The sequence below is a fragment of the Hemiscyllium ocellatum genome, chromosome 43, assembly GCF_020745735.1.
Source record: "Hemiscyllium ocellatum isolate sHemOce1 chromosome 43, sHemOce1.pat.X.cur, whole genome shotgun sequence".
Lineage (NCBI taxonomy): Eukaryota > Metazoa > Chordata > Chondrichthyes > Orectolobiformes > Hemiscylliidae > Hemiscyllium > Hemiscyllium ocellatum.
This window is the reverse complement of record NC_083443.1, coordinates 18,704,322-18,848,500: the sequence shown is the minus strand read 5'-3', so window position 1 is coordinate 18,848,500 and position 144,179 is coordinate 18,704,322. Positions and strand designations below refer to the sequence as shown.

General features: G+C 42.4%; 2 protein-coding genes across 3 annotated transcripts; one reads left to right on the top strand and one right to left on the bottom strand.

Annotated features, from left to right (window-relative positions):
* Positions 1–24,613: 24,613 nt before the first annotated feature.
* caly (calcyon neuron-specific vesicular protein) lies at positions 24,614–99,896 on the bottom strand. 2 transcript variants are annotated; one of them, XM_060854087.1, is made up of 5 exons: positions 99,858–99,896; positions 48,774–48,927; positions 35,655–35,774; positions 35,391–35,504; positions 24,614–26,104 (listed from the first exon to the last, which is right to left on the bottom strand). In XM_060854087.1, exons 2-5 carry the CDS (start codon positions 48,900–48,902, stop codon positions 25,901–25,903), a joined length of 567 nt encoding a protein of 188 aa, XP_060710070.1. In that variant the 5' UTR covers positions 48,903–48,927; positions 99,858–99,896; the 3' UTR covers positions 24,614–25,900. The 2 variants fall into 2 exon arrangements, with proteins under 2 accessions (XP_060710070.1, XP_060710069.1); XM_060854086.1 differs by lacking the exon at positions 99,858–99,896 and adding an exon at positions 72,957–73,037.
* On the top strand, positions 70,192–128,742 carry LOC132834953 (uncharacterized). Its single transcript, XM_060854123.1, has 4 exons — positions 70,192–70,306; positions 93,775–93,796; positions 122,770–122,830; positions 128,154–128,742. The coding sequence occupies exons 1-4, from the start codon at positions 70,192–70,194 to the stop codon at positions 128,598–128,600; spliced, it is 645 nt and encodes a 214-aa protein (XP_060710106.1). The 3' UTR covers positions 128,601–128,742.
* Positions 128,743–144,179: the final 15,437 nt, after the last annotated feature.

The following is a 144,179-nucleotide window of genomic DNA, read 5'->3' as shown; positions in this document are numbered from 1 at the left end:
TCTGACCAGCCAAATCAAACCTGTCCCTCGACTGAGGAGATGTTCTGAATCTCCTGTTTTTCTCTGTCAGCCAGGGCTCCCTGATTAGCCCAGCTTAACAACTCCCATCAAGGATCACACAGTCAATGAGATTTACCTGGCCTGTTTCCAATCGCTACACTCTCCCAATCTCCTGAAATTTGGTGGTGTCTGAATTTGAAACTTTGCGTCTTGAAGGTTTCGCCAGCTGTTTTCAAAAAAACACATTGGTGAAGGAATTGCCAATGGAGTAGGATTTGGAATGGAAAGTCAATGTGATATGGACAGTGAGAACTTACATAGCAATGGTGAAATGGGAAGGTATGCAAAGGCTGTGGAGAAAGTGAGCACTGCAGATGCTGGAGATCAGAGTCGAGAATATGATGCTGGAAAAGCACAACTGGTCAGGCAGCATCCGAGGAACAGGAGGAGTCAACTTTTCGAGCGTGATGAAGGGTTTATCCTCGAAACGTCGATTCTCCTGCTCCTCAGATGATGTAAAGCCCGCGGGAAAGCTGCAGTCTTTTCGCTTGTATGTTTGTTTGTACTCACTTGCTCATACTGCTGATAACCACTGCATCGCACCCTGATGTACAACATCGTCCTTTCGCTATCAAGATAGGATCCGATTCTCAGGACGTTATCGTGAAGTTTCCCCTTAAAGTGCTTTGCACAAACCATGATACAGAAGAGAATTTCACACAGCCATTTCACATCCACCCATCCTGGCAAAGGTTTTGCAAGGATCCTATGCTAACTTTGCAAATAAGAGGGAGCAACCTCTGCTGATGACATCTGCTAATTGCAAGTAGAGCAGATTGGTTGAACGTGTTGGTTAAAACTAGATTGTGTTGGTTAAAAGTAGATTGAACATTTTTAGAATAAACCTGCATTGGCATTAAGGGGGGATGACTTGCAGAAAGAAATACTTGTAATTTTGATTTGTGATTCGTCTTCTAAGGTTTGTTCATTGTAAAAATAAAATTAAAAGCAGCTCTCATGTCACGTTCTTTTTGACTGTAAATTCAGTGTAGCTTTTCCTTCTTGAAATAATATCAAAACATTTTGTGTGTCTGGTGCATTTGTATCTGTGGATTTATAAAGAAAATAAATTGAGGATTGGTAAGAGCTTCAAGACTTAAAAGGTGAATGATAAATCAGATATAACACCTTGATCTTTTTTGAGGGAAAGTAGGTTCATGTTCCACTCTGCTGCTTATTAGTCTGGGAGCACAGTGCCATGTCTAGCTCAGGCAGGTCTCAGATTCAGTGTATTCCAATGCTGGGTTCACTGTATCTGGCAGGGGCCTGAGCTTGTTGGACCTTGTCTAGAGAGATAGAGCACAAAATCTAAATCATCCACCCTTGATAGGGATCTACCGAGCTTAACATGGGTGTCACTGAGGCTACAGTGTGATAAAATTACCACTTGTGGATCACTGAACATTCCAGCCTTGAAAAGGGAAGAGGAAGAAATGCAAATATGTTGCTGGAAAAGCGCAGCAGATCAGGCAGCATCCAAGGAACAGGAGATTCGACGTTTCGGGCATAAGCCCTTCTTCAGGTCCTGAAACGTCGAATCTCCTGTTCCTTGGATGCTGCCTGACCTGCTGCACTTTTCCAGCAACACATTTTCAGCTCTGATCTCCAGCATCTGCAGACCTCACTGTCTCCAAGAGGAAGAAATGGTCAAACAACTGCATGACAACAACTAGTGATCCAAAAGAGGAATCACTTTTGAAAAAAAAATGTTTCTGCAACATAGACAGGAATTTTAGATCCTGACACAAATTGTGTTATAATCATAATCCTTTTTAAAAAGAAAAACAGAGGGGCTCATGTGACACTATTCCCTGGTTCAAGTGCCATCTGCTCCATAGAATCATACAGCATGGAAACAGACCCTTCAGTACAGCCAGCCCATGCCGAACATAATCCCAAATTAAACTAGTCCCACTTGCGTGCTCCTGGTCCATATCCCTCCAAACCTTTCCTATTCATGTACTTATCCAAATGTTTTTTAATCATTGTAACTGTACTTCATCTACCACTTCCTCAGGAAGTTCATTCCACATGTGAACCATTCTCTGTGTGAAAAAATTGTCTTATGCCTTTTTTAAATCTCTCTCCTTTCACCTTAAAAACAAGCCCCTCATCTTGAAATCCCCATCCTAGAGAAAAGGCAACTGCCGTTACCTCTAACTATATCCCTCGTCATGTTATAAACCTCTCTAAGGTTGGTGCATCTTCAAATGTCTGAGCAGGTTGATTAACAATATCAACTTATACAAAGGTTTCACATGGATTCTATGAAGAAGAAAAGATTTATATAACACAAATAATATATAAGCTGTTTCCTGGAGTGTTACAAAGGAATTTGACACTGAACCATTTCAAACTGTAATAGCACAGATGCTGAAAAACATGGTCAAAGAGGAAGGTTTTGAGGAAGGCCACAATGGGAGGAAGACAGTGAAAGGTTTGGGAAGTGAATTCCAGAGCATAAGGGCTCAGAAAGCACTGCCAGCAATAGTGGAGCAATTAAAATGAGGAATCCTCAAGTGGGCAAAATTAGACAAACACCGATATCTTTGAGATTTGTGGGGTTGGAAGGATGGGAATCTCAATGTTGAGACATTATTTAACTGGCAGTTATCATAAGACAGTGAATGTAACCTTGTTTAGGCCAAACTGCAATGAAATGACAGTGAAACATAGAAACCAGGAGCAGGAGTAGGCCATTCGACCCTTCAAACCTGCCTCACCATTCACTATGATCATGGCTGATCATGCAATCTGAGTATCCCACTCCTGCTTTTTCTCCATACCCTTGATATCTTCAGCTGCAATGGCCACATCCAGCTCCCTCTTGAATATATCTAATGAACTGGCCCTAACGGTTTCCTGTGGGAAAGAATTCCACAGGCTCACAATTCCCTAAGGGAAGGAATTCTTACTTGCCTCAGTCCTGAATGACTCACCCTTTATTCTTAGACTGTGATCCCTAGTTCTTCCCCGACATTAGAAGCGTTCTACTTTCACCTAGCTTGTCCAGTCCCATCAGGATTTTATATTTTTCTATGAGATTCCCCCCCCCCCCACCCCAATTCTTCTAAATTCCAACGAGTACAAGCCCACTCAATCCTTGTACTTTCTTTATATGTCAGTCGTGCCATCCCAGGACTCTGGTGACATCTATGTTAAAGTAATAGGAAAGCAATCATATCAAGTTAAAAGGGACCAGGTTTCAGCCAGATGTCCCACACAAACAGGGGATATCAGGGCTGGACAGTAAATGTTCACCTTGCCGGGAATGCTGACACTGCATGAACGGGTATTAAAAAGTTTGGCAAATTCCTGAGATAAAATTACCAATTGGGTACCATCTCCACCTCCCCCCCAGTATATTTCAGAGCAGTACAGAGCCCAGGTGGTGCCTCTGATAAATGATGGATTGCTTTGAAGGGCACATTTGAAAGCAAGATAACTTACCTCAATGACACACAGTCAAACATCTCACTAACATCTGTGCTGTGCTTCAAATGATTCGATCTTTTCAAACATATCTTTAATGGCATTTGAAATCCATGTTCTTGTGAGAGGCATTAAATGACTGAAGAAATGCCAAAAAAAACATCAAAATGTATAAACAAACAACATGCAGTCATACAGTTGTTGCTAGGGGCAACCCTCACTGATGAAGAAATCAGAATGCGCTAAATTTTCGGCATTTTTTGGTCTGCTGCAAGATTGTGCAGTCAGATTTCAATTTCCTGTTCCATTAGTTGTTATTTCTGACAGGCGTGGTGATTACATCCATTTAGAGGTGAATTACTCATTAAGATTTGTGATGAAATGACAAAACAGCTATTTGGTCCATTTCACAGACCAGCTACAACACAGCCTACAGCAGTCTCCACCCCATAGCATTTAATTGCCTGAGAGAAATCATCATTGAATCCAGGAAGGTGGTACAATGAAGCTGCTGCTTCATTTTCTTTACTCTGTTCATGGGTTTCTGAAGAGGGCAGTTTTGCTTCCTACCTCCAATTCTTTTGAACCCAGTGGCTTGCTGAATCAGGTCAGAAGGAAGTTAAGATTCAATTGGATTATTGTCTGGATAATAGGCTAGGCAGAGATCTGTTTTATTCATTCTTGGGATGAGGACATCTCTGGGTAGGTCAGCATTTATTGCCCATCCCAGAGGATACTTTAAGAGCCAAGTCAAGATTAGAGTGGTGCTGGAAAAGCACAGCACGTCAGGCAGCATCCGAGGAGCAGGAAAATCGACGTTTCGGGTAAAAGCCCTTCACTAGGAATCGGGCAGAGGAGATGACTTGGGGGTTGCAGTGTGAGAGAGAGAGAGAGAGAGAGCGAGAGAGAGAGAGAGAGAGACTCACTGAAATCCTTGTAGAGAGAGGAGAACTTCTTCAAGGTAGGCATCCTTGCAAGTTTAAGAGCCAACCACATTGCTGTGGGTCTGGAGTCACATCTAGGCCAGAGCAGGTAAAAATGGCAGTTTCCTTCCCTAAAGAACATTAGTGACCCATAATGTCTTCTTTTCCCCAAGCAATGGTTTCATGGTCATCATTAGGCCCTTAATTCCAGATTTGATATTGAATTTAAATCCCTCCACCAGCCATGGCAGGATTTGAACCCGGGTTCCCAGGACATTACCTACTTCGTGGGCGGCATGGTGGCACAGTGGTTAGCACTGCTGCCTCACAGCACCAGAGACCCGGGTTCAATTCCCGCCTCAGGCGACTCTCTGTGTGGAGTTTGCACATTCTCCCCGTGTCTGCGTGGGTTTCCTCCGCGTGCTCCGGTTTCCTCCCACAGTCCAAAGATGTGCAGGTTAGGTGAATTGGCCATGCTAAATTGCCCATAGTGTTAGGTAAGGGGTAAATGTAGGAGTATGGGTCTGGGTGTATACGCTTCGGCGGGTCGGTGAGGACTTGTTGGGCCGAAGGGCCTGTTTCCACACTGTAAGTAATCTAATCTAATCTAGTCTCTGGATTAATAGCCTAATGATAAAGCCACTAGGCTATCACATGACAGATTTCCTTTCCTAAAGGACGAAAAATAGGCAGGATTTCATGAAAATCCTGGTCGCTATTACTGAGGCTACCTTTACATTTCAGATTCATTAGTTGAATTTAAATTCTGTCAGGCTAAGGCAGGAACTGATGATCCCTGAGCACTGCAGGATTACCAGCCCAGATCAATGCTACACCAGCAGTTTCCCTGGCTCACATGCAACTATGTCTTACTAGCTGTAGCAACAGGTTTCTCCCCATTGTTGCCGTGGAAGAATATACCTTTCTCCTATTCCTGTCTGATCCCAGCAGTCTATTGAATAATGCATTATTTCTTCAGCCCTTTACTGTCTAGAGATTTGGGTAAATCTCCTAGCTCCTCCAAATCTGACCTTGAGGTTGGCACTACAAATGCACCAACTAAAATCCAGGTTACACACCCGAAACAGCAAATCCAATGCCAGCAGGAGGATACGTTTATAATTAAGTGGCTTTGTCAAACAGGGAAGCTGATGTAAGCTGATTTAACATTGTTTTGTTCAGCTTCACAAATACTGTCACTTAGTGACATTCATGCCCCGAATACAATCTCTGTATATTTACAGTACAGGACAACAGGCAGGACACCAGGTAGCTCAGATGAACAGAGGGATCTTGGGATGCCTACACACAGAATCATGGTAGGGCAGGTTAATAGAGTGGTTAAGAAAGCATATGGGACACTTGCCTTTAACAGTCAAGAATCGAGAGTGTGGTGCTGGAAAAGCACAGCATGTCAGGAAGCACTCCAGGAGCAGGAGAATCGATGTTTCAGCCATAAGCCCTTCATCAGAGAGCCAAGGCATAGCTTATAAGTGTAGGGAGGTGATGTTGGAACTTTGGTTAGGCCACAGCTGGAGTACTGTGCGTTGTTCTGGTCACGACGTTACAGGAAGGATGTGATTGCACTGGTGGAGATTCACCAGGATCATGCCTGGGATTGAGCAGTTCAGGAATGACTACAGGCTGGATAAGCTCAGGTTGTTATCATTAGAGCACAGAGGTTGACAGAGGAACCTGGATGAGTTGTTGAAGATTACAAGGGATGTGGATAGAAAGCAGCTGTGCACTATAGTTGAAGGGTTAAGATCAAGGGGACACATTTCTAAAGTGAAAAGTGGGAGGTTTAGAGAAGATTTGCTGAAAAATATTTTCACCCAGAGGGTGATGGGTGACTGGAATATACCACCTGGTCAGCTGGATGAGGTGGGTAATTCCACAACCCCCTTGAAGCACTAGAAATGGAATAACATTGAAGATTATGGGCCTACTGGTGCAGGAAAGTGGAACTAGTGGAGGTAGTAGGTTTTTTAAAATGCCATAGACTCAATGGGCTGAAGGGCCTCTCTTGTATGATTCTCTACTTTGTTCATTTCAAAATGATGGTGCAGGTGAGTAAGGGCTAAGTGATCTCTCCATAACTGAGTAACCCCGTCAGTCCTATTTGTTCCAATTGTTGTCAGAGAGCAACAGCTATGAGAAGAATTTGCACTTCCTCAATATCTCTGGATAGCTCTGAAGATTAACTGGACAGTCAGAACAGTGCAGGCATTGGGACATTGAGTCAGAAATACATTGCCCTGTCAGTATAAATGCCATGACTGCAGTCATGTAGTAGGGAAAGGGTAAGTTTGATCAGAGGTCTCCCTGTTGTCTCTTCCCTGCCGACTGCTTTTCTCACTCTGGTCATTTTATTGACTAAAAGTCATGTAACTCACAGCCTCTGGCTCCTTTCTGATTGATGGCACCAGAGCGCACATTCTGCAGCATTGCAGCCACTCGGATCAATACAGTTACAGCAGACGTGAAAGGCTACAGGTCAAGAAAGGGGTCTGCATTCCGATTAAGTATTCCTGAGCCCAGGGAGCAGCGAATGGAGAGGAGAGATCAGTAATAATTTAATAACAGAACATAAAGTGATAGCTATATGCACTGTGAAAGAGTTTAATAGATTGGCTCACGAGATTGGAGATGAGTGGATTGTAAATGAAAACACTTCAGTACTTTTCCTGAGAGACTTTGCCAAGTGAATCCCCACACAGTGGGGGAGCTTTTGAAAGCAAGTATTCTATTAAACAGAGACAGCAAGGGAGATACAATCAAACTTCAATGCTTTGTAGCCTATCCACGTAGCGACCTCTGCTTCCTGACTGGCTAATCGTTAATCTCACCAGCCAGGGAAAATGCTACAAATCTTCACTTTGGCCTCACTGAACCATTATTGCAAGAATCGCTTTATCACTCTTCTTTATATTGTTTAATTTAATCTCATTTATTGCCTATCTCTGGTTCCCCTGAGAAGGTTAGGGGGGGCTTTCTGTAGCAGTTGTTTTTCAAACCCCTGTTGAATGAACAGAGAGTCAGCCATGTTGTGGCTGATGAACAGGAGGCCATGTTGAGGAGCGATGACAGATTGTCTTTCCTGAAGCATGTGAGTTTTGATCTGAATTGAGCTTTTCTGATAATCTGGCAGTTTTCATGGTTTGTACTTTTATAACATCAATCCACAGTGAAAGAGTGATGTGATTTATTCTCAACATTCCCTTGCCCTGGGGGTTTTCCACACAAACTGCACGTCTGTCAACAGAACATTGCTGTGATCTGTTGAACCATTTCTCTTCGTATCATTAGCTATAGAACTCATTCAAGTGGTCCCCTTTGGGCATCAGCAGTTGCAATAGACCCAAGCCGTGGTTAGACCAATGCTGGCCTATTTTCTTTGATGTGGCTTTTCAATAATAAAATAGAGCTTGGGTTCTCCCCAGAACTCAATCATCATTAGATATACACGTGTTGCTGCCTGTGAGATATTATCATTTCCCCTCCCCTCACCTCGTCTCAGTCGATTCCCTTGAACTCAGTACCGCCCTCCTAACCTGCAATTTTCTTCCTGACCTCTCCGCCCCAACCCACTCCGGCCTATCACCCTCACCTTGACCTCCTTCCACCTATCACATCTCCATCGCCCCTCCCCCAAGTCCCTCCTCCCTACCTTTTATCTTAGCCTGCTGGACACACTTTCCTCATTCCTGATGAAGGGCTTGTGCCCGAAATGTCGAATTTCCTGTTCCTTGGATGCTGGCTGACCTGCTGCGCTTTAACCAGCAACACCTTTTCAGATATTATCATGTGCCAACTGCCTGCCACATTTCCCACATGGCAACAATGAAGACAATTCCAATTTTCTTAGTTAAAACAACAAACAAAAGAGAAGTATAGTGCAGGAAGAAACCCCTTCGGCCTGCTAAGCCTGTGCTGACCATCATGCCCAACTAAAGTAATAAACAAACCTTCTGCCCTTATTTGGTCCACATCCCTCGATTCCCTCCCTGTTCATGTCACCATCCAGATGCCTCTTAAATGTCACCCATGTGCCTGCTTCCACTACTTCTTTTGACAGCGTGTTCCAGGCTCCTACCACTCTCGGCCTGATAAACATCCCTCGCACATCTCCCTTAGGCTTTCCCACCTCATCTTGAACCTGTGCCACCTTGTAATTGAAACTTCAATCCTGGGAAAACGTGTCTGTCCATCCACCCTATCGATGCCTTTCATAATTTTATGGACCTTGAACATGTCTCCTCTCAGCCTTGGTCTTTCCAGTGAAAACACTCCAAGTGTGTTTAACCTTTCCTCATAACCAATGCCCTCGGGTCCAGACAACATCTCGGTAAACCTTTTCTGCACTCTCTCTGTGCTTCCACATCCTTCTGATAGTGTGGCGACCAAATCTGCACCCAACACTCCAAATGGCACCGAACAAGGCTTTTTATTATAACTGCAACAGTTGGCTGTAAAATATCTTTTGAACTTATGAAAATGTACTATAGAAATAAAAATCGCTCTTTTCCATGCTTTAGCGTAGACATCCAATTCCCTTTACTCAATTTTATGCCAGTTCTTCAACTGAGACTAGATTGTGTTTGCCTTAATCTGTGTGGTAAATCTACATTTAAATAAAACATCCTTAATTGTACCTTTTTTCACTGATGAAAGGAATGTGCAGTCAGCTAATCCCAGTGGAATCCCATTGCAATACCTTCACCAGAGTCTATTTGCCTGCTTTAAATTTGAAATTGATTAATCAAGACAGGTAACAGTTCAATAAAGAATGCAGGAAGTCATACCATGAAAAATATCAGGCATATCTAAATGTGAAGCTCTAACTTGTAAGACGAGCAATGTAAGGCCTAGACAGGGCTTAGCAATTCCACAACCAGACCTGCAGCTCTGCCACATCCAGTTGTAAATGATGGTAGACAATTAAAAACTCACTAGAAAAGGAGGCTCCACGGATATCTTCACTCTCAATGGTGGGGGACCACCAGCACATCAGTGCAAAAGGTAACGCTGAGGCATTCAGCCAAAAGTGCCAAGTGGATCATCTACCTCAGCTTCCCCAGCAACACAGGTATCACTCTTTAGCCAATTTAATTGACTCCATGTGATAAGGAAATGGCTGAAGGCATTGGATATTGCAAAGACTTTTGAGTCCTGACAACATTCCTGAAGACATACTCCAGAACCTGCTGTGCTCATGGCCAAGCTGTTCCAGGAAATCTATAACACTGGCATTTATCCAATGGCATGGAATACTGCCCAGGGTATCCTGTGCACAGGAAGTAGGTCAAATCCAACCTGATCAATTAACACACCATCAGTCTGTTCAATTCCAATTTCACCATCTATGTGTGGGATTTGAACCCATGACCTCAGAACAGTAACCTGGGGTTATTGGTTTGCTATGGCATTGTCACTAGGCCATGGCCTCTCCCTCACACCATCCATTTACTCTCAATCAGTAATGTGATGGAATATGTCATTAACAGTCCCATCAAACAGCACTTGCTTAGTAATAACCTGCTCACAAATGATTATATTGTGTTCCGTCAGTGCCACCCAGCACCTGATGTCATCAGTTCAAACATGGACTAAAGTGCTTAATTCCAGTGGTGAGGTGAGAGTGACCACCCTTGCCATCAAGGCTGCATTCGACTGAGTGTGGCATTAAAGAGCCCAAGCAAAACTGGAATCAGGGAAAATCTCTCCCCTGGCTTGAGTCCCACCTAACACAAAGAAAGATGGTGGCGCTTGTTGGAGGTCAGTCATCTCAGCTCCAGGACATCTCTGTAGGAGTTCTTCAGGGCAGTTTCCTAGACTCAACCACCTTCAGCTTCTTCACCAACGACCTGCTCTCCATCACAAGGTCAGAAGTGGGGACGTTCGCCAATGATTGTACAATGTTTAAAACTGTTCACAATTCCTCAGATACTGCAGCAGTCCACGTTCAAATGCAACAATATCCAAGGCTTGGGCTGATAAGTGGCAAGTAACATCTACACCAGGCAGATGCCATTTTCAGGAAGAGAGGATCTAACCATCATCTCTTGACATTGAATAGCATTACAATTGCTGAATGCCCGACTATTGACTATTGACTATTACCATTGTCCAGAAACTAAACTGGACCAGCCATATATATGTGTACTGTGGCTAAAGAGCAGGTCAGAGATTTGGAATCTTGCAACGAGAATCTCATCTCCTGCCTCTCCAAAGCCTGTCGACCATCTACAAGTGAGGAGGATAATGGGATACTGCCCACTTTACTGAATGGGTGCAGCTCCAACTAAACTCAAGAAACTTGACACTATCCAGAACAAAGCAGGCTGCTTGATTGGCATCACATTCACAAGGATTTACTCCCCTCATCACCAAAGCACAGAGTAGCAGCAGGGCATTCCATCTACAAGATGCACTGCAGAAATTCACCATGACCCCCTTACAGTACCTTCCAAACCCATGACCCACATGATCTCTAACACCTAAAAGATTATGCAAGTGGAATTGCTCCCCATGTATGTTTCCCTTTAAATCACTCACCATTCTGACTTGGAAATACATCACTCTTCCAGTAGTATGATTGGATGAAAATCCTGGAATTCCTTCTTTTCCAGCATTGTGCATCAACCTGCAACACATGGACTGCTGTGGCTGAAAACCACAGCTCATCACCATCTTCTCAAAGGCAACTAAGAAAGTACAGTAAACGCTGGCCCTTCGAGCAACGCTCACACATATTGAATGAATAAAAAATATCCATGTCAACCATTGTCCAAAACATTAGCACCCTCTTTTTCTGACGTATGATTTTCTCTATCCTTTGAAAAATGTGTCTTCTTGCGTTTTAATCCTGATGAGTTCAAGACAAAAGACTTCCACTTAGAACGCCTACAGTGTGGAAGCAGGCCATTCAGCCCATACCAACCCTCCAAAGAGCATTTCACCCAGTCCTGTAACCTCATTTCCCATGGCTAACCCACCTAGCCTGCACACTATGGATAATTTAGCAGAGCCAGTCCACCTAACCTGCACATGTTTGGACTGTGGGAGGAAACTGGAGCACCTAGACACAGGGAGAATGTGCAAACTCCACACAGTCATCTGAGTGTGGAATCAAACCCAGGTCCCTGGAGTGGTGAAGCAGCAGTGCTAACCACTGAGTCGCCATGAACTTCAGGCCTTTCCTTGAAAAATTGCAGTTCTAATATTTATAAAGCTGTCAGCATTGTGTTGGTCATTTTGCATTCATGACATGAGAAGTTTTAATGGTTAGCAAGGTGCTAGAGTATCGTGAATACTTATTCCATCATGAATTCTTCTTTAAATTTAAAAAAAGAACACATTTCTTTGGAAGTGCTGCTTTTGGTAGACTAACAAAGAATCCAGTGAGAACAGTGCGGTTTCTCACTGCCTTTTTATCATCCAAAAAAGCCTATCGCATTTTTCAAGCAGCTCGGTCGGTGGAGAAGAATGTGGCACGCCTGAAACTGGTCTCAAAATAAAAAGATCCAATAGGGGAATTCAGGAGAAAAACTATCACCCAGGCAACTTGTAAAAATGCAAAACTAGCACGTGGAGCAGTTGAGGCAAATGGCACAGGAGCATTTAATTGGCAGATTATAATTATTTCAATCAAAACTATTCAGATATGTTACAACACACCTTTGGGAAAGGATGGGATTTGAGACTGAATTCTCTGATTCACAGGTAGGGACATTACCACTGTGATGCAGACAGCTTTATAGACAGCTCATAGTGTGCAGAGGAAAGGAGTGACTGGATATGATGATAACATAGCTCAGGACAGAATGGTAGGAACATCAACAATCAGCCTGATTCTGCCTGCTATCCCCTGTCCCAACGGACCACCGCAAAATCACTGAAAACGCAACTGGGAGATGCAATCAGTACAAGATGTAAAGTCCCTTGCTGAAAACATGGTAGAAGCAGAATGCATAGTTATATCATTTAAAAAAAAGACCTGGATAAATATTTTAAAAACAATAAAATGTAAAATAAAGGCAAATGGTTTTAATTGGAAAGATCTTTTGGAAATCTAATGAACTGATCTGAATAGCCTCAATTCTGCTCCTATGTCTCTTGGTCTTATGGATCTTGTTGCACAGAAGGAAGCCTTTCAGCCCATCGAGTCTGACCCAGCATTCAGTGAGATCATGGCTCACCGAATAATCCTCACATCCACTGTCCTGCCTTATTCCCAAGAAACAACCGCACAGAGGCTGTTATCCTGTCCCAAGTCACCCTTTATTTACATGTGCACTGCATACTGGCTCTGACCAGCCAGCTCAACGCCAGTCTCTAGATTGAGGAGATATTCTGAATCTCCTGTTTATGTCTGTCAGTCAGGGCTGCCTGATTGACACAGGTTAACAGCCCCAATCAAGGATCTCACAGTCAATGAGGTCTCCGGCCTCTACAGCTCTTTGCAGTAAAGAATTCCATAAGTTCACTATCATCTGAGAGACAAGATTCCTCCTAATCTCAGTCTTAAATATTCTAGGATTATGCCCACTGGTCTTAGACTCTGTCACAAGGGGAACTGATGTCTCTGCACTAACCCTGCCAAGCCCTCTAAGAAACAGACATGACTGTAAATGTTTAAAAACTATTTATATTTCAAAATACGTATGTTACATATTTTTTAAGTAATTAAAACTTTTGAAGTAGTTTCCAATCAGACTGCAGCATAAATGTTTCATTTAGGAAGTTAGTTTCTCATATCTGTGACAGTTTCAAGGAGATTAATTACTTTCCTAATATTATATTAAACATTCACTTAATCAGAAGTAACAGATGGTCATGGAAAATATTCTTCAGAATATTAAACTGCTCGGCATTAACGATGCCAAATTAATTTTAGAAAATTAGCATATTCCTAGCAAATTAAAACTTGTCTTGTTCAGAATGCTAAATGAAACGACAAATCTTGATAGATTGAATTATGTGAACCATTTTAAAGTAGTGTTACATCATCTGTCAAAAGAGAAATATTCTCTCACTGGAATTAGTCCTAGAGTCCATGACTATGAAGTGCAGCAGTTCAGATAGATTGAGATTGGTGCTCTACTTGAAATGATCTTACTGCCCTGTATTGCACACCCACACAGATAATCCACTGAGGATGCAACAGCAGTTTGCAGAATTTGAACTGCTTGTTGAACGTTGGTGGTTCCCCTTGGGGATTATTGTTGTCTCAGTAACTATTGGAGAACTTAAGCAAAACTCAGCTGCCTGGAATTTATAAATAGTTGGAATGCTCAGGGCTAGAAATTCCACTGGTTTTTGGATTCAACCCAACCCTCTGAAACACAATATTATAAGAGTCTGAGGGATGTGGGCTATGGCAAGACAGGTGGTCGAATAGGACACAAAGTCCACAAGGCCAGTCCGAGATCATTCTCACTCCATCTTTTATGCTTTTCACAAGCGGCATGCATGGCACTCGGCAGTGGCGAGATGCCAACTGAAGGGGATTACCACTTGTTTATGCCACTCAACTCCTTAGCATTCAGCATCCCATCTTACTAAACCTACCTATCATCTGTTCAATCAATGTGAAGTTATGTGCTCTGCTTCTATCTGTGCCCAACGATCTTCCAGTTAAATCCAGAAAGACTCTGCCACCAGAGAGAGGGTATAAAGGTAGTAGCAGTTGGTACTCTGAGGAGTGGGCACAGATGGGCCAGGTGACTGTATTTAGCTCCTTTCTTTGCCCTTTCCACCTCAGACTAAAGAGCATAAATCCTACTGCCCGTGCCAAAGTAATATCCACAAGACCAGGTCTCCTACTTGAAGAGGGAACCAGATAGAGTTAAACAGTTTTGGAAGCAAAGGATGAAGTTGTAGTGCTGAGACTGGTACAACATAAACTACTGTCTGAGTTGACGGGCATGAGTGGGCATCCTGAGAAACAGCCAAACCATGTAAGATGTGCCAATTGTTTTCTATTAGCACTTTGGTGAAATTATAAACAGCTTCTCAGTGGATTTTAGTGACAGGCCAAATGTACAAGAAACCAGAAGTGTAAGTGGAGTTCAATATTAGAATTTGGAATTTATTCAGTATGTGGATGAACTTAAACTGTAAGACATAGGAGTGGAAGTAAAGCCATTCGGCCCTAGAGAAACGTACTAGAGATGGAGCAAAACTTGATCTATTCTTGGGAAATAAGGCAAAGCTAGTGATTGCAGTGTCAGTGAGGGAGAACTTTGGGGCCAATGATCATAAATCTATTAGTTTTTAAAAAGCAAAGGGAAAAGATAGACCCGATCCATAGAGTTCTAAATTGGAGGAACGCCAATTTTGACAGTATTTGGCAAGAACTTTCAAAAGTCTATTGGGCAGATATTTACAGATAAAGGGAAAGCTGGAAAGTGGGAGCCTTCAAAAATCAGGTAACAAGAGTCCAGGGACCGTATACTTCTGTTAGGTGGATGTAGGCAATGCTGAATTATTAAAGAAATTGAGGCTCTGGTCAAGAAAAGTAATGAATGTTACAGAGGAGGAACTGCCAGATGTCTTAAAATGCATCAAGCTGGATAAATCCCCAGGTCTGTATCAGGTATACCATAGAACTCTATGAGAAGCTAGGGAAGTGATTGCTGGGCCCCTTGCTGAGATATTGAATCATCGACAGCCACAGGTGAGGTGTCTGAAGGTTATTTAAGAAAGGTGGTAAGGAAAAGCCAGCGAACTATAGACCAGTGAGTTTGACATCAGTAGTGGGCAATTGTTCGAGGGGATCCTGAGGGACAGGATGTACATGTATTTGGAAAGGCAAGGACTGATTGGGGATAGTCAACATGGCATTGTGCGTGGGAAATCATGTCTCACAAACTTAATTGAGCTTTTTGAAGAAATGACAAAGAGGATTGATGAGGGCAGAGCATTGAACATTGTCTACATGGACTTCAGTAAGGTGTTTGACAAGATTCCATGTGGTAGACTGGTTAACAAGGTTAGATTACATGGAATACAGGAATAACTATTTGGAGCAAAATTGGCTAATAGGTAAGAGACAGAGGTTGGTGGTGTAGGGTTCATTTTCAGACCGGAGGCCTGTGACCGGCGCTATGACACATAGATCAGTGGTGGATCCACTGCTTTTTGTCATTTATATAAATGATTTGGATGTGAACATAGAAGGTATGGTTAGTAAGTTTGCAGGTGTTAAGAAGGTTACCTCAGAGTACAACAGATCGGCCAGTGGGCAGAGGAGTGGCAGTTGGAGTTTAATCTAGATAAACGTGAGGTGCTACATTTCATTGGAGCAAATCAGGGCAGGAGTTATACATTTAATGGTAAGATCCTGGGGAGTGTGGCTGAATAAAGAAACCTTGGAGTGCAGGTTCATAGTTCCTTGAAAGTGGAGTCACAGGTAGACTGGTACAATTTCAACTTTTAAAAGGCACCTGGATGGATACATGAATAGGAAGGGTTTTAAAGGGAAATGGGCCAAGTCCGGGCAAAAGGGACCAGATCAGTTTAGGATATCAAGTCGTATGGACAAGTTGGACCACAGCTCTGTGTCTCTATGTGTTGCAGTTACATAAGTGCCAGCAACCTAACCCCAACAATCACTTAGTCACTCCTCAAACACACTCTCAGCAAGCTCGGTTAATGAGCAGTTCCTGTTTGATGTTACTGAATTCCACTGACATCAGAAATATTGTATATTGTATACACATACAAAAGCAAAAGCACAATTAAATAAATTTTGTGTTTTCCAGTGAGTCTGCAATGCAGGAAGTCTTTTAAAGTTTGAGTTGCAGGTTTCAGCTACTGAGTACAAAAAGAAGTTTCCTCTGTGTTAATAATGGGAAGAAAATTCAATAAAACACTGAAAGTATCTCATTTCCAATGCAAGACGGAGCTGTATATGACTCCGTGACATCACTGGCATCAAAAACTCAGTGATTCTCAAGAGTGGGCAGCAATTACTATGAAGGCAGTCTTTGAACTTTGACGAGTTAAATTGAATTACTGGGTTTAGCTGCCAAACAAGACATGGACTGACACTGGTCTTTATAACAAGCACAAATAGACTCACAGTGAATCAGCAAGCATTGTGGGTGGGAAGTGAAAGAATTAACCAGCAATTCATTCAGAACGAAAAGCCTTTACACCGAGCCTCTCATGATACCAGTAGCCTGAAAGGCATTAGAACCGATTAGACAATTTTCGAATTGTAGTTTCTGTTTTAACGCAGGGAAAGCAGCAGCCAGCTTGTGCACAACAAGCTCCCACAACCAGCTTTGGGATACGAGGCGTGAGTGCCTTTTGTGTCCAGACTAATTCCTCCCACCAGTTTGCAGATTCTTTAACAGCTTCTGAAATACAGCATGTCATCAGTTTGACTGGGCCTCAGATCAGCCTGAAAGATCCCTCAGATTTTCAAGTGATATCCGTCCAGAGTTCCCAGAAATCGGATTGGCTGTTCTCCCTCTTCAGCAAAAAATCTACAAGGCAACTTTATCCCGTGAAGATCTGATTTATTGGAACATCTTATGCGAATTTGTTATGTATTGTGTTAACATTGTTATATCTAGTTTAATGCGATACTGGTTGGTCAGTTAGTTCAGATGATTAGAGCGTGGTGCTAATAATGCCAAGGTCGGCAGCTCAATCCTCACATGTGTAGCATTGGGTTCGCAAGTGGCAGGGTTGCACTTGCAGGGTCTGTATTTTTTGCATTGCTTTGGGGTAGCTCAGTGGTTAGCACTGCTGCCTCACAGTGCTAGGGACCAGATTCAATTCCAGCCTCAAGTGACTGTCTGTATGGAGTTTGTACATTCTCCCGTGTCTGTGTTGGTCTCCTCTGGGTATTCCGGTTTCCTTCCATAATCCAAAGATGTGTAGGTAGGTGAATTGGCCACACTAAATTGCCTATAGTGTCCAGGGATGTGTAGGTTCGGTGCATTAGTCGGGGTAAATATAGGATAGGGGAATAGGTTTGGGTGGGATACTCTTCAGAGGGTTGGTATGGATGTGCTGGGCAGAAGGGCCTGTTTCCACACTGCAGGGATTCTATGGGGGATGTGGCGACCGATCATCTCTCTTAATTGATGGAAGCACATTCAGTCCTTTAATAAAAGAGCTACAGGTGCTGGAGGTCTGCAACAAAACCAGAAATGCAGCAGGTCTGGCAGCATCTGTGGAGAGAAAGCAGAGTTAATGTTTCAGGTCCAGTCACCTTTCATCAGAAGATTTTGTTTTTGTCTTTTTAATGGTAGCTGCTGTGTTCCCCTTTTTTTTTGGAAAAGAGTCTTTCTGCTTTTGGTATAGATTGCAAGAAAGGCAATCAGAAAGCAACACAGCACTGCCTCACTGCTCTCTGTTGAATTGTTTAATGAAGTCCTATTGAGCTGACAAAGTTCTGATTCAGAGACAATCATCCTATCAAATGAACAAAACATGACAATTGTCCTAAGAATAACAGCCAAGGGATGTTGGCATAAAATCACTTAAAGCCGTTCTCTGAAATTTCACCCGCACTTATTTCTTTTTGTTTGTACAATTATTTCCGAACCAATTGAAATAATTAAAGACAGGACTGCTCCTGAGAGAGTTACCAGCTCTCATATATCTGGACATGCCACAACATAAACTCCCACCTCCAAATACCCACCCCCGCCCCCAGTAGACAAACCTTTTCGTCCTTCTCCAATACAATTAGAAGTAATAATTCAAAAATTGGTCATGAAAATTTGAAGGGCTGAATCTAACCAGAAATGGGTTAAGTGCCAATATTGCATGAAGGGTCTCTCGATGTTAGGCCGAGTGAGCTTTCTTACAAAATTGTCCTGAATTTACCTATCTCCGATGCCTCTATGCTTCCCCTCTCATCCAATGCTAACCTGATTCTCCCACTCACCATAATGGAAGTACTCCCCTTTGCTGGGATATCGTGGGAAATCCTGGGATCTCTGTGGCAACAGCATTGTCTTGGACTGCCAGACATGTACCCGATGATGGAGCTGCCCTACATCATCAGCATAATGATGCAGCAGCACAGAACAACTTCTCAGGGCATGTAAGTGGCAAAGCTGACACTTCCTTGCACATGCAACTGCACATCCTACACCTTTTGCTGTTTAAACAGCAGGCCAGACCTGTTCTTAGCCACATGTCATCTTACAGCCCTAGCTACGTCACTGCCACTCTTTCTCCAATGCCCAATGTAGCCCAACATCTTCTCATTGTTCAAGGTGGGGGCCATCACTTACAGGAAAACCTTCTGTCATCTCATAACAGTTCACTAAAAAGTGAGCAGATTTATCAAACAAACAGAAGCTGCATTTGCCTCGTGGGAACAGAAACAAACCAATTGCATGCTGAGCACCAAAATCATTCCAGCCAATTATAGTTCACAGCAGCCAGCTCATGTTGGAGTTCATTAAGACCTGTCTGGCTGGAAGCTGCTGTATCCTATTGTCAGAAAGTGGTGTTCCTCCTGCTCAATGCCATCATCCTCAGAAGATGAACCTCACTCTCCCAGTGCATCAGCTTCCATCACATCCCCTTTGCAGCCTGTTCCAGCCTGCTGGGGTTGTACAGCACACTGTGTCAAGTCCCTACCTGATCCAAAAAGCATAATGTCATTTTAAAGTTGTGCATCATCTGCTTTACTATGGCCTGGCTGAAGAATGGGCTGTTCGCTGCCTCAGGAGGTTGTGTAAAAGAGGGAAAAGACAGAGTTACAGTGGGAAGCTCTTGTCTCCCAGTAATCAACCTTGGAAGATATCTGCCTCCTCAAACACAGCAGAAACATGAGACATCTCAAGAATATAGGCATGAAACTGATTTCTGGGCTGCAGATTTCAAAGAGGTGGTCCCAATGATTACAAAGCGCTTGTACGTTGATGGACTGGAATACTCTTCCAATGATGATAATGATACTGCCCTTTCAGCACAAGCTGCATATACAGTCTATAGCACCCTGCACTTGGGCGAAGCCAGCTAAGGTATCAAGTAACTACTGCCTGGATGCAGCATGGGGAAACCAGATGAAGTGGTGTGATCTGACACAAATGACATTGGAAACAACCCCAATATGTTTATGAGTGGACAATTGAGAGCTCCCACACAGTGGCTCCTGAAAAGGAGCCAGTCACAAAGGAATGCAATGCTGAGATAGTCATAAGGCTAGGATGGACGTCCATTCCTTCAGGTCACATCAGTCAGCATAGTTCGGTGACAGAGTCGCGGGGCATGTTCAGTCTGTGGCAGGACTGTGCATCACTCATACATGGGAAACAGCACGGAGGACCTCAGACTCTGGCCCTCCTGCTCATCCTGATGGGTCCTGCAGCTGCAATCTCTTCACCGTGGTGGTTTTGCAGACACTGGAGGCTGCTGCTGGTTCCTGGATGTTACTGACATATCTGTTCCTCTTCCATTTCCCTTCACTGCATCGCAGCAACTGACATTAACCCCGTGTGTGGCTGGATCCATTCAGCACACTTACAGCAAACCTGCTGTAGGGGAAGGAAGAAACAGAACAAGTTCTCTGTAATGTGAGCAGTCAGCATTCGCATCCCAATGCACATGATAGCTCAACACACTCCTTTATACAGTGGGAGGACTCGACTTGGACCTTATTCTGATGAATGCAACACCAGACACTTCACAACGAGCAGCAGAGTGTGAAAGCCACATGAACCCTTCTCCTGCAGTCACACATGACCACAAAAGGCATCATTGCATAAGACTGTGTTGTGTCCTCCTTACAGTTCAGGTGCTGAGGGAATCAGTCTTGCCCACCCAAGTGGTCTTGCATTAACTGCATGTTGTAGCAGACCTGCGGTACTTATTTGACATATCACCTGGGGAATTATTCCTCTTCAGAGAGATGGCTACCTTCAGTCTGGAAGGAGCAGTGACATGGTCGGCATTGCCAGTGACCAGCACTCGCATCCCACACACTTGTTCTTTGCGTGCATTTCACGCACACAGTGACAAGACTGGAAATGACCTCAAGCTGCCCTCTATCAAACGTAAGATCTTGGTGCGTTAAGTGCACCTTAAAGCCCATCACATCATACAAAGGTGAAGCCTGTGCTTTTGGACAGCAAACAGGCACTGACTCCATGCAATCTCAGCGTGGTCCCAGCCACTTTCCATTCGTAAGTCGCATTTGGAAATAGGCAGATCGTGGAAAAGCAGCACAGGGGAGGAAATGGCCTATTAGTGCCAGACTGTTAATCCAGGGAACCAGGTACTGTTCTGGCAACCTGGGCTCGGGTGGAACTTGAATTCAATAAATATCTGGCATTAGGTCTCTAATGATGACCACAAAGCCATTGTCTACTGTTGGAAAAAACCATCTGGTTCACTAATGCCCTTTAGGGAAGGAAACTATTGTTCTTACCTGAGCTGGTCTGTATGTGACTCCAGACCCACGGTAATGTGGTTAACTCTTAACTACCCTCCAGGCCATTAGAAATAGGCAATAAACGCTGGCCTTGCCAGTGACGCACAAATCCTGTGGATGTATATAAAAACCAGGTCTTGCTGGACACTGTGAATACAAGGTTCTGCCTGGTTATAAAATTCGTCCCACTTTCACTCTTAACCTCCATGATTCTTTTTACTTCACACTCCCGGGAGAATCAATCTCTACTGAACATCCATAAGTCGTACCCCCACCATCACCTTGAACAAATGTTTCCAACTCTCACTCTTAACTGCAAACGCCGCACCAATACAGGTTATCTGTAACCATCACATTGCACAGTCTCCCCCATACTGAGGCTATGGGTCAGTGACAGCCTATAACCCCACCTCCCACAGCGTCCCATGTCCTCCCCAAGCACTGCTGGCTCCCCCCTCTTCACCATCCTTGTCCCTTTGCATCTTGGTTTGCTACCTCCAAACCACAAATATTAAAGTACCCCCCCCCCCCAACAACTTCATTTCCAAAATAGTGTCCCCTTGAAAGCACTGCCCCCACCCCCCTCACCATGATAACCTTCCACGGAACCCTAGGACTGACCATGCCTGATTGTCTAGACTAGATTGGACAGTCAGCCCTGAACTAGAGCTCCCCAGATCCCTGACTACTCTCTGTGCAGCTCCCCAACAGAAAGCCTATAAAGCCCCTAACTGTGTGCACCACAGCTCCAGGACTGAGCACAGCCCACTTCCCCAGGCTGGTGTGCGATGGACCCCTAACCCTAACCATCATGAGCACATGTCTGACCATACCCAAACCACCAATTTGATTACAAACTCTGCCTTTTGACCCCTTTGTTAAACTCATTCATGAGGTGTGGGCATCACTGGCTAGGCCAGCATTTATTGCCCATCCCTACTTGCCCAGAGGGCAGTTATGAATCAACCACATTGCTGTGAGTCATGTAAAGGCTAGACAATGTAAGGACAGCAGTTTGTTTCCCTAAAGGATATTCTTGAACCAGATGGGCTTTTCCTGATACTCACCAGTGGCCATCATTATTGCCAGACTATTACCGAATTCAGATTCTACCTTGTGCCATGCAGGGTTCAAAACTCTGGTCCCCAGAACAAAACCCGGTTCTCTGGATTAATAGACAAGCGATATTACCACTAGGGCCATCACCTACCCTTGGCTGATAGCAGCCCCCTGCCTTGATATGACTGAGGGTTAAACCCCCTCAACCTTGAGACATAACCATTTGGTTGATGGACACACAGTGGCTTGCTGCATAGACTGCTGGCACATGCAGTAGGTATGAGATTGCCATCCACCCCATCAATATGTCCACTCCCTGGACAGATAACTGCCCGCAACCAGGACCAAACTGCCTGGCTTTGTGTCTGCACTAAACAGCAAAGCGAGGCAGAAATACTGTGAGTGTTTAAAATATTTAAACTATATTTAGAGAATCGCACTTGATGATTTTACGATTGAAGCTATCAAATTTATTAAAGTTGAGAGAACAGTTCTGAAGATGGGTCACTGGACTCAAAATGTTAACTCTGCTTTCTGTCTCCACAGATGCTGCCGGACCTGCTGAGTTTCTCAAGCGATTTCTGTTTTTGTTTGCTTTAGATCTTCCGCATCCACATTCTTTTTGTTTTAGCCTATTGAAGTCGATGCTTTACATGGGACAGTGTCTGGCCATTTGGCCCAACCTGTCTTTATCAGTAACAAAAACGGAAATTTCTGGAAAAACTCAGCAGGTCTGGCAGCATTCGTGGAGAGAAATCAGAGCTAATGTTCTGGGTCGAGTGACCCTCCCTGAGAACTGTCTTTACCAGTGTTTCTGCTCCACTTCTGAACACTTGCTGCCCTTCAGCCAATCAGCACAACCTTCCATTGCTTTCATCCTCATTTACTTGTGTGGCTTCCTCTTCAGTTGTAGCTATATAGGTTACAGGCGAAAATCTGCTCTTGTCTATCTTAATGGTTTTAAGTTGGCGCTAAGGGTCAAATATTGAACGTACCCTGGATGAGCTACTAACGCAAACTGAAGAAACTGAGAGGCCCACTTCGGAAGAGAAAACTGTCCATTTATTTTTATCAGTTTGAAAGCAAGTAATCACTATCTCCATTTTGGCACTTAAAACACCTCAAAGTGCTGGCAGCGATGTGAAACTCACAAGATCTATAAATACATACAAAGTGTCGCTAAATTAACAGTGTCATACAGTGAACAGTAGCCGTACTAAGACGAATGCTGACAGAAGTGTCACAACAGTATTACGACATTTATTATATTTATTAAAAGCAGCGTCTCATTAGATTTTTAGACAAACAAAGGCGACCTGCAGAAACTTAATTAAAAATCTGTCAGCTCCAGTACTCCCACTTGCAATTGAATGCCATGTACATAAATGAATGGATTAGCTCCACAGCAGGATAAGTTGACATTTATACCAGGGCGTTGAAGCAATGAAGATTTCTTCTGATGCAAGTTCCCCTTTGCAAGTTTGTACAGCATTTTGTGTCAGAACTGGCCTGATGAAAATCATTCTTTTAACGTACCCAACAGAGCTGAGGGAGTGAAGCAGATTGAATTTAAACACACACTATTTTGTTGGTACAATGTTCACAAGTGGACGGTCAAGTGGAGCGCCATTTTTGATTGCCTTCCTGGGTCACAAAGCCCGCTTGCTAACCGGAAAGCAGCCCCCGGTGTGTGCAATCCAAGTTGCCTGTGGGCTTGGAGAGCCTGTACGTCACAATGCTGTGCACTCCAGTGAGATCTCGAGCTGAATTTAAAGTATGGATGCTTGGAGCTGCTCCAAATGAGATGGTAACTTTCACCCAAACTTTCTAAGAACCCGATTATTGGGAAATCTGGGAACAGTGGCACGGATGAAGTGACTGTCTGCCCAAAGGTCATTCAGCCCGCTCCGAATATTTGCACATTTTGACAAAGGACAGACCATTCCTTCGTGTCCTCATTATCCTTAACCCCTGGAGGGCACAGCCATTTCCTTAATCCTTGTCATTTATCTTCAGCTCTCCACCATAACATGTAAAAATATAATTACACTGAAAAAAAACTCTTGCATTTAGACTTTAGGAATCTAATATGACTGCAGTTATTCAGTCTTCTGACTTATTCAACTTTATACTTTGCCCTACCTGTTTATCTGCCTTCCAGCCACTCATTGTTGAAAGGGAGTGTCACCTGGCACACTATATCGTGAAGCACAGCTATAACAGGCTGCTTTGTGTCATCACTAAAGCATAAAGGTTATAACTTGCTCTGGAAGCAGAAATCTGCACTCATTCACATGAAGTGTCTGCCAATGCACAAACTCTAAAGCAGCCAATGCCGTGATATTTGACTTGCCATTTCCAGGACATTGGTTAGGAATTTCAGAAACACCCCTTCAGTGACGAGGGCTTTCGGGAGAGGATGGAGTGAGGTGAGACTGTGTAACTTCTCTCGGGAAATGCTCCCTCAGGAAAGCAGAGTGATTCAGGATTCCAGCTTAGAGGAACGAATGATATATCCCTTCAGATTATGAGGCTGGAAAGCTTTTATCCTTCCATCCTGACAAGGTAACATCAAGTAACTTGGTGCAACAAAAGGAAAATGATGTAAAAAGATGCATCTGGCCATACTGAGGAAATGCTGCCAAATCCCATATTCAGATGAGAACTAATGAAACACCATTTAAAACTAATTAAAATCAAAAGAGCTAAACTGGTAGCAGGTAGCTTCTATTCATAGCAGACATTAACAAAGTTACATTTCATTATTACTGTGCAGCTGTACAATCATTAGAAAGAAATTGTTGCTTAGATGTGCTCATCAGGGTGTTTAACATAGTGACGCCACAACTGGTAACTCTCTGAGACTGTGTCTTAGGACTGTAATAATAGTCAAAAATATATCATCAATGCTATTAATGTGGTGGCACTGTCACAAAACCAGATACCCACTGCTGCGCACACACTAGCTTATTTGATGGGAAACTAGAATTAAAAAGCAAATAACATTAATCATCTCAATAAAGGAGAGGAGAAAGGCATTGTTATCAGCAGCAGTAATCTTGGGTTCAATCCATTTGCTATTCAGACAAGTTATTTTAACCATCCCATAGTTTGACAGCTTTAAAGGAAGCTCCCAAATTGGACCATTTGTACTTGAAAGAGCAGGAACGGGAAGAAGGGTATGGATTCTGTAAAACCAAATTCAATAATTATTACAAATCTGGGGCTCCAATTTGGAGTCAAAAAGTGTGGACTCTGATCTCCAGCATCTGCAATCCTCACTCTCTCCAAGTCCGATTTGGAGATCACCTTTTTTCCCCAGTTATAAAACCTGGGTTTATCACCAAGGGTATTCATTTTGGGTGCTTTTTAGTATTGTTAACAGCCTTTTGCTATTGAATTTTGATGCTAATAATGAATAACAAAATTTGGGGTCATGGGAAGATCAAGATGATAATATTTGTAAATTTGAATTGGGTGGAATGAAATTATTACAACACAGCTCAGAAATATCTGTGCACATTTCAAAGACACGAGGCCGAAACGTCCATCTTACGTTTATATGATTCCATGATTCATATCTGGGAGGCCTTGTCTTAAAACTGGTGCCTCAAGCCTAAACTCCATGAAAATACTTTTCTTTTCTGCTTCCGTTATCTTACCTTTTGGAGCCACATTGGAATTTTTTTTGGGGGGCAGACTCAATTAGCCTCCATTTTCACCCCAACATTAGCTCAACCCAACCAATCAAACTTAAATATGTCAAACAAAGGGATTGTGGTTCACACACACATTCACAGATACACACACACATGGAAGTAGACTCGCACACATACATACATATATGCACACACACAAGCACACACACACACACACACTCTCACACAGATATCCCGCACACACATACACATCCTTAAAAGTAAGAACTTTTCTTTGTAAAGAGGATCATGTAATGCTTGAGTACTTCAGAACTTCAATGAACAATGAGATGAATTTGTCTTCCTTCTTTAATCTTCTATTGATGGGAGCTGTTAGGTTCCTCTTTTGATTTTGCTGGTCCTTTCAAGGCAGGAAGCACTGGTAGCCATGGCGATGACAGATCGGGAATGGTTCTCTTAGCCTGGCTTAAGTGGCTAATAACCGTGTAGAGGCTTCCACGGGAACCAGCTTCCTGCTCTGAGTAATACATCTCCAGAGCTGCAGGAGTACAGTGCTTATGCTGCAACAAGAACAAAACGGAGTGTGACAGTTGCACAGTTCGCCAGATGGATCCCCACCACCACACCTCCCCCACCCCCGACAACCGTACCTCGACCCCATTAAAAATTGCTTCACAATTACATTTACATATCATGCGCTGGAAAGGTGCTGGATTATTCTTTAAGTGGGGATTTTTTTTGGCTGAAGCCATGCAATTGCCCCCACTTTTCTTTGTCTGTTCAGGAAAAGTGTTGTCCAATTATTGGCAAGAACGTAACCCATCCAAGCAAGGCTTTAACAATGAACCCAATGTTGCAGCTGTCAATGGTGGGACGTTTTGATGTAAAAATACTTCAGGGACTTTAGCTCTCATTGGCTACGCTCTCGACAGGACAACAAAGTGAGAAAGTCACTGTGTCCAACTGGTACCCATTAACATATAAGTAGCACCTCAATTGTGCAAGAAATCCCAGTTCTTCCATTCAGTCCAACAACTTTATCTTGTCTTCCCTGAGTAGTGGGTGGCACGGTGGCATAGTGGTTAGTACTGCTGCCTCACAGCGCCAGAGACCCGGGTTCAATTCCTGCCTCAGGCGACTGACTGTGTGGAGTTTGCATGTTCTCCCTGTGTCTGTGTGGGTTTCCTCCAGGTGCTGCGGTTTCCTCCCACAGTCCAAGATGTGCGGGTCAGGTGAATTGGCCATGCTAAATTGCCCGTAGTGTTAGGTAAGGGATAAATGCATGGGTGGGTTGCGGGTCGATGTGGACTTGTTGGGCCGAAGGGCCTGTTTCCACACTGTAAGTAATCTAATCTAATGCATTAAATTTACATTCCGGAGGGAGCAAATCCATACAGGAATGGTTGGGAGCCTTTGGCGTAGCCTGATAATACATCCTGTTGCACCGTTGTTGCTATGGTGAATCATGAATTTTCAAATGGCCTTACAACGTGACATATCACATTGGTGAAATCACTGCAGTCAGGAACTCTCACATTCGTACAATAACGGTTTAAGTGTGACTGTTTTTCTAGGCACAGGAACACAATTACTATTTTTACTCCTTAATAATTTGTCCTTCTAGTTTTAACCGGTTGTGCAGCCAAACTGTGCATTTGAAACAAAATAGAACTTGCATTACAATTGTTTTATTTAACTATCTTCATTCTCTTGAGGATACTGCCAAGCTTGCATGAATGAAATTTGATGCACATTTCTGAAATACTGTGGGACTGCTTCACAAAATCCTCAATAGGAAAAAAGGGGTTGGCAACTTCCAATTTGACTCCTGACAAACCTAAACCTTTGTCTTTAAAACAAAATTAAAATCCTCAACAGAAACATCAAAGCTTTAAGTGAACAAGAGCTCAGTTTTTGGCTCAGCTCTGTCCAGATTTGTGAAATAAATTTCAACTTAGACAGACAACGACTCATTCGAGCCCTGAGCAAGGTGGCAGTTTTAAATCAGAGCATTTTATCAGATTGTACGGACATTAACTCACCAAGGAAATCCATGTACAGAGGAGCCTGGATTATCCGAAGGACATGTGTAGGGAGTATTTCATTCGGTTACTCGAATGCTGGATAATTGAGTGCTAGATAACATAGTTTAGCCAAGCACCGGGACCTTGCAAACTTGCCGGATAATCCGAAACTCAGATAATCGAGGCTCCTCTGTATTTCAAAATGGGGCAACTGTCCAGCACAGCCAGTAAGGAGACAGGATGGGATAAATAAGCAATTGGAGAAAAATAAGCTAATACTACAGTCAACATTGTAACAATGCTGCTTCTTTAACAAGGTTATGTTGTCCTTCACTTTTTTATATTTCAGAGAGGTCCTAAAAGATACAGACTCCGAAAAGTCTGGGGTTGAAGGCTTTTAGGGCCAGTTTAATAATAATTAACAGATACTGCCTCAGGCAAAAGGCTTTCAAGTTTATAAAAAGGAACACTTGTGCAATGAAAGGGGAGTAGCCAGTTCTCTCAGCTCAGCTTTTCTCTGGTCTGGTTTGGCTTTTGGCAGTAGTGTGAAAAAAGAACCAGACCCACGCTGGTACTCTTTCTCTCTGACCTCTCTCCTGTCAGACCCTTTGTTTGATTTTACCTCTGTGCCAAAGGGTGTTGAGGGATTGTTGCAAGTATTAGGAACAGCGTCATTAGGTTAGCATAATTTGTTGGGTTTTCGGGGAGATTTTTATTCAATATTCTGTTCTCTTATGTTTGTGTTTCATTCAGTAATCTTGCAAATAAAGTTTGTTCTGTTTAAAACTAAGTGGTTTGAGCAACTGCATCTCTCCTGGAATATCCACTGTGCATCTGTTTAAAAGAACCAGCAAAGGTAAGCTCTGGGCTATTTTCCTGAAATGTTTTGAGGGGGTCTGGCCTGGTCCATAACAGCATGGCTTTGTCAAGGTTGGGTCTGACAAATTTAGTTGAGTTATTTGACAAGGTGACACAGGCAGTGGATGAGGCTAGTGCCGTGGATGTTGTATATTTTGAAAGCACTTGATACAGTGCCACACAGAATCCTGACAGTGCAGAAAGAGGCCATTCGACCATCGAGTCTCTACCAACCCTACAAAGAGCATCCCAACCAGATCCAGTCCGAACCCTATCCTCGTAATCTACTACCTTGCGCACTACCAATAATTTAGCATGGCCAATCCACCCAACCTGCATATCTTTAGACCGTGGAATGAAACCAGAGCTTCTGACAGGAACTCTCGCAGACACAGAGCAAACATGCAAACTCCACCCAAAAAAGCCAAGGCGAGAACCAAACCCAGGACCCTTGCACTCTGAGGCAGCAGTGCTAACCACTGAGCCACCGTGCAAATTGGTTAGCAAACTAGAATTGCTTGGGATTAATGGATCCTTGGCAGAATGGATTCAAAGTTGTCTGAAAGGAATAGTTGGGCATTTCTCAGACTGGAGACAAGTTGAAAGTCCCCTAGGAACCCTCGCTTTTCTGATTTTTGTGAACAATTTGAAATGGGTGTTGAGGGCAAACCTCTAAACTTACAGATGATGCTGAGGTAGGGAGAATAGTGATTTGTGAGGATGACGATGAGTGACTTAAGAGAGACATTGACAAGTTGGCCAAATGGGCAGTCGCCTGGCAAATCAATTTCAATGCACAGAAATGTGAGGTAATATGTTTCAGTAGAAGAAACATGCAGAGACAACACAGGCACATCGAGGTTGGTGTGCATGATTCTGAAAGTGGCCAGGCAAGCTCAAACAATTGTTATGAAGGCTTTAGAGAATCCTTGGGTTTATAAATCATAGGATTCCTACAGGATAGAAACAGGCCATTCCGCCCATCAAGTCCACATAGACCCTCTGAACAGCATCCCACCTAGACCCACCTTATCCTGTAATCCTGCATTTCCCATGGCTAGCCCACTTATCCTGCACATTATGGGCAATTTAGCATGACCAATCCACTTAACCTGCATACCTTTGGACTATAAGAGGGAACTGGAGTACATCCATGCAGACACGGGGAGAATGTTCAAACTCCACACAGACAGTCGCCCAAGGGTGGAATCGAACCCGGGTCCCTGGTCCTGTGACGCCGCAGTGCTAACCACTGAGCCACCATATTGCCCAAGAGGCTAGAGACAAAGAGCATAAAAGCAACAAAGTGATGCTATACCTCTACAGACCATTGGACAGACTATGTTTGGAGTACTGCTTTCTGTTTTGGACACCCTACTTAAGGATGGCTGTCAGAGCCCTGGTGAGAGTTCAAAGGAGGTTTAGGAGAATGAATATCAGGAATGAGAGATTTTAGATGTGAGGAAATGTTAGAGAAATTAGGTGTATTCTTCTAGGAGCAGAGAAGATTGAAATGTGACTTTACTGAGGTGCTCAAAATGATGAACAATTTTGATAGGGTAAAGAAGGATCTTCTGTTTTCATGAGTTGGTATAATTTCAAGGTTGTCACCTGAATAATGACGATTGAGATGAGCAGAAACCTCTACTCAGAGTGTTTAGGATTTGGAATGCACTACCTGAGAGAGAGTGATGAAAGTGGATTACAAAGGAGATTTGAAAGTGATGTATTTCAGGAGCTATTGCGATAGGGCTGGAGAATGGGACAAGTTGGTTGAATCTTTCAGGAGTCAGTACAGACTCCCGAATGGCTGAATGGTCTCCATCTGGACTGAGAAAGTTCTATGATCCTGTGCTTCTAACCACAGTGCAATGTACATTGATGAAATTCACAATAAATTACCGAGTAAAGCTAACAATATTAAATGCAGCCCAATCTTTGATGAAGAGCTGAGACTTGCTGTTATATATTCATGCATTATGAATGATCATTGTATTGCTTCTGTGTGATACGATGCACCTTTATTCTCTGTCCCCAGGCAGAAAGAGAGCAAATGATGAAATCACAAGTTGGCTTTATGAAAATATGCATTGGGATTTGCTAACGTGCTGTCAAATCAATGCTCTCTGAAATCAAAGGCACATTTACACTGTCTGGTTAGCAACAGCTAAACTGAACCTAGCCTTGCAGCAAGGCCAATTTGTCAGCTTGATTTGGCTTTAATTAGTGGAATTAATGACCTGCTTTTCAGTCAAGTGACTCGAGATTTTTCTGGGTGGCTTGTCTCAGCATCACCTAGATTTGATACATAAACTAAGAGAGGCAACCCACTCACCAACATGCTTGCGATGAGGCTGGGTGCTTTGTGAAACCACCTCACCTTAACTTCAATAGAGTTCTCCCATCATCAAGCTCTTAAGAATTCAAGCCTCTACCTGTCAAGTACCTGGTCACATGCCCTGCTCCCTCCTAGACCAGCTGTACAATTCCAGAAAGCCAACAGCAGGTATCCATGCAGGTCTTCAATCAGTGGCAGCCGTGGCAAATTATAGAATCTCAAGTAGCTATTGTCTGAATGAATCAACTATCCAATTGGTCCCACAATTCTTTCCTCTTTTGAAGTGCATTTCCCAATTTTCTTTCGAATGTTATTGTTGATTCCAGTCCCTCCAGCTTTCGGACAGTGCAGTTCACATCATAACTTCCCATCTGGAAGAAAAAAAACCTCATACCCCTCTGAAACTTCTACCAATCATTTTTAGCCTTCCTTCGTTATTTATCTTGCCAGACTTCTTCCTACTCTCACTCCATGTTCACAATCAACCTGCTTAGAAATGTTCTGATACATGTCCAGAGGAGATAGGACTTGAACCCAGACTTCCTAGCTTATAGGTAGGGACACTACCACCGTACCACAACAGACCAAGCTGCCTTGCCTTTTTTTTAATATCCAGATATATTTTTAAGCACCATTGGATGGTTTTCCCACCACCATCTCACTTGTGTTACTTCTGACCTTTATCATAGAATCCCTACAGTGTGGAACACGCCATTTGGGCCAAGTTCACACCAACCCTCTGAAGAGTATCCCATCCAGACACATTCTCCTACTCCTATTATTCTACATTTCCCCTGACTAATGCATCTAAGCTGCACATCCCAGAACAATAGGGGCAATTTAGCATGTCCAATTCACCTAACCTGTACATCTTTGGACTGTGGGAGGAAACCGGAGCACCCGGAGGAAATGCATGCAGACACGGGGAGAATGTGCAGACCACACAGTCAGTCGCCCGAGGCAGGAATCGAACCTGGGTCCCTGGCACTGTGAGGCAGCACTGAGCCACTTTGCCGCCCTATCCTCCACCACTTAATCATCCAACCTTCTGATCCAACTACCAATGCAAGCCCTCTTGTTCTATCAACAGATCTGATCATTTCGAACACCCATGTTAAATCCCTCCCTAACTTGCTGCACTCTGGAGGGCGTTTGCGATGTAATGGTAGTACTCTATCTCTGTGCGAGAAGGTCCACATTTGAATCTCACCTGCTACAGAGGTTTGTTGTAACATCCCTGGAAAGTAACTCTGTGGTCTGAGCTGGACAAGTTCCCCACCATCTCTATTGAGCCAAAGCCATTCATTCCTGAGGAGCATTCTGATAAATTGACACTGCACCCACTCCAAGTCTCCTTCCTGAAATAGGCTGCTCAGAATTAGATGCAGGATCACTAAGGTCTACCCAAGGGGCACATTTTTAGCGTGAGATGTAAGAGATTTAAGACAGACATGAGGGGCACATTTTTTTTTACACAGAGTGTGACTAAAGCATGTGGAATGAGCTTCCTGAAGAAGTGATGGATGTGGGCACAATTACAATGTTTACAAGACATTTGGATAAATAGATGAAGAGGAAAGGTTTGGATGGGGTATGGGCTGGTAGCTCAATCATTTCTTTTGCAACTTCTTGAATGCTTTCACAGCTTTTCAAAAAGTGTTCAGGTTCATTAACTAGAATCATCCAGCATGGAAACAGACCCTTCATCCAAACAGCCCATACCTGAACACAATCCCAAACTAAACTAGTCCCACCTGCCTTGCTACTACTGGGAAACCAGGAGCACCGTGAATTGAATGAGCTAATCTCTGCAGCCTGAGCTGTGCTTCCATGATCTATGATTTACCACTGGCAACAGAGAATTGCTAAGAACATCAGAAACCAGGGGGTGGGCAGGGGATTTGCCATTAGGCCTCTTCAGCCTCCTCCACCATTCAACAAAATCTTTACCCACATCTTCACATTTCCACCTTCCCTCCATATACCCAATTGACTGTGTGCCTCATTCCCAGAAAAATAACATAAATCATGCTAGTATTCCTTTCGGCCTGACACACACATATGCTCATATGAGCTTTCTTTTTTATATTCAGACTGTGATATCGGCCCAGTCAAAGTTCAAACAGAGCTGCGCATAACGTCACCCATTCCATTCTCCACAAAACATGAGCTGACCACAACGCAAAAACCAAAATTAACTGAGTGTAATGATAAACTATCTTGTTGCACACTGCAGCTACTTCAGAAAGAGTATCAATTATTTCTGGCCCTGCTCTATCCTGAAATGAATCTGAACGCCTTTTTGTAAAGCTGTGAAAGCATTGAAAAAGTTGGAAGAGAAATGACTGGAAAACAGGAGCACTGTAAATCAAATGAGCCGCTTTGGAAAGGGGCAGGAATTATTTCTGGTTCTGCTGTATCCAAATATACAGCAAATTAAGCTCCAAAAGGCCAGTTTTACAAAAAGCATTTTTGGCTCTCAGTAGCTTTTTTGCTGTATCTTTTATTCTCATTGTCTATTCTCGATGTAACCTTTATGTGGGAGATAACCAGTTTAAATTCACAAGGTGAAGAAAGCTCAGCATGACAAACGATCGACGTTATGATCAGAATGACTATTCTTTCCTTGAGAAAAGCCTGTGTCATCTCAGCCAAATCAGCTGTAATGTATGTGTTAGAAACAAAACTGCAGATGCTGGAATCCAAAGTAGATAGGCAGGAGGCTGGAAGAACACAGCAAGCCAGGCAGCATCAGGAGGTGGAGAAGTCGACGTTTCGGGTGTAACCCTTTTTCAGGACCTGAGTGGTCCTAAGTGGGAGATATCAGTTGTGCAGCTTGTTCTGTGCAAGCTTTTCCCTAACTCTGCTTTTCTCCAGCAGACTTTTCTCCAACTCAACGGGTTCCTCACAGGCTTCTCTCAACTATACAGCATAAAACAAGGGCTTCTGCAAGTCAATCACTGGTCAAAAACAGCTCAAGTGGAGTCTACCAGATAAAAAGCAGTTATAATTTCTATGCAAGTTAGTTTAAAAAAATCTCCAATGCCCACGTTGAACTTTCAATGGCCCCTTTTAAAGGAACAACACATTCCCACTAAATGCGAAATAAATCAATTTTCTATCAACCTTACAAAACACAAGAGACCAGGCTTCCCATAACAGTTCTAGGAAGCACTGTTTCAGCTTGCCACCGGTTTGTTCTTTGAGAGTTTGATGGCAAGGTCTCCATTGTGCACATGTTTACATCATGTATGGGTTCTACGCAGAGTCATTAGCCGTGTGGGCCACAGCTAGATGGTTTTTAATCATCCAGTTGGTCTGCTGACTCAAACATTATAGGCACAGTAGACTGCCAGGATATTGAGGTCTGACCCGCATGATGTATTGTTCAAATGCACAAACTAGCTGGAAAATGAAGGAGATACTGACTAATAGTGAAAAGAACTGAATTGAGATAATCACTCAGAACCTAAGGCAGTTCAGTAAGAGCATGGTCAGATTCATGGAATCGGTATAATACTGAATGCAGTAAAGGATTACCAGAGTTCAGGAAAACCAAGGGCATTGTGAACAATTCACTCTTACTCATTTAAAATTCGAGTTGGGCTCCTCATGCATAAACAACTGAAATAACCTCAAGCAAGCGGAGTAGTTATTCAAAGAGAGGAGGTTAATCTCAGAGCATGCAAGTTATCAGGCTAACTCCTAAAGAAATCCTAAGTACAAATATATGCCAGTGTAAATGAAATCCAGATGTGGTTTAGGCTAATCACAGTTGGAAAGAATCAGAGCATCATGTAGTCTTTTCGGACACTGTACAATATGCAATCTATTGAAGAGTTTGTTAGTTTTTCAGAATGTCAGTAATGGCACAATGTGTTTCAGTATACTACAGCAACACACAGTGCAGTGTTCATTGTGCAATGTGTTGAATAATGTGTTTGTACATAGTATCTAAGTGCATCTTTGTACTGTGCTGTGTATACAATGTGAAGCATGGTGTGTAACTGGGTTGAAGAATGTCAAGCATGTTGGGTCTGTGTTCTCTATAGTGTTGCACTCTACACTGAAATGTTGCAGTATTTCTCAGTACAGAGTGGTAGCGTAAAGTATGCTGTTCAGAGCATCAATACATTGTGGCATCAGATAGCCTAGTGTACAGTGAGCTGGTATACTTTATAATACCAAAATGGCATCAATAGATATTGCACATTTGGTTGGTTATTACTGAACATACACAGATCAAAGAAATTTACTTCTTTATAAGTTCCTGAGCTCTCTTTATCCCCAAAATATATTAATGTTGCTAAATGGGTCAACAAGCATTAGGCGAATTATCTCCACTCAGGATGAACAGGATACCTCCTACTTCCCATTCGGGTTAAATATATCCACACTGCAACAAGCAGAATTCAGTCCACATGAAGCAACTGAATTTTAATACCCATCACACATAGTTTAGAGAGAGTGCCTGTGAGGTATTGAGAGTTAGGAATCTGAAGCTCTTTATTGCAACAACAAATAAGAAAATCTCCCCCATTCAGCATTTGCAAAGGGCTTTTTTCATTACCTAGTCTGCTGTGTAAAATCTGGAAGTAATAAGAGGAACACTGACTGTCATCTTACCTTAAATACAAAACCCTCTGGGCAGCTTAGCTGATCATACCAGAATGCCTTGTACATGACCAGCATTAACAGACAAGCCAGGAACGCCATGGTAATGAGGATCAATCCAGTGAGCTAAAGGAATCAAATCACATTGAGAGTGAGAAACTGGCAACATATATTCAATATGAAGTGGCTGCTATTCCACTTTGATGTTTGATGATGACAAATAAACTTTACTGAAGGTGTATGTAAGCTCTCTATGCAATGATTTAACTGGGTCACCTTGACTTTTTCCGAGACTTCATCGTAAAGGTTAATGTTGAGCTTCTTAATTCCAGGGATGTGTAGCTTTTTCTTCTTCTTCTGTTGCAGCTGATATTCTGTCCTAGTCTTCACCACGACCTGCAGGGAGTTGGATGGAATTTAAGAACACAGCTCCTGAGAGCGTTCGGAAATGTTGCTGGCAACAAATCAAAGCGAAACAACCAAATTTATTTTTGGTTTTGCATTTTGCTTCCTCTCAGTAATTCTCGCTTGATTTTCCTGTCCCAATTTTAAAGAAAGCGCCCCTCCTCAACTCAATTCCAGCTATTCCAACTGACTGAGTTGCTCTTTGAAAAGTCACCAACTTCTGCACTGCACTGTTCTATGATTGAGCCACACAGCAGACCTTCAAACTCTGGTGTGTCCCAGCTTTGTTGGATATTGATCCCACCTGCATGAGGTTTCACTATCACACAGGGAAGGGGGCCACCAGCTAATATTGGAAACTGTCAACTCCAAAGCAAAATAAATCTTTAGCAGTAACAGTTGAAACCTGCAACTAGATTATTTGTTGATGTTGAGTAGCAATTACCACTTATGGTGATAATGCTTGAGATGAGATGTCAGGTCAGGCTGCACTTTGAACACCCTCAAGGCTTGTCTACCCCTTTCCTCATCTAGAGGTTATCCCATTATCCTCACCTCAGTAGTGCACGGACCCGAGCTGCTGCTTACAGTTGTAAGCCCTGTCGGACTTGTGTGTTTTAAAGGCTTCATTCATCAGATTCTTGTAATAGCCACATGTTCATCTACTTGTACCCAGAACGAGCTTCAGGTGAGCACGTAGAAAAGTCAGGGTGCCCACGTGCTCTGGTTTTCCCAGGAAAGCCGTAACATTCAGTGCACATCTTGAGCTATTGGGTGGGAAAGTGCTAATCATTACACTCGTCACTCGCTTGACATAGAGGATTACAGAGGAGACACAGCACCGAAGCAGTTCGACCAGTTTATACTGGGCTACCCATCCTCCCTCCCACTAACCACGGCAAGAGAACTCTTGATTCTTGTCAGCCTCTGCTTAAATAAGACGTATGCCCGTTACGCTGGTCGAGGGTCCACATTTCTGTCCACCCTCACCAGGCACCATCCCCTTACTTCCAATGCCCTTCAGATTAAACTCTTAAGCGCTCCTCTGTGAGGCTGAGGGGCTGTGCAGATTCTACTCTTACCCACAGCAGCTCTTTAAACGTCCTGACCGAATTGACTTTCTGCTTGCTCATGGCAACACAATTGCACACTTCCCAGCGATGAGCTGAGCTCAGAGGAAGTGTGTGTTGTGGAGGTAACTACTGAAGCATTGAGTTGCCAACCTCAGTCTCCCTCTAGACCCTGCTGTCACTGGGAGCCGAATATCAGTCACATTGGCAGCATATCTCGACAGTGCTGTCAACTTGCTCCCTCGCACTGGTCTAAAGACACAGTCACAGGGTACAGCAACAGGATCTAGCAGATCCAGCACATGGTGAAAGACTTCCATTTAGCATTAAACTTGAAAAGTTAAAGAGTGGCCTCATTGTGAAATTAATTATCCATAAGTGGAGCAGAAATTCTTTCCTAATGATAAAGGTATGACAATGGTCCCTGTCTCACACCAGCAGCCTATTCAGCATAGACCCTGTGTACAGTAAATAGGTTATCATTATTTTTAGGAGGAAGTGAGGACTGCAGATGTTGAGATCAGAGTCGAAAGTGTGGTGCTGGAAAAGCACAGCCGGTCAGGCAGCCCTTCAACCTCCTTAAACATGATGACACACCTACCTCCGGGCAGGTGGGAACTTGAACACAGACCTCCTGGATCAGAGGTAGGGACACTATCAAGGTTTAATTGGCCTGAGGGCCAAATGTCTATATTGAGTTCAAGGTGTCACTAATGCGTTAAACTGAATTATTGTTTGTGCAATGGAGATTGCGCCACTAAGGCTACGAATTAAAAATTCACTCCAACTCAGTAGATGGATTTCCCACTTGCACTACCAAACACTCTGGCTCTGGTATGTCTCTAGCTTAACCTATGTTTGACAATAGGATCACTGGTATTTGGGCTATTTGCAGAAGGGTCATTTGCAATAGGACCATTGTTAATAGGATAACTGGAAAAGGATCATTGGCTAAATGATCATCAGTGATGGGATCCCTGGTCACTTTTGACAACACCTGAACAGTTCAGCATGTCCCAAGGTCACCTTTGGTGAAAGTGAATACTGCAGATGCTGGAGATCAGAGTCTAGACTGGAGTGGTGCTGGAAAAGCACGGCTGGTCAGGCAGCATCCGAGGAGCAGGAAAGTCGACGTTTTGGGCAAGAGCCCTGTTTCCTGCTGCTCGGATGCTGCCTGACCTGCTGTGTTTCCCCAGCACCACTTTAATCTTGACAAGTTCATCCGTGATGACACTCAAAGGAATTGGAATTTCGAAACCAACTGAGATTGCAGTAATCAACACTGTTCACTTGGCAGCCAGCAAATAGAAATCTGTCTGGCCAATGCCCACAACGAGAGGCCTCAGCAGCTATAAATATTGACCCTCTAGTTTTATCTGTATCTTCCTAGCATTAGTTGTACCTCCACAGGCAGCTCTCCACATGAGAGACAACATCTCAGGCTTGTCCATGCCACTGGCAACAACCATCCCTCCCGCCCTGTCTGTGGGGGAAAGGAGTGTGAATAGGCTACTGCTGGAGGACGGAGATGAAGGTAATGCCTTTAGATATTTTCTAATCGACATGTTCAGAGATATTATTCCACGGAGATGTTTGAATTCAGCCTTTACTTTAAGAAAAACATTCTGCTCCACTTCTGCATAATTAATTTCACAATGAGGTCCCTGAATGGGCTCCGCATTAACATTGTTAAGTTTAACACCATGTGGAGGCCCCCTTATGGCACCGTGGTAGTGTCCGTACCCCTGAGCCGAGAGATCCGAGTACAAGTCTCACCCACTCCAGAGGTGTCTGATAACATCTCTGAACAGGTTGATGAGAAAAATAGGTTAAATAAAAAAGTTAATATCATGTGGATGTCTTAAAAAGGGTGTCTAAGCTCTTTTGATGCACTGATAGTGCCCCTAGCTCTGAGCTAAGAAGCTTGGGTTCAAAGTCCGTCTGCAATTGAGGTGTGTGACAAAGTTTCTGAACAGGATAATTGTAAATTTTTTTTAAAAGACCTCCCTGAATAAAGAATACCTGTGGCACAGTGTTATTGTTATTCTCCCTACCTCTTGACCAGGAGCCCCATGTTCAAGTCCCAACTGCTACTGCAATGTGTAACAACATCTCTGAACAGGTTGATTAGAAAATATCTGCAATTATCTTAACTGGGGAGTTTGTTTAACCAGGATGGTTAGATTTGTCAAGCCCTGGACCCTGGAGGGTGTCTCCCAGGTTAATACCGGTATGTATACAATACTCCCGTTCCTTTCTTTGGGAGCTTTGCGCCGAGCATAGCTGTTCTGTATTTTTTTGATTTTTGTTTGTGCTTTTCTTTTTTTTGGTGTTGCTTTGTGCAATGTTAGGATTCAGCTTTGTATTATAGGGTAGGTTAGTAGTTAGTAGGTAGTAGTTGTATTGTAATTTATGTTTTTTTTCTTTTTATTATACTGATATTTGTTATTGACTGTTTTTTTCAATAATTTTATATGTTTGTAAAGTTAAAAAAATTTGCTAAGAAATATATTTCCAAAAAATAAAGAAAATATCTACGAAAGGCCCTCAAGACACAAGAAATTTATTGGTGGGTTGTTAGATGAAAAAACTACCATGGGTGATGGGGAAAAAATATAGTTGTGTTTAAGAGCACTTCTGGATTAAAAAAAAACAAAAAGCAAATCCCTGCCAATTAAACAATGCCATTACCATGCAGATTGGTCACAGGGTCTCCCAATACTATGTTGATTTATCTTACCTTTAGCTTATGCTAAATAAAACCAGAATCCAGACTAATTTTCACCCATTAGCAGCCGGAGCCATTTAAAATTTAAATATTTACAAAGAATTACATTTTGCTTTTCGCCTGGGTCAATTGCCTGGTGTTTGGTTCAGTTGATTGCTTGCTGTCAGAATTGCAACTGTTGATGATGTCACCAGGAAGCTGGTTAGGAGAAATTTAAACTGAATTATACGTGAGAGACAGGTTGTAAATTGAACGGTTGACTGTATCAAAGTGATTCTAAGCAGCATCTGCAACTGTCCTTTTGTTTTACAGGTCTTGTAAAACTGATTTGACTTTATTAATGTGTTTAATAGTACAACAAGGCACAGGGAGATCTTATGAAGCAATGATAGTGTGTCATTTCTTCCAGAGACATGTCATAACATCTCAGAACAGATTGATTAAAAATATCTGCAAGAGAGCTCGGTTTCTATCTGCACAGAGATAGTGCAGGTCCTTCAACACAGTGGATTCACCTTCAGCTGTACAAATTTTATCCAACTCCCTCCCACCACTGGGCTCAGTATCTGCTGAAGATATCGTCTTTGACACCATGTGACTGGAACTGCAGCATCGAAAATCCTATTTTAAGCTGTGAATTCTTCAGATACAAATGTTGCCACGATACATAATTTATTTTTCAGTTTCTGAGACTCACATTGAAGAATTTTCACAGCTCCCTGGCAGTTTAATGCTGAACAGCATTCAGTGACAAATTTCTGAACCAGAGGACAAGTTTTAGTCTTTCGTGTGCAATTTTATCTTAGTCCAGATGACAACAGGGTCTTTGAAATTGAGCTCAGTATCCCCGACCTGAATGGGAGCATTGAGCATGCTTTCCACTCTTTATTTTAAAATTTGTGCAGATGCTTTGTCATTTACATTTTGTTAACCATTTACTTCTTCATGAAGCCTGCCTAATTGTCAATATTTTTCAATCAACCTGTTCAGATATATATGAGATGCCTTTGGAGCAGGTGGGACTTGAACCTGGGTCTCCTGGCCAGAGACACTGCGCTATGCAAGTGGTAGGCCATAGTTTCTGCTCTTCATTGCCATTATCTTTGGATAGAAGACCCAGTTGAGATCAGGTTTGGTTTTGATGATGCTGCCCTAATGCTACATAGCCTGTAAAGCAGATTACACATGAGGAAGGCTCATTACAGGAAAGTGCCAAAGTCATTTGGAAGTTTAGAATTTGAGCCTTGGTGAAAGAAAGATATTTTTTGTCAAAAAACTTTTCATTTTGTTCTCATCAGGACAATTCGCAAGAATACCAACTTAATATCTTATACAAAATGTAAGTGGCGATTGGTTGGCAAGTGGTCTCTGATTGGTACAGGCATTGCCATGGAGATGCCAAGCACTAATAATAATTGACAGTTAACTGACAATATGCGAACACCACTCATGTTGCCATTGGAAGTAGCAGGTAAAACAGCCAATCACACAAATGAGAAATGTGGTAGATCAATTTCAGTGCCAGTGTGATGCCAGGTATATAGGCCATACATCTCCAAGACTGACAGATCATATCAAACAGATAGCCCTTTGTTGTTTCCAACTAGCAAGGGGCTAACTGCCCCTGACCAGCTTCCACTTGTAAAACTCACAACACATTATCCAACATTACATGAAATGCTATATTCTTTTATTCTTATGTGGGATCTGGGTGTGATTGGTATTGCTGGTGTTAGTTGCCCATCCTTTAATGCCCTTGAACTGAACAGTTCTCTGGGTCATTTGAGGGAACTGTTTGGAATTGCTGCGAGTTCAGAGTCATATGTACATCAGACTGGGTAAGAATGGAGGATTTCCTTCCCTAAAGGGCATTAGTGAACCAAATGGGTTTTTATGACAACAATGGTCACCTTTAAACTAAGTATTTGATTCCAAATGTTATTGAATTCAAATTTCACCACCTGCCCTAGTGGAGTTCAAACCAATGACTCCTGAACATTAGGCTGAGGCTCATGGATTGCTAGTCCACTTATATTACCAATATTCCAAACCTTCCCACCCATCGGATAGCACTTGCTGAATAATCCTAAGTGTGCAAATAATTCAACTGATAAAAATTTATGATTGTCACTTGGGCTAACAGTATGGTGTTTGTCTGTACTGGAAGCTCCATATAATAATGCATAGGGTTCAGTTCTTTGTAGGCAGAAAGGACATGTACACAAATGGTGCTTGTTTTATCTCAGCAAAATAGATGACAACTATTCACTGGTCCATTTCTGAAGGCTCTGACCAAATATTAATGTTGATCTCTTTGCACTTTCTCTGCTGTGCCCCACTATATTCCACACACTATTCTGCCATCTGATGCACTTTGTATGGTACAAACTGCTTGTAGAGCATGCAAAACAATACTGTTCACTGTATCTCGGTACATGTGACAATAATAAATCAAATCAACTCAATAATCCAATCAGACCAATCAGAGTCAATCTGCCTGGTCTAAAATTTGAATAAAGTCTAGCAGCATGAATTGCTGTATTTTCCATGCCAACACCTGCTCCAATCAAAGCCCACTTGCCAAACAATCGGCACTCTGCTCTCATGTTGGTTTTCCCTTTGAATTGTTAGTCTTGCAAATTGTCCTGATGTGTGCAAGGTGGAAGTGCTTCACCAAAATGGGCCATGGTCTAACAGTCATAGTGAAATACCAAGGGTCATTTAGACCCATTGTATTGTCTTGTGGAATCAGTTGGTACCTTCAGGAGATGAAAGAGGCAACTTCAAGAATAGCATATTTTTGCAGGATATACACAGCAGATTCATTGCTTCTGACAGTTCTACACAACAACCACTGAATTTGCTTCTTAGTGTTCAAAAATAGAGAATGTAAAGACCGAGACCTCTCAGAGTTGCTGATGTTCTCCTTGCCATGCTAAAAGATAAGGATTTAAACTCCCCTTTGAACAAAATAAAACCTCAACATTAATAATGTGACTGGAATGTAAATTTTGCAGTTTAGACAACAGCTATATTTGTGTTATACAGAACATAGGGTCAATTGATAATCTGAAATGACATATGTTTGTTGATGAGCATTGTCCATTGAGAGGCATATATTTGACTAACATTATTATGATGTCTATAATTAAGATATTTTTATGTACTTACTTTTATGAACAACTTGTGTTCCACAATTAACATACATCATCATGAACACATAATGAATCACTATAGCAAAATTGCGTGTGTTATTTGATATAAATTCCTAATTTCATTGTGGATTAACTCACACTGTTCAATTCTGATGTACGATCTGGATATCACTACCTTTAGGTTTAATGCATTCGCCCAATAATATTACATTCATGATTTTTCAAAGTGATTATCTTGTTTGTCTCTCTATTGAAATAGTTGAGGCATTCATTTTGTTACAGTTTTTGATGCTTTCCATTTAACAGAGGGAGCTTAAATTGGTGTTTAAAAGAATAGAGTAATTTTTACTTTCCATTTAATAGAGACCTCTACACTGCATCTAACCCTGTGCTATCTCTCATGCAGGGGTTTTTGATAGGAATAGTGTAGAAGAAGCATTAGTTTCAGATAGTTCTTCCTTTTCTTTATTCACCTGTGGGATGTAGGTATCGCCGGCTGGGCCAGCATTTACTGCCCATCCCTAGTTGCCCTTGAGAAGGTGGTGGTGAGCTGCCTTCTTGAACTGCTACAGTCCACCTGCTGTGGGTTGATCCACAATGCCATTCGGGAGAGGATTTCAGAATTTTGACCCACCAACAGTGACGGAAAGGTGATACATTTTCAAATCAGGATGGCGAATGGCTCTGAGGGGAACTTGCAGGTGGTGGTGTTCCCAGGCAGCTGCTGTCTTTGTCCTGCTAGTTAGAAGTGGTCATGCGTTTGGAAGGTGCTTTCTAAGGATCTTTGGTGAATTTCTGCAGTGCATCTTGTCGATAATACACACTGCTGATACTCAGCTTCAGTGGTGGAGAGAGTGGTTGCTTGTGGTCGAAGTGCCAATCAAATGGGCTGCTTTTTTCCTGGATGATTGTCCAGCTTCTTGAGTGTTGTTGGAGCTGCAGCCATCCAGGCGAATTGGGGGCATTTCATCACACTCCTGACTAATGCCGTGTAGATGATGAAAAGGCTTTTGGGGAATGAGGAAGTATTTGCCATAGTGCCCCTAGTTTCTATCCTGCATTTGTAGCCATTATATTTATATGGTGAGTCTAGTTGAGTTTCAGGTCAATGGTACCCCTTGGTATGGTGATAATGGGCAGTAATGGTAACACCATTGAATGTCACAGGATGGTGGCTGGATTGTCTCTGATTCATATCTTCAGAGATGGTTATTGCCTGGTATTTGTGTGGCGTGAATGTTACTTGCCACTTGTCAGCCGAAGTCTGGATATTGTCCAGATCTTGTTGCATTTGAACATGGACTGCTTCAGTATCTATGGAGTCGCAAATGGTGCTGAATATTGTGCAGTCATTGGTAAACATCCCCACTGCTGACCTTATGATGGAGGGAAAGTCATTGATGAAGCAGTTGAAGATAGTTGGGCTTAGGACATTACCCTGAGGAACTCCTGCAGAGATGTCCTGGAGCTGAGATGACTGGCCTCCAACAGCCATCACCATCTTCTTATGTGTCAACAAGTTTACCCCCAATACCTATTGATTCCAGTTTTGCTCAGCTCCTTCATACCAACTCGGTTAAATGCAGTTTTGATGTCAAAGGCTGTCACTTTCACCTTCCCCTCTGGAATTCAGCTCTTTGTCCATGTTTGAACCATGTTTGAGGTCAGGAGCTGAGTGGCCCTGACGAAACCCAAACTGGGCATCACTGTACAAGTTATTGCTGAGCAGGTACTGATTGATAGCATTGACAATGACATTTTCCATCACTTCACTGATGATTGAGAGTAGAATGATGGGGCAGTAAGCGGCTGGGTTGGAGTTGTCCTGCTTTTTATGTAGAGGACATACCTGGCCAACTTTCCACAATGTCGGGGAGATGCCAGTGTTGTAACTGTACTGGAACGGCTTGGCTTAATTTCAGGAGCGCAAATCTTCAGTACTATTGACGGAATGCTGTCGGGGCCCATAGCATTTGCAGTATCCAGTGCTTCCAACTGGATATCGAACTGGCTAAAGACTAGTATCTGTAAGACTGGGGACCACTGGATCATCTACTTTGCATTTCTGGCTAAAAATTGCTGCATTGTGCTGGGTTCTTCCATTATTGAGGATGGACATATTTGTGGAGCCCCTCTCTTCCACTGAGTTGTTCAATTTTCCACCACCATTCATGACTGGATGTGGCAGAATTGCAGAACTTAGATCTTACCCGTTGGTTGCAAAATCACTTAGTTCTGCCTATCATTTGCCGTTTGGCATGTGAGTAGTCCTCTTGCTCGCTTCACCAGGTAAGCCTGGTGCTGCTCCTGGCACGTCCTCCCCTCTCCATTGAACCAGATTGATCCCCTGGCTTGATGGTAATGGTTGAGTGGGGGATATGCCAGGCCATGAGGTTACAGATTGTGCTGGAGCACAGTTCTGCTGCTGTTGATGGCCCACAGTGCCTCATGGATGCCCAGTCTGAGTTGCTAGATCTGTTCGAAGTCTGTCCCATTTAGCACGGTGATACTGCCACACAACATGATGGAGGGTATTCTCAATGTGAAGGTGGGACTTCTGACTCCACAAGAACTATGCGGTAGTTACTCTTACCGATACTGTCATGAACAAGATGCATTTGCAGCCAGCAACTGGTAAGGATGAGGACAAGCATGTTTTTCCCTCACCACCAGTTTAGCAGCTATGTCCTTTCGGACCTCACCAGCTTGATCAGGAGTGCTGCTGCTGAGCTACTCTTGGTGAGGGACATTGAAATCTCCCACCCAGAATATGTTTTGCACCTTTACCATCCTCAGTGCTTCCTCCAAGTGTTGTTCAATGTGGAGGAATATCAACTCATCAGCTGAGGGAGACAGTACATAGTAATCAGCAGGAGATTTCCTTGCCCAAGTTTAACTTAAAGCCTTGAAGCTTCATGCAGTTCTGTTGTGGTGAGATTTGAACCAGGTCCCCAGAACATTAGCTGTGCTTCTGGGTTAATAGTCAATGTTGAAAACTCCTAAAGCAACTCCCTCCTGACTGTGTACCATAATGCCACCTCCTCTGCTGGGTCTGTCCTGCCAGTGGGACTGGACATATCCATGGTTTGTAATAGTTTTGTCTGGGATATTGCCTGTAGGTTATGGTTCAATGAGTTTGCCTCATCAGGCTATTGCTTGACTAGTCTGTGAGACAGCTCTCCCATTTTTGGCACTAGGTCCCAGGTGTTCATAGGGAGGACTGTGCAGAGTCAACAGAGCTGTTTCTGTCATGATCTTTTCTGGTGCCCAGGTTGCTGATAGGTGGTCTATCCATTTTCACTTCTTTGTTGAGACGTTTTAGCAACTGATACAACTGAATGGCTTGCTAGGAAGGAAGCTGAGAGTCATACGACATTATTGTGACTCTGGAGTTACATGTAGGCCAGACCAAGTGAGGATGGCAGATTTCTTTCTCTGAAGAATATTAGTGAACCAGATAGGTTTCTCTCACAGTCTACAGTGGTAGATTCAGTAAATTCTTAATTCCAGACTTTTAAAATCAAATTTAAATTTCATCATCTGTTATGAGATTTGATCTCAACTGTATTTCTGGGTTCATTGTCTAGCAATAATACCACTAGGCCATGGCCTTCGTGAAAGGAGTAGAGAAAGCTTGACCCTATATCTAATCTTGTGCTGTGCCTGTCATGAGATTGTTTGAGGGGGACAGTGTAGGGGAAGCTTTAGTTTCAGTTTTTAAATGAATGGAGGCAGCCACATCAACGTGTCATGTATTTGTAAGTTGCATTGATTTCTCAATTAATGGTCATTATTGAGTTTCAATATTATCTTTATATTCATGCTGGTTGCTGCCATTGTCATTCGAAATGTTCTTTCTCCTCCCCTCCTGTTTTGGTTAAGAACAGGACAAACAACTTATTCTGAGAGTCCTGCTTCTGAGAAGCTACCTGAAAATGGACAGGAATGTCTGAGGAAAACTTTATCTTCCAACTTCCATGTGGTTCCCAGTGAGAAAAATTCCTTTTCTAGATAGCAAGATAGGGAGCTCACTGTGTGATGTATCACATCCTAAATTATAGGTTACAGAAACCAACTCCTAATTCGTTCCTTTTGATTTTTAACCTCATAAAGATCAACTTGCTGTGACAACCAAATGAGTTGATATAATCAACTGTCTTGTTTTAAGTCTGAATTTCATTGTTTTTTAACTCATAACATTACGTTCATGACATTTTCTACGAGTTATCATAGAGTCATACAGCACTGAAACAGACCCTTTGGTCCAACCAGTCCATGCCAACCATAATCACAAACTAAACTAATCTCACCTGCCTGTGCTTGACCCATATCCTTCCAAATATTTCTTATTTGCGTACTTATCAAAATGCCTTTTAAATGTTCTAACTGTGGCCCCATCCATCCATCACTTCCTCTGGATGTTCATTCCAAACACAAACAAAGTTGACCCTCATATCCTCTTTAAATCTTTCTCCTCTCACCTTAAAAATATGCCCCTAATCTTGAAATCCTCTACCCTAGGGAAAGGACACTTACCATTCACCTTATCCGTATCCCTCATGGTTCTCTCAACCTTTAGAACGCCACTCCTCAACCTCCTACACTCCAATGAGAAAAGTCCCAGAATATCTAGCTTCTCCCCATAACTCAAACTCTGCATTCCCGCAACATCCTGGTAAATCTCTTCTGAACTCTCTCCAGCTTAATGATATCCTTCCTATAACAGGGTGACCAGAACTGGACACAGTATTTCAGAAGAGGTCTCACCACTGTCTTCTACAACCTCAACATAACATTCTAACTCCAATACTCAAAGGTCTGATCAATGTAAGCAAGCATTCTAAACACCTTCTTAACCACTCGATCCATATATGATGCAATCTTTAAAGAATTATGTACCTAAACTCCAAGGTCTCTCTGTTGCACAACACTACCCAATTAATGCAGGTCTTGTTCATTTTACCAAAATGCATTTAGCCAAATTAAACTCCACCTATCATTCCCGAGCCCATTGACCCTACCGACCAAGATCTGGATGCAGGTTTGCTCGCTGAGCTGGAAGGTTCATTTCCAGCTACCCCACCCCCACCTTGGCATCATGGTAGCCTACCAACCCACCAACACACTAAAACAGCAGGTAATGAACTTGGAAGACCTTATACAGACAACAAGCAAAACTAATGTAATTTACAAAATGCTGTGCAAGAACTGCAACAAACACTACATTGGACAAACAGGCAGAAAACTAGCCACCAGGACACATGAACATCAACTAGCCACAAAATGACATCACCCTCTCTCACTACAGATAAGGAAGGACACCACTTCGACTGGGACAACACACCCATCTTAGGACAAGCCAAACACAGGCATGCATGACAATTCCTAAAAGCATGACATTCCAACCGGAACTCTATCCACAAAGATATCGAGTTAGACCCCATCTAACACCCCCTGAGAAAAAGGAACAGGAAATGACATCACAGGAAATGACATCACCAACCCAAAGAAACCCAAACACATAAATAGAAATCAGGAATTATCAGCAGTGCTTTGCCTGGAGGCCCACTGAAGATGTTACCTAGTAGGGTGACGAAACATCTGGAAATAAACCTTACAGCTCAGTGAGCAAACCTACATCCAGAACCTCAACCTGAGCTACAAATCTTCTCAAACCTTGCTGATCAAGATCTCTTTGTAATCTTAGTTAACTTTCTTCACTTTCTTAACTTTACTACCAATTCTGGTGTCATCCACAAATTTACTGACCATGCCTTCTATATTCTCATCCAAGCCATTTAGATAAATGACAAACAAAAGTGGACCCACCATCACTCTCTGTCTCCTGCCGTTAAGCCAATTTTGTATCCAAAAGGCAAACTTCCTCTGAACCCTATGATATCTAACTTTACCAATTAGTCAACCATGCAGAACCTTGTCAAAGACCAATCCATTTCAATGTTACTGAAAAGCCACAGGGATTATTTCAGGGTGAGTTAAAGCACATTTGTCATGGTTGCTGTCCATTTCTCTGTACCTTTTCAGGGACAGGCTGCTGAAGCTGATTAACATCCAGAGGGGTTATCAGAGGGATGTTATCAAACCCATCATCTACACCGTGCTCTTTCTCTGCCTTCTCAGAGAGATTACATCCAGGCTTCACCATGTCTGGCTGGGATGGCTAAATCAGCCTGAAAAAAACAAGAAAAGATAATGAGGAACTTCTGATAAAGACACTCGTGTTTTAGCAATTATTAAAGAGCCCTTTTTGTAGTCATATAATACAAGGGGGATATTTTTAATTCAGTAAAGAGCTTTCAGGTGGGCATCAGTACAGGAGACTGATGCTGGAGGTGTTGGGAATCTGAAAGGTTCATTCTGTTTCTTTGTCCACAGAGGCTGCCTTGACCCTCTTAGTTATTAGCAGCATTTTCTCTTTTCATTTCGGGGCCAGTCAATTCTCTTCGGAATCCTTTTTGAAAATCCTATCCTATAAAGTTAGACTTCTGGAGGCAGAATTCAATACCTCCTCCAACATCATGTTTGGAGGCAATGAGAGCATTTAATCGAGTATCTATTAAGAAGATTGCTTTGTCCCGGATGGTGTTGAACTTCTTGAGTGTTTTTTGGAGCTGCACTCATTCAGGCAAGTGCAAACTATCCCATTATACTCCTGACTTGTGCCTTCTGGATGGTGGAAGGGCTTTTCAAAGAAGGAGGAGAGTTACTTGCTGAAAGCTTCCTAGCCATGGGACTGCTGTTGCAGACACAGTATTTATGTTACCAGTCCGTTCCAGTTTCTGATCAATGGTAAGCCACAGTATTTTGATAGTGTTGACCAGATATTCTAAATTAATCTGGTCCCACTAGCCAGCACTTGGCCCTTATCCCTCTAAACCCTTCCTCTTCATATACCCATCCAGATGCCTTCTAAATGTTGTAATTGTACCAGCCTCCAACACTTCCTCTGGCACCTCATTCTATACACGCACCACCCTCTGCGTGAAAGAGTTGCCCCTTAGGTCTCTTTTATATCTTTCCCTTCTCACCCTAAACCTATTCCCTCTAGTTTTAGACTCCCCTACCCTCAGCTATTCACCCTTTCCATGCCCCTCATGATTGTATAAACCTCAATAAGGTCACCCCTCAGCCTTAAATGTGGTGGACCTTTGTGATTCTCCAATTGGGAGGCAAGGCCTACATTAAAAATCACTGCTCATCACCTTTGCCCCCTTCTCTTAATGATTTATGGTTTTTCTTCTTACAAGTTAGTATCTGCAGTTATAAAGCAATGTCACCACAACAACATATCAACATGGCTACTTTCACAGAGCTATCCAAGTTAATTTATTAACAGTCAGTTTCATTTGACAGTAAACAGTCAGACTTTTCTCAGGATGCTGTAATTGTATTTCTCAAGTTCTGTCAATTATTACAAAGTGATGAGTCATGCTGTACTGATCAAACCTAGCAGAATTAATGGAATTGATATCTTGTTACAGTACCAACAGCAAGCTCAGAAACTGTGGGTTAGACGTGAGTTATTAGATGTTGTTCAGTGGGTAGCAGTCTTACCTCCAAGTCAGAAAGGCCAAAGATTCATGTCTCAAAAGAAAAGCCTTGCATCTAGTGCAGTACTGAAGGGTTGCCACACTGTTGGAGATGCTATCGTTCAGATGAGATAATAAACCGAAGCCTTGCCTGTGCTCAAGCAGCTAGTGATATAGTAATTGAGTATTTAATTGCATTATGGGCCTTAATTGGGCATCCTTGCGCTGCAATATTTCGCAGCAGACTCACACTGGGATGGTTGGGTTTGAAGGTGCATGTTTGTTACAAGCCTCTCTGTATTTATAAGTTTATAAAATAGATAAAGATTGTTCTATTCTGGCTTTCTGGGTGGAACAACGAGGAAAGGAGTTCTCCTGCGAGTGCTCGCCAATGGTTGCCTCTCAATTAATTTAGCAAAAACAGATGATCTGGTCATTGTTACTAGTCCCATTTGCCAGCATTTGGCCCATAGCTCTTCCTACCCATCCAGATGCCTTTTAAATGCTGTAATTGTACCAGACTCCACCACTTCCTCTGTCAGCTCATTCCACACGTGCTCCACCCTCTGTGTAAAAATAAATGCCCTTTATGTCCCCTTTAAGTCTTTCTCCTCTCTGACCTTAAAACTATTCCCTCTAGTTTTAGACTCCCCTCCTGTTGGCTACTCACTACTTTTGCTATTTGTGTGAACTTGCTGTGCACAAACTGGTTGTCCCATTTCCCAAGCTGCCAACAATAACTGCTCTTCAAGAGGACCCCATTGGCTGCACACTGTTTTGGAACATTGGAAGACTTTCAATGGAAGACTTTCCTCAAATTTCCTTCTTTTCCACGTCTAGACATGAGTATCACAACAGAGTTAAAAGTGAGGTCTGCAGATGCTGGAGATCAGAGCTGAAAAGTCTGTTCCTTGGATGCTGCCTGACCTGCTGTGCTCTATCACAACAGAGTTCACTATTCTCTAAACCACTTTCTCGGCCAATTTGTACCAAGTTGGCTCAAGTTACACACATGAGCAATACTATTTCATATAGGACTTCTATAACTAATCATAGGAAATGCTGGTAGGTGAAGTCCAACAGATTGCAAGGAATCTGCAACTCCAGGAAAAGGCACAACATACTCAGTGTGCAACCTTGCCTCTTGAGATTAATTATGCAACGATTGGATGGATCATTATTCTTATGGGTTGATGCTTGATTTTGTCAGAGGCTGTTAGAGATTGTCATTCTTAGAAAATCCTTCCTGTTTTATTTGAGTAACTGGCATGCCTGATTTCTCCTTTCTCTGAGATTGAACCCAAGCTCCAGGCTGCTCCAATTTTCCTTGGAGGGGTTCTGGATTATTGTACCATATTGTCTTGGCATCTGACCACAGTTAAAAGGAAGAGAAGGATCAACTGAACCTACAGCTGGGTCCAGCTGCAGGACAGATGTGGACATCTACTTGGACCCATATTCTCTTAGCAGCTGGACATTATACAACCACAATCTCAGGAAAACTAGACAGAAATCTTGTGGGTTTCCAGTTGTATCATCAGAGGAGAGCAACACTGACGGTGTGGTTCATAGTCTACAAACTACCTTACCACAACTTCTCAAAAGAGAAAATTCAAAGAATATAGCCATGCCCTAGCAAACTGGGATTAAGAAAACTCCTGAGTCCAGGAACCCAATCTGCTTGGTGGTTGTATCTATGAAGATCTTGGGAATCTCACCAAAAGACAATCATGGAGACGTGCAAAACCAGTGGGGGTCAAGGACCAGAGCCACAGTATATAACTGGAGGATCAACAATTGGCTTTACCGTGCCATATAGAATACAGACCACATCAGAACTATGTGTGAGCACTGTAACACCCAATATATACATAGACTATGATACAAAGCCTACGTGCCTTTGTAGCATGGACCATCTTAGAAGCCAATTCTCACTAAGATGGTACTCTGCAGAAGTAGTTTCTAATCATTTTACCTTACCAAAGACTGGATTGTTCATGCCCAATGAGTACATCAATAATTAATGCTGTTTTTCTTGCGGCAGTAACAAGAAGAATACATGGCCAGTAATGTTACTGATGTGATCATATTTAGTTTTTAACCTCCTGCATATATAAGCAGAAAAGAGATGGGAAGTTCACTTAGACATCATTGCATGGTTGTGCATTTACAAAAATGTAACAAATAACTGTAAAGCGTTAGAGATCTCTTGGTCCTGTTTTATAAGAAACAGTAGGACGCAGAGAGGAACAAGAATGTTCGACAAGAATGTTCAATGTCCATCGAACCTGCCCCAACATGATGTGCGAATTACAACTCTGTAATGCCTCACTGCAGCCTGCCATCTCTCCAAAATCCATCCTCAGACTCACCTCTCCAGGAAAATAATGAACCTCTACACTTCTAACTATCCGTGAGTCAGATTGTTGGTCAGAAATGAGATGTATTAATAATAATTAGTATCTTTAATGTAATTTGGCTAAGCTCACAGACAGGGGAGTGCAAGGTGGCTTGGTCACTGATGTATGTCAGCACCAACTACGTGGCTGTAACAACTGTATATTGTACATATGATATTCTATTGTTATTACATTTATATATTGGTGTGTCTCATAGAAAAAGACAACCTATAGGGTGGAAACAGGCCCTTTGGCTCAACAAGACAACACTGAACTTCCAAAGAGTAACCCACTCCCCCACCCTAATATCCTACATTCACCGCTGACTAATCCCTGAACACTACGGGCAATTTAGCATGGCCAATTCACCTAACCTGCACATCCCTGGACTGTGGGAGGAAATCCACACAGACACGGGGGGGACAATGTGCAAATTCTACACAGACAGTTGCCTGAGGCTGGAAGTGAACGTGGGCCCCTGGTGCTGTGCTAACCACTGAGCCACCATTTTGCTTTAGCTCATTCAGATCAGCGTGAAATAATTAGTGTGCTGAACAGTTTCGGCAGAAGCAGAATGGAAGTGTGTCAACTTGTTATTTTTCAGGGAAAACGTGTACTGCAGACAAGACTAGTGCTACATGCTCATCCCTCATTGCCTGTGAACTGACTGGTTTGCTGTGCCGTTTCAGAGGGCTACTAAGACTCAATCGTATTGCTGTGGAGCTTGGAACCACATGTTGGCCACAGCAGGTAAGGACAGTAGATTTCTCCCCGCAAAGACATCAGTGATCCACATGGGCTTTTGCAAAAACTGATGTTAGTTGCCATGAGCAGATTGGCTTACGATTGCAAATTTTATGAATGTGACATAAATTTCACCAGCTGTTGCGATGGAATTTGAATCCACACCCTCAAAAGAATTAGTCTGATCTTCATGGATTGCAATGACATTACCACTTTCGCAATCCCACTTCTCGAAACAACATGGGCAAAATTGTCCACTGATTGTGGTCACACAGTTGTTGCACAGAGTTGAGATTATGTAAAGAGTTGGCTCGTGGGCAGACCAGGAGAAGTAGACAAAGTCACAACATAGCCACTGGCGCTATATAAATGTGGAGGTTGCATTAGCTTCAGCCCAGTCTGGTGCTATTACACAGGTATTAGGGTGGAGGCAGTTCAGTTCCACTCTAGCCTTCAGGAGGAGCACATGTATTCTGTACAATTCCTAAAAACCCTAGTATTTAAGACAAACTGATGAGGAATGTAGTGCACTTATTGCTGTAATGACGTAAGTCATCTTCTTAAATACGACAAGTGGCTTTTATGTTTAGAGTAACCAGAGGGATATCCACCATCTCTGATAATTAGGAGGTTGTAGAGAGAGTATTAACAAAAGGTGGTAGTGACCTAGTCAACCACTCCTAGTCCAGTACTAAATACTGGCAGTGGTGGCAAATATCATATGGCAGCACCAATTCAGATGTAAATTCCATTTAGAGACCCCCACCACAAGTTCAAACTTACCAAAGAAAAAGAAAGATTTACAGCCAAGGTTACCTCAAGATACATCGTGATCAGATGGGCCAATGGGCTGAGGAGTGGCAGATGGAGTTTAACTGAAGTAAAGGTGAGGTGCTGCACTTTGGAAAGGCAAATCAGAGCAGGAATTGTACACTTAATGGTAAGGTCTTGCGGAGTGTTGCTGAACAAAGAGACTTTAGAATGCAGGTTCATAGTTCCTTGAAAGTGGAGTCGCAGGTAGATGGGATCGTGAAGTAGGCTTATGGCATGCTTTCCTTTAGTGCTCAATGCATTGAGTGTAGGAGTTGGAAAGTCATGTTGCAGCTGTACAGGACATTGATTAGGCTACTTTTGGAACGCTACGTGCAATTCTGGTCTCCCTCCTATACGAAGGATGTTGTGAAACTTGAAAGGGTTCAGAAAAGATTTACAAGGATGGTGCCAGGATTGAGAGGGTTTCAGCTGTGGGGAGAGGCTCAACAGGCTGGAGCTGTTTCCCCTGGATTACTGGAGGCTGACAGGTGAACTTATAGAGGTTTATAAAATCATGGAGAGGCCTGGATAGGGTAAATAGCTAAGGTCTTTTCCCCTGAGAGGTAGGAGTCCAAAAGTAGAGGCCGAAGGTTTAAGGTGAAAGGGGAAAGGTTTAGAAGGCACCTAAAAGGCAATTTTTTTCACACAGAGGGTGGTGCATATGCAGGATGACCTGCCAGAGGAAGAGATGGAGGCTGGTACAATTACATTTAAAAGGCACCTGGATGGGTATAGAGTGGTGCTGGAAAAGCACAGCAATTCAGGCAGCATCCGAGGAGCAGGAAAATCGACGTTTCAGGCAAAAGCTCTTCATCAGGATTCCTGATGAAGGGCTTTTGCCCAAAACATCGATTTTCCTGCTCCTCGGATGTTGCCAGAACTGCTGTGCTTTTCCAGCACCACTCTAACCTAAAATCTGGTTTCCAGCATCTGCGGCCCTTGTTTTTACCTGGCTGGGTATATGAATAGGTTTAGAGGGAAATGCTGGCAAATTAGATTTATTTGGGATATCTGGTCGACATGGACAAGTTGGAAGGAGAGGTCTGTTTCCAAGCAGTACATCTCTATGACTTAAAGATACTCGAAGTGAATTTACTACTTTACGAAGACACAGGTAGTTTTTCATTGACTGAAATGTGAGAGACTGCATCAGCAGCGGAAGCAGCAACGGGGAAAGCTCAACACTTCAAAGACAAGCCATCACCTGGAGATGGTAAGAGGTTCCAGGGAGATCAATGGGGCATAGGAAGAGAAAGGAAACACCCAGCCACTTTTAGAAAAAGACAGATGAAATCACTGCACAGAGGCTGGTATCATCAAAGATGGACTGGGTCCAAAGGGACCTGATGTATAAAGCCAATGCCACCCTCACCCTGATGGACACCTTTGTGTGTGGCTGCATCAGGCTGTGCGTGGATCCCCGGTATGCAAACACCAAGTGTCACCAAGTACTGAAGTTCTACCTGTCCCCGGTGTTGCGAAGGATGGGCCTGGCCTCGCTGCTGCGGAACGCTCCGAGTAGTTGGACCGTTCCGTATCACCTGTCCTTCATTGAGAAGGTTATGAAGAAAAACACCGTTGACCACAAGTCCATCAGGAAGTGGTCAGCACATAGTGTCCTTGAGACCCTTCGGGAAAACGAGAGGGCAGATCCTATTGAGCAGTTCCCTGAGCAGACTGTCAAAGCCATCTGGCAGAATGCCTCATCGCCAGAACTTTCCAACAAGCATCAAGACATGGCTTGGCTGGTGGTGAGAAGGGCTCTGCCAGTGAGATCTTTTATGCACGCCCAGACTCTCTCCCACACTGCACGCTGCCCTCGAAGAGGCTGCGGTGGGGACAAAACTGTCACACACCTGCTTCTGGAATGTGCCTATGCAGAAGAAGTCTGGAGAGGAATGAAATGGTGTTTGTCGAGGTTCGTCCTGAGCGGCGCCGTGACGCGAGACTCTGTGCTCTACGGTCTGTTCCCCAGGACGCACACCGAAACAAACATCAACTGTGCCTGGAGGATCATCAACTCGGTGAAGGACGCTCTCTGGGTGGTCCGAAACCTGTTGATCTTCCAGCTGAAGGAGTTGACCCTGGCTGAGTGTTGCAGACTGGCACATTCCAAGGTCCAGGACTACGTGTTGAGGGACGCGCTGAAGCTTAGGGCTGCTGCCGCCAAGGCGCAGTGGGGAAAGACCACTGTGTAACGTCTGCCTGCCTAAGAAGAACAGGGGGCCTATGCAGTCATTTGGGCTCTGCTGACGTCTCAGCTAAATATATGGATATATGATTGATAAACGTACAGACCTGTAGATACAAATGATAAATTCTGATCTCTGTATGCAAAGAAATAGAATGTTTACGTATGTATGGCATGACCAACTGTACAGACCATCAAAATATTTTATGAATAAAGTATATTTTTGCAATAAAAAAAACTGCACAGAGGCTGGAATCCTATCACCAGAGCCATCCTTTATTTACAAAGCCAGCCAGATCGGTAACAGCTCTCAAACTGAGGAGATTCTAATCTCCAGATTATACACTTTTTTCTTTTTGTTTGTTTTTGTTTTCTTTTTTCTTCTTTTTTTTCAAACACTCTCCCAACCCCAACACCACTGCCAAATAGCGACAATGCGTATTTCTCTTGACTATATTTTTTTCTCCAAACTGACGGGATTGTAAATCCCCTGTTTACATATTTTTTTAAAAAGGGACAACTTTTTCATGCAGAGGGAGGTGTGTGTAGCTGCCACAGGAAGTGCTGGATGGAGTACAATTACATCATTTAAAAGGCACCTGGATAAGTACATGAATAGGAAGAGTTTAGAGGGATATGGGTCAAATGCTGGCAAATGGGACTATGTCAGAATGGGATATCTGGTCAGCATGGATGAGTTGGACCAAAGGGTCTGTTTCAGTGCAATATGACTGACTATAGGTCTTTACTCATTCTTTCAGAAGAATTTATGATCTTTCACGTCTCTTTAATCCTGTGGAAATTTGAAGTTTCACATCTGTCACATTGTATGGTTTTTCACTATTCATTTGGCATGTCATTTCTTCACAATTACAAACAGACTTGGTCAAAATGAATCTTCCCTTTCGAAATGTAAAGTGGCTGCTGTATATCTGGCTAATGTCAAGTAGTTACTCCCCTCGACTGCTAAATCTATTCCGATTATGGGATATTGTTGTGAGATTAATGGATTTAAAATAGACCCGGTTTGCTTCGATCATGTTTTCTCAAAACGTGACTGTTTGTAACCCAGCAAAACTCCCTAACATTCAAGTAACTCCCTCTTAAAAGGCAATTAGCATTTCACAAATCCCATCTCTTGTCTCTCCTAATATGTGCGGATAATCGTCCTCATCTCTGTGGTTAATATGATTTAGTGCCATTTTAATGTCCTCCATCAATCTCGTTTATTTGGAATAAGACTGATTAACAATGAGGTTTGTGTGCAACATTCTTGATGACTGTTTAGCAGGAGTAATTATTGGATTTATTAACTATTTTATGTTCTTTCTGACTGCTGCATCCTCCAATGTTCTCGTTTTATCTTAAACTTCCCTTTTCTTGTTCAGCAAATGGAAGAAATCCCTACATTGTGCTTATATCTGCAACTTTGCTCATTGCCAAATTTAACATTTCCCTTCAAGTTACACTTTTTTAATTGTATTTTGTTTTGAAGGTCCAAGTATTGATTTCAGTGTTTACGTGTAACTTTCTCCCTGCAAACCTCATCGTTTCTTTTATGTTCATTCCTTGCCTTGGTGCTAAGTTGCTTTGCTGAGGAATTTAGGGTGGTGTTTGTTTAGCCTAGGTTCATTAATACTGTCAGAAGTCACCTGAAAACTGAGGGAACCACAAAGGTTTAGCATATAGGACCAGAAATGCTGATATCTTCAATATTTCACAGTAATACCAGCTGAAAGAAGAACATGCTGCTGAAGAACATTCAGCTCTTTAAAAATCAAGCCGCAAGTTGGTGCAACTTGTGAAAGAGTTAATGCCACTAAAATTAGCAACAGTGAAGAATGAACAGCTTATTCCTTCTGCTCACATTCCTGTGGCATTGATGAATGGAACAAGGTAACAGAAAAGGGAACAAGGTGGTAGAATAATAGAACACAGAGGCCATAGCGTTCACACCTGAACAGGTCAACACGATGTACGTGTTGTCGTTAGGCGTAATGTCAGATGAGCATTAAAAAAGCAATTGTTTCAGAAATATTGGAGTAACAGTATGTTTATTCTACAATGTTCAATTTCCTACCCAATCAGTTAACAGCATTATGAAGAACGTATACATTACACAGAATGGAGAAAGTGAGGATGCTGAAGATCAGAGTCGTGAGTGTGTTGCTGGTAAAGCACAGCAGGTCAGGCAGCCTTCAAGGAGCAAGAGAAGATTCCTGATGAAGGGCTCCGGCCCAAAATGTCGATTCTGCTGCTCCTCAGATGCTGCCTGACCTGCTGTGCTTTTCCAGCAACATACTCTCAACTCTATATTACACATAACACAACTGCCTGTGTGTCCTTCAGATCTTTCCAATTCAGGGACCCAAGGTGAATGCATCAACATGAAGATCTTCTACACTGTGCGCTGTGTTTAAGCCACACTGCTCATGTGTTTATGTTGAACAATGTGGAAGGAATGCTATTTCAATCTGGTTCCATTGTTCTGACACTCAGTGGGTCACTGTCTCCTCTGCAGTTGGGATTTTCAACCTCACTCGAAATGCGAAAGCATCAGTTTGATTCCATGAAGTCTGTGGTGTTTCCAGAGCTTGGGTTCGTGAAATTGCAGGCTCATCATTGCCCTGATTTTTGTGCTCCTAATGTAAATTGTTGCAAAATCATGACGCACAGCAACTCAGCTCCCTAAACAGTGCTCCACGTAATTGCCAAGCCTCACTGGGAGCCCTAGGCTTTGTGATGAAATTCATTCGAGGATCAGCCATACAAAAGGGCCTGGCGCAAACAAACAGGAATTGCAGTCACAGCCGGAAAGTGTTTAATTTTTGGCAAGGAGTTGCATCAGAAAGAAATAAAACTCAATTTGCCAGCCCAGTCATTGTGATCTTGATGAATTGAAAATTCAATCAAGATAGTTATTAAAATAAATTATTTCTTTAAGGGGGCACCTGTTGGTTATTAATTGATTCCAATGTGCTTTAGGTGTGAATTGATACCTCTGTTGATTAATTGACCTCTGTTTTTGTGTTCTCGAATGAAGCAATTTCTAGCCCAAGCAACCAGCTTTCACAAAGCACACATTAACATGTCAGAAATGATAACTTCTGCAGTGGTTCCCTGTGCAATTTCAATCCGGTTTGATGCTATATTGAACAAAGCAAGAAGGTTTCAGTCCTCTCGGAGGATTGTGCTGAGTTAGTTGTTGCCAGTTAAAGAGAAAACTCTCCCTGAATAACAAAAAGAAGAAAATTAGCCTTAGTTTCAGTTTCTGACTGGAATGTGTGCATGCATGGATTGTTGCTGAAGGTGGGATTATTACAATATGAGATCTCCTGTTGTCCCAGATTTGTGTTCAATTTTTATCGATGCATAATTCAAAATATTGGGACAATTGGATTTTCTTAACCTGAAACAGCAGCACTTCAGTGGACTGAAAGGCCTCCCTCTCTCATGAATGCCTCTGAGGCAAAACAGCCTGCTGAAATTGGGTGAAGTGCTGGAAATGTAATCCGACGTCGATTAGCATCTTCTGGGATTATAGGGGGAGTAAATTGGGAAAGAAATCTCCAGTTAGAGCATCAAGAAATTCTGGCATTGCTCTGCAGCTCCACCGATACAAACCAGCACAATCACATCAGTTCAAATACCATCTGCCTGGCAACAAAGACACAAGACACTTTTTTATATCATTGGGTAAATAATGGATCTATTATAACACATTCTGTTTCATACCCAATCAGCAGGGAAGATCTCCTCCACATGCAGCATCCATTGAAATTGTAAGTTTCTTTCTAAAGAACACATTTGCAACTTCACTACATGTTGTGCATGGAAGAAATCTTCCCTGCTGATCTCACAATGGGAGTGTAAAGGAAATGTTCTTCCCTATTCAGAGCTTCTATGCTTTGTGGTTTCATTTATACTATGATTCTGCAGTAAGTCCATGCACCTATCAACCCACATCATCACTGACCTACTCTGTCTTCCCGTACCTCAATACACTCTGTTCAAAATTGTTCCACTAGTCTGAATACTTTCAGAGCGTTGATAGAGGTACTGGTAGTTATGTAAATGCATTGGTGACCATCCTCCAAAATGCTGGAATGGCCCCTACAGTTTGGAAGCGAATGACACCTCATTACTTAAGAAGGAAGAGAGAGAGAGAAACATGGGAACAACAGACCTATTAGGTTTACATCAGCACCAGGAAAATTGTTGGAATCTATTACAAAACATGTGATAAATGGACAGCTGGATAACAATCAGCTGATTGGGTATGATCAGCATAGACTTGCAAATGGAAAATTGTGTTTGATGAATCTGTTGGGAGTTTTTAAGGATATGACCAACAAAATTCATAAACATGATGTAGAGGAGCCGTTGTTGGACTGGGGTGGACAAAGTTAAAAATCACATGACACCAGGTTATAGTCCAACAGATTTATTTGAAATCACGAGCTTTCAGAGCACTGCTCCTTCATCAGGTGAAGTTGATAAGGTATTGAGGAATCAACAGTTCAAAGTCTCCATTTTGTAAGTCTCTGTTTTGCAATAATAATCTGCCTGACAATTTCAAAATGGCAGCTATAGTCCCAGTGACTGTGAGAACATGAATTGCAAGAATGCAGCAGTCTCTGCACAACCTGGGAAATGTTTCTGTATATGCATCTTCCCAGTGCTATGATTAGGCTGATCAAAAGAACATTGTTAAGCGGCTTGCTTTATCTACTCTTATGCATGAGAATGGCTTCAGATGTAGAAACATTTAAATCAATAGCTTTGTTTTGACTGATGTGAACAAGACTAGATGTATTGATTATCAACTTTTGAATTCTGAGAACTTAACTAGAGGTAGAAACATTACGTTGTGTGGGAACTGAAACCTGTGAAATAGTTACACACATAAGGGCTACAAAATATGCTGCCTTTTTGCTAAAAATCATAGATCTGTCATTTGCCCATCCAGAGATCGATACCCTGGACCATAGACTATTGATCTCTCGCTGGCTTAATCGAAATAAAGTGTTTGTTCACATTTAAACTTCTGTGTGGTCCGAGACTTTTCGAGTCAACAAAGTCAGTTAGCAACATTAAAGCACCCTGGATGAGGAGGTAATGTACTGGCATGGAAAAGGGATTGGCTCACAGGCAGGAAACAGAGTGTGAACATGAATAGATCATTCTCACAATGGCAAGCTATGGCTAGTAGGGTACTGCCAGGATCTGTACTTGGGCCCCAGTTGATCACAGCATACATCAGTGATTTGGATGTGAGGACCAAATGTAATATTTCCAAATTTGTGGATGGCACAAAGCTAGGTGGAAATGTGATGAAGATATACAGTGGCTTCAAGAGGATTTAGACATATTTACAATGTGGACAAGAACATGGAAGGTGGAATGTAATGTGGAAAAAATGTGAGATATCCACCTTAGTATGAAGAAGGAATGTACAGTGTATTTCTTAAATGGTAAAAGGTTAGAAAGTTGGATGTACAAAGGGACCTGCATGTCCTTGTCATTAAGCCACTGAAGACTAACATACAAGTACAGCAGGCAACTTTATTTTAACCTTTATTGCAAGATGATTTGATACAGGAGGAGGAAAGTCTTGCTTAATTTTGATTAAATCTTGGTTAGAGCTTATCTGGAGTCTTGTGATTTTAGTATTCTGACTTTTATTGCCATTGAGGGACCTCAACAAAGGTTCGTGACCCATTTCCAGGAGTGCTGTATGAAGGGACATCGGGCAGACCGGGCCTATATGTGGATGGCTTTTACTGAGAGGATTGTGAATCTTCAGAACTTTCTATCCGAGAGGGTGATTAATGGTCAATTATTGAGTTTGTTTAAGGTCAAGATTGACAGCTTTCTAAATACCAGTCAGAGACAAAAAAAACTATAGATGCTGGATTCCAAAGTAGACAAGCATGAGGCTGGAAGAAGACAACAAGGCAGACAGGTGGGGAAGTCGATCTTTCAGGTATAACCCTTCTTCAGGAATGGGGATGGGGGTAAGGGGAGCTGCAGATAAAGAGAGTGAGTTGCTACTTGCTGCACAATACTCCTGTAACCTTCTCCATTTCTATAATCCCATATAAATATCATAGAAAAACAGAATCCTGACAGTGTGGAAACAGGTCACTTGGCCCATCAAGTCCACACCAACCCTCCAAAGAGCTGCATTTATAACTGCTAATCCACCTAGCCTGCACATCTCTGCACACTATGGGCAATTTAGCACGGCCAATTCACCTAACCTGCACATCTTTGGACTGTGGGAGGAAACCCAAACAGACACTGGGAGAAGGTGCAAACTCCCAACAGACAGTCATGGAATCAAACCCAGGTCCCTGGCACTGTGAGGCAGCAGTGCTAACCACTGAGCCACCGTGCTGCCCTTGGCTCTTTTTCTTTGGGGTAAAGCCTTCAAATCTGAATTCTACTCTACAGAACTCCCTCACTAAACTTGAAGGCTGCTCCAACTCTTTCTGCATTTAAAAACCTCCTTAAAACACATCTGTTCAACAGAGTCTTTGAAATTTTCCCTGATCTCATCATATCTAGTTCATTTTCATCATGCCGATTTACAGAGAGTCCCTAGGAGTTTGTTTTCTCTCTGTTAGAGGTGTTACATAATGCAAATTGGAGTCCAACTGCTTAAACACCATTTCTCTCAATTTAGCACATGCATCTTAAATTCAAATTTTATCACAGCAGCTACTGATTTAGCAAATATTATTACAGATGTGAAAATTTTGAACTTGCACAGAATCACATTAGACATTATACATCATAACCTATTTGCATTCCCTTTAAATGTTATCTAGGTCAGTGACACATTTATGTATTGAGAACAAGTTCACAAAAGCAGCAATACTTGAGCTGAAGTGCTTTTGTGTCATTTGAGACACGTCTCATAAGTTAGAATATTAACAACCTGACATCTGTTCATCCCTCCTGTCTATGAAACCTTATGTTTTGGTTACGTTGTGTGTGAACTTTCCTATTATAAATTCCTACGTCAACACTAATAATGAAAACTGTCCATGTAAATCTGTTCTGCGCTAATTACACTCTCCTCCCAGTTGTGCCTCAGCAATGCGTCTTTGTCCTGGGCTGCAGGGAAACTTTTATGCTCCAACCAACTCTCTCCCTCGGTTTTCCAAGTCTTACCATCTGACCTCTAAGTAATGTCAAATTGAGATGGGTTACAAAAATAGGGAACAGAATTGCTGCCGCAGTTCTCCTCCTTTGGGTTGGCTGAAACTCTCGAGAAATGTTATCCAGAACCATTCACTATTTCTTTGCATTTTCTGTAGGACGTTGGCTGATCCTCCAATGAACAGGAGTGGGCACCACTAATCCAGAATCTGGTTTCCAGCATCTGCAGTCATTGTTTTTACCAGGAGTGGGAGTTTGGTGAATCCCAATGGGGACTCCACCCCACCCCCACCCCTGTTGAGAACAGAATGAGTGATTATTAGCATGAGAATGGAAGTACATTTTCAAATTTCATTCAAATCAATTCAATCCTCTAAGCCTCTTTCAATTATGTCAGCACTTTCCCATAGGCGATGGACTGTGGCACTGAAGATCTACTAGATCCTATTAAGGACTCATCTTTCCCTATTGCCCTTTTCCTTCCCTCTCCTTCTTCTCTTCCTGTTTCACGTGGTTAATTCAGGACCAAAAGGCTGAGTAGACTACTTGCCTTTGACCTTTCTCCAATATCACATTGGCCAGCAAGAACCAAAAACTGCACCTTATATTTATAGAGCATGTTTAACATAACGAAAGATCTCAAAGCACCTCAAAAGAACATTACAAAACAAATCATGAGCCTCAAGTACACAAAGAAATGCATCAGAATAGTGTGCTGACCTAGATTTTTGTTTCTAACTTCTGTAAGCACTGACCCCTCTGCTGACTGCACCTTTGCTCTGACATGGCTGAGAGCCGTAACTCAATGTGAGGAGGATTCTGTGTACAAGTCAGCATTGCTATCCAAGGGTTGGTTTGCTTTGTTGGCTGGACAGCTAATTTGAAACACAGGCTGGCGCCAACAGTTGGATTCAGTTCCCATACCAGTTGAGGGTTCCATATTCGATTCTCCTTCTCACCTTCTTCCCTAAAGTCTGGTGACTCCCAGGCTAAACCACCACCAGCTGTCTCTCTTTAATGAGAGAACAGCCGTAAGGTCTAGTAAGACTCTGGTGATTTTACCTTTATTTCAAAGTGCATTGGGGCTCCAGCAGGCTGGACCAGATGATTTTGACCATTTCTTCATGGTTTTTAAGAAAAATAGTTTAGTATTTTCTGATATCACAGAGTGACACTTCAAATAAAAACCATTTGTAAGATATCAGACAGACGGTAGTGTCAGAGGTATGCTTTTCAGATGGAGGCCTGTGACAAAGATCAGAGCTGGGCCCACTGCTTTGCTTCATTTATATAAATAATTTGGTTGTGAATATGGGAGGCATAGTTATTAAGTTTGCAGATGACACCAAAATAGATGGAGTGCTGAACAGTGAGAAAGATTATCTCAGAGTGCAATACAATCTTGATCAGATGGGCCAATGGGCTGAGGAGTGGCAGATGTAGTTTAATTTCGATAAATGTGAGGTGTTGCATTTTGGTGAGGCAAATCAGAGAAGAACTTATACACTTAATGGTAGGGCCGTTGGGAGTGTTGCTGAGCAAAGAGACCTAGGGGAGCAGGTGCATAGTTCCCTGAACGTGGAGTTGCTGGGGGTATATAGGATGGTGAAGAAGTCATTTGGCATGCTTGCCTTCATTGGTCAGAACACTGAGTATTGGAGTTGGGATGTCATGCTGTGGCTGTGCAGGTCATTGGTGAGGTCACTTTTAGAAAACTGGGAAAAATTTTAAAAAGTGGGTAACTTTTTCACACAGAGGGTGGTGCATGTTTGGAATGAGCTCCCAGAAGGACTGGTGGAGGCTGGTAAAATGACGTTGAAAAGGCAATTGGATGGGTATATGAATAGGAAGGGTTCAGAAGGCTATGTTCCAAATGCTAGCAAATGGGATTAGATCAAGTTAGGATATCTGCTTGGTGCAGATGAGTTGGAACAAAGGTTTTGTTTCTGTGTTGTATGACTCAATTTACAGGGGACCATATTCTTTTCCTTCAGTCATTGGATGTGGGCATCACCATCCTTAATTCCCCGTAAAGTGAGTGACTTACTTGGCCATTAGCACAGGGTAGTTAAGAGTCACATTGCTGTGGGTTTGGAGTCACGTGTAGGCCATTCCAAGTAAGGGCAGCAGGTTTGCTCCTAAAAGCAGTAGCAAGTGAGGACTGCAGATGCTGGATTCCTGACAAAGGGCTTATGCCCAAAACGTCAATTCTCCTGCTCCTTGGATGCTGCCTGACCTGCTGTGCTTTTCCAGCACTACACTCTTGACTCTACTCCTAAAAGGACAGTAGTAAATTAATTTGACAACATCATTTCCAGTTGTCATGGTCAACTAACTTTCAATTCCAGATTTATTGATTGAATTGAATGGGATTTGAACATATATTTCCAGAAAGTAACCTGGGTCCTTGGATTACCACTGGCAGCCTACTCTGAAGTTGTCAAAGCTAAAATATAAATGCAAAGTCTACGTCTCTACCTCTCTCTCTCTCTCTCTCTCTCTTTGCATTTCCACCCAATGTCAGTGATAGATGGTTCCACATTAGATATCAGACAGATACAAAGAAGTCACCCCCAATCTCACAGGGTCACTTTCACATGTTCGACTTAATGCCAAGTTTTGAATAGTTTTGGTCATCAAAACTAACTTCAGTGTGAATTGGACTGACATTGCACATACGTAATCACATCAATTAAACCATTGGAGCTGGAAGAAGTCTTTCATTATATTTTTAAACCCCAATCATAACCACCAGCCAATATGCACCCCCATTTTAAATTTAAAGCATGTAATGAGAATGCATTTTTAAGAATGTTTGGATGAAAATATATTAAGCATACAGTTTTGATTTTCAATCTGGTCAATTGCCCGAAGATAGTCACCACCGAATGGTAGAAGCAACATGTAAAAATCATCTCACATTCCCTATCAATTTATATGCTTTGCATGAGAAAGCAATAATTCTTTATCCCCACAATAACATCACTGCAGTGAAGCACAAATACTACAAGGACTGCAGCAAGATTCTATTGTTTTGCAACGACAGTCCCAGGTATGAGTACAGAATAACCTTAGTCAGTCAGGTTAGCATCAGTGATCAAAACCAGAAAGGTTTTTATTAAGCTGATGGAACTGAAAGCAAGATATACTGCCCTTTAAAATAAGAAGGAAAAATTACTATGTTGATGTCCTTGTACTCGTCTTCAAAACAGTTGTCTTATTTGTACAATGCATAAATGACATGGGATTTGGACTGAGGGAACCTTGAGCAGATAGCAATAGGATGGCAATCTTGAATGCAAAGCATTTACCATGCAATGCCTGAAGTCAATCACAGCATAACCATGACAAATCCACGCACCATGAGATTCTTAAAATTCCATTGCTTTATACGTTCTTCTAATTAGTTTCTGTTTGATCTGACAATAGAAGTTTATGGCTATGAAGCTATTGCCTCAAGCAACAAAGGGGTGAATATTGTATCACCAATTTATGCAGGCAAGAGACACTAATGAGAAACAAGTTCCCCAAGTATGCTAGAGAGAATGGCTGACCTTCTCCACAGGGTATTATATGATACCCACTCCCATTGTTATCCTGCATCTAGTTAATTTTCAGTCACCACACTGTTAATGTGCCATAGAGTTTTCATTGCATGCTTTTAAACTCATTACCATAAATTTTCTGTCAGCAGTTAGAATCTTGCCATAGGTATCTCACTTGAGTCCTTTGAAGGCTGCAGTAGTTTTTCTCTTTGTATAAGAGTTTAGCAGTACTGAATTAGGATGAGAGTTTTGCATATCCTTCTGATCCATTCTTACATGTTGGAATTGTTGATATCACACCATAGTTAACTTACAATTCAATCTGTGCTCACTGACCTATATTAGCTCTTGATGAAGCAAGCCATCAATTTTACAAACCTCAATCCCTGTGTTTAAATTTTTCTGTGAACTCAATGCTTCTCACATCTGTAATCTCCTTCAACTTGACGGCCTCTCGACATTCTAGACCATAATCTCGCTTTATCTCTCTCTCTCTCTCTCTCCCCGCCTTAGTCATCCCTAAAAATCTACTTCCTTCAACAAGCTTTTGGTCACATGCCCTTATATCTCACCAGGTGACTCTGTGTCAAATTGTGTCTGATAACCCTCTCGTGAAGCATCTCAGGACTCTTTACAATGTTAAGATTTCTATACAAATGTGAGTTGCTGTTATATTCTGGAATATATTGTTTCCGTGCCTCCTAGTGTATTGTGTAAAAAATGAGGTCTGCAGATGCTGGAGATCACAGCTGCAAATGTGTTGCTGGTCAAAGCACAGCAGGTTAGGCAGCATCTCAGGAATAGAGAATTCGACGTTTCGAGCATAAGCCCTTCATCAGGAAAAGCTCCTAGTGTATTGTGGCAAGATAGCATGTCACATTCTGTATTCAGTTAGGTTTCTGCCATCTTGCAATACTGTATTCCAGTTGTCTTATATTTTCTCTAGAATATGAATTATAGGATTGTGGCCTTCCATTGCATTTCTAGAATGTTATATTTAATACATTTTGCCCCCTGCAGGCCATGCATGTAATTCCCACTAGAAGGGTAAGATATGCCGCAACAAGTGTTGTTCCATCATTGCTGATCTTATTCCCTGGCCAGTTGATGGAATTTACAATTCAACTCGGACAAGGCAGTCAGCATTAAGGAGTCGGGCTCGATCACTCTATCATTTTTAAAAATGCCTTTATTTTTTAATAATCCCACCATGGAAGGACTGTCATTCTGAACTTTTTATTTTATCTTTCTAATTTATTACTGTGATTTTATACATCTGAAGGTTTGTAATGCTGGATTAATTAATTTTCTCTTTTTTGCCTAAGAATTTGTACTCAAGAATTATCCCCAGGTAGCTAAGATGGCACTGTAAGTGGTGAATTGTAAACTTTTCACTGCACTCATGTGAGTACATGGGGCCATAAAGCTAATTCTTTCATTATGTTGGCTCCATTGAAATCATTGAAGCATCAACTGTGACTGTTTGCTTCTTCATCAACTGAGCCGCCTTCACATTCTGATGTCCTTCTGAACGTAACTGGGTCATCATTCTACTTTTTAATCTGTGTAACTTAGAGTCCTGGAGCCATACAGCATGGAAACAGACCATTCAGCCCAACTTGTCCATGTCGACCAGGTTTCCCAAACTGGTCTCACTTGCCTGCATTTGGCCCACAATCCTTCTACCATTGCTGCCTCACAGCGCCAGGGACCCAGGTTTGATTCCTGCCTCGGGTGACTGTCTGTGTGCAGTTTGCACATTCTCCCCGTGTCTGCATGGGTTTCCTCCGGGTGCTCTGGTTTCCTCCCACAGTCCAAAAGTGTGCAGGTCAGGTGAATTGGCCATGCTAAATTGCCCATAGTGATAGGTGTATTAGTCAGGGTAAATATGTAGGCTCGGGGAATGGGTCTGGGTGGGTTACTCTTCGGAGGGTCGGTGTGGACTTGTTGGGCTGAAGGGCCTGTTTCCATACTATAGCTAATCTTAAATGTTGTAACTGTATCTGCACCTACCACTTTCTTGGGAAGTTCATTCCATACAGACCATGTTCTGTGTGAAAAAGTTGCCCCTCAGATCCCTTTTAAATCTTTCCCCTCTCATATTAAAATTATGTTCTCTAGATTTGAACTCCCCTACCCTAGGAAAAAGACCTTTGCTGTTTACCTTATCTATGCTCCTGAAGATTTTTTACACCTCTATAAGGTCACCCTTCAACCTCCTACGCTCCAGTGAAAAAAACCCTCCAGTCCTGGCAACATCTTGATAAACCTTGTCTGAACCCTGTCCAATTTAATAATATCCTTCCTATAGCGGGGTGACCAGTACTGTACACAGTACTCCAAAAGTGGCCTCACCTGACTCAACATTGAGTTCAACAACTTCAGACCATGAATGTTGCCTCCATTTTGATGTTTTAAATTATTTTTACCCCAACTCTCTTTTTGTATTTTCTTTTAATATTTTGTCTTCAGGTGTGGTTTATCTTTGTTCCATTATTAACACCTATTCTCGATCAATGTACTCCCACTTCTTTTGCCTTTTGACCTTTAACCTCCCACCGTACTGACCGTACCTATGTTCCACTTGCCCCTCCTCCTTTATACCTTCTGTCTGAGGAGGTAGGATTAATGAAGACAGTCAGTTAACAGAATCAAAGATAAAGCACAGGCATGATTTTCTTTAAACTTACAAATACCAGATGTATATTGGAAAGCAAGTAGCTTCTAAATATAATTCAACATAAAGCTCCTTTGGTTGCTTGATGCCCCATGTGATAATGAGTCATGCAATAATAGCAGCAGCGCAAACATTCGCATTCATATAGCGACTTCAGTGTGGGAGAACATCCCAAGGTACCGCACTGGATTGTTAGAGAAACACTTGGCATTACATCTGAGGAGTAAAATCTTAGTTAAACATGCAGGTTCAGGATGATTATAAAGGAGAGGGAGATAGAGAGGTGTGATAATTTGCTGAGGGCCTATCAAATTCGAAGGTCTAGATAGTTTAAGATATGGCCCCTGTGATGAGCTAAAGAGGTTGGCGATGCATATTGGAAGAATGCAGAGTCATAGGACGGTTTCAAGGCTTCAGGTGGCAACAGGAGGAGGGAGGACCCTGAAGAGATTGAATCAAGATTTCGGTGGAACCAGTGCCCATTGTAAGTCAGAGTAGTGAGGCAATGGACGGGCAGAACTTCAGATACAGAAAGCAGTTTTGGATGAGGCCAAGTGCAAACAGAATGAAATGTCCAAGGCCAGCCCAGAAAGCATTGGGAATGTCACACCTGATGGGAAGATAGGCATGGTCGAGAGTTTCGGCTGGTGTGAACAATACAAGGAAACAGATGGGGGATATAGACTCATAGTGTTATACAGTATGTAAATAGACCGTTCACTACAACTCCTTCAGGCCAACCAGATAGCCTAAATTATCTAGTCCCATTGATAGTTTTGGTTCATATCCCTCTAAACGCTTCCTATTCATGTACCCACCCAGATGCCTCTTGAATGTTGTAAGTGTACCAGCCTACACCACTTTCTCTGGCAACTCATTCAATAAATGCACCACCTTCTGTGTGAAAACATTGCCCCCAAGAACCCTTTTAAATTTTTCCCCTCTCACCTCAAACCCATGCCCTCTAGTTTTGGACTCCCCCTACTCTGGTTAACAGAGTTGGAAGCCAAACAGTCTGTGTGTGTGGTGGTAAGATCCTAAACTGAGCTGATCTCACAAAGTGTAGCACAGAATATCATTGACTTTGCTATCCCTGGGCGATTCACAGTCAATCACTGTTCAGTGACCCCTGCAGGAAAGTGAGGGCATGCAATGAGGTCAATACTGTCCAATCTCATTGTGCTATCTGTTAGTCTGAGTGATCTACCAACACTCAATATCTATGTTCCATTAGAAACTATGGGATTGGATAAATAGTAGCAGCCAGGGCTCGCATGTATCATCAAACACCGTTCGGAAGGAACCGCAGCAAAAAAAAGTTTATTGACTTAAAATCATAAATTGTGCTCTTGTACTGATACTCCTAGCAAGGTAATTGAATCGTGAATTCTTCAAAAGTAGAATTTCTTAATAAATATTGCACAAACGAAGGATTCGACATGCAGTTTTCTCAATGGAGAATATTTATAGCATTTTTCGAAACAAGGACATCCACTCGATCATAATCGATTGCCAATCGATGTGCATATCTCCCTGAAAGCCCAAGTCAATAATACACACTGATTCCAATCTCAAAGCTCACACAAAGTAATGCATGAAACAAAATCATACTGCAAATCGGTGGAATGTGCAAGATTTCCTTGGACAGGATAGTTTTGACTCTGACTGAGAATGGGCATAAGGTTGAGAATTCAGGGCGTGCACTCAGAAATAAACTGATCTGTACAGAAAGTAACAAATGCTGGAGATCACAGCGGATTAGACAGCGAGCTAACGCATCGAGTGTTCATCAGAGCACCTCAGTGATAATCTCCAGCAGGCCACTGGGACAGTACTGCAGTCTCTGTCTGCTACTGGAGAGCACTTCAGATCATCTAACACCCTGCGAACTGGCAAGTTGATTGTAAAGCAGAGAGTCCGCACTCCTTGAAGATCACTCGAGCAATTCGCCAAACGCACAAGGCTCACACTACCATCCCTCTTTGTGTGCGGGAAAGGCTCTTCTAACAGCTCGTCCAGCTCTCTCTACAGAGCTCACATCACAGCTATGCAAATACATATGTAAAGTTTTTCACTAAATACAACAAAGCAGGTCGATTATTTTTCGAAGCAATGTGAGGTTGAATTGCTCAATTATCGCTCAGGTATATAAAAAAAACATCCTGCCTTGTATACAGTTCAGTTCATGGGTGAAATGTTTCCCATGTCTTACAGTGTTGTTACCCCACGGCTTTCCAGGATTACCATTGAAAAATAAACATTTTTTTTCGCTTAGAATTCGAGATAAAAGCCCACCACATCGTGACAGCCAGGAGGGAGATGGAAGACAGGAATTGCTGGAAAAACTCAGCGTGTGTGATGAGAAGCCAGAGTTAGTGTTTCGGGTCGAGTGACCCTTGATCAAAAATAATGGGGGCGCCAGGGTAAATCCTTCCAGTGAAATGGGGAGATGCTTGACTTTGGGTGTTTTGTTCAGTAATTCTCAAACGGAAACCTCAATCTCCTTGCAAGCAAAAGTGGGGGTCCCTGCATTCCCAGGTGCAGGGCCAACATAACGAGGACTGATTGGGGATGGGGAGTCAGATACGATGAGCTCACTGTCCCCAAACCCCAGTGCATTCTGCAGCCTCGGTTCTGATCACAGTCAGGCTGCGCCCTGCATTTCAGCTTCTCTATTGTCTCCTGTAACATGGGCGGAGGCTGCTGGAGCAGGAGGGGTGGACTCAACAGCCCCTGTTGTTAAATCTCCTGCTCTGCCTGAATGGTGTCTGGCGGGAGCTAAAACCCAGGTCCCTTCTCTGACAAATGGTGCTGCAATTTACAGCACACTGAGCAGTGATGGACGCCACACACACAAAGAGAGAAAAAAACCCCGAGTGCATTATTGAAAGCGAACGAATATCTACCGCAATTCCGAGTGTGCATTTGCAATTTGCATTCTTTTAAAAATAAACAAAATCCCCCAAATAACACACATTCATTGAAATATCATGCATTTTTTTTAGTCCTAACCCCCGCTTGGCTCCGGAATTGCAAATTGCACATCATTTATCTCAAACTGACAGTGGTGCAAGAGAGAACAGTTTGCGTTTTTTTTAAAACAATATAAAGAATGACTGATTGCTGGTACTTACCAGGAGTCGAGTGTATGTGTGTGCTTTGATGGGGACTTGCTGAGCTCTGGAAGGAGAGAGTCAATGAGAGGAAGAGACTGTGAGAGTGTGAAATAGAACGAGAGACGGAGAGCTGGTTGCCTAGGAGATGTTGTCAGCGTTATTTTCTCCTCAGACTTGGTGTGTTGAAGCTACCTGTGAGCTCGGCACGACTGACGTTTACAGAGGAAAGGTCAGCCTTCAGATCTGACCTCTTTACTCCAATAGGGAGGACAGAGAGGCTTTGGGAAGCTCCAAATATCATCCTAATTAAACACCAACTCCACCCCACTTAGTATTCAGGGAATGTGAAGGTGAGAGTTTTCTATTACAATGGTAATGTAGGTCTGCTTCTTTCTATTTCAAGGCACCATTATGTAACGTAGGATGCACTAGTTTTGTAAGCCTGGAGAGCAGTGAATGTTGTGGTGCAGTGGTAGGGATTTGGCCTCTGGACTACAGGTGCTGGGTTCCAGCCCTCTATGGGATTGTGTTGGCAATGGAAGGTCCATTTGATACAAGCTGCTTACAAGTTGCTGTGGGTCTTCCAGAGCAAGGAGTTGACCTCAATTGAGTGTTGCAGACTGGCACATTCCAAGCTCGAGGGCAACATGCCTGCGACGCACTAAAGTCTGGGGTGGCTGCCATCAAGGTACAGTGGGGAAAGACACCGTCTTTCTGCTGACATTAAATGGGGGTCTATTAAGGCACTAGGAGGGTCCCATAACTTAAATGCATTTAAATATAGTCTTGTCTGTGTAAGAGATGTCTTTAGTGTATTTGGACGGAGTAAAACTCCAGTGCTTGTTTCCTTGGTATGCTAATATACAGAACCGAACTATGTTTGTATCTATGTGTATATATACAAAGTTTTTTTATGATAAAGGTATATTTTTGAAATATAGAAAAAAAGTTGTTTATCAGCCTTTAACTCCTGCCTATTGGCAGGTGCTCAGACTGGGACATTGTCCTGCTCAGCTATCCTGCAGGAGGCAATGACATACCGAGCATGGACCAAAGGAAGTCTATGGCCAGAAATGAACCCAGAAGAGACAGTAGTGAGTATAGATCCTGAAGAGAAAGGGAACAAGCCTGATTGACGCAGTTAGTTTTTAATGCTAGTGGGAAGTTACTGAGTATTAACATCAGACTTGCAATAATTGCCCACAGATAATCTCAGCACCTGTAGACATAATCTCCAACTCATCAACATTGTTGTCAGGGTTCAATAATAAAAGCACCATTGTCTTCACAATAGGTCAACATGTTCACACACTTGGAATGTGGGCATGGCTGGCTAGCCCAGCATTTATAGCCCATATCTAATTGCCCTTGAGAAGGTGGTTGTGAGTTGCCTTCTTGAACCGCTATAGTCTTTGGGGCATGGGGCATGCAAAATACATTAGGAAGAGAGTTCCAGGAAATTGACCCCCACAATGGTGAAAATCAGTGATTTGGATTCAAGTTGTGGATTGAAGGGGAACTTGTAGGTGGTGGTTGCTGTTCTTATATATCTGTTGTCTTTGCCTTTCTTGGGTTTTGTATGTGCTATCAAAGGAGCCATAGACATGTGCAGCACGCTTGCTGCAGTGCGTCTTGTAAATGGTACACACTGCTGCTACTCAGCATCTATGGTAAAGGAAGTGAATGTTTGTGGGTGTGGTGCTTTGTCTTATGTTAGTGCCCAGCTTCTTGAGTGTTGTTGGAGCTGTACTCACCCTGAAAAATCACACTCCTGACCTGTGCCTTGTAGATGCCACACAGTCCTTAGGAAGTCAGGATTCCTAACTGCTGAGCTGCTCATGTAATCACAGTGTTTATATGACTGATCCAGTTCAGTTTTTAATCGATTGAAACCCCAGGATGTTGATAGTGAGGGATTCAGCGATGGCAATGCCATTCAATATCAAAGAGCAATGTTTGGATCTTCTGCTACTGTCAGCCCAAATCTAATAGAGACATAGAGTCATACAGCACAGAAACAGACTCTTTGCTCCAACTTGTCCATACTGACCAAGATTCCCAAACTAAACTAGTCCAATTTGCCTGCATTTGGCCTATATCTTTGTAAACCTTTTCTAACCATGAACCTGTCCAAATATCTTTTAAATGTTATAACTGTATCTGCACTTATCACTTCCTCAGGCACTTCATTCTATACACGCACCACCCTCTGTGTGAAAATGTTGCCCCACAGGTCCCTTTTAAATCTTTCTCCTCTCACCTTAAAATTATGTTCTTTAGTTTTGAACTCCCCTGCTCTAGGGAGAAGACCTGTCCTTTTTGCCTTATCTGTGCCTGTCATGATTTCATAAACCTTTAAAAAGTCAGCCCTCAACTTCCTGTGCTCTAGTGAAAAAGGTCTCCAGCCTCTCCTTATAACTCAGACCTTCCAGTAATGGCAACATCCTAGTAAATCCTTTCTGATCCTATTCCAATTTAATAATTCCTATAGAAGGATCTCCAGAATTGTACACTGTACTCCAAAAGTGGCCTCACCAACGTCCTGTACAACCACAACATGATGTCCCACCTCTGATACTCAGTGGTGTGAGCAATGTAAGCAAGCATACCAAAAACCTTCTTAACCACCCTGTTTACCTATGACATGATCTCGCTGCATTTGAACATGGTCTGCTTCAATATCTGAGGAATCAGAAGTGGTGTTGAACATTGAGCAATCATCAGCAAACATTCCTAATTCTGACTTCACAATGGCAAGAATGTCATTGACAAAGCAACTGAAAATGGTTTGGCCTAGGACATACTCTGAGGAACTGAGATATCCTAGAGCTGTCATGACTGACCTTTGTGCTAGTATGAGTTCAACCAGCAGAGAGAGATTTCCCCTTCGTTCTCACTGACTCTAGCTTTACTAGGGCTCCTTGATAACACACTTGGTCAAAAGTGGCCTTGGTGTGAGCTTCCACTGTCGGGTTCAGTTCTTTTGTCAGTATTTGAATCAAGGCTGCATTGAGCTCAGGAAGTGGCTTGGGGGACCCAAACTGACCATCAGTGAGCATGTTATTGCTCAGGAGGTGCATTTGGGAGCACTATTGATGGCCCCTTCCTTCATTTTGTTGATAATCAAGAGTATTCTGATGATTCATATCATTGGATGAGTTAGATTTAACCTGGTCGTTAAGTCCAGGACACTAATGGACAATTTTCCACATAGCTGGGTAGTTGTCAGTGTTGTAGCTGTACTGGAACAGCTTGCCTCGGGCTGTAACAGATTCTGAAGCACAAGTCTTCAGCAACATTGCTGGAATCTTGCCAGGGCCCGTTGCCTTTGTAGTATCCAGCGCTTTCAGCCGTTCTTGATATAACTTGGAGTGAATCAAACTGGCTGAAGGCTGGCATCTGTGATGCTGAGGATCTCTGGAAGAGGCCAAGATGCAAATGCTTCAGGAAATTAAAATTATTCAACCATGTCGAATTAAATACAACTTCAAAAAACCCAAGATGGAGTGGGAAATGTGAAATCACAGAAATACTCGATCATCTATGCTTTTAAATATATATATAAAATATTAAATCCCATTTGAACTGGATACATTTCATAAGTGAATGCTTCTTGAAAATAAATCCATTGTTTACATAGGATTATGTAGGATATATTGCACAGAAGCAAGTCATCTGGCTTAATCAGTCCATGCTTCACTTGAGCCTCCTCCAATCTTTCTCATCTAATTCTATTATCATTATTCTTTATCCCCTCCTACCTCATATGCCTATCTAGTTTCCCCTTAAATGCAGCTGGCTAGTTTGCAATTCACTCCAGCTGCTTCCTGTGGTCATGAATTTCACATTCTCACTGCTCTTTGGGTAAAATAGATTTTTCTAAATTCTCCTTTGGATTTCATGGCACATTTATAACATTTGAGGCCCCTAACTATGCCCTTCCTCACAAGAAGAAGCAGTAACCATTGTATTAAAAACCTTTTATAATTTTAAAGACCTCTTTTGATCATCCTACAGCCATCCTTTCACAAGAGGAAAGAGTCCCAGCTTGTCAATTGTTAATCGATCCAAAGGAACCAGAATCGAGATTAGATCAAACAGAATGTGAAGTAAGAGGAACTCCATCCATTACAATTTAAAAATATTTTAGGACTTTGTGCTTAGAGTCATAGAGATATACAGCATGAAAACTGACCCTCTGGTCCACGTCAACCATCCTGACCAGATATTCTAAATAAATCTAGTCCCTTTTGCCGGCATTTGACCTATATCCCTCCAAACCCAGCCTATTCATGTCCCCATCCATATGCCTTTTAAATGTTGTAATTGTACCAGCCTCCACCACTTCCTCTGGCAGCTCATTCCGTACATGCATCATCCTCTGCATCAAAAAGTTGTCCCTTAGGTCCCTTTTAAATCTTTGCCATTTTACCTGAAACCTATGCCTTCTAGTTTTGGACTCACCTATTCCAGGGAAAAAAAAATGTTGTCTATTTACCTTTTCCACACTCCTCATGATTTTACATATCTCTATAAGGTCACCTCTTAGCCTCCAACGTCCTATGGCAGGAAGGCTGGGAAAATCTCAAACCTCAGCTAATGTAAAGGAAATTGTCAATTTCGAAGTTCATAATCAAGTATTAAGGACTGAAAGGTAACTAGAGAGAAAGTAGGGTCGCTTAAAGATCAGCAAGGTCACCTATGTGTGGAACTGCATGAGATGGGGGAGATACTAAACAAGTAAACAACTAAATCAGTATTCACTGTGCAGAATGATATGGAAGTTGGAGAACATGGGTAAATAAATAGCAACATCTTGAAAAATGTCCATATTACAGAGCAGATGGTCCTGGATGTCTTAAAACGCATAAAGATGGATAAATCCCCAGGACCATATCAGGTGTACCATAGAAACCTGTGGGAAGCTAGGCAGTGATTGCCAGCCCCCTTGCTGAGATAGTGTATTTGGATCATAAATAGCCACAAGTGAGGTGCTGGAAGATTGGAAGTTGGCTAATGTTCTACCACTATTTTAAAAAGTTGGTAAGGAAAATCCAGGGAACTGGTGAGGTAGAGTCACATGTAGGACAGCAGATTTCCTTCCCTAAAGGACATCAGTGAACCAGATGGGTTTTTCCTGGCAGTTGTTTCCTGGCCACTTTCAGAGTTTAATTCCAGCTTTGTTTATTGAACTCAAATTCCACCATGTGATGTGGTGGGATTTGGGGCCAGGGTCCCAAAACATTACCTGGATCTCAGGACTACTTGTCTAGCAATAACAACACTAGGCAGCATCTCAGGAATAGAGAATTCGACGTTTCGAGCATAAGCCCTTCATCAGGAATAAGAGAGAGAGAGCCAAGCCGGCTGAGATAAAAGGTAGGGAGGAGGGACTAGGGGGAGGGGCGATGGAGGTGGGATAGGTGGAAGGAGGTCAAGGTGAGGGTGATAGGCCGGAGTGGGGTGGGGGCGGAGAGGTCAGGAAGAGGATTGCAGGTTAGGAGGGCGGTGCTGAGTTGAGGACAGGCCGCTTACTTGCGGAACGCTTCAGAGAACACCTCTGGGCCGCCCGAACCAACCAACCCAATCACCCCGTGGCTCAACACTTTAACTCCCCCTCCCACTCCACCGAGGACATGCAGGTCCTTGGACTCCTCCACCGGCAGAACACAACTACACGACGGCTGGAGGAGGAGCGCCTCATCTTCCGCCTGGGAACCCTCCAACCACAAGGTATGAATTCAGATTTCTCCAGCTTCCTCATTTCCCCTCCCCCCACCTTGTCTCAGTCGGTTCCCTCAACTCAGCACCGCCCTCCTAACCTGCAATCCTCTTCCTGACCTCTCCGCCCCCACCCCACTCCGGCCTATCACCCTCACCTTGACCTCCTTCCACCTATCCCACCTCCATCGCCCCTCCCCCTAGTCCCTCCTCCCTACCTTTTATCTCAGCCGGCTTGGCTCTCTCTCTCTTATTCCTGATGAAGGGCTTATGCTCGAAACGTCGAATTCTCTATTCCTGAGATGCTGCCTAACCTGCTGTGCTTTGACCAGCAACACATTTGCAGCTGTGATCTCCAGCATCTGCAGACCTCATTTTTTACTCAATAACAACACTAGGCCATCATCTCCCCTATATAATGATGTTTTCATCAAACACCAGTGTCCAGGAATAGATTTATTACTCCTTCCTGGATACACTCTTACAGAACAAAATTACTTTTAATTTATCATTACCAAGGAGATGATGCCCTAGTGATGTTATTGCTAGACTGTTAATCCAATGACTCAGCTAATGTTCTGGGGACCCAGGTTTAAATCCCACCATGGTAGATGGTGGAATTTGAATTCAATAAATGTCCAGAATTAAGAGTCTGATGATGACCATAAATCCAATGTTGATTGTTGGAAAACCCATCTAGTTCACTAAATTGCCATCCTTACCTGGTCTGGCCTATATATGTCTCCAGACAAGGTGATTAACTCATAACTGGAGGTAATAATTAGATATGGACAATAACTGCTGGCCTAGTCAGTGACACCTGCATCAAATGAGTTAAAATAAAGACCTGTGCTCAGGTACTTAGATGGTTGAACAAATGCTTGGTTAGGGAAGTAACAGAAAGTCTAATTAGTATACTTAGGTTAGGGCCAAGCAAAAATACCTGAATTTTTAAAAAATAAAATTATGTCAGACCAGAATTTGTTTCTGGTCATCATTTCTAGGACATGATGCTTTGTTAATTGAACCTAAATTCTTCACCATTCTTGTCATGTAATAAGAGCTTATTAGTGAATAAGTTTTCTGAAATAGTAAATCAAACTGTAACCACTTTTAATCCAGTTAATCATAAATAAAATAATGTTGGCTCATGCTTTGCTAATGTCTAAGAGAAGATGCCTGGAGCTTAGTTTTCACAAGCTCATTCTTTTAGCACAGAATAGCCATTAACATAGTCCGCTCTCTGCAATTCTAATCCTTTAGGATGATTTCAGAATTTTCAGGATCCTCTACTTATGTTTGCACCAGCCATCAATCCATGCTGTCTCAGATGTGAAATCCAGTTATATCAACTTAATTGTGAAAAGATAGCAAAAGAATGAAGGCATGTTGATTGAAGCCAAACAGAATTATAGTAAGAAGTATGTAAAATCTTTTCTGAAATCCTTAAATTGTAAAAATGTTGAACTTTCTCCTCACCAGGCCCAACCTAGGAAATGTTTGTGAGCTCTGAAAATAGATGTTTGCCAACACAACAAAGAAACTCAGTAAGAATCCCATCCATGATGTAGAGATACAGTCTTCAAAGTTTGTGAGAAGATTTGTAGCTCAGGTGCTCGTTGTTGTGGTTATGTTCGCCGAGCTGGGAGTTTTTGTTGCAAATGTTTCGTCCCCTTTCTAGGTGACATCTTCAATGCTTGGGAGCCTCCTGTGAAGCGCTTCTGTGCTGATTCCTCCGGCATTTATACTGGTTTGAATCTGCCGCTTCCGGTTGTCAGTTGCAGTCTGTTGCAGTGGTCGGTATATAGGGTCTAGGTCGATGTGTCTGTTGATAGAATTCGTGGATGAGTGCCATGCTTCTAGGAATTCCCTGGCTGTTCTCTGTTTGGCCTGCCCTATAATAGTGGTGTTGTCCCAATCGAATTCACGTTGTTTGTCATCTGAGTGTATGGCTACTAAGGATAGCTGGTCTTGTCGTTTCATGGCTAGGTGGTGTTCATGGATGCGGGTTGTTAGCTGTCTTCCTGTTTGTCCTATGTAGTGTTTTGTGCAGTCCTTGCATGGGATTTTGTACACTACGTTGGTTTTGCTCCTGCTGGGTATCTACCACGAATTCTATCAACAGACACATTGACCTAGACCCTATATACCGACCACTACAGCAGACAGCAACTGACAACTGGAAGCGGCAGATTCAAACTACTATAAATGCCGGAGGAATCAGCACAGAAGCGCTTCACAGGAGGCTCCCAAGCACTGAAGATGTCACCTAGAACGGGGATGAAATGTTTGCAACAAAAACTCCCAGCTCGGTGAACAGAACCACAACAGAGATAGTCTGCCATTGGCTTAACATAGCTACACTGTGCATTGCCTACAGGACACCTTCAACATCATCTCTCAATGGCTAATATTATGCCATTGTTTAAGAAAGGCTATAAGGAGAAGCCTTGGAAATAATTGACCTATGAGTCTGAGATTGTCGGTGGGTAAGTTGTCGCAGGTGATTCTGAAAAATAGGATTTACATGCATTTGGAGAGGCAAGGATTGATCAGAGATAGCGTGGCTTTGTGTGAGGAAAATCATGTCTCACAAACCTGATTGAAATTTTTCATAAAGTAACCAAAAAGGTTAATGAGGGCAGAGCGGTAGATGTTAGCAAAGCCTTTGACAAGGTTCCGCATGGTAGACTGATTAGTAAAGTTAGATCACAGGGGATTCAGGGTGAGCTGCTAATTGGATACAAAATTGGCTATATGATAGGAGGGTGGAGGTGGAGGGTTGTTTTTTGGAGTGGAAGTCTGTGACCTGCGGTGTTTCACAGGAATCTGTAGCGGGTCCACTTTTGTTTGTTATTTATATAAATTATTTGGATGATAATGTAAGAGGAATGGTTAGTAAAATAGGTGGTAAAGTGGACAGTGAAGGAGGTTATCTAAGATTACAAAGAGGTCTTAATCAGTTGGGTCAATGGGCTGAAGAGAGGCAGATGATGTTTAATTTGGATCAATGTGATGGCTTGCATTTTGGGTACAGAAACAAGGACAGGATCTATACAGTTAATAGTAGATAGTGTTGTAGAATAGAGATAATAATCACACAACACCAGGTTATAGTCCAATGGGTTTATTTGGAAGTACTAGCTTTCGGAGCACTGCTCCTTTGTCGGGTGGCTAGTGGGGCAGGATCGTAGTACAGAGAATGTATAGCAAAAGATCACAGTGTTATGCAACTGAAATGATATATTGAACAAACCTAGATTGCTGGTCAGTCTTTCGTCTTTTAGAATGGGTTGCAGGTTTCAATTCATTAATATGTAAATCCAGATTTTTAATCCTGCCTGATGAAGGAACATCACTCTGAAAGCTTGTACTTCCAAATAAACCTGGTGGACTATAACGTGGTGTTGTGTGATTTTTAACTTTGCCCACTCTAGTCCTACACCAGCACTCATCTCAGAATAGAGAGACCTGGGAGTTCAGGTACATAATTCTTTGAAATTTGCATCACAGGTAGACAGGTGGTTCAGAAGGCATTTAGCATGCTTGCCTTCCTTGCTCAGACCTTTGAGTGTAGGAGTTGAAACCAGTTGTTGAGGTTGTAAAGGACATTGATGAGGGCTCTTCCAGAGTACTGTGTGCAGTTCTGGTCATCCTGTGAAAGGAAGGATATTAATAAGCTGGAGAAGGTTCAGAAAAGATTTACCAGGATGTTGTCAGGAATAAGGGTTTGAGACTGGATAAACTGGGACATTTTTCACTGGAGCATCGGAGCTTGAAGGGTGACCTTATCGAGGTTAATAAGATCATGAGGGGTATAGTTAAGGTGAATGACAAAGATATTTTCTGGAGGGTGGGGAGTTCAAAACTAGGGGGCATATTTTTAAGGTAGGAGGAGGACACGAGACACAACATTTTCATGCTGAGAGTGGTTCACATGTGGAATTAACTGCCAGAGGAAGTGGTGGATGATTGTACAGTTACAATGTTTAAAAGACATTTGGCAAAGTTCATGAATAGGAAAGGTTTGGAGCGATATGGGCCAAACAGAGGAAGGTGGGACTAGTTTAGTTTGGGAACATGTTTGGTGTGGACTGGTTCATCTGCAGGATTTGTTTCCACGCTGTATGATACTATGATTCTAAATCACCCCCCCCCTCCCAATTTAGGAGAAAGTGAGGACTGCAGATGCTGGAGATCAGAGCTGAAAATGTGTTGCTGGAAAGGCGCATCCAAGGAGCAGGAGAATTGACGTTTCAGCAAAAAGATTCCTGAAGAAGGGCTCATGCCCTAAACGTCGATTCTCCTGCTCCTTGGATGCTGCCTGACCTGCTACGCCTTTCCATCAACACATTTTCAGTCCCTCCCAATTTGGACACACATGGTTTCTGCTTCATTGTTGCTGAGTCCGAGTCCTGAAACTCTCTATTGAAAAGCACATTGTGGAAGTAACTCCACCACAGCAGGTTTTCATATTAGTACAAAACAAAAACTGTCAATTTTCAACTTCCATCATCTCATCTTAAAACCTGACACCCTTTGTGGACTACAACAGTTTATAAAAAAGGAGAGTAAATGAAAGTGTCATAAATGTAGTTACCAATAGCAGGATGGGGGTTGGTTTAGCTCAGTTTGCAGGTGTGATACTGACAGCATGGATTTAAGTCCTGCACCATCTGAGGTCACTATGAAGGATTCTCCTTTTCAACCTTTTCCCTTGCCTGAGGTACCACCGACAGTCATCTCTCTCTCTCTAATGGAAGAGCAGTCCTCTGGTCTGATAAGTCTAGTGTTACTACTTTTCTTTATTTTATCAAATGACATTAAAACTACTCACTGAGTGAAGCATCATGAACCTCGCATCTCCAATTTTGATTTATACCTGTGCAATAAGTTTTATTTATTGGACATGAAAGGATTGCCGACAACAATCCAGTTTGGAATGACAACAAAGCCAGGCTTGGGAATATACAAATAAGCTGTATTTGAGTAGTTGCTCGGCTAAGCAATAGAGAGAAAGATAATGGATTGGAACCAGCAAGGACTAAAAGATTTCCTCTTTACTTCCTTCTCATCACCTCTTAAACAAATTGGAGAAACATACATATTCCAGGAACTCAAGGATTCCAGAAATCTTACTATTGCTGAGGATTCATGACAGTAACTAAGTATCCATTGTCTCAATGTCTCTAAGAACTTCTAAGAATTATATATTATTTATTTTCCAATTAGACTAGATACTCTCTTCCTTTTTTAACTTTATACATGTGTTTGGATGTTGGGATTATTTTTTTTGGGATTAGTAAATAAAAAAATTCCTCTACCATTCACACAAGAAAACCTTGCAGTTGACTCTGAATTCTGATCTAGTCTCTATCGTTTCATTGAAGAATGATGTAGCCATGTGCTAAAGGAATTAAACATCTTTGTTGTGCTCAAACGAGGAGGTTAAAATGCGGGGAATTGATTTGCTCCTCCTCACCTGGTCATAACAGGGTCAAGAAGAAGGTCTATGTCCCTAAATTGACTAGATGTAGCAGAAATGTTGTAGCTGGCCCATTGCCTCTGGACAAGGACAAGTGAAATGAGCCAAGGTTGTTGCACCAGATCATTACTGAGTGACCTGCTGTAAATATTTTGTGCACAGTCAGCCAGAACAATAGTCTGGTATGAGGATGGGGCCGTGTGTGAAGTAGCTAGGAGTACAAATGAAACCTCAATTCAACAACAGACAGGAAAGGGGATATCTTTAAAAATAATAAATTAGTCTCATGTTTCTTAACACTTTGGAACACATTGGCTCAATTATCCTATCAATTATTTTAATCTCAAATGCATATTTTCTTTTCTGGCGGTCCCTAACTGTGTTTTTCCATGAGTTACCAATATATGTTCTTGGAAGCGGCTCTGAGCTGGTAACACTAATAACTTCCACTCCTTCTGGGTTCAGCTTGGCCCAGCTTTTACAATGGGGTGCTACTTGCCGATACATTATGAAAAATAAGAGAGTTCCAGGATCAAAATCAATTATCTGAAGAGGGCGTGAAGCTGACTTAATGGGCTGAATGACCTACTTCTGCTTTTGCTATGTCTTAAGTTTGAGGACGCAGGAAAGACATGGGATATGTTCAGTATCAATGGCTGAAACTGATGGATAAAGGAGCATGAGCCAAGCAGTTATTCTGAAGCCCTTTTAGGGCCCCATCTAAATGCAGTGAAACCACAAATTCACTCATTTTCCTGTGAGAACGTAGCAATAGTGGGATTTTGTACTCTCAACAGAACCCATTCATTACTGGCATGGATATTATTCCATCTCTAGCGCAACTGGCAGATTAGTCCAGCTGGTAACATTCTCAGCTTGAAATTAAGAAGCATGGATTCTATTCCACTTGAGACTTTAAGCCATATTTTAAGATGGCATTTCAGGAACTACTCAGAGATTGAAATATTGTTGGACATTCTAACTTATGGAATATTTAATCTGAGGAGGCATCTGAGAATTCTAACGCACTATGCAAAGAAAACAAATTATTTCCCTGGCGTCCCACCCTCTATTCCTCCTTTAACCACACCATCACTCAATTGTACTTTTTGTTTTACTGAACATCATTGTGTTGCCTTACAACAGTCACTGCACTGAATTAGAAATAAAAGGGTAATTTTCCAAGAGTCAGTCAGTGACTACTGGAGTACCTCAAAGATCAGTGCATTGCCCCTAGCTATTCACAATGTATATGAATGATTTTGATGAAGGAATTAAAAGTGATGTCTCCAAATGTGTCGGCAATGCAAGGCTGGGTGGGAGCTTGACTGTGAGGAGGATACAGTCATGCTTTAGTGTGATTGGATCAGTTGATTGAATGCTCAAATGCATTGCAGATGAAGTATCATGTGGACAAGTGTGAGCTTATCCACGTTGGTAGCAAAAGCAGGAAGGCAAATTAATATCTGATTGGCAATAGATTGGGAAAGGGGGAGATGCAACAAAACCAGGGAGTCCTTGTTACCAGTCACTGAAAGCAAGCATTCAGGTGCAGCAGGTGGTAAAAAATGGTTCATTGCAAGAGGATTCGAATACAAGAGCAGGGATGTCTTACTGCAAACGTACAGGACCATGCTGAAACCTGGCCTCTTTTATCTGAGGAAGGATGATCTGGCAATGGATTGACTGTAGCAAACTGACTCAGGGCATGACAGGGCTACTGTATGAACAGAGCCTGGATTGATTAGGACCATATTCACTGGAATTAGAAGAACAAGGACAATCTCATAGAAACATATCGAATTATAGAGTCATAGCTACGTACAGTACAAAAACAGACCCTTTGGTCCAACTCGTCCATGCTGACCAGATATCCTAAACTAATCTAGTCCCATTTGCCAGCATTTGGCCCATACCCCTCTAAGCCCTTCCTGTTCATATATCCATCCAGATGCCTTTTAAATGTTGTAATTGTACCAGTCTCCACCACTTCCTCTGGCAGCTCATTCCACACACCACTCTCTGCATGAAAAGGTTGCCCCTTAGAGCCTTTGTAAATCTTTTCCCTCTCACCTTAAACCCATGTCCTCTAGTTTTGGACTTCCCTACCTTGGGAAAAAGACATTGGCTATTCAACCTATCCATACCCCTTATGACTTTATAAGCATCTATAAGGTCATCCCTCAGCCTCCGATGCTCCATGGAAAACAGCCCCAGCTATTTAACCTCTCCCTATAGCTCAAACCCTCCAACTCAGGCAACATCTTTTCTCCACTCTTTAAAGTTTAATGACATTTCCCTATAACAGGGAAACAAGAATTTAATACAGCATTCCAAAAGTGGCCTAAACCAATGTCCTGTCCAGCCACAACATGTCTTCTCAAATCCTATGCTCTGACCAATAAAGGCAAATATACCAAACATTTTCTTCATTACCCTGTCTACCTGTGACTCCACTTTCAAGAAACTATGAACCTGAAACGGAAGGTGTATTTGTTCAGCAACACACCTTGCAATTTAATGTATCAGTCCTGTCCTGATTTGTGTTCCAAAAAACAGCACCTCACTTTTATATAAATTAAATTCTATCAAATCTAATAGAATTGGATGGGGTAAATGGTGGAAAGGTGTTCCTGATGACTGTGAGTCCAAACCAAGGGATTACAGTCCAAGGATATAGTGCAGTCCATGATGGACTGAGATGAGGATAGTTTCTTCACCCAGAGAGTGGTGAGCCTGTGGCAATGTCTGCCAGACAGAGCAGATGAGGCAAATGCACTGTGTGTTTTCAAAAAGGAATTAAATATAGTTCTAAGTGCTAAAGGGATCATAATGTATGTGGAGAAAGCAGGGACATAATACTGAGCTGGATGGTCAGCCATGATCATATTGGATGTTGGAACAAGCTTGAAGAGTTGATTGGCCTACTCCTGTTCCTGTGTTTCAATGGCTCTGTGTTATTTGTAAAAAGTACGCCATTGACTCTGAAGCATTTGGAGGTATCATGGGGATGTGAAAAACACTTTTACCGTTATTCCCATTGACCTCTGTTAGGTTCTCACTCCTCTGTCATCTAAAACTTGAAAAGTAATCAAACTTGGATTTGAATCCCTGCATGAACTGCCCCTTTATTCGATTAGATTACTTACAGTGTGGAAACAGGCCCTTCATCCCAACAAGTCCACACTGACCAGCAACCCACCCAGACCCATTCCCCTACATGCAATTTAGCATGGTCAATTCACCTAAGCTGTGCATTTTTGGACTGTGGAAGGAAACCCACACAGACACAGGGAGAATGTGCAAACTCCACGCAGAGAGTCACCTGAGGCAGGAATTGAACCCAGGTCTCTAGCACTGTGAGGCAGCAGTGCCACCCATCTCTGTAATATCCGCTAGTGATATTACTCTCTCCTTCCAAAAATCCTCATGTGCCATGCCTCTCTTTGTCTTAAAACTTGACGCTATTCCATAAGCAACCCAGCTCCCAGTCCCCAGATTCTGTTTTGAAATCCCTCCATTCTCACTTTCCCAAATGTTTTCGGACTCTCCTTGAACTGATATGCTCAAGATAACACCTCACACTTGGCTTGATAACTATCTTAATTCTACTTCAGAGAAAAGCCTTTGGATTGTTTCTGCATTAACCCCTCTGTCTAATAAAAATGCAAATTATTGTCAAATCATAATTGTAATGATGACTGAGACTAGTTCCCAACCTCTGTCAATTCTAGAATAGCCACAGTTAATCCTTTGAAGTGATTCAATTTAATCATTGCACTCAGTGTGTGTTTCTATCTCCATTACTCACTGATGGAAGAAAAAATGGAATTTGAAATTGGCAGTTTCATAAGGATCCGAATTGAGCAGCAGGTTCCTATTACTGACTGAGATAAGAACATGTATTACTACTAATAAAACGTATTAATATTCATGTAACTTTCACAGTCCAAAATATCACAGGAAGAAATGTAAACTAGTGCAGTGGGAAATTATTAATTGCACTGTCTACTGCAGGATTTCTGCTGGTGGTATGTAATAGAAAATTGTAATTTAAACAGGTTAGTGTACTTTATCCAGTATTAATGTTAAATTGGATTCACTGCTATGAATTTATCACAGCTTTAAGCAGTACCAAGCAAGGGAAAAGTCACCAATGAGAGCCACTAATAAAGGCCCAGGGAAGTAAATACAGAAAAAATACAGTATAACTGCTTTAAGGATAATTGAGTGCAATTAATACGTATCTGAGAGGAGGGTTAATATCGCATGTTCTTCTTTGATTATATTTATGCACAGGATGTTGCCATCATTGGCAGGGCCAGATGGTATGGCCCAGCTCTAATTACCTTTGAGAAATCAGACCCCAGGTTTACTCATTCATTCATGGGATGAGAGCTAGGTATCTATTTGCCTATTCCAGAGGGCAGTTAAGAGTAAACGACATTGCTGTGGATCTGGAGTCACATGTTGGTCAGACCAGCTAAAGGATGGCAGATTTCTTCCATAAACAACATTAGCAAACCACATGGGTTTTTCCCTTCACAACTGGCAATGGATTCATGGTCATTGTTAGATTTTCAAAATTGAATTCAAACTCCACTATCTGCCATGGCAGGATTTGATCCCAGGTCTACAGAACATTACGTGGTGTCTCTGGATTAACACTCATACCACTAAGCCATAATCTCCCCCACATTTGCAGATGTTGAGGGATGAACTGACTCCCCTCTATATTCACCCACACCCCAAGTTATTTGGAACAAGGTTAATTTACAAAGCATTCCCCTCCCTTATGAAAACCGTTCTCCCAGACCAAACTGAACTTGTATTTTGAAAGGAGCTGATTTAAACAGGCTTTCTTGAAGGAACAAAAGAGTGTGTTTCCCTCAGGACTGGACTCAAAATGTTACTTGGTTTCTCACTGCAGAGATGGTGCCACACCAGCTGAGATTCTCCAGTGATTTCTGTTTTCATTTCAGATCTTCAGCATCTACAGTTCTTTGGTTTGTCTATTTATAAAAGAGTGAGTTCACTTGTTTATTACTAAACACAAGAAGAGGAAATAATGCAACACACATAATATGGAGATGCCAGTGTTGGATTGGGGTCAACAAAGTCAGGAGTCACCATGTTATAGTTCAACAGGTTTATTTAAAATCACAAGCTTTCGGACTCGTGATCCTTTGTCTTCACCAGGGGCAGTGCTCCGAAAGCTTGTGATTTCAAATAAACCTGTTGGACTATAACCTGGTGTCATGTGACTTCTTACTTTGCAACATAAATAGACAAAGATTAGAAATGAGAAGTGAGTCGAACAAAAGACAGAAGTTGAAGGACGCATGGAGTAGTCTCTCTGGGTTATTGGTGAAGAGAAATAGTGGAATCTTGATAGTTGGACAGTCAATTTTGAGATTCTTGGCTTTGCAAGTTAGTTGAAATCCTTTCAATAGTGGCTGACCTTCAGCACTCAGAATGAAAGAGTTCTTTCTATGCCACACAGAACTGGGTAGTTCTTTGACTGTGAGCTTCACTGTGCGTTGGTATTCAAATCAAGGTGAGCCCACATGAGTTATCTCAGCCCTCTGGCACACACCAGCACCTTACTCACTGCCACAGCTTCTTCCATTAGATATCCACACCAGGGCAGAGCTGGTCGAACACTTTCCACTTATCCATGCAGGTCTTTAGGGTGGCTGATCTCCATTTCCTCATCCACATCTCATTTTTAGTGCAATAGCAATGAGGGACTGCTTCTGCCTTAGCTTCTGTGTGATCAGCCTGAGCTGGTGCTTTTAACAGTGGGACACTTCATTTGGGCACTCCCAAGGAAGATGCATTTATCACCTCCTTTGGGATTTTATAAATTCTGGAGAATAGTCTCAGATAACCAGCCTGGAGAGGCCTCGGATGTACAGCACCACCTCAGCCTCCAATGAGCTTCTTTGGCCATGAACCGTATGACAACACATTCAAGCAAAATCTCAGGCACTTTCTGCTGTAGATGCTCAGTCTCTCTAACTTCAGCATTCCCACAGTCTCCACTGGGAAAGGCTATCAACTCTGGTCATCTCAGGTCATTCCCAAAGACCCTGTCCTCAAGCAGAATGGTGTTAACCTCAGTGGTCACCAGTCCCAACTCAAGGTCACTCTCCAGATGTGAAGAGCAATGGACGTGCAACCACTGTCAATCCCTTTTTGCTAGCGCCATAGCAGTTACTGCCTTTTCTTGTGGGAAGGTCATGCCTTTTCCTCCACAGTGAAGTTTGGACTAAGGCTCTGGTAAGGTCAGAAGTTGTGTGCCCCAAACTGAGCATCAATGAGCATATTATTGCTGAATAAGTATTGCTAGATAGTATTGTTGCTGGCAACTTCCATCACTTTACTGATGATTAAAAAAGAGTGGGGTAGTAATTGACTGGTTTAGATAGTCTCTTGTTTGTACAAAACAGGGCACACTCTGGTAATTTTCCAAATGAACTGTATGATTCTACAATTCTATGATCAACAAGTAGACCCTGATATTGCTGCCCGATTGGAGCTGTCTTAGCTATGGCCCACAGCAAGGTTTCAGTGCTCCATGCAGGATGTTGGTCATCGCCTTATTGTACCCAGTGACACCAGTCATTGCTTGATATTATGTATGAAGAATGGAACACCTATGATCCATGCATACTTAATTATTCACAGATTAGCTGTCACAGATTCTCCTAACAATGTTGTTAGGTGTGATTTACTGCCAATAAACACCCCTGGCATTGAGAAGCAGCTATTACAAGTACAGAGTCTGATTCCTTCTGGTTGCAATTATCATTGGACGTTTTAAAACTATAACTTATTTCACATATTGTGACTTTTGGAGACTTTTTTCACTATAAGCAACTTAATTCACAAAAGGTTGTAATCATTAAATGAACAGAAGCCAATTTAATTAATGGGGGTTGCAGTTTGTTACTCCTTTACAATTAACCACGGGCCATTGTGATAAATAATTGTAATACATTCACATTGTACAGTTGGTTCAGGAATTTATGTCGCTGTTTGTTAACGAACAATTTACCTATCAGGATTGCATCACAACACATCATGCTGTTTACTTCTCGCACGATAGTGATGACGATACGGTGCTTTTTTCCAACCCAAAATCGAACCACATTTTTAAGCAAAGAGGTTACTATTAAATTCTCTTTCTTGTCATTCACCTTTTGCACATATTCCTCACCATAGAACACTCTGTTCAACTGTGCCCATTACTCAAAATCACCATAGTCTTACCAGATCATAGGGCTGCTCTTTCATTAGGGAGAGATGACTGGTAGTGATCTAATCTCAGAGCCATCACACCTCAGGCAAGGGCAGAGGTTGAAAAGCAAAGTTTTTCATTGGCCAGCTCAGCCAGTGCAGGAATTGAACCCAAGCTATCAGTATGGGTTCTCAAACCAACTGAGTGAAACGTAGCACTGGACATGTGATGTGATGCACTCTGGCTTCCCCTATCTACTTAAAAAGTTGGTAATTGCTACCCAGTCAGCCCATCAATCAGGCTAAATCTAATAGTCTGATTTATTTGTACATAAAATAATACACAACTTCTTTGTTAAAATCTGTTGCTTAGTCATGTAACTAAATTCTGAATGAATCTCAGTTTTGAAGTACAAGGTACATATAAGGCATGGGCCTACCCAGAGTGGTTCAGGTCACACAAATGTGTTGGTGTGGAAAGTATTACCAAATTTTGCCCTGCCGTTCCAATAGAAAATGTTTGTACATTGCATTTTGACCTTGTAATTGGCTTTTGCATTTTCAGAACTCTTTGACAAATAGTCCAAACTTACATTCCCTAAAATATGCTTGAAATAATGGGCTTGAGCATAATCAATAATAGCGTTAAGGAGTGCAATTGCTACCCATTTGAATAAGGACGCCCTTAAACGACTAAGGGGAAGGGATATGGGAATGGGAGTAGGTTGACAGCACTTTTAGAAATAAGACAAATGAGAAAGGCTCCAAATAGCCTATTGCGTACTGCTATTTCCTATAATGCGATGAAACACAATTCACAAATTTGTGTAATGGCTGTCTACATTGTATTGACCCTTTTAGTTTCTGTCAGTAGAAATAGCATCTGACTCATTCAGCAAAGGTCAGGCAGTTCATTTGCACATTCTGCACTTGCAAGGCTCCAGCTGACATTCTATTGGACATTCTATTTGTCTATAATCAGCAGTTAATTAAAGTGGCGTGTGATTACAGTGATAGCATGACTGCAGCCTTAAAATCCCTTTTGTTATTGAAAAAGTCTTAATATTCATGTACCAGGATTGTTATGGCTTTATCTGAACTCAATTTCCAAATAAAGCCCTTCTATAACATTAAAAAGATAAGGACTTCAAGGTTGTAGAGTTTATCCAAAATTACCCTTTGAATTATTACCACCGCTGAAAAATAGACACATTTCACCATCTTGTACTTCTCAGGATAGTTCACAAGAATACCACTGCAAGGAAAAACTAACAATAAGACTGTATGAGAAGCGAGTACTGATTGGTCAACAAGTTGATTCTTATTGGTTAAGGGATTTGCCATGGAAACTACACTAATTAATGATGAGTGAAAGTTAACTTCAAAGCTTTGTTTATATTATAAACTTGCCAGCCAAAGCTCCAGTTGTACACACGCCCCTGGCGTTAGTTCATCTGTAACCAGACTTCCAGCATTCTGTGAATAGGCAGCTGTGTCAACAGCATTTACAATGAGGGTCAGGTTATTTACTTTTCATAAAGTGCAGCAATCCTTCCAACAATCTTTAATTTTTAAAACAGTTCTTTTCCCATTTCAAAATCAAAAAACTTCAGAAAAATAAAAAGATAGTCTCCCACGGTGAAACCTCTTGAGTTTTACCACATGAAAGGTCGTTATACAAATGCAAGTTGCTGTTAACAATCTGATGTGAATAAACTCCGCTTCCAAGTAAATGAGCTGTGTAGACCATTGCCAAACTGCTGAGCCAAGATTATACACAAAATCCTTTGCTTGCTCAGCAGTTCCTGCACCGATTTCTCAGGGAGATGGTTCATTTTACTTTGATGACCCATCCAGACTCATCAAGGGGGAGCAGCCTTTCAGGCTTGAGTCCAAGGATTGGTCTGGTAAATAATAATGTTCATTTATGGAAATGTCTAATAGTTTGTTTGGTATTAAGGAGATGAATAATTTTTTCCTTGCCTAAAGCTAGAGGAAGTTGGCACGATTATGTTTTCCCACAGTGGGAAAAAACATTTCTTATTGTTACTTTTCTCTCAATCCATGAAGCACAGCCTGATTGACAGCTTTGTTTACATAGTGTCTCAAGATTGTACAGATGCATTTTATGCTTTAAACTTCTGCTAATTTTTCAGTGTCTAGTTTTTGCTGAGTTTATTAACTGGGTTGTGGATCAGCATATTAATCAGCAATAGAGGGGAAGGATGAAGTCATCTTCCTGGTAATGGTATGCTGCAGTTCACTCAAGGATTCTGAGTCAGTGAGGTATCTTTTTACATTGATGGTCTGGTCTGGAAGTAGCGAGAGGGTTGGTGGAGACTCTAGTGGTGACCGGGAAGGTCTTCTGCTCTTACTAACTGGCATCAGTGCGTAATAGAAGGATTTGCAGGTTAGTAAACACCCTTTGACCATATCAGCAACCCAACTGCCTTGGCCATCAAGTGACGGGGTGGGACTCAAACCAGGAGCTCCTGGCTCTGAGGTAGGAATGCTACCATTTACACCACAAGACCCACCAGTAATGCTCATACAATACCATTAATTCATGACATTGGTCTGCCATTTGACTGGAACAGTTTACTCAGGAGAAACATTGGTGAACTAGTTTGGATTATATTTTGACAACAACTCAGAATATCAATAGGGACACTTCAATATGGCAGCCATCAAATACGCCAGGGGAGGAGAAAACAAGATAACACAACACGTTCAGCCAGGAGAAGAGTATTTACCACAGTTTAAAGCTAATGGATAACATTCTAGCTCGGTGTTTTCAATGAAATAATGCCTTACCCAAATAGAGTCATAGAGTCATGGAAAATGTGGTCTCTCTCTCTCTCTCTCTCTCTCTCTTCCTTTTTATTTTGTTAAAGAAAAGCAGCTCTTGCCAACAGTTTTGACATTACTTGCAAGTTTACCCTCAAAGTTTATCCTCTTCTTCTTCATAATTTTATTGGTCATTGTTGGTATTTAAAACTTTCTCAATCACTTGGTTTACCACTAACATTGCCATATTGTTTTTATCCCTTCGATTTGATTTAACTTAATTTTCAATTTAACTTCCCTAGCTAACCATGATGCATTTATAAATTTTGTATGTTGCGAAGCCAGTGCATTTTTCTTTCACCAAAGCGCCAAGAGAGTGGCATTGTTGGATTGGGAATAAATTTGTAACAGATAGTTAGAAATATCTTGTTCTGCCTATTCCCTACAATTCTGCCATCCTAATCTTTTGACAGACAAGAGTATGAAGCCAGGGTTGGTTTACTCACTTGGTTCATCCAACATCCACCCTCTTGCTCCGTTAACTTGGATAATTAATTGTGTACTGGTTCCAATGTAGTAATCTAACGCAAGCTCTGAGAGCAGTATAATGCTACTGGGAGTGTTGAATACTCTAATTAATTGATTGATTCAATGTAGATCAAGAGCTTTCTATCTTGGTGAACTACGAAGCAAACAAAGCAGCACTATGGTTTAAATGGCAAAGCCCAATTCCTGCAAAAGTGAGTCCACGTTAAGATCGTGGACACGTTAACACAAGAAAATGCAAGTGACAATGTCACATTCATCACTAAAGTGCCAACATTTACCAGGGAAAACTGAGTTACATTTGGCGTTTGTGATGTCACCAGTGAAAGATATTAAATTGCTTGAATTTGGGTAGATTAAATGCCATTCACAGCCCTTCAATTCAAGTGATGCTCATCCCTGAATAGCGACTCCTGAAAATCTTTTTCCCAAGCTGAATGAATGGAACATTACAAAGGAATGTAGGAGCAGTAACTTTACCCACACCATAAATACTAGTTTTAGAGTAAATGCTTTCCATTCACTGACAGCAACCATTCAATGCTTTGAAGAGATCATTAAGAGTTTTCATCACTAGACAATTATGTCATACTGTCTGGCTGAAATGGATAAAATACATTCTTTTTGTATGTTGCATTATTGAGTGATCCAGACTTCGCCAACGTTGATGGGAAGCTGAGAGGAATTAAGTGGCAGTGGTTAGCTGGTACCAAATTGGGTTTCTAAAGCCTATAATTTGTCGTAGGAAGTGAAGCCTGAGGGTAAGAGAGCAGCTCCATGTGATGGAAGCTATGAAAAAGCTTCAGAAAAGCCACTTGGATATTTATGTTGCTGTGGTTCAAAATCTGAGAGACTGGCTTTAAAAAGGTAGCTCCCATGGATTTTAAATTTTTTAAGTCTTAGATTCTTTTGCCTCAATAAAGAGATTACATGCACAAGAGAACAGTACTTGGATGCTGGAGATTTCAAATAAAAACAGAAAGGGCTGGAGAAACTCATCAGGTCTGGCAGTGTCTGTGGTGAAACAGAATTTATAGTTCGAGTCCAGTGTGTTTTTTTTGCAGCAGTTTCCTTTAGTGTTTCAGATTTCCATCATCTCCAGTTCTTTGTTTTATGACTTCTTTGGAACTGAAGGTACTGTTCTTGTAAGGTCAGTTTGTCTAGGTCCCAGTGCTGTATTTTTAAAATTCTAAATGGACTAGTTTGTCGTCATTTGTTTACAAATGGTCAAAAGCTCCCTCATCCATTAAGAGTGGTGAGCATTGCTGCATTACAGCAGCAGGGATCCAGGTTCGAAACCAACCTTGGGTGACAGTCTGTGTGGAGTTTGTACATTCTCCTCTGACTGCACGGGTTTTCTCTGGGTGCTCTGGCTTCTTCGTGCAGTCCGAAAATATGCAGATTAGGTGGATTGGCCATGGTAAATTGTCCGAAGTGTCCAGGGATGTGCAAACTAGTAGGGTTAGCCATGAGAAAAATACATAGTTACAGGGATAAGGCTGGGTCTTGGTGGGTTGCTCTTAGGAGGGCTGGTGCAGACTCGATAGGCTGAATGGCCTCTTACTGCACTGTAGGGATTCTATAATTGTATGATTCATACAGTTACCATGAAGTAAAAGATGAACAAAATGGGCATTAGTTTCTTCTTCTGTCCAAATGTTCCTTTGTCTTGAAATAAAGGATAAATCAGCAATTGGTATTGTAGCTCCAAGCCTTTGTTCCAACACATTGCACAATTAGTTTCTTTAATCACTTACTTTTATTTGTTTAGCTTCCTACACATGCTCCTACAGGATCTGGTCACCAGCTGTACTCCAGTGTTATGAATCAAATAAACAACTTGTGGGTGACAGTTTAGTGAGAGAGCAAGGCCTGTGTCCTCCCCGGGCTCTTAATGGAGACCAAGCCAAAGCCATTCTGGGATTTAGGTTTTTGCTGCTGGGTTGCTTGTTGTCAATTGCCATGTTCAAGGGTGAATTCCTTTCATTTCTGAAAGCAAAGCAGGTCGGAGGATGATTGGCAGGACTGTTATATGGTACAATTTATTGAAATCAACCGTTCCACGACTTCTCAGGGTAATTATTCCGCACAGTAATAGTAACTGACTCACATGGTGAAAGTGTTCTATAAATTGGGGCATAGTGCAATCTGCCACTGTGATTCATCCTCCCTGCAGTGCACACACTATATTCCTTCCTTGTTATTAAGCTCATATGCAACCTTGTTCCTCATTCAGTAAGGTTAAAAATTGCATTGATCTGATTTGCGCTTTTTTTAAACTGGGGAAAGGCAGCAGACATCCACACTAAATCTCAGCAGCGTGTGTCCCACTGAGGGAGAAATACCCAAACGAGTGATTTCTATACAGTCTCAAACCAGTGTGTCAAATAAAAGCCCATTCTCACAACACAATCCCAAATGTTGCGTCTTAACTTACAATGAACATTATCTTTTCATTGTAGAACACAACACATTATTGACTTTTATTGGCAAGGTGTTGGCAACGGCTGAAAATGTGTTGCTGGAAAAGCGCAGCATCCAAGGAGCAGGAGACTCGACGTTTCGGGCATGAGCCCTTCTTCAGGATTGAGGAAAGTGTGTCCAGCAGGCCTTGTAGAGGGAGGAAGAGAGCTTCTTCAAGGAAGGCATCCTTGCAAGAGGATTCGCAGTAGGTTAAAATCTTCGAGGAGAAAGTAAGGACTGCAGATGCTGGAGATCAGAGCTGAAATTGAGTTGCTGGAAAAGCGCAGCAGGTCAGGCAGCATCCTTTCTCCTCAAAGATTTTAACCTACTGCGAATCCTCTTGCAAGGATGCCTTCCTTGAAGAAGCTCTCTTCCTCTCTCTACAAGGCCTGCTGGACACGCTTTCCTCATTCCTGAAGAAGGGCTCATGCCCGAAACGTCGACTCTCCTGCTCCTTGGATGCTGCCTGACCTGCTGTGCTTTTCCAGCAACACATTTTCAGCTCTGATCTCTAGCATCTGCAGTCCTCACTTTCTCCTCGAAGGTGTTGGCAAGTCTTCTTGATCAGTACAGCCCCTTTTTAGAGTGTATGGCATGTTGAGTTAACTAGGGATTCTTGATGCTTTCAAAGGTAGCAGTAGCTCATATTGGAAGAGGGCTCTTTGAATGAAGTTTTTGTGAGGATCTGTAACTTGGGAGTTGGTTGGATTTGTTGTTGGTCTGTTCGCCGCACTGGTAGGTTTGTTGGCAGATGTTTTGTTCCCTTTCTAGGTGATATCATCAGTGCTGTGTTGCCTCCTGTGAAGCACTGCTATACTCATGCAGTTTGAATTGATGTGTTTCTGTTTGAGCTGTTTCCGGGTGATGCCAGTTATGGTTCTCCATTGCAGCGGTTTGTATATCAGTCCAGTTCCATGTGTTTGTTGATGGAGTCCCAGGATAGTACCACACTTCCAGGAATTCCCTTGCTGTCCTTGGTTTAACCTGTCCTAATATCATTGTGGTGTCCCAGTCAAACTCATGGTTCTTGTCCGTGTGTGTGGATACCAGGGAGAGTTGGTCGTGTCGCTTAGTTGCTAGTTGGTGTTCATGGATGCAACTGTCTACCTGTTTGCCCTGCACAGTTCTTAGTGCAGTCGCTGCATGGGAGTTTGGTAAATTCCATTCACCTTGTACTTAGTGGGTATTGGGTCCATTATTCTGGTAAGCTGCTGTCTCAGTGTGGCTGTTGGGTTATGGGCTGTCCAGATCCCGAGGTGGTCGCAGCAGTCTAGTTGTCAGTTCTGAAATGCTTTTAATGTATGGGAGAGTAGCCAGCATGTTGGGGCGTGTCTTCTTGGTATTGCATGTCCGTCAGGCATCTGCGGACAAAGCTGTGAGGGGTATCCGGTTTCAGCAAAGACTTTCTACAGGTGTTCTTCTTCCTCTCTTCACAGTTCTGGGGTGCTATTGTGTGTTTGAACAGGGTCCTAATGTAGCTTCTTTTGTGGGTGTTTGGATGGTTGTTGTTGTAGTTTAGGATCTGATTGGTGGGTGTGGTCTTTCTGTCCACTTTTGTTGTGCATTCACCATCATGTATCCTTGTAACCATTGCATCTAGAAATGGGGGTTGGTTGTTGTTCTCCTCCTTTCTTGTGAATTTGATCACAGTGAAAATGCTGGTGTATGTGGTTCCCTGAATATTGTCTCGTCTCTTGTCCAGCTTTCATGACTTTCACTAGTGAAATGCTAACATGAGGATATCCAGTTTAACTCAATGCTGCACTCACCTGATACCTATACGTACAGGCCTTGCCAAGACTACTCATTGGACAACAGTCAGGAACCCTCAACATCTGCACTGCAGAATTAGCCAACTTGCTCCATCTTATCTGTGTTGGCTTCCAGCCAGAGAAACCCGAATCTGCTCCCTGTTGAGACCTGGCTGCTTTCCCTCCTGCCTTATTTGAAAATTACCAAGCTCAACTGTCCTCGAAATGTCTCAGTCACAGATGACTCAAGCTGACCCAGGAACATTTTTTCTGTCTGGCTGCTCCCACACTGGGAACTGCAATTAGCAACTGAACCACTGAGGAACCAATATTTTATGTCTTACTTTTGAATCACTCGTGTCAAATAAACAGATTTTTGGATCAAATGACTTGCATTTCATGATATATTCAAACCCTTTGTTCATTTTTGTTGTGTTCCAAGTTCAAAAAGCCACCAGTTTTAAAAGTTGCTTTCTTTACATAAGAAAACCCTATATCCTTAATATTGTATTTTTAAAAATTCTTTCTCAGAATTATTGCAATTCAGCGTTATTAGCTCCCTGAGAAGGAACTAGTAAAGCTCCATGAATAAAAATGATGACTTCTTGGGCAATTTCAAATATTTAAGAGTCAGTCATATTGGCATGGGTCTGGAGTCACGTGTAAGTCAGGTCAAGAAGGAATGGCACATTTATTCCTGAAAGGACATGAGTGAACCAAATGGATATTGAACAGGAATCTGATAGCTCCAGGTCACCATTACTGACACGGTCTTTTTTCCTGATGACCCATCACCAAACCACGCAATTAGCAAATTAAATCAAATACCAATTCACAAATACTCTCAATAACCAAAACAAAATGAGCGGGAATACAAAGGTGAGAGAGTGGAAGATAATACACTGCAGTCCCTATGGTGCCTACCTTTCTTGAAAAACTTGAGGGTGCTGTTGGATCCTTGTGCTCCTTTTTCCAAGGACACCTGGGTGTGGATGTAGCCATGGACGAGAGGCAGCAGTCAGGAATTATGTCCCCACAGACACTATCCATTCTGGACTGACTTAACAAACTAAATTTAAACTTCCGACTTGTTGGAGTAGTGAAGTTTGAATGTTTATCTTCAGTCCCAGGCCTCTTGATCATGACGTCTGTAGCACAGGATCATAGCATTGAGTTTCACTGTCAGCACATGACAAGGATTCAGGTGTCCAACATACAATCTTAGCACAAGAAGCTGTATCTGAGGAGCACAAAGGTCAGACAGAGCAATTGGCTTCATTTATTAAATGCTTTCTGCCTGGTATACTGGAGGCAGTTCAGCTGCCCGCATTCCAAAATGTGCTGGCTGAATTGAATCGAACGAGCTTACTTGTCACATGTCTGCAAATGAGCATAGTGAAACATTTATAAGGAGAAGGTGAGGACTGCAGATGCTGGAGATCTGAGCTGAAAATGTGTTGCTGGAAAAGCGCAGTAGGTCAGGCAGCATCCAAGGAACAGGAGAATCGACGTTTCGGGCTCATTCTTGAAGAAGGGCTTGTGCCCGAAACATTGATTCTCCTGTTCCTTGGATGCTGCCTGACCTGCTGTGCTTTTCCAGCAACACATTTTCAGCTCTGAAACATTTATAAGTCATCACTTACAGCACCAATATAGGGTCATCGAGATGCCCAGCACGGAAACAGACCCTTCGGTCCAACTTGCCCATGCCAACCAGATATCCCAATCCAATCTAGTCCCACCTGCCAGCACCTGGCCCATATCCAAACCCTTCCTATTCATATAGCCATCCAGATGCCTTTTAAATGTTGTAATTGTACTAGCCTTCACCACTTGCTCTGGCAGCTCATTCTATACACGTACCACCCTCTGCATGAAAAACCGTCCCCTTAGGTCTCTTTTCTATCTTTCCCCTCTCACACTAAACCTATGCCCTCTTGTTCTGGACTCCCCCACCCTAAGGAAAAAACTTTGTCTATTTATCCTATCCATGCCCCTCATTATTTTGTAAACCTCTATAAGCTCACCTCTCAGCCTCTGACACTCCAGGGAAAACAGCCCCAGCCTGTTCAATCTCTCCCTATAGCTCAAATCCTCCAACCTAGATACAATCCTTAGTTACAGAATAGAGAAATAAAAAGAAAAATTTACGTTACAGCTGTACGTAGTATAACTGTAGTTCAGAAAAACACAAAGCAAAATTAAAAAGACAAACATCACAGCTTGCACCTAAAGGTGAAATTTAAGGTAGATATCAGGAGGTACTCCTTTTTGCAGAATGACAGACAGTTGGAGTGGCTTGTTAACAAGGATGGCTCATGTGGACATATTGGACCCAATGCTAAAACAGCTAGACCTTGAAATTGGGAGTGGGAATGCTGAGAAGGATGGGGTTACACTGGCTGAAGAGTTTTCTCACACAATCTTGTAACATAGTGTTCAATTCTTTTCAGTCTTTGCATCTTTGTGCTGCTGACTTGATAAATTCACTGCTTTCATCAACATTTATCAAGTGTCTTGCCAGGAATATATAACCCTGGCAATGTTGCAGTTTACACAGTCTTTATTTTTGTCCTGATTGTTATGAAGATGTGGGTGTACCTTTAAGAGAGTGAAGGACTTGGCAAGTACACTGAGTGCAAGGTAAGATTCAGAACAAACAGCACTCGCTGAGTTGCTATGATACAAAAACACAAATTCGAATTCAGCCAATCAGTTTAAATTACACTCTGAAAAATATCAAACTCCAATCCAATTTGAATTGTGTATACTGACAATCTTAAAAGCCAATGACACAATCGGATTCTTTGGGGATATAAGACCGGGGAAAGTTGAACAGTTGAGAGGAGAACTGCTAGGCCCAGCCTGTAAACAGACTGCTTGAAAAATAGTTCTCTTAAAAGTATGATCAGTAATCTGTGACAAAGAAATTCCTAAGAAGAAGAAATGAAGACACAGGAAGATCCGAACAGAAGCACAAAAGCTGCCTGCTTTTGAGTTAAGAGGTTTTGTAAATCTTAATTGGGAGCTTTATCGGACTGGTATTATAGAAGGGAAGGTGACAGATAGGTTAGAGGAAGGAGTGGTAAACAGTTGTTAGTTAATTATTCTCTCTTACACTTTCAGAAATAAAGTTGTTAATTTTTACTTTAGACAATCCTTGGCCACTCTGACTTTTACAGAATACTGCGGGGGATAAATCTTTTCTGTGCTGTTGGTTTAAATTAAGCAGGAGCGTTTACCCTGTGTCGTAACAGTTTGGGTGCTCGGGTCTGTGATTTGAACTGGTCGAGACAGACTTAAATAGATTTGGGGGTACAAAACATCCCAGAAGATTTAAACACTTGCAGGTTAGTGCCCTAGATCTTTAAATAAAATGTAGGTGAGACAATTTGTTTAATTTCGGTGACTTGCAGTTGGTTAAATTACAAGTGAGAGAAATGGCTCTTAAAATTGCTGGAGAGGTTCTGGGATTTGAAGATGATTCTCAGATTTGCCAAGAAAGCTTAAAAGGAAAAAAAAGGGGCATACTTTTAGAATGAGCAAAGAAGTTAGATTTGGGGTTTACCAAGGACAAAAGGTGAAATTGTGAGGGAGTTACTCAAACACGTAGGTGTGTCAGAGAATTGGACAAGTACAGTAGAGGTAGAAAAACTTAAATTACCATTGAGGAAAATGGAGCTAGAAGATAAAGAGAGAATGAGAGAGAGAAAGAAAAGAAAGAGGGAGAGAGAAAGAGAATGAGAGAGAGAAGAAAGAGAGAGAGGAAAAAGAGCGAGAGAAGGTTCTTGACTGAGCAAAGAGAGAGAGAGAGGAAAGGGAGAGAGAAAGCGAGAAGAGAGAGAAAGAGAGAGAATTTGAACTTGAGAAGTTGTGACTTAGTCACCAAAGTCAAGTTAACAGGATGGAGATTAAAAGAGAAGGTAGTGATATATATAAATATGTCAAAACTCTGCCACATTTTGATGAGAAAGATGTTGAAGCCTTCTTTATTTCATTCGAAAAATTGGCTAGGCAGATGGAGTGGTCCGAGGATTTATGGGTAATGCTATTTCAGACTAAACTGGTAGGCAGAGCTCGTGAGGTATTTGCCGCTCAGTCAGTTGAGGTGTTAAGAGATTATGAAGAGGTTGAACAGGCTATTTTAAGTGCTTATGTGTTGGTACCAGAAGTATATAGACAGTAGTTCAGAAACACAATGAAAGAACCAGGTCAGGCTTATGTTGAGTTTGAAAGAATTAAACATAGTCATTTTGATCAGTGATCGTGCTTTGAAAATAGATAGGACATTTAAGGCTCTCAGAGAGATTATTCTGCTGGAGGAGTTTAAACATGCGCTTCCAGAGATGGTAAGAATTCACGTGGTGGAATGGAAAGTTCAAGTAGTGAGAAGGGCAGCAGAATTAGCAGATGAGTATATGCTGGTGCATAAGACAAGCTTCCAGCCAGAATTTTGTCCTATGAGGGATGGAAGTTGGGAGAAGGGGAAATCCTATGCTATGAAACCAAGACTAGAGAACACTGGTAATATTTTATCACAGGTTAAAGAAACCCAAGGGGCTGGACTGGAGGTGAAAGGTCTCAGGTGTTTTCACTGTAATGGAGTGGGACACAGAAAATTACAGTGGCGGTGGTTTCAGAAGGGCACTGGGAAAAGTGTTTTCATTGCCAGAAGGTGGGACACGTAAAGACACAGTGCTGTGAGAAAAGATGTGATAAAAGAAGCAAAGCCAATGGCATTAGTGAAGGTCGTAAAGGAGACCCCATGAAGAGCCGAGGAGCTGCAGGAGAGTGCACAGCCGAGGCAGGGGCTGGGTATGGAGTTCGTACCTGTTCTCGACAAGAATTTGCCTCTGTGGGTAAAGTTTACTCAGAAAGAACAGGTGGAGAAGGACAAGAAGTTATAATTTTGAGAGATACAGGATCTCTGATAGTAAGGGATGAGCGAGTATGCACTCTTTCTGAGGATGGTAAATTGTGGGTTAGATGGACTGAAATTTAGCGTTCCCCTATGTAAGATCAGGTTGGAGTGCCAACTTAAGCCTGGGGAAGTTACAGTGGGAGTGATTGACAGATTGACAGAGTGTCAGTTCCAGGAATTCAGTTTGTTCTTGGGAATGATTTGACAGGATCCAAGGTGGGAGTGACACCCCTTGTTGTGGAGAAGCCCAAGGAAGACCGAGAAAATGAGGAGTTAAAAACAGAAATATCCTGGTATTTTCCCAGACTGTGTGGTAACCAGATCCCACTATCATAAGTCACAGCACAAAGCGAAAAGTTAAGAGAAAGATGAAGGAGTTGAGGCTCAGTTAGCGGACTGCCTGTTTGAGGTGCAGGAAAAACTTGAACAGGCAGTGAGTCAGACAGAAGTGTTTAGTCCTGAAAGGCTAAGAGACTTGCAACAGCAAGACAAATCAATAAAAGTTAAAATGTGATGTGTACTCTGAAAAGGAGACAGAGAATATTCCGGAGGGTTATCATCTGAAAGATAGAATCCTAAGGTGGAAATGGAGACCATGGCAGGTTAGTGCTGAGGAGAAATGGGCCAAAAGTGCATTAGGTTGTGTTGCTGGTAGCAGACAGACAGGAGATGTGACAGGTAGCACCTGAACTACCTGTAGGAGGTCACCTTGGGGTACGAAGGATTCAGACTAAGGTACAAAAATATTCTATTAGCCTGGAACTTTTGCCGTCCGTGTCATACATGCCCAAATAGTAGGTAAGCCCCAGACGGTAATAAACCCAGCCCCTTAGTTGCCAATTCCCACATTCGAAAAACCTTTCACGTGGGTTATAAATGATTGTGTTGATCCCCTCCCAAGAACTAAAAGTACAAACCAGTTAACCATAATAGATGTGTACCAGATTTCCAGAGATAATTCCATTATGGAGTACCAAGGCAAAAACAGTAGTAGAGGAGTTCGTAACTATCTTCATATGGTATGGGCTACCCAGAGAGATTCAGTCAGACCAAGGGTCAAATTTTACTGCTTGCTGTTTAAAGAGGTTATGGATAATACCTCTTAGGTATTCAGCTCTTTGTATCCAGTGTGTATCATCCTGAATCCCAGGGAACTTTAGAAAGGTGCTATCAGATCTTGAAGACCATGTTGAGGGCATACTGTCAGGATTACTCAAATGATTGGGATAAAGGTATCCCATTTGTTTTGTTTGCCATTAGAGATGCCCCAAATGAATCGACTCAATTTACTCTCGTTGAGTTAATATGCAGTCATGAAGTGAGAGGCCCTTTGAAATTAATTAGTGACAAACTTGACAGGACCAAAGTCGGAGACTTAGCTTATGTATTGGAGATGAGAGAGAGACTAAATCAAGGAGGTGAGTTAGCTGAATAGTACTTAAAGAGGCACAGTATAGAATGAAGTAGATAAAAGCTTTGAGACTTGGACGTTTTCCCAAGGGAATAATGTGTTAGTACTGTTACCAGTGATAGGAGATCCCTTCAAAGCCAAATTTAGTGATTGAGATAAAGTTGAGTCAGGTGAACTATTTAGTAAAGATGCCAGATAGGAAAAAAAAGTTTCAGGTATGTCATGTGAATATATTGAAACTGTATTATACTGGAGAGAATGACCTGGAGAAACAGGTGTTAGTTACTGCCCCACAGGGTGAGGAATCAAATCCAGATGATGTGGATTTTGATTTAAATTAGATTTAAAAATGAAGAAGTCTTTGAAGATTGGGATAGATTAGTAAGCTGTCTGTCTCAGGAACTTCGAATGGAGTTGAAAGATTTATTACTACAGTACAAGGACATATGTAAGAATCAGATGGGGAGGACTAATGCTATTGTACACAAAGCAGATGTAGGAAATACTGCTCTGATAAAACAACACCCCTATCGGCTTAATCCTTTCAAAGCCAGACAGGTTCAGATGGAGGTGGAGGCCATGCTTGACAAGAACATCATCGAACCAAGCCAGAGCGAGTGGAGCTGACCAATAGTCTTAGTTCCCAAAGTGGATGGGACTCAATAATTATACATGGATTGTCGGAAGCTCAATGACGTTACAAATCAGACTCATATCCAATTCCTAAATTGGAGGTCTGTATCTAGAAAGTCGGACAAGCCAGTTACATCACCAAGTTGGACTTAATGTGTGGTTACTGGAAGGTACCTTTATCAGAGACAGCAAAAGAAATTTCTGTATTTGTAACTCCAAATGGGTTATATCAATTTAAAGTGATGCCCTTTGGAATGAAGAACACACCCGCCACATTCCAAAGACTCATGAACAGAGTTGTGGCTGGGTTAACAAACTGTTTGGATGATGTAGTGATGTAGTAAGTCCTGGAAAGATCACATGGTACAGTTGGCAGAGCTCTTTGAATAACTACAAGAAGCAAAACTGGTGATAAACTTAAATAAAACAGAATTCACAAAAGCAGAGGTGACGTTCTTGGGACATAAGTTCAGTCATGGAAGGTTGACCCCATGGAACGCAAAAACAAAGGCCATCGAGGAACTTCCAAGATCAACCTCGAAGAAAGAGGTGCTTGATTCTTCGGACCCAGTGGATTCTGTCGGAAGTTTGTTCCAAACCTCAGGAATGTAGTGGCACCATTAACTAATTTGCTGAAGAAGAACACAACGTTTCAGTGGACAGAACCATGCCAGGAGGCATTCAACCATTTGAAATCAATATTAACCACCAAACCAGTTTTAGCAAAACCAAACTTTTCAAAACCTTTTAAAGTCACCATCGATGCACGTGACATAGGAGTTGGAGCTGTACTCCCACAGGAAGATGAGGATGGGATTGAACTGCCAGTTGGTTACTTTTTGAAGAAGATCAACATCCACCAAAGGAACTATGCCACAATTGAAAAGGAACTATTGAGTTTGGTCCTGACCTTACACCATTTTAATATATATGTTACGAACAATGTGTCAGAGATGGTGGTGTACACTGACCACAATCTGCTTACATTCTTAGAACATTTTAAAGGCAAGAATATGAGACTGTTTGTTGGAGTCTCATGTAACAGGCTTTTAATTTAAAAGTCCTACATGTTGTGGGTTGGACGAATGTAATTGCAAATGCGTTATTGCAGATTTAACTGATAGAGTTTAGAGGAGATTTGTCTTTATTTAATTTTATACATATATAGGTATATGGGAAAAAGTTAAGGTGAACTTATATTAAAGTTTTGGTAATGTGTTTTAAAAGTAGAGAAAACAAAATGAAGCCATCTAATCATTATGATGGTTTATTTTTTTTCTTAAGGGGGGAGGTGTTATGAAGATGTGGGTGTACCTTTAAGAGAGTGAAGGACTTGGCGAGTGTACCAAGTGCTGGAGAACTTACAAAGTAACGTTTGATTCAGAACAAACAGAACTCGCTGAGTTGCTGTGGGATTAAAACACAAATTCGAATTCGGTAAATCAGTTTAAATTATACCCTGAAAAATATCAAACTCCAGTCCAATTTGAATTGACAATCTTAAAAATCAGTGACACAATTTGATGCATTGGGAGTATAGGACTGGGGAAAATTGAACAGTTGAGAGGAGAACTGCCAAACCCAGCATGTAAACAGACTGCTTGAAAAATTGCTCTCTTAAAAGTACCTTTTCGATCAGTAACCTGTGATGCAGAAATTCCAAAAAAGAAGAAGACAGAGGAAGATCTGAATAGAAGCATGAAAAGCTGCCAGGTTTTGAGATAAGAAGTATGGTTTTATAAATCTTAATGGGGAATTTTATTGGACTGGTATTATAGAAGGGAAGGTAACAGATAGGTTAGAGGAAGGAGTGATAAATAAATGTCAGTTAATTATTCTCTGTTACATTTCAAGAAATAAAGTTGTTAATTTTTACTTTAAGTAGTCCTTAGCCACTCGGACGTTTACAGATTACTGCGTGAGATAAATCTTTTCTGTGTTGCTGGTTTTATATAAGCAGGAGGGTTTACCCTGTGTCGTAACATGATTGTAAATCTGTGAATTTGTGTCAGCCTGGTTAGGCTGCTGACTGCCTTTTACTTGGTCTACTGTACACTGTACAGTATTTGGTGGATCAGATTGCACTAAGGACTATGTTCAAGTTAAATCCTTGAAAAACACATCTGAAGTCAGGGGAAATAGGAAATAGTTGAAGATGATACTAAACCTTCCCATATTTTGGCAGAGTGTCACTTTTTGTTGGGTTTCATGGGGAGTTTTTCTCCACGAGGACCCTAGCAGAGGCTCTGCACATTTGTCCCAAGCTCACCTCAGTAATGACTGCCATTGGCCCCCTCTCATCTGATGTTAATCCAATTCTCCTACTTTCTGTAATTGGAAGTGTTTGCCACCTCTGGGATAACCCAGGCTATACTGCACCCTGGTGCCCATGCCATTTATAAAAGGCCATTGCGAAGTCAGTCAGTGGTGCCCTGTGCAATTCATTACATTCACCCTGGGCATGGCAGACAAAGGAAATGGGCACCTCGTTTGCAGACAGGGATCAGCAGATCCTGGTGATTGGGGTAAGGCAGAAAGGGCCATCCTTTTCCCTCAGGACCTATAGGGGAGACCACAATCCCAGACCCTGCCAGCCTGTTCCATGACTTTCTCTGCTCTGTTGGATCAGTGCTACTACCTGCTCTTATACTGTATCTCTGCTACTGTACTGACCTCCTAGCAAGGCTCACGCTGTATCATTCTCACTGCAACATCTTCCCTTAATCCCTCTTACCCACCCAAACTCTCCTCACCACTAACCCTGCATGCCCTCTATATTGCTGACGCACTCAGTCAGGATATACCCCCAACAAGACCAGCGCTAACAGCTGTGCCCACCCACTCAGACTTCATTCAATCCCTCTCATCATCTCATGACAAATGAAAATGACCCATAGCAGGACATGGGGTGCTAGATATTCATCACCTCATTCCCTATAAGGAGTGGATCTAAGTCCTCACCAGCGAAGCCAGCGACCACACTGCTGAGGATACAGAAACCTCCATGCCCCAGCCATTGAGTAAAACTGAGCATTGTTCAATGTCATGCTGCTTTCCCATTACTCCGATTGTGAATTTATTGTTAACGTGCAACAACTTTGAACTCTTGTTTGCGACATTCTCTCTTCTGCCTCCTGCAGGCACCAGCAGGATGTCTCTGACATTGACAGTCAAGAGGGCAGCCCTACAGGTCATGCTCTCCTCCACCCCCTGAGGAAGAAAGCACGGGCACTTCAGAGGATGCACCAACTGGGCTGTCTTCTGCACTAACTCAGATACTGGCATCTCTTTAGCCAGATTAGAGCATTTGGAGGGCATTTCACTACCACGTCTCCACAGCCGGTTGAGGGAGAAATGCCTAGTTCGCTGGCACTCAGAGGATCGCAGGAAGTCAGACACATACCCAGTCCCTCTGGCAGGAGAGGACCCCTGTGGTGTTGGAGTTAGGGTCTTCATAAGTAAACAAAAGCAGATTCAGGAGCAGTGGGCAAGTTTGTCAGGGGCACTGGGAAACCAGACACAAAAGCTGCAGGATTGTAGCTCGACAGTTGGTACTCTGCCAGCTCAGGTATGCCGTCATCTGGCTGCTTCCCCCCATGGGCAGATGGGTAGCCAGGTCCAGAAATCTCACAGACCTGCTCTCTATCAGCCCAGCTATTGGTACTGAATAACAATGAAAAGGCAAATGGGGGCCAAGGGATCTTGACTTCACTCAAGGTTCCTCTTTCTCATAAGAAGACAGGGCAGCACCAGTCGTTACCCAGTCACAGCAGGGACACCCGACAGAGCCCCTCGCGATCCAATGTCAGAATCCACATCGAGGGGCTGAACGTTCCACTTCCATCCTCTTGTCCCCCCTCAGGCCTCTAGGAGTTCAATCCAAAGAAGATGCTTTTGCTATTGCGTTATTCTAAAATCTTACCAACGACCAAGGTCAGGCTAACTGGCGTATAATTGCCCATCTTCCACCTCCCTCCCTTCTTAAAAGGGGTGTTATATTGACCATTTTCCAGCACTTGGGACCCTCCCTGACTCCAGTGATTACTTCAATGCCTCCACAATCTTCCCAGCAATCTCCTTCAGAACCCCGGGGTGTAGTCCGTCTGGCCCAGGTGATTTTTCTACCTTCACGTTCCTTTGCACCTTCTCCTTTACTGACGGCCACTGCACTCACCTCTTCCCCTGACTCTTTTGAAGTTTTCATATGTTAGTAGTGAAAACTGTTGCAACACATGACTTGCTGTTGTGTTCACTGTATGGGTGTTTTGAATAGTGCTGCTCTTTCTTGGACCTCACATCACTCAAAACCAAAACTCCCTCCCTCACAGAAGCACTGATCCTGGGAGCACTCTTGCCCTGAATCTGTAGATTATTGGTCAAAGTCCCATTCCAGAATTTGAGACTAAAAATTTAAGCTAACACTTGAAAGTGTTATCTAGACACTGTTAGATTAGATGTAAATCTGAGGCCCCATTTGCCCTCTTAGGGAGATGTAAAAATCCCGTAGCATTATTTCCAGGAAAAGCAGGAAAAATCTCCCTGGTGGCCTGACCAATATTGATCCCTCAGTCCAATATCACAAAATCTAACTGGCTGCTTGTTACCACATTGCTATTTATGGGAGATTTCTGGCTGTCAATTGGTTGCTCCTCTCTCTGAATATTACATTGGCCACACTGATTAAACTTCTTTGGGAGATATTCTGAGGTCAAGAAGTGTGCCGCCCACATTAGATGCAAGTCTTCAGTGTGAAATAATAGTACATTTTCTTCAATAGGCAGGATTTTTAAAAAGGGGTAAAAACAATGACTGCAGATGCTGGAAACCAGATTCTGGATCAGTGGTGCTGGTAGAGCACAGCAGTTCAGGCAGCATCCAAAGAGCAGCGAAATCAACGTTTCAGGCAAAAGCCAAGTCGTCATAATCCTACAGAACCTTTGGGCTGCTCTTTCGTGTGTGTGTGTGTGTGTGAGTGAGAGAGACAAATGGTGGTTGTTTAACTTGAGGGTCATCATAGTTCACACAACAGGACTGGTTGAGAAAGTGAGACCGTCGTGGTAACCTCAGTTATACGGACCTGAACACATACTGTTGGCATCAGTCTGCATCACAAGCCAAGTGTCCAGCTAATGATCTCCCCTTCACCCAGATAACATTCTGGGGACCTGGGTTCAAATCCCACAATGGCAGATGAAATTAAGAATCTAATGATGACCATGAATCCATTGTCGATTGTTGGAAACCCATCTGGTTCACTAACGTCCTTTAAGGAAGGAAAGTGCCGTGCGTATCTGGTCTGGCCTACATGTGACTCCAGACCCACAGCAAAGTGGTTGACTGTTAATTACTCCTTGGGCAATTAGAGATAGGCAATACAAAGCTGCCTAGCCAGCAACGCCCTCATCCCATGAATGAGTAAAGGGAAAAAAAATACTCTGGGGAAAAGCACTCCATCCCACATCACTCTGTAATGAAGAGCTCTTTCACTCGTCTGACTTGACGACTCTTCACCATTGACACCTCAATCAGAGGGAACAGTTTTCACCACTCACTTGATAAAAATCTTTGTCGTTTTGAAGGCCTCCTCTTTGCCCTCGGTGTGTCGTCCCTTTATGTAAAAAAACTGAAAGAACTGCAGATGCTGGAAATCAGAACAAAACCAAACATTGCTGGAAAAGCACAGCAGGTCTGGCAGCATCTGTATGGAGAAATCGGGGTTAATGTTTCGGGTGACCTGTGACCCTTGTTCAGTTTGAGCTTTTGCAGCAATGTTTGTTTTTGTCCCGTTATGTAACATTGATCTTCATGGCAAGGGCTTTTCCCCAGGGTGGGGGAGTCCAAAATTTGAGGGCATAGGTTTAAGTGAAAGGGGAAAGACTTAAAAGGGACCTAAGGGGTGGCTTTTTCATGCAGAGGGTGGTGTGTGTATGGAACAAGCTGCAAGAAGAGGTGGTGGAGGCTGGTGCAATTACAACCTTTAAAAGGCACCTGAATGGGTACGTGAATAGGAAGGGTATAGAGGGATATGGGCCAAATGCTGGCAAATGGAACTAGATTAATTTAGGATATCTGGTTGGCATGGGTGAGTTGAACCATAGGGTCTGTTTCCATGCTCTACAGCTCCATAACTCTATAATTTAGTTTCCCATTGTTGGGATCGTCTTGGTGAATTTCTATACATTCATCTTTGTTCTGTAATAGGGTGTCAAAAACTCCAAACTGTGTTACAACTGAGATCTAAAGATTGCCTTGCAGAAATTTATCAACACCTACTTGGTGTTGTACTCTGTGTCCCAATCATGATAAGGTAGTCAATGGTTACCAAGTTGGGATATCTTACTAGTGAGCCCTGTTGTTCAACGAACACTTTGAACTTCAGTCAGTGTTACAAAGGTCCAACAAAGTGAGTATAAGCTGGTAGCACAGCATTCTGCCAACACTTACCTCCAGCTGCGATTGAAGGGCTCTTAGAGACTCGACAATGAAGAGGTAACATTACATCGTTACATTCTAAGATCAGCTGTGTGTAAACTGCAAGAGGTAGATGAATTTGACACTGCTGCTGTTTAAAACCTGACCATAAAATATATCTGCTATTTTAAAAGAAAGTTAGTGGGTTTTGTTTGATGATAGTCCGAACCATGTGACTTGGTTTATCACTTACAATTGCAAGGGATAGTTTTCATCTTCAGGACGAGTAGTTCACCATCTGCTTTGCATGGCTTCGTTTTAGTCCATTCTCTTTGAATTGGAACGGCCCAGTTGCTGATTTATTGAGAGTCACTGATTGCTTCAGGCCAGTGAGCTGTCAGTGTCACATATGCAGCTCATCGACAAACATTTGCTCGCATTTAGCTGTGACATAACCTCGTGGGAGAAATTCCCTTATGGCAATCCTCAAGCTTACTTGCATAGAAACACAAGATATTTGTCCCTAGGCACCTGACAGCCAATGGAATACTTAGTGGACGTGTTGCAATGTAGTGGCACCAGTTTGCACACGACAAGATTACACTAACTGTAATGAGGCTCTGGTCAGGACATTGGTTTTAGAGATTTTTTTACTCTGTCTTGGCGTGTGGATGTTGCTGGTTCAGCTAGTATGTATTGTTCATCTGTGGCGAAAATGTGGTGAGCTACCTCCTTGAACCACTGCAGACTTTAAGTGTAAGGACCCCCACAGTGCTGCTAAGGGGGGAGTTATAGGATATTGACCCAGCAACGCAGAGCAGCACAGGGGCTCAGTGGTTAGCCTGCTGCCTCGCAGCGCGAGGGGTTTGGGTTTGATTCCAGCCTCGGACGACCGTCTGTGTGGATTTTGCACATTCTCCCCGTTACTGTGTGGGTTTCCTCTGGGTGCTCCAGTTTCTTCCCACTGTCAAAACGTGCGGTGCTGGAAAAGCACAGCCGGTCAGGCAGCATCCAAGGAGCTGGAGAGTCGACGTTTCAAACATAAACTCTTCATCAGGAATGAGGGGGTGGCCCAAGATGGGGGCTGAGAGATAAATGGAGAAGGGGTGTGGCTGGGGGAAACGTAGCTGGGAATGTGATAGGTAGATAAAGGTGGGGGGTGATGGTGATGGAGTGGATAGGTGGGAAGGAAGATGGACAGGTAGGACAGTTCAAGAGGGCAGTGCCAATTGGAATGTTGGATCTGGGATGTGCTGAAGATGTACAGGTTAGGTGAATTGACTATGGTAAATGCAGGGTTACAGGGATAGGTAGGTCTGGGTGGGATGTCCTTTAGAGGGTTGGTGGACCTGATGGGCCGAATGGTCTGCTTCACACTGTAGGGATTCTATGAACACTAAAGGAATGGCAAGTCAGGAACATATGGGCTCGGAGGGGAACTTGCGTGCGTGGTATACCCATGATATCTGCGCTTGTTTTTCTAGATGGTAGAGAGCATGAGTTTCAAAGTGCTTTCAGAAAAGCTTTAATGAGTTGCTGCAGTGTATCTTGTGGCTGATCCACACTGCTGCCAGTGTGCTTTGATGGTGGAGGGTAGATAATGATGATGTTTGATTATCAAGCAGCTGCTTTGTCCTGGATGGTGTCAAGCTTCTTGAGTGTTGTTGGAGCTGCATCCATCCAGGCAAGTAAACAACACTTTTCACTGCATTTTGTGACAAAATTCACGTGGCAATAAATAAATCAAATCAAATCAAGTGGGGAGAATTCCATCACCCTCCTGACTCATGCTTTGAAGATGGTGGACAGATGTTGTGGAGTCAGGAAGTGAGTTACTGAGTGCAGAATTCCCCGCCATAATATTTATACAGCGAGTCCAGTTCAGTTTCTGTTCAGTGATAACCCCCAGGATGTTAATAGTGGGGGATTCGGTGATCACAGTGTAATTAATCATTGAGGAGCAATGATTAGATTCTCTCTTATTAGAGTTAGGGATTGCCTGGCATTTATGTGGGTGTGAATGTTCCTTGTCGCTTGTCAGCCCAAGCGGGGATATTGTTCAAATCTTGATGCATTTGAACATGGACTGCTTCAGTATCTGAGGGGTTACAAATGGTGTGAACATTGTGCAGTCATCAATGAATATTCCTCTCTCTGATCCTATGATGCAGGGTTGATTACTGATGACTCCACTAAAAGTGTTGGGCCTTGGACATTACCATACTAATTCCTGCCATGACATCCTCGGCTGAGATGATTGATCTCCAACACCCACAATTGTCCTCCTTTGTGCTAGGTATGACTCCAACTCGTGAAGAGTTTTCTTCTGATTCCAGTTGATTCCAGTTTTTGCTCAGGTTCTCTGATACCACCATTAGTCAAAAGCAGTCACCTTCATTCTGTTTTTGAGTTTGCTGTTTTGTTCACGTCTGGAGTAAGTCTGTAATGAGGTGAGAAGTGAGTGGGCCAAGTGGAATCCAAACTGAGCGTCAGTATGCAGGTTATCATTGACAAAGTGCCTCTTGACTATCGATGACACCTTCCATCATTTTACAAAGGACCGAGAGTAGACTGCTGGTGAGGTAATTGACCAGGTCAAATTTGTCCTGCTTTTGATGTAAAGGATATACCTGAGCAAATTTCCACATTGTTACGTGTTGTAGCTACACTGGGAGAGCTTGACTATGGGTGGGGCAAGTTCTGGAGCATAAGTCTTCAGTACTATTATCAGAATGTTGTCAGGGCCTTTGCAGTATTCAGTGCCTCCAACCATTTCTGGATCTCACCTGGAGTGAATTGAATTGGCTAAAGACTGGCATTTTTATTGCTCTGGAGGGAGCCAAGATGGACAGTCCAATTAGCTCTTCTGGCTGAAGGTTGTGTTAAATGTTTTAGTTTTATGTTTTCCACACTGAATTGCTGGGATTCACTGTCATTGACGATGTGGATATCTATTGAGCTTCTTCATGACTGGATGTGGCAGGACTACAGAGCTAGAATATGATCTATTAGTAAAGGGATTGTCTATCACTTGCTACTTATACAGTTCGTTATGCAAGTAGTCCTTGTTGTTGCTTTAATAGGCTGTCACCTCATTTTTAGGTATGTCGGATGCTGCTCTTAACACACCTTCCTGCACACTTCATTGAACTAGGCTTGATTCCTTGGCTTGATGGTGATGGGAGAGTGAAGGCATATACTGAGCCATTAGGTTGTGTTGGAGTACAGTTCTGCTGCTGTGGTGACCCCCAGTGCCTCATGGATGCCCAGTATTTGATAAGAGCTTGGCGAGACACCAGGAATAACGGTCCTGCTCTTCTTCATAAGATGCTGTTACTTATTTTAATCAGACAGAGTAGGCATGATTTCATTTTAACCTTGCATCAGAAAGATGGCATCTCCAACATCACCACATTCCCTCAGCCTTCCCAGCAGGAGTTGAACTCAAAGCCTCCTGACTCAGAGATGCTGCTGATTAAACCACAAATACAGAAGTCTAGCTAATATCTATTGTAGTTGTTTTAGTATAGCTAACTTAGGACAGAAGATGCAGCACATGCCTACACTGGACAATGACCTTTATTGACATGCAAGCTCTGCATTCTGAGGTAAACTGAAAGTGTACCACACGTGTGGACTGAGAAAAGGTGTTTTTATGCCACTTTTTAAGTTAAGCATAACACATTCTTCAGTGTATTTAGGAGCGTATTTAGCACACACCATCCTGTGTCATGGAGAAAGTAAGGTGATGGAGATCAGAGCTGAAAATGTGTCGCTGGAAAAGCGCAGCAGGTCAGGCAGCATCCAAGGAGCAGGAGAATCGACGTTTCAATCTTGAGCCCTTCTTCAGGAATGAGGAATATTCCTCATTCCTGAAGAAGGGCTCATGCCTGAAACGTCGATTCTCCTGCTCCTTGGATGCTGCCTGACCTGCTGCGCTTTTCCAGCGACACATTTTCAGTTTCAATCCTGTGTCATGGCTGAAATGAATTAACCAGGTACATTTGGGGTATCTATGTGAATGAATGATTAATATGACCTTCAATTAAATAGCCTGATTTATACAAGATAGGCACAATTCAATCTTTATTTATAAAAATTACCAGGCAGCTGCCTTCATAATCTATTCGCTCTAGGTTTTAATATTATTTGAAATGCATTGTGTAAACACTAACATTAAAAAAAAAGAATTTTAAAATCACTTCCATTTAAACAGGAATTTTGGGCACAGACAGTGTTTATATCCTGATATTAATACTGTGGTTACAAAGCATTGACATCTCATTTGACCAATAATTAGTATGTCACTTTTAATACAAAATTTATCAGCAGAATTTTTATTAACAGCATTTTAATTGTATTTAATCAAATACAGGCTGTGGACATTAACTGGCATTCATTTGAACTCTCTACAACCATACAGTCAAAAATATAGTCGTTGGGTTAGGAGATTTCTGCTTTTGATGTATAACCCTATAAACAAATATCGGAGTCTGTAAATATTGGCTCCAGTTCTATCTTTCATCCACAGGCCTGCTGGAATAGAACAATGTGAATGTTATAAATGTTCACCTTTTAAAGGGAATCAATTATACTTTAAAGAGAGAAAAACTGTAGTGCTATGGGGAATGGGAACAACCTAGATAAGGGTACAATGGGTAAAATTATTTTCTTTTGTGTTCTGTGACTGCATGATTCTATTTCATGAATAAAGCTTCCTCTAATGTTCTAATTAGGAAGCTAACCTCAGAAGAGAAACTCTGCTACAAGTGCAGGTAGTTACTCCTAACCTCACCATAAGTAACATTATCCATGTCCTGCTGATTTGTGGCAACTTATGGGTACAGTATAAGAGTTGGAAGGTCATGTTGCATCTGTGCAGGACATTAGTTAGGCCAGTTTTGGAACACTGAGTGCACTTCTGGTCTCCCTGCTCTAAGCAGGATGTTGTGAAACTTGAAAAGGTTCAGTAAAGATTTACAAGGATCGTTTCCAGATTTGGAGGGTTTGAGTTATTGGGAGAGGCTGTGTAGGCTGGGGCTGTTTTCCCTGCAGCGTCAGGGGCTGAGGGGTGACTTTGTAGCGGTTTGTAAAACCATGAGGGGCATGGATAGCATGAATGGACACGCTCTTTTCCCCAGGACGTGGTTTGGACTGGAGGGGGGGGGGGGGGGGGGGGGGCGGTTGGAGGATGGTGGATTCCAAAACTAAAGGGCATAGATTTAGGGTGAGAGGGGAAAGATGTAAAAAAGACGAAAGGAGTAACGTTTTCACGCAGAGGGTGGAATGAAGAAGTGGTGGATGCCAGTACAATCACATTTGAAAGGCCTCTGGATGGATGTATGAACAGGAAGGGTTTAGAGGGACATGGACCAAATGTTGGCCAACAGATCTAGATGAATTTAGGGTATCTGGTTGGCATAGACGAGTTGGACCGGAGGGTCTGTTCCGTGCCATACATCTCTATGACTGTAAGTGTCTTGGTATTCACTGTGAGCAGGGCTTAGCCTGACCAAACTCATTTTATGTGGGATCACTAAATGCAGAAGAGAGAGGAGACTTTGAAGCCGTAATGAATGAACAGCTGTACTGTGAGTTTCCCACTTTCTAGCAAAGAGAGGAGAGCAATTTGTGGCAATTTCAACCCACCACTATTTCTGTCTGTACTGTGATGTTGCCAACAGTGAGGAGAAGGTGAGTGGACAGTATTGTGATGTTTAATTTCAGATCACAGGGCATATGGTGCCAGGCTGTGTTGCTACAAATTTGACGTATACCTCTCCAGAGGGAATATGACAATCTCATATGAATAGATCACCAGACCAAGAGTGTTTCAAGACCCTGCGGTTCCAATTTCCTTCGAGCGACATTCAACATGAATCATTTAGCAATAAAATCACTCATACAAACAGCCAGTGAAGTGACTGCTATTGTGCAGGTTTGGTTTCCAGGGAACTATAAATGTTGAAATCGGACTGATCTTTGACAGGAAAGGTGATAATTAAAAGGTTTCTGTGAAATGACGAAACCAGCCAGAATTGATACTGGACTAATGATACCAGATAAAAATACTATTAGAGACCGACAAAGCTACAGGAAAAGTAGCATTAACCTGGACAACTGCAATAAGGGAGATATATTGTCTCAGCAATGTTCCGAGGTGACATTAAAGGTAGCTACACTGAGTCCTGTAAGATTTATTACACCTTTTTCACCTGTATATTCTCATGCGCATGGGCAATTAGGTGGCTCAATGGCTTAGAACACTATCTTTTGCACCTCTGGGCACTTGGCACTGAGCATATGATGGTTGCAACAATTAGCTATAGAATGAGTTTGATGGTTGCAACTAACAGACTTTGAGATTATAGTGAGAATGAGCCTTGAGAAGGTCATAAGGTGGCACTTGTGCTTGTCTGCTGTGGCAAGGTGGAAACTTCTAAAAGGGCTTGGATTTCAAAAGTGTCATTACACAGTAGAAGAAGCATCTCTGTTTTCCAACATCCAAAATAGTTTTACTTTTGACATAAGCACAAATGTCATTAAAAAAAAATTATGGGGCATCTAATCTCAACCTGTATTTGCACAGTGAATAGCTGCAGATAAAGCCAAACCTTTTCAACAACATGCGATGGTGCAGAGGACATTTGGAATGAGAAACTGTTTGGAGATGTAGGTTTAGTGAATCATGCGACTAGATTACGTTCTTTGTCACAGATGTGAAATCTTCAAACCTCAGAGACTCAGGAGGTAGAAACTAATTGGGACAACATTGCATATGGGTGAGATAATCCCAGGATTCATTGTTCAGTTCATTAGCTTGAGTGATTGGGCAAGAGAAAATTAGGTCCATGTGTATTTAGTATCATCATAGAATTCCTAGTGTGGAAACAGGCCATTCAGCCCATTGAATCTACACCAACTCTCCAAAGAACATCCCACCCAGACCCAAACCCCCTGCCCTCTAACCCTGCATTTCCCATGGCTAATCCACCAAGCCTGCATATCTCTGGACACTACAGGCAATTTAGCATGGTCAATCTACCTAACCTGCACACCTTTGGACTGTGGGAGGAAACTGGAGCACCCAGAAGAAACCTACACAGACACAGGGAGAATGTGCAAACTCCACACAGTCACCAGAGGCTGGAATCTGGTCCCTGGCACTGTGAGGCACCAGTACTGCCCAATGAGCCACCTGCACTAGTATTAAGGCATATTCTGTCGCTCTACAAATGGTTGCTTATTATCTATTATAACTCTAAGTCCTGCACAAATAGCAGGCAATATGCACTTGGTCAACAATTCTGGTTCCAAGAAATATTCAGCCACAGAATTGCTCTAGTTCAGGTTTGTCCATTTCCGACACAGAGCCCACAATGAAACTAAGCCATTGAACTTGTCTTGAAAGAATGATCCTCATCATCCTAATTGGCAAACCTGCAGGTAAATTGTGTCATTTTGTATTGTTAAAACAAAAATCCACCGGTCAGTCAGCTTCAGAATAGATTTACACCTGATTGGCTGAGCATTCCCAAGGTAAGGATTCAAATTAATTTTGAGTCTTCAGCGTGCACTGAACTGTTTAGGCAAGACAAACAAGAATTAGAAATGAATGAGAAAAAGAGTAATTCGCATTCCCAGTCACACTCCGTGATGACAATGGCAAATAGTTACGTGCTTTCACAACAATGCTTGCTTTTTTATACCAAGCCAGTTTTGGTTAGTGAGTGGTAATATTCATTATTCGTGAAATAATCCCTAATTATAGTCTGCCGATAGGAACAATGGACGTCTTTTTTCTTGACTAACACAGCAGCTTCACTGAATATATTACAGATATCAACATGACAGCACATATTTCTTATATGATTTTACATTTCCCGAACAAGCAGTGACTGATATTAGTGTCTCATTGCAGAGCTCAGCTGAAGCTAGAGCTGACAGAAACACAATCTCAAGTAGACTGACATGTACAGCTTTCAGCGCAGCATCTTCTGATAGATCTCAAGAAAACTGAGGGTGTTTTTAAGTCCGGAGCATTGTTTACTTACAGTGTGAGGTTAGTCTTGGCTCACAGAGCACTCCAGTCTCTGGGTTCAAAGGTTTTGGGTTCAACACACTCTGGATGCCTGAATCTTGACTGACTCACAAGTGCAGCACAGTGGAAAGGCTGCACTGTTGAGAGTGACATTCTTTTTTTTCAAATGAGGTACTAAACTGAAGTCCCTACCTGCCTCCTCAGCTGGATGTATGTGATCCCAAAGCATTATTTCCAAGAAGCACACGGGAATCAGCCCTACTGTCGGGGCCAATATTAATCATTCAATCAATACCATGAAAATAGATGTTCTGGTGGTTATCATATTGCTGTTGTGTGGGGGCTTGCTGTGTGAATATTGCCTGCCAAGTTTCCTCCAGCTGTAACTACCATGCAACAGCATGTAATTGGCTGTGAAGCACTTTGTCCTGACATCATGAAAGGGAGCGTCTGTGGAGGGAGAAAGGATTAAAATCTCAGAACAACTAGGCTTCAACAGTTAGCCCCAATGCTGGAGTTGATGTCCAGTGATCAGGATTTGTTGAGTTTGATTTCCCTTGTCCAACAGCATCTATGGAGTAACTATTGAAGCTAACGTGACCTAGTTTGGCCTGGTTTGGAAGTTTGAATTGATTTCTACATCTCTATTGAAAAAACTTGCATCATGATCTTTGATTAGCTTTGTACTGAGAAGGCAATTGAATGGTCAATTATAGCATAAAATTTTGCAGTTATTTGCAGAAACTCCTGATATGATGCCTTGAATGTCTTCACATTTGTTTTTAACTCTGAGGAAAACCATTTCTGCTCCTCCTCCGACACCCAGGGAGTGCTGTGCATGTAGGTACCAGCCCCAGTTTGTACAGCACATGGAATTCTAGAGCACAGACATAGCTAATAACCTTCTAACAAGTCCCCGTCAGTGTTTATGCATCACATGAGCTCCCCCTATTCCATTCGTCGTCATCTTATTGTTGGCCATTACATTCACTGTGGTGAAGCACTCATCAGCTGTGAATCATTAGAATCCACAGCGACCTTCCAAATAGCACCCAAACCCACCACCCTACCCTATCCCTGTAACACTACATTTCTCATGGCTAATGCACACATCCGTGGACGTTATGTGGAATTTACCACGGCCAAACCACCTAACCTGCACATCTTTGGGAGGAAACTGGAGCACCCAGAGGAAAACCCATGCAGACCACGGGAAAATGTGCAAACTCCATAAAGACAATGGACTCGAACCCATAACAAATGACGTTGATGCAGTGTTGTCCACTTTTTGCACTGAGTTCAGGGAGTCGCTGATGAGCAATCTGTCAGATGGTCTGCCTTGCTTGCCATTTGTTAATATTTTATTACAGGCTGAGCCAATTTGGAACAAAGGCCATCCTGACTTGTTGGTATCCATGTGTTATGAAGTGCGGCAGGTTGAACAGCTACAATATTTTCCAACAGGAAGGTTGGCTGATTTCGGCATTAAGTGGCAGCCTGTACAGACAGGGGCTTTCTCAGAACCATTCCTGTTTCACTCCATGACTTTTCCAGAAGGTACACAGCAAATCCCATTTATGGACACATGTGAGGTCCACCACATTTGGCCAAGTTATTACAAAAGCTGCTTTCATGAAACTCCAGATTCATATTATTCAAAGGGTAGTGTACGCACCTGGGGCTGAGACAGAGCTTGGCTGAATTATATTTCAGCGTCTCAGTCCCACTCCCCAGAGCTATTCCTTTTGTGTATTTCCATTCCCAATGGTACTTGTATGTTGCTCAATTCCCCATTATCTGCTCTATGCTCCATTTCCTCCAGTCATCATTTTACACATAGGTGAGCACAAAACCACTTATGAAGTAAATGGTTCCATAATCTTTGAGCAGGTAAGAATATTGCAGTGCACTCATTCAAGCTGTCACAGCTTTGAGACTCAGAAGCAACCGTGTTCCAATAGTTAGCAAATAAGCTGGAGAGTGTAGAAATTGCAAATAAAGACAGAAAATGCCAGAAATACTACCATCCAGCCTCTGAGACAGTGAGGTAAGGTTAATGTTTCAGGTTGGTTGCTTTCCTTGGATTCTGAAGAAAACTCGTTGACCTGGAGCATGAACCTGACTTTGCCCTTTTGCAGGGTATTTATTTCATTTTCCATTTAATGTGAATTGCTGTTCTTATCCAGCAATGCTCTTCCAAAACTTCTGTCTTGCCAGGACCAAGTGGAGGAGGGAAGACTTGAATTTAAAGTCCATCACAAAAGATGAGCCAGTGATCTGAAGTATCACAGCACAGGGAAATTAAAGATTAATTCACCAGAGAGAAAATGAAAAAATGTAAAGTGCTACATTGCATAAAGAAACATGCATCCAATTTCATTGCATTCCTGCATTATTCTGGGTTTTTATTGCATTTCAGGATTCTTATTCTTGTGGTTGGATTTGTGCTCATTCTCCAAACTGTCATTGCCAAGCCTGAGGTGAGTAGCATTCAACAAATGAAAGCCTGTCTGATTATTGAAAGTTAACAGATATGTGAAAGGAAATGTAAAGCACACAGTCAGCCTGAAAGTTTACATAATAACTATATTTACAACTTGCTGGAAGTTGCTCTACACTATTATATAAAATTGATGCAGATAAAAGAACAGATTAACATTTTGCAACAGCTTTTGTTTACCTACTAGCGTTAAACAGAATTTGTCCACTTGGCTCCAAGTTCCCTTACCATCTTGGTACAGACATGGGCACAGAGCTGAACTCCAGAGGTGAAGTGAAAGTGACTGCCGTTGACATCAAGACCATAAAAATTACATCAACAGGGATCAGAGGGGAAACTCTCTCCTGGCAACTACTTAACACCTTCGTTATAATCTCTTCCAACCTCTTATGTCGTGCAGAAGGTACAAAAACTGAAACACACAAACCAACAGATTGAATAACAGCGTCTTCCCCGTTGATATTAAACATCTGAATGGATCTCTCAGATTTAGATTAGATTCCCTACAGTGTGAAAACAAGCCCTTCGGCCCAACAAGTCCACACCTACCCTCCGAAGAGTAACCCAGCCAGACCCATTTCCCTCTGACTAATGCACCTAACACTATGGGCAATTTAGCATGGTCAATTCACCTGACCTGCACATCTTTGGTTTATGGGAGGAAACCCACACAGATACAAGGAGAATGTACAAACTCCACACAGACAGTCACCCAAGGCTGGAATCAAACCTGGGACCCTGGTGCTGTGAGGCAGCAATGCTAACCACTGAGCCACCATGCCACCCCTATTTAACGTTGACCTTGCTTTTCGTCACCTTCGCCGCAGCCGTAACATCGCATCCCTCACTCTGGGTGGCACGGTGGCTCCATAGTTAGCACTGCACATTTTCCTCGTGTCCGCGTGGGTTTCCTCCGGGTGCTCCGGCATTCCTCCCACATTCCAAAGATGTGCCGGTCAGGTGAATTGGCCATGGTAAATTGCCCATAGTGTTAGGTGCATTAGTCAGAGAGAAGTGGGTCTGGGTGGGTTACTCTTCGAAAGGTCGGTGTGGACTGGTTGGGCCGAAGGACCTGTTTCTACACTGTAGGGAGTCTAATCATTATCCTAATGCACTTTGCATGGTATGATCTGCCTGTTCTGCATTCAAAACAAAACCTTTCACTGTACTTAGATACATGTGACAACAATGCATCAAATCAAAGAAAGATGGTTCTGACTGTTAGAAGCTGGTCATTTCAGTTCCAGGAGTTCCCTCCCATTGTTTTCACCTGCTTCATCAATGATTTTCACATCATCATAAGGTCAGAGGTTGGGATGTTAGCTGAGGTTCGAACAGTGTGTAACTCCAAAGCTAATCTCTCAGTTACTGAAACAGTTCAATACTGCATGCTACAAGATTTGGAGAATATCCAGTCTTAGACTCATGAGTGGCAAGTAATGTTCACACCACACAAGTGCCAGACAATGATGATCTCAACAAGAGGATGATTTATAGAAAAAAAGCAAATTGACCAACACCTCTTGTTTGTATGAAATTTCTTGACCTAGTTTTAAAAAGGACATTGAGCAGTTTTAAAAAAACAGTAATGGCTAGATTTAAACATCAGATAATGGAAAATTGCACTATTCATTAAATATTTAACTATTACATTTAACAACAATAATTTCCAGGCTGCTGTGAATTCCAAATATTTAAATCAAATACCAGAAGTATTGAGGTGTAGACGTTTCACAAGGACATCTCTCAGTCTTCTGCCTTCAGCAGAATCCCCTGTGCAAGAGTATAAATAGTTTCCCCAAACAACTAACAGGAAATTGGGAGCATACCAATGAAAATTCTGTTCAAGTTAAATGAAAATCATTGCTTACTTTTAAGTTTGGGGGCAGCACAGTGGCTCAGTCATTAGCACTGCTGCCTCACAGCGCCAGCGACCCAGGTTCAATGCTACTCTCGGGTGACTGTGTGGAGTTTGCAGATTCTCCCTGTGTCTGGGTGCTCCCACACTCCAAAGATGTGCAGGTTAGGTAAATTGGCCATGCTAAATTGCCCGTAGTGTTCTGTGATGTGTTGGTTGGGTGTGTTAGCTGTGGGAAATGCAGGATTATAGGGTTGGGGGATGGGTCTGGGTGGAATGCCGTTTGGAGGGTTGGTGTGGACTTGTTGGGCCAAATGGCCTGTTTCCAAACTGTGAGGATTCCATTTTAAAAGGCTTTATAACAATTGCTTAAGTTTTGACTTTCTATTTCTGTTGGAAGTAGCAGAAACATTGCACTGTGTAGCCCGACCACTTTGACCTTTTTAAGTTGTATCTGAAAACTTACCGAAAATAATGAAAATTTACCCAACTGCTAAACGTCAGCTATCAACTTGCTTGTATGAAAATTCACAAAACAATCTTACAACAGCATAACAAGACTTTAAGGTTGCATGATGAGGCCACTTATTCATTCCTGGTGTGTTGGCATCATTGGCAAGGCTAGCATTTGTTGCCAATCACTAAATTCCTTGAGAAAGTGGTGGTGAGCTGACATATTGAAACACTGCAGTCCACATGAGGTAAGGACACCGACCGTGCTATTAGGAATGGGATTTCAGAATTTTGACCCAGTAACAATGAAGGAATGGTGATAAGACTCCAAGTCAGGGTGGTGACAGAACTGGACAGGTACTTGCAGCTGGACGTGTTCCATTCATCTGGTAACTATCATGGAAGGTACTATCCTAGCTCGTTGCTGCAGTGCATTTTGTAAATGGAACACATTGTAGCAGTTGTGCACCAGTGGAGGAAGGGGTAAATATTAAAGGCAGTGAATGCAATGTTGACCGACTGGCTGTTTTATCCTGGATGACATTAACATTTTTGAGTGTTGGTGATGTACTCATCTAAGGAGTATTCCATCACACTCCTGACATGTACCTTGTACTTGATGGACAGGCTTTGTGGGCCAGTGCATGGCAGGAGTGGGGGGCAAGTCATCATTGAATCCCAACCCTCAGCTCTCTCCTTTCAGCCACACAATTTGCAGTGTTCATCCTGTTAATTTTAAGATCAACAATAGCTGCCTGGACATAGCACAAGGGTGAGGTGATGGCCTAGTGGTATTACCACTAGACTATTGACCCCGGTAATATTCTGGGGACCTGGGTTTGAATCCAGCCATGGCTGATGGTGGAGTTTATATTCTGTACAAAATGAATCTGGAATTAAGAGTCTAATGGTGGCCATAAATTGACTGTCAGGGAGAAGAACTCCATCTGGTTCACAAATGTTCTTTAAGGAATGAAACTGCCATCCTTACCGACCAGGCTAACAGCAATGTGGTTCACGCTCATCCCACCTCTGGGCAATTAGGGATGGGACATAAATGCTGACCTAGCCGGCAATGCCCTCATCCTCTGAATGAGTAACAACGAAAGTGGCATGTTCAATGATGAGAATACAACTGAATATTAAGAAAAGATAATTGGCTATTCTTTCATTTCTTGTACTTGGGCGGTGTGAGTGGACATTAGTTCAAATGAAGAAATTGTCCTGAATTCTACTCCATTTGGCAGTGATAGATAGATTCTACAGTTACATTCTGTGGTTGCAGATGATTGCCAGACATTGAACTGAGGTGAAAAGCTTCAATGATTGACCACCAATTCGCATGAGGAAGTCATGGGTGAAGGAAGAGCAATTGTCACCATGTTTCAGGAAATAAAATCTCACTTCTTGATACGTCAAAGCAATTTATAAATCTCAAGTCCATGGCTGCACGACTGGTACGGTATTTGAAACATCCCAATGAATCATCAGTATTTCATTGCAATGATCAAAACCCTGGTATTTGCATGGTCTGGCACCTTAGCTGGTTACATGGGACAATCTCTGCTAACACCCAAAATGCTCATCCAATACTTCTTCATTTACCACCAGTACAATTTTGCTGTCAGTGATAATTGAGCAGTAATATTATTGGCTCCAAATCGAGGGCCCTAATTGTTTAGCACTTCTGTGATCCATGTATGGCTGACAGCTTGAATGTTAATGAGTATCATCAAGAGAGGAATCACTGGCAGTTTCAACATACCCGGCAAATCCAGACATTGAATTATGACTAGTTTCAATGTCCAACAGGAATTCCACACTGACAGAAAGCATGTCAACTTAACATTCTGCTTCCTGCTGCTGTATAGTCCTCACATCCTGACCAAAGCTAGATAAAAGGGCACCTTTAAGGTTATTTTGATGAAAAGAAACAGCCATAATCTTCCCTACATAATACTCTGAGCTCCAAGAAGCAATTAAGGTGTGTGTGCAATTATGGCATCAACTCATTAAAATTAATCTCTCAACAATCAATTAAGTGATGACCTCAATCATTATGTCAGCTTTATTCATCAGCAAGCTCAATATTTTCCAGCTCAAAGTGCAAACTATTGGGTAAATATTAGCCAATGTTTGTTACAATCTACCATCATGATTCAACTCATGGAAGTTAGTTATTTTACAAGTGGAGCACACATTGTTCTTTCAGTATTCAGTTTTCGTCCATTTGACTGCCTTTTTACATCCGTGTGGATGATAGCCATCACATCACAACGCTGTAGAACAAGCTATTTGTTCACTTGTTGCTCTAAGCAATTGTATATAAATGATCTGAGATCCAGCATTACCAGTTGGGTGCTTGGTAAATGTTTTGCTGCTGTGCCTCAACAATGTCAAAAATCAAACGACAGCTTTATTTGAAATTGCAAGCTTCCGGAGCTCTGCTCCTTCCCTAGCAGGGTTCTGTATTTACATATTCGGATGGGGTTGTCTTATTCCATCAATGTGACATGACAATTTTGAACTCTTGAACAATTGAGCAATATTCCACTTTAGTGTCAAACTGTAGGATGAACCGAACCTATTTTGAACTGCCAAACCTCTTTAGCTGAGGAACTCCAGTGGTTGGAGAATATATGAGCCTGATGTTCACAGTGTAGAAAGTGAGGACTGCAGATGCTGGAGATCAGAGCTGAAAATGTGTTGCTGGAAAAGCACAGCAGGTCAGGCAGCATCCAAGGAACAGGAGAATCGACGTCTCGGGCATAAGCCCTTCTTCAGGAAAGCCCTTCCTGAAGAAGGGCTTACGCCCGAAACATCGATTCTCCTGTTCCTCGGATGCTGCCTGACCTGCTGTCCTTTTCCAGCAACACATTTTCAGCCCTGATGTTCACAGTCAATATCAAAGAGATAATGTCCTAACTCCTGAGCTGCACTGTCCCTAAATTACCTTTATATTTCAATATCATTTTGGTTTTATACTCAACAGAAACGGCAAGCAGAGGGTGGACTTGCTCACAATGAGCCACTGAACAAACCAGAGGAAGATCGAGACATGATCTATCACAGCCTGCCAGATAATCTTCATCACAACCTCCAGCCAGAGATGGTTGTGTTACGTAAGACACCAATGAATGAGCCCGAGGAAGACCGAGATATGATTCACCACGGTGACTCAAATATTCTTCAACAGGAGTTCCAGGCATTAGTTGAGCCAGCAGAGGATCATAACAGTGCTGAGGTTCCTAGACATAATCACGTAAAGCTGGTTTTGCCATATGACCCATTAAATGAGCCCGAGGAAGATCGAGATATGATCTATCACAGCCTGCCTGATAATCTTCATCACAGCCTCCACCCCCAGATGGTTGTATTACATGAGACACCAATGAATGAGGCAGAAGAAGATCGCGATATGATCCATCATGGGATCTGAAGTCCTGATTGTCCGACAACACAGTTATACAGCATAGGAGATAGAATTTGATTCATCGCTGCATTAATTTAAAGCTTCAGAATTCTTCCAAATACAACCCAGATTTATGAAACAGAACTGATGCAATCAGAACTGTTTTGAAATACCAGAGTTCCATAACTCAACAATGAAAGTTATTAAGATCAAAACAGAAATGAAATATCTTTGAGAAATTAGGCTAATTTAAAAACTGGTTGGAAAAGTAATTATGGTCATATCATTAGATTGGTGTTGGAGCTACTTAGACTCATCACTGCTCAGCCACATATTGTTCTGTGAATTAATCAGAGGCATCAAGAACTACTAATCAAAAAGTAATAAGACCACAGAAAGGATAATGCTTCCACCAGTATTAAAACGTAATTGCATGATGACAACATGACATTATGCAGCGAGATAATGAAGGATTTGTTTTCCTTGGAGCGACTGTAGCACTTGGGAAGTGAGTTGACGATCCCATTTCCACCTCAAAAAGAGTTGGCCTCATGTTTTTCACAAAGTTATGCTGATCCATCGAGAACAGCTCCATGCAAATTCTCAGCCAAATGTGTTTGGACATATCAAAGCTCTATCAAGAATTCCTCTCTCTCCCTTTCAGTTTAAAAGCTATTTATCAATCTTAATTAAATGAGTTGAAGGCTCTCCATAAACAGTTGAGCGAGGAAAATCAGATTCAATATGCCGACCTCTCAATGTTAAAATTAATGGTATGAGTTTAAGAAACAAATTAAATATTCAGAAGAATTCTCTAGCATATCATATTTCTGCTCTGTATTGCCTAACTGTAGGAGATTAAAATGACAGTGATTAGAGATTGAATTAAGTTTGAGCTTCAATTACACATCACAGTATTTTTACAGATTCACTGTGTTTAATGAAAGCTTTTCAATTACCTTGCTGACTTTTGTTTTGTTTCTTTGGGGGTTTCATTTGCATCATACAATTTAAGTGCCTGTTTTAGAAAATAATGGTGACTCAACGTACTGCCTCTCAGCCATTAGGGAAAAATATTAACTGTTTCATCAAATCCCTACAGTGTGGAAACAGGCCATTTGACCCAACAAGTCCACACTGATCCTCCAAACAGGAACCTGCCCAGACCCTTTGCTCGACATTTACCCCTAACTAATGCACCTAAACTACACATTAATGGTATGAGTTTAAGAAACAAATTAAATATTCAGAACAACTATCCAGCATATCATATTGCTGCTCTGCATTGCCTAGCTGTAGGAGATTAAAATGACAATGATTAGAGATTGAATTAAGTTTAAACTTCAATTAACATCACACTATTTTTACAGATTCACTATGTTTAATGAAAGCTTTTCAATTATTTCGCTGACTTTTGTTTTGTTTCTTTGGGGGTTTCATTTGCAAAATACAATTTAAGTGCTGTGGGCAGCACAGTGGCTCAGTGTTTAGCACTACTGCCTCACAGCACCAGAGTCCCAGGTTCAATTCCAGCCTTGGGCAACTGTCTGTGTGGAGTCTGCACATTCTCCCCGTGTCTGCGGGGGTTTGCTCCAGTCCTCCCACAGTCCAAAGGTGTGCATGTCAGGTGAATTGGCCATGCTAAATTGCCCATAGGTTCGGCGCATTAGTCAGAGGGAAATGGGTCTGGGTGGGTTACTCTTCGCAGGGTCGGTGTGGACTTGATGGGCCGAACAGCCTGTTTCCACACCGTAGGGAATCTAATCTAATCCCTGAATGCCATGGGCAATTTAACATGGTCAACTCACCTAACCTGCAGATCTTCAAATTGTGGGAGGAAACCGGAGCACCAGAGGAAACCCACGCAGATGTGGGGAAAATGTGCTGACTGCACACATACAGTCGCCCGAAACTGGAATTGAACCGGAGTCCCTGATGCTGCGAGGCAGCAGCACAAACCACTGAGCCCCTGTGCCACCCCATGCTTCTTTGGTCAAGCACATTGTCAGGCTTTAGAGGAACAACAGATATTGCTGGAAAAGCTCAGCAGGTCTGGCAGCATCTGTGAAGAGAAATCAGAGTTAATGTTTCGGGTCCAGTGATCTTTCCTCAGGCTTTGGAGGATTATGTTTTTATACTGAATATGATGCAGATTTGCATTTTAGTCCAATGGGGATATGCCCCTGATCCCTTCCTATGAATGCTGTCCCTCATTGCCACAATCAGCCTCCCCTCTTGCTTGCTATGACCTTCCCTTTGTTGGCCTGTCCTCTGCACTTTGACCTCACTATGCCAAGGGGTGATGGGTAATGATGATCTCAGTCAATGCCTGAGCACTGAGAATCCTACCAGTATCACCCCACCTCTTCCCCAAGTACAATGGGCACCTACTCTTGACTAGTTCCTCTTTGTCCTGCTCTCACGTCGGTGGGAGCTGGGTGATATCCTGGAGAAGATGTGACTGGCTTCTCACTGTGTATACTCACCTCCCCTCAGAAACTGACAGCTTTTTTAATCCATCCATACCCATTTCAGGTTTCTTCCAAAAGCTCTGGAAGAGCTTTTAATTGTCCTTAACAGACAATGCAGCATAATCCTTGTTTCTGTTTCCCTCTGTCCTGGTGAATATTGTCACTGTACTAATATAGGAACATAGGAATTAGGAGTGGGAGTAGGCAATTTAACCCTTTGAACCCTCTCTGCTATTTAACATGGTCATGGCTGATCTTATCCTGGTCTCTACTTTGTTGCCTGCTCCACATAGCCCTCTGTCCTGCTTTCCATCAGAAACATATCTATTTCCTTTTTGTAGGAGCAAATGACTACAGATGCTGGAATTTGAACTGAAAACAAAAAGTGCTGGAGATCACAGCGGGTCAGGCAACATCCATAGCGAGACAGCAAGCTAACGTTTCGAGTCTAGACTCAACATTAGCTTGCTCTCTCTCCATGTAGGCTACCTGACCCACTGTGTCTTCAATATTTCTTTCTTGAGTCTGTTGATTGCTTCTGCCTCCACTGCACTCTGGGGCAGATTCGCACCCATCTGAGAGAAATCATTCTTCTCATCTCAGTTTCAAACCAATCTCCTCTCACTTCATATCTATGACCTTCGAGACTGGTCCACCTTATCCCACTTCGCATTTTACAGACTTCAATCAGATCCCGACCCCCCCACCCCGACCCCCCTCGTCCATTCTTCTGAAGTCCAGCCAAGCTATTTATATAACAGTCCTTTCAACCCCGGGACCAACCTGGTAAACCTCCTCTGAACTACTTCTTGTGCCACCACATCCTTCCTCAAGTAAGGAGACCAAATCTGGACACAATACTCCAGGTATAGTCTCTCCAACACCTTATATAGTTCTAACAACACTTCAATACTTTCATAATCCAGTCTTTTTTGTGATAAATGCTCCAATTCCATTTTAGTTTCTTTTACACGCTGCACCTGCAAACCCACATTCTACAATTCATGCCCAGATTGTTCTGCATTGACACACTTTGAACCTATTTCCCATTTTAAAAATATTTTGGCCGTTTATTTTTCCAGTCAGAATGGACAATCGCACACTTATCCAGATTAAACTTCAGCTGCCTATCAATACCCACATGTGAACTCTTTACCTCTTCATCACAGCCTGCCTTCCCACCTATTTTAGTATCATTTGCAAATTTTGCTGTGTTACACTCTTCCCCTGCTGGCAGACTGTAAATAGTTGAGGTCTGAGAACTGAATCCTACAGCATCCCACTAGTTAGATTCACCAACTAGAGAAAGACCCATCTATCCTGACCCTCTGTTTTCTTTCAGTCAGCCAATCCTCCATCCAAGTCAAACTCAACTCTTAACCAGCGGGAGTGAGTCTATTTTTTGAACCCCTTTCTCCATTCCTTCACCTTACTGCTTCTATCCCTGATCTAAGGAGACCAGTGAATTCAGCTTTATCTCTTATTGAACATCTAATGACTTCTATGAAAGGAACAGGCACATTTCATTCAGGCAGCATTGGAATCCTTAAAGGAAAATGCTTCTCAGGGGTTTCTAAGAGCAAGAATTTGAAGCCTTGCAAACAGGAATGGAGTTAGGAGCAGGAAAGGGAGATCACATGCACAACAAAACAGAGCGATATCTTGGCAGCTTTTGAAGACCAGGAATGAGAGGAAAAACATAGAATTTTGGAGCGGAATACCACAGGCAGGGACATAATGGTTGGTTGATCTCCAATGAGAGAGAGAAACGCAGTAAGAGGTAAGTACCTTGGAACCTGTTGTTTTCTGGTTACATTTGAGAGAGTCCGTGGCAGGATTTCCAAAAGCTGGCAAGAATATTGACATCATTTTGCACAGGCAAGTTGGAGATCAGGGAAAACATAATTTTTTTCTGACTCTAAGAGCGGAATCGTAGAATCCTCTACAGTATAGAAGGTGGCCATTTGACCCATTGAGTCCACATTGACACTCTGAAGAGCACCCCCCCCATACCCACACTTCTGCCTTATAACCCTGCACATCTCATGGCTAACCCTCCTAACTTACACACCCTGGATACTGAGGGAAGATTTACTATGGCCAATCCACCTAATTCTTTGCTGTTTGGAGTTCTACAAAGCATATTGGAAGATGGTTGTAGTTGTTGGAGATCAGTCATTTCAGCTCCAGGACATCTCTGCAGGAGTTCCTCAGAGCAGTGTTCTAGGCCCAACCATCTTCAGCTGCTTCATCAATGACTTTCCTTCCATTGTAAGATCAGAAGTGAGGATGTTCACCACCATTCATGACTCCTCAGATACTGAAGCAGTCCATGTTCAAATGTAACAAGATCTTGACAATGTCCAGGTTTGGGCTGACAAGTAGCAAGTAACATTCATGCCACTAAAATGCCATGGAATGACCATGTCCAATAAGAAACAATATAATCACCACTCCTTGACATTTGAAGGTGCTACAGTCACTGAATTCCTCACTATCAACATCCTGGGTGTTACCATTGCCCAGAAACCCAACTGGACTCACCACATAAACACAGTGGCTGCAAGAGCAGGTCAGAGGCTAGGAATACTGCGACCAGGAACTCACCTCCTGACTCTCCAAAACCTGTCCACCATCTACAAGTCACAAGTCACTCTCCCCTTGCTTGGATGGGTACAGCTCCAACGACACTCAAGAAGGTTGACACCAATCCAGGACAAAGCAGGCCATGTGATCGGTACCACATCCACTCCCTCTACTACAACACTCAGTAGCAGCATTGTGTACTACCTACAAGATGCACTGCAGCAAGTTACCAAAAATCCTCAGACAGCATCTTCCAAACTCATGACCATTTCCATCCAGAAGGGCAAGGGCAGCAGATACATGGGAACACCACCCCCTGCAATTTCACCGTCAAGCCACTCACCATCCTGACTTCAAATAAATTGCCGTTCATTCACTGGGTCAAAGGCCTGGAATTCCCTCCCTAAGGGCATTGTGGGTCAACCTACAGCATGTGGACTACCGGGCTGGAGAAGGCAGCTCACCCCCACCTTCTCAATGGGCAATAAGTGCTGGCCAGTCATTGATGTTCACATCCCACGGAGGAATTTAAAAATCTGACTGAATGGTTGAGGAGACTTGCTGGGCTGAATGGCCTACTTCTGGCCTGTGGTAATAGCAATCATTGAATCATAGAACACAAGAAGAGACCATTTCACTCAACATGTTGTTAAATCCGGCAGCAAAATAAATTCTTGGGAAACATTTCCAGCTGGGTTCTTTCTTAAGCAGTTTGTTCTGGGCACACTCATACCAGAAAATGTTGGCACTTTCCTGTTTGAATATTAATTTTTTCCCAATTGGATCTCAATCTCGATGCCGTGATTCGATTACTTGATTTTTATGTCATTTAAATATTGCCTTCACCTGCAGGGTGTGTGTGTGGTGAGGTTTTGAATTAGATCTTCAATTTAAGTCTTTCTTAAGCAGTACTCCTTAATGCAGCATTGTAGCGACTAATAATCTATCCCTCCAGAGTTCTGTAAGAAAAGTGGCCAAGTTTTCATGGCTGCTAGTCAATTCACTTTAACAGCAAAGCCCACACACTGTCAGGAATGATTTAGCAAGCCCAGAATCTCACGTAACATTTCCGCATATCTCTGCAAGTCATGGGCAATGTGCATGTTATTGTCTCTTGAGCACAGTTTGCCAGAGAGGTCCGTATTGTGAATGCGTGTGCAGGCTCTGCTTTGTTTGAGCTGACAACTGAACCTGCTGTGGATTTCTCTCCATTCCCACATTAAACGCAACCAAGCTTAGTGTATTGCAGCTTCGGAGTGATGTAATCCCTGTGAATAATTCATCGCTGAATCGAATGGCCTGAGGATTTGCGCCGGACCGGCCAATTATTTGGCTGAAATATTATCCTCTCCGTTGCCCTGTTGCAATGTTTGCAAAAGAAATGCAGACTGAGATCAAGTCAAGAACAGAATCCTGTTCCTACAATCGAATGATTAAGACCAGATTCAGCAAGTAGCCAACACACACAATAAGGCAACATCATCCTGCAAAGATGAGGAACAATGGGGTTAGAAAGCTGCAGTTTATGGTATAAATCTTCTTGTCCCTGGTCTCAATTAGTTGTTCCATAATAATTGCCCAATCTGAAGGCCAGACATGTCTTTTCCATTTCTATTTGGATCTCTTTATCACCCCCAGTGATCGATTAGCATAGCCAAGCAAGCCATTAACAGGACTGGAGTATCAGCAATTTGGTAATAACGTTTAAACAACCTTACAGTGTGAACAACAGCTCTACTTAGCTGCTGGCATTTTGGACAGTGTTGACATTAAACGGGCGAGTGCTTTAATTTCAGAAGGAACAGCCACAGAACATGATGCGCAGGATTCTATACTTCCAGTGAAATAGTTTAAACTGTGCTCCTCAGATTGCGTGATCTGCATTTCATCTGAGCTTATATAAAGATGGCCTTAATGAAAACTTATTGCAAACACTTGGAGGGAAGAGAAAAGTCCCATATGTTTTTAAACAAAAACAGTTCACTGAATATTTGTGAAGGCGGTGGCTCTCAGTACGAATTTGTCCTTGGATTAATGTTTACAAAAATAGGAAAATGCAAAACAAATGAAACGCATCCCTGGTAATTCATGGTAACATTGAAAGTGATGTTACATAATCCTCTCGATAAAAAAAGCACTGGAGTAAAAACCAGAATGATTTATGAAGAAATTGTAACCACCACATAATTCATTACACAAAGCAGCTCACAATGTTCAATGATCTTAACAATCTGCTGTACCACAGTCACAATATTTAGTCCCCACCTTTAATATTTATACTGAGAAGGTATAAGTGCTACCATTAGAATATGTGCATTCTACTCATTTGCAGTACACGGGATATCTTTCCTTTTTCAGAGCTATATCATTGAGAAACAATGACTTTGAGAAACTACAATCACTGTATCACTAGAATCAGGAATCTGCATTTCTGCAATTGCATTTATCAATTTATTTCCAGGAATATCCTTTATTTTCACTCGCCATTTTGGCCAGCAGAAACCACGCCTTTAGTCAGAATGAGATTTCCGTACAGTGCGGCTTCACTGAAAGTGAAAAGCAACTAGAATGTAAATCAAGTTTCATTCCTATAAGATCAATTATATGACCCAGAAATAAGGAGACAATAACAGCATATCTCAGTGTCCCTGTAATATGTAATCTGTTGGAAATCCAGATGGTAATCCTTTTTCTTCCCCAACATGCCCGGAAATCATATCATTAAAATAAAAGCAAAAACAATGAATATTTTCATCTTGTTTTGTTCTCATTATTGCATTGACATCTTCCAGTAACCCACAGGAGTATTTTAGCCAAGCGTACCAGTTTCTCAGGTAAAAATGTCAGGTCAATAAATTACGCTACCTATATATTAAAAAATTCTCTTCCATTACTGGTGTCTGTGTCCATACTTAGAAATGGAAACTGCCCATGTAAACTTGTGAAGCCATAACTACATTCACTGTTCCTATATAGGCAGTACAGCTCTACCTTTGGGGACCAGTTCAAATGACCATGTAACAAGATTGTGTAGGCAGTCTTCATTAAAAAAATGTAACATGGAACTTTATAATGGCAAAATAAAAGAAAGACAGAATGTATATCTTTTAGATGGGAACAGAACTATATCAGTGTACACTGAGCTGAAAATGTGTTGCTGGTTAGAGCACAGCAGGTCAGGCAGCATCCAAGGAACAGGAAATTCGACGTTTCGGGCCAGAGCCCTTCCAATTACACATATTACCTTAAATTTACAGCACAGAAAACAACAATAAGCCCAACAGATCAATGTTAGAGTGGAAGGAGACTGGTGCATGAACCCTGTCTGCATACCCTTCCAACCTTCTCCCCCTTCATCTGGTCTAATCTTACTTCTGCTAAGGATGCCACTTGCATTTCCTCACGTGCAATACTTGAAGAGATAAACCATCACATTGTTTTGAAAACAGGGAATACAGAGGGTTTGAAAGGACCTGAGCTGAAAATGTGTTGCTGGTTAAAGTGCAGCAGGTCAGGCAGCATCCAAGGAACAGGAAATTCAACGTTTTGGACATAAGCCCTTCATCAGGACTTGGGCTACATCTTCTGTGAAAATCATTTACTTTTCTCCTATAGATTCTGGTTTATGTCAAACTTTTTCAAACTACCAGTGCTTACCCAAGGATCATGGCATATATGCCAACTCAAATTATAAGTTGACCAGTGTACAAGATGACTCCATCTTACCATCCCCCGAAATCTTGTCTTTACATGTACTCATAGTATAATTCAAGTTGCTTTCACAGCCTCTCCAGTCACAACAAGCATAGCTCGTATTAATAGCCTCAAATTTGAACGTCTTAAGTGGATGTTTCTTTTACTGGTGCTGTATAACTGGGTGCAATTGGTGATACGGGCTGCATAGGAATTTAAGACATGCCCACACACAGCATGACAGAAAACAAAAATGGTGATCACTCTCATGGTATGGTCCAGTTTTATACTCAGCATATAAAATGACCCCTGTTTATGAAGAGATTTTCCGAGACTTCGGTGGGTGCCAACGTCTAGTGAACACAAAATAAAATGCGACAAAAACATTGAGTTCCAACATTATGGAGAAACTCACCCTGTAGCAACACAGCAAATGATGTCTTTGTACGTTCGTAAAATACAAACCGTTCAACTTTTTCCAAGATTTTCTGAAAAAGTAATAACTACTGTAAATAAAAGATACAATGGGAGGAGAATTTATAGGTCTTTCCCCATGGTGCTGGCCTTACCCACTTCAGACTCAGTCACTTTTTCTAAAAGAGTTCATTTCTTTCCACCATGAAAAAACCATGAAAGTAAATAATGAATGAATCATTTATTTCAATTGATTCTCACAACTTTTTATCTCCATTATTGAAGCCTTCACAACAACAACAACAACTACATTTTAAAAGTACTTCAGTAGTTGTAGGTATTTTTAATCAACCCATTCTGACATTTATTACACACTTCTGGGTGGGATTTGAACCGAGAGGTAGGGACTCTACCACTGCACCACATGGGTCACTCGACCCAAAATATTAACTCTGGTTTCTCTCCACGGATACTGCTAGACCGACTGAGCATTTCCACCAATTACTATTTTTATCCACAACTCTTTAAAGCTTTAAGATTGCAGGTCAGTTGCCTAGATATCACTCGACTGGAAATTATTGATGACAAATGTTGTATAAATCTGTGTTAGCATTATTGATTAAACTAAAGAATAAGCTAACATCAGAGTTAACATGTCTTCTACATACAAAAATGGTCAACTTGAACATATTCCTCCAAATTTTCCTCCGATCTAATTCCTAAAACTCAAACTCCTTCAAATTCTGTGTTCCCAAACTATGACTCATATTCACAGTTCAAATGATCATGCATTTCAGGTGGGGATGTCTTTAAGTAGATTTGTACTACCTTATTTGATATGTGACTGCATTATTTACAGTGTGTTGGTGCAATGTTCGTCATGTGGCATATTAAAAATTACTTCAGTTTCAAATTTAAAGTGACATTGCATTTATTTATGGATTTGATTGTTCGTTTAAAAATTCCTATAGGTTGTTCTGCTTCACCAGTTGAAAAGACGTGACAAGGGCTAGAGTAGAAAAAGGCTTGAGGTGCCTGTTCATCTATTGAGAACTACTGTGCTGTAAACCATAATCCGACATCCAATACGGAGTTCCTTCATAATCTCTGCAAGCAGCAAACTGTGACTTGTGGTTGTAGCAGACAGATCAGCGAATTCTATCATTTTAATCACACATCCATAACAATGAAAAACAGAGCAACTTGCAAAATCAATTTGTCAAGGTCACGATGGACAAATCCTACCACTAGGAACGACAACTGCCACCTTTAACAGTTCTAACCCGCACAATTCAAAATCTCTCGGCATCTCTGAATTCCCCTTTCTGCCGCAAGGCCAGAGTAAGACACTTCATGCACTACAAAAGCTGAGTAACTTTTAATGTAAAGCAGTGAAAAATATATTCAACTCAGGTGTCAACTCTGACATTTTAGTTTAGGTTAAGAAAAACGCACTTTTCGCCCTTTGCTGTTCGATTAAATTATCACAAAATCCATTGTCCTTGAGAACACTGTCATTTCAGATTTTCATAGGAATTCTGCTTCATCTGAATAGTTGATTCATTGCTGTATGGTTTAATACTATTGCTTCATTTATCCAAAATACGCTTTCCCTGAAATTCACCTTTCCTTGCCAAACATGGAAACCCATCCAGCATTTCCATTCCGTTGTTGTATGACACACACCATATTTTTATCTCAACGACACCCTGAGTTTGTACCCAGGAAGCTGCCAGTGGAGATTGACATTTCTGTCTCTCCACAATTCTCAGTGAAAGATCTCACAGATAACTCTATAAATAACTGTCAAATTCCACATATTAAGCTTGACCACAAATGCTTATTTTTCAATTTTCAAGACGTTTAATTGCTTCGACATGCCTTTGATATCCTCACTGGGTTCCTCCGCTGTGGTGCAGAAATAAAGTAGGGACAGGAGTAGACCATTTGACCCACTGAGCTTGCTCAGCCATTCCATATGATCATCCTACTCTGTGACATGTTCCCACTTTTGCTCCATAACTTTTGATCCCTTTAGCCCTCAGAACTATATCTAAATCCTTCTTCAATGTTTTGGCCCCAACCACTTTCTGCAGAGAATTCCACAGGTGTACGTCCCCCTCGGTGAAGACATTTCTTCTCCTCTCAGATCCAAATGACCTACCCTAGATCCCTACACCGTGACCCTGGTTTTGGACGACGGTGTCTAGTCCTGTTAGAACATAGAACATAGAAAAATACAGCGCAGTACAGGCCTTCGGCCCTCGATGTTGCGCTGATCCAAGCCCACCTAACCTACACTAGCCCACTTTCCTCTATATGCCTATCCAATGCCTGTTTAAATGCCCATAAAGAGGGAGAGTCCACCACTGTTACTGGCAGGGCATTCCATTAACTCACGACTCGCTGAGTAAAGAATCTACCCCTAACGTTTGTCCTATATCTACCACCCCTTAATTTAAAGTTATGCCGCCTCGTAATATCTGATTCCATACGTGGAAAAAAGGTTCTCATGGTCAACCCTATCTAAATCCCTAATCATCTTTGACACCTCTATCAAGTCACCCCTAAACCTTCTTTTCTCCAATGAAAACAGCCCCAAGTGCCTCAGCCTTTCCTCATACGATCTTCCTACCATACCAGGCAACATCCTGGTAAACCTCCTCTGCCTCCACATCCTTCCTATAGTATGGCGACCAAAACTGCACACAATACTCCAGATGCAGCCGCACCAGAGTCTTATACAACTGCAACATGACCTCAGGACTCCAGAACTCAATTCCTCTACCAATAAAAGCCAGTACGCCATATGCCTTCTTCACAGCACTATTTACCTGGGTGGCGACTTTCAGAGATCTGTGTACATGGACACCAAGATCCCTCTGCTCATCCACACTACCAAGTATCTGACCATTAGCCCAGTACTCCATCTTCTTGTTACTCTTACCAAAGTGAATCACTTCACACTTAGCGACATTGAACTCCATTTGCCACCTTTCTGCCCAGCTCTGCAGCTTATCTATATCCCGCTGTAACCTGCTACATCCTTCCCCACTGTCAACAACTCCACCGACTTTCGTCTCATCTGCAAACTTGCTCACCCAACCTTCTAGCCCCTCCTCCAGGTCATTTATAAAAATGACAAACAGCAATGGTCCCAAAACAGATCCTTGTGGAACACCGCTGGTAACTGCACTCCAAGATGAACTTTTACCATCAACTCCTACTCTCTGTCTTCTTCCAGCCAGCCAATTCCTAATCTAAACCTCCAACTCCCCCTCAATGCCATACCTCCGTATTTTTTGCAGTAGCCTACCATGGGGCAACCTTATCAAATGCCTTACTAAAATCCATATACACCACATCAACCGCTTTACCCTTGTCCACCTCCTTAGTCACCTTCTCAAAGAATTCAATAAGGTTTGTGAGGCACGACCGGCCCTTCACAAAACCATGCTGACTATCCTTGATCACATTATTCCAATCCAGATGTTCATAAATCCTATCCCTTACAATTCTCTCTAAGACTTTGCCCACAACAGAGGTAAGACTCACCGGCCTATAGTTATTAGGGTTATCCCTACACCCCTTCTTGAACAAGGGAACCACATTTGCTATCCTCCAGTCTTCTGGCACTATTCCCATAGACAACCAGGACATAAAAATCAAGGCCAATGGCTCTGCAATCTCTTCCCTTGCTTCCCAGAGAATCCTAGGATAAATGCCATCAGGCCCAGGGGACTTATCTACATTCACCCTTTCCAGAATTTCCAACACCTCTTCCCTACATATATCAAAGCCATCCATTCTAATTAATTGTGATTCCATATTCACATCAGCAACAATGTCCTGTTCCTGAGTGAATACTGACGAAAAGTATTCATTCAGTGTCTCTCCAATTTCTTCAGCCTCCACACTCAACTTCCCATGACTATCCTTGATGGGACCTATTCCTACCCTAGTCATCCTTTTATTCTTGACAAACCTATAGAAAGCCTTTGGGTTTTCCCTAATCCTATCAACCAAGGACTTTTCATGTCCCCTCCTTGCTGCTCTTAGCTCTCTCTTTAGATCCTTCCTGGCTACCTTATCGCCCCAAATGAACCTTCATGCCTCATCTTTACATAGGCCGCCCTCTTCCCTTTAACAAGGGACTCCAATTCCTTATTAAACCATGGCTGCCTCACACGACCCTTTCCTCCCTGCCTGACAGGTACATACTTATCAAGGACACTCAGTAGTTGTTCCTTGAACAAGCTCCACATATCGATTGCACCCTTCCCTTGAAGCCCACTTTTCCAAGCCATGCATCCTAAGTCATGCCTCACTGCATCATAATTTCCCTGCCCCCAGCTATAACTCTTGCCCTGTAGTGCACACTTACCCCTCTCCATCACTAGAGTAAAAGTCACCGAATTGTGGTCACTGTCACCAAAGTGCTCACCTACCTGCAATTCTAACACCTGGCCTGGTTCGTTATCCAGAACCAAATCCAGTATGGCCTCACCTCTTGTTGGCCTGTCTACATATTGTGTCAGGAAACCCTCCTGCACACATTGGACAAACACCGACCCATTTAACATACTCGAGCCATAGCTTTCCCAGTCAATATCTGGAAAGTTAAAGTCCCCCATAACAACCACCCTATTACTTTCACTCTTCTCCTGAATCATCCTCACAATCTTTTCTCCTACGTCTCTAGGACTATTAGGAGGCCTGTAGAAAACTCCTAACAGGGTGACCTCACCTTTCCTATTTCTAAGCTCAGCCCAAACTACCTCAGATGGCGAGTCTTCATCCATCGTCCTTTCCACTGCTGTAATACTATCTTTGACAAGCAATGCCACACCTCCCCCTCTTTTACCCCCACCTCTGACCCTACTAAAACATTTAAACCCTGGAACCTGCAACAACCAATCTTGTCGCTGTTCTACCCATGTCTCCGTAATAGCCACAACATCGAACTCCCAAGTATCAACCCCTGCTGCAAGTTCACCTACCTTATTTCGTATACTTCTCGCATTGAAGTATACACACTTCAAGCCACCTTCCTGTTTACAGGCACCCTCCTTCGAGATTGATGCCTGGTTCCTAACCTCCCTACACTCCAGGTCCTGCACCCTAAAGCTACAGTCTAGGTTCCCATGCCCCTGCAGAGTTATTTAAACCCCCCGAAAGAGCACTAGCAAACCTCCCCGCAAGGATACTGGTGCCCCTCAGGTTCAGGTGTAGACCATCCTGTTTATAGAGGTCCCACCTTCCCCAGAAAGAACCCCAGTTATCCAGAAACTGAAATCCCTCCCTCCTGCACCATCCCTGTAGCCACGCATTTAAATGCTCTCTCTCCCTATTCCTCGACTCTCTATCATGTGGCACAGGTAACAAACCAGAGACAACAACTCTGTTCGTTCTAACTGAGCTTCCAACCCAGCTCCCTGAAAGTCTGCCTAACATCCTCATCCCTCTTCCTACCTATGGCATTGGTGCCAATGTGGACCACGACTTCGGGCTGCTCCCCCTCCCCTTAAGGACCCGTAAAACACGATCAGAGACATCACATACCGTTGCACCTGGGAGGCAACATACCAACCGTGAGTCTCTCTCGCCCCCACAAAACCGCCTATCTGTGCCCCGAACTATCGAGTCCCCAATAACTGTTGCTCTACTCTTCTCCACCCTTCCCTTCTGAGCAACGGGGATAGGTTCCGTGCCAGAGGCCTGAACCCCATTGCTTACCCCAGTAAGTCGTTCCCCCCACAAGTATCCAAAACGGTATACTTGTTCTTGAGAGGAACGGCCGCAGGGGGTCTCTGCACCGGCTGCTTCCTCCCAGTCCCCCTCACTGTCACCCATCTGTCTACAATCTTTGGAGTTACTACTTCCCTAAAGCTCTGATCTATGACTCCCGCTGCCTCCCGAATGATCCTAAGTTCATCCAACTCCAGCTCCAGTTCCCTAACACGGTCTTGGAGGAGCTGGAGATGGATGCACTTCCTGCAAGTGTAATCAGCAGGGACGACCATGGCATCGCTCACCTCATACATGTTGCAAGAGGAACATTGCACTGCCTTCACTGCCATCCCTCTAAAAGTAACCCTTAAAAAAACACTAGGTCTAAACACTAGAATCAGCAAAATGCAGCACTTACCTTCTTACCACAACGGGTCTTATTATTAGGTGAGAGGAGGAGGATGGGTGGGAGGCTCTACCTCTGTAGTGCCTCGGGTTCCTCTCCTAAGCGCCTTTATAGGAAAACAACTTACCCAGGTAAGCTTGTGCTACACCAGCTTCCGGGTCTGCTCCGCGCTTTTTTAAAAAAAAAATTCAAATTTAAACCGTTAAACAAACGTCACCGAGCCTTCAAGCAGCGACTGCCAAACAGCCCTTAGCTGCTCTGCTGAGAGAGAGAATTTTATATGTTTCGATGAGATTCCCCTCCCTC

Bases quoted from the DNA above. Each gene is read 5' to 3' on its own strand.
- caly (XM_060854087.1), bottom strand. From the start codon at position 48,902: ATGGTGAAGCCTGGATGTAATCTCTCTGAGAAGGCAGAGAAAGAGCAC. The intron at 35,505-35,654 runs GTGACCCAGTTA...TGATTCCTTTAG, and splicing joins AAGTCTCGGAAAAAGTCAAG to CTCACTGGATTGATCCTCAT. The intron at 26,105-35,390 runs GTAAGATGACAG...TTCTTGTTGCAG, and splicing joins CAGAGGGTTTTGTATTTAAG to CATAAGCACTGTACTCCTGC.
- LOC132834953 (XM_060854123.1), top strand. From the start codon at position 70,192: ATGCATATTGGAAGAATGCAGAGTCATAGGACGGTTTCAAGGCTTCAG. The intron at 70,307-93,774 runs GTAAGTCAGAGT...AACTGGCATCAG, and splicing joins CGGTGGAACCAGTGCCCATT to TGCGTAATAGAAGGATTTGC. The intron at 122,831-128,153 runs GTGAGTAGCATT...TATACTCAACAG, and splicing joins CTGTCATTGCCAAGCCTGAG to AAACGGCAAGCAGAGGGTGG.